General features: G+C 46.4%; 4 protein-coding genes across 12 annotated transcripts; 1 reads left to right on the forward strand and 3 right to left on the reverse strand.

Annotated features, from left to right (window-relative positions):
• Nucleotides 1-9,809: 9,809 nt before the first annotated feature.
• On the reverse strand, nt 9,810-29,162 carry LOC116879548 (tyrosine-protein kinase ZAP-70). 4 transcript variants are annotated; one of them, XM_032877893.1, is made up of 14 exons: nt 29,011-29,161; nt 28,717-28,790; nt 19,193-19,628; nt 18,357-18,517; nt 16,136-16,274; nt 15,966-16,047; nt 15,841-15,887; nt 15,587-15,635; nt 14,343-14,535; nt 13,596-13,802; nt 11,996-12,188; nt 11,765-11,905; nt 11,556-11,668; nt 9,810-10,297 (listed from the first exon to the last, which is right to left on the reverse strand). In XM_032877893.1, exons 3-14 carry the CDS (start codon nt 19,592-19,594, stop codon nt 10,174-10,176), a joined length of 1,851 nt encoding a protein of 616 aa, XP_032733784.1. In that variant the 5' UTR covers nt 19,595-19,628; nt 28,717-28,790; nt 29,011-29,161; the 3' UTR covers nt 9,810-10,173. The 4 variants fall into 4 exon arrangements, with proteins under 4 accessions (XP_032733784.1, XP_032733785.1, XP_032733786.1 ...); XM_032877894.1 differs by having other exon boundaries at nt 28,914-29,161; XM_032877895.1 differs by lacking the exon at nt 11,556-11,668 and having other exon boundaries at nt 11,745-11,905; nt 29,011-29,162.
• A 6,317-nt stretch (nt 29,163-35,479) lies between these two features.
• Nucleotides 35,480-66,190, reverse strand: CUNH2orf92 (chromosome unknown C2orf92 homolog). Of its 5 annotated transcripts, none has more exons than XM_032877897.1 (11): nt 66,098-66,190; nt 63,197-63,344; nt 63,020-63,082; nt 57,363-57,452; nt 55,313-55,432; nt 55,116-55,199; nt 45,580-45,684; nt 44,583-44,666; nt 38,772-38,879; nt 37,308-37,458; nt 35,480-35,901 (listed from the first exon to the last, which is right to left on the reverse strand). In XM_032877897.1, the coding sequence occupies exons 1-11, from the start codon at nt 66,188-66,190 to the stop codon at nt 35,766-35,768; spliced, it is 1,182 nt and encodes a 393-aa protein (XP_032733788.1). In that variant the 3' UTR covers nt 35,480-35,765. The 5 variants fall into 5 exon arrangements, with proteins under 5 accessions (XP_032733788.1, XP_032733789.1, XP_032733792.1 ...); XM_032877898.1 differs by having other exon boundaries at nt 63,197-63,331; nt 66,098-66,159; XM_032877901.1 differs by having other exon boundaries at nt 63,197-63,331; nt 65,905-66,156.
• Nucleotides 66,191-77,384: 11,194 nt separating this feature from the next.
• ACTR1B (actin related protein 1B) lies at nt 77,385-85,332 on the forward strand. Of its 2 annotated transcripts, XM_032877903.1 has the most exons (11): nt 77,477-77,524; nt 79,562-79,626; nt 80,878-80,953; nt 82,002-82,127; nt 82,470-82,594; nt 82,827-83,043; nt 83,184-83,276; nt 83,368-83,542; nt 84,541-84,602; nt 84,845-84,885; nt 85,053-85,332. In XM_032877903.1, exons 1-11 carry the CDS (start codon nt 77,477-77,479, stop codon nt 85,153-85,155), a joined length of 1,131 nt encoding a protein of 376 aa, XP_032733794.1. In that variant the 3' UTR covers nt 85,156-85,332. The 2 variants fall into 2 exon arrangements, with proteins under 2 accessions (XP_032733795.1, XP_032733794.1); XM_032877904.1 differs by lacking the exon at nt 80,878-80,953 and having other exon boundaries at nt 77,385-77,524.
• A 7,119-nt stretch (nt 85,333-92,451) lies between these two features.
• LOC116879552 (cytochrome c oxidase subunit 5B, mitochondrial) lies at nt 92,452-94,275 on the reverse strand. Its single transcript, XM_032877905.1, has 4 exons — nt 94,104-94,275; nt 93,504-93,577; nt 93,237-93,336; nt 92,452-92,650 (listed from the first exon to the last, which is right to left on the reverse strand). The coding sequence occupies exons 1-4, from the start codon at nt 94,204-94,206 to the stop codon at nt 92,538-92,540; spliced, it is 390 nt and encodes a 129-aa protein (XP_032733796.1). The 5' UTR covers nt 94,207-94,275; the 3' UTR covers nt 92,452-92,537.
• Between the last annotated feature and the right edge of the window lie 20,267 nt (nt 94,276-114,542).

Below are 114,542 nucleotides of genomic sequence, written 5' to 3' on the forward strand. Positions count from 1 at the left end.
TGACAGACAGAGATCACAAGTAGGCAGAGAGGCAGGCAGAGAGAGAGGGGGAAACAGGCTCCCTGCTGAGCAAAGAGCCTGATGTGGGGCTCAATCCCAGGATCCTGAGATCATGACCCGAGCTGAAGGCAGAGGCTTAACCCACTGAGCCACCCAGGTGCCCCTTAAACAGAATCTCGATGTCCGAAGAGGATTTGGTTAAGTGAAGACTAGAAGAGCAGCCAATGGAATTGCTTCTTACATATTTGTTATTAGATGCTGGGTTTGTATCTTAACATCTTTAAGCCTCAGTTTCTTCATCTGTGAAATGGATTTAAGGGTCCCCACCATAGGCAGATGTTTTAAAAATTAAATGGGATTTTTTTTAAAAGATTGTATTTATTTTAGAGAAAGCAAGCAAGCACATGCATGAGTGGGGGGAGGGGCAGGAGGAGAGGGAAAGAGAATCTCAAGCAGACTCAATGCTAAGCATAGAGCTCAACACAGGGCTCAATCCCACGACCCTAAGATCATGAACTGAAATTGAGTCAGCTGCTTAACTGACTGAGCCACTCAAGCACCCCAAGAATTAAACGGGAATTTTATGTAGCATCAGAGTTTTCTCACATAGAACACCTTCCTGGGGCTTCACAACCCTGTCCTTTGAGCTCAAAGACACCCCCAGATAAGGACAAAGCAATAAGCACATGGGACCCCAGGCAACAGAGAAGAAAGAAATTTAAAACTGTGAAGATACTTAGAAGGAGAGGAAAAAAGATAAATAAAGGGAAAATAGGAATATTCCCACATTACTTCCCCACCCACACAGCCAGAAGGCAGAGCTTTTCTTTTGTTCCTAAGATAATGCTCATTCTCTGGTGGGTGAGAGGCCTCATAACACTCACAGGCATATTTGAAAACATTGTTCAAACATTCCACTTACAAGAGAAATGCTAATTTATCCATTTGCACAATAAAATAGTATTTTTCCCACCTGAAATTTGAAAAGATGGGTATTAAGGAGGGCACAGATTGCATGGAGCACTGGGTGTTACATGCAAGCAATGAATCATGGAACACTACATCAAAAACTAATGATATACTGTAGGGCAACTAATGTAACAAAATAAAAAATAATAATAAATGATAAAACCCAATGCTAGGGATTTCTGGTCCAAGATGGCCATATAGGAAGACGCTGAACTCACCCCCTCCATGGGACACACTACATTACACCTATTTATAAAACATTCCTCCTGAAGAACTAGGGGTTCACTGAACATCTTCTGCACAACAAAAGGCCACATAGAGAACATAGAGATGAAGACATGGTAATGAAGGGAACCTCACCCCCAACACTTCAAACTACAGTGGGGTGGGGGGGTTAGTACTGAGGGCTCAGGAACAGATACCTCAGTCCTTGAGCACAGAAAAAAAGCTGTGGTTTACAAAAGCAACTAGCATATAAAAAAGCCAGCTTGAACTCCACCAAATGGTGGGGATTGGGGGGGAGGGGGGAAGATGCTGCAATGTTCTCTAGGTGGGAGGGGCTAACAGATATGATCTACACTACCCCCCCTTTTTTTGTGGCCAAGTACCAAACAACTTTATTTTTTTTATTAACATATAATGTATTATTTTTTCAGGGGTACAGGTCTCTCCCCCTTACCTTGAAAGCAGACTAGTGCACAGCCTGGCCAGTCTACCCATCTTGCTGCCTCAGTGAACACCGGGCTTATAGCTCACACCAGTCCCAGCTGCCCCATCAAGGTGGGCACAGGGCAATACACACCAGAATACCCCTGGTTAGCATTCATTGCAACCCCAGCCTTTGTGCCAAGGTGACACAAGTGCTAAGCACCCTAGAACATTCCAAGCTTACACAATTTTGCCTTTAGATTGCTTGCGAGGACCCCTCCAGTGCAGAGTGCTCTGGAACCTCTCTTTTGACATAAGCTTCATATTCAGCTACTCTGTCAGGTGCCCGTGATGCTAATCACTCAGGAACACCCCACCCTTGCCAGCCTCAGCTCCAGTCACCACACCAAAACACCCACTGTGCTAAACACCTTGGTGCACCATGGTTTATACCCAATTCAGTTTCAGCTGTCCTTCTAGGGCACGTTGTGTACAGAGAGCCCAGGGATCAAACCAGCCCACGCCTATTTTAGCTTTAGCTGTCCTACCAGTGTAACCCCTGTGCAGAGAGTACCAAGACCTCCCAACTTGTACCTTGCCTCCTCTCCAGCCACCTCTCCAAAGAACCCTTTGGGCCAAGACCCTGGAACATCTCAATTTACATCCCCTTTAGCCTCAGCTATCTTGCCAAGGTGTCATCTGTGTATAGAGCCCCAGATCCCCCCAGCATGCACCCACTTTAGTTTTAGCTATCCTGCCAGAATACCCTCTTCACAGAGAGCTCAGAGATCTCCTGGTCCACATACCACCTCAGCTCCAACCACCTCACCAGGGCATCCTGAGATATACCAAGTTGCACCCATTTCAGCTTCAGCTGCCTACCAGGGTGCCCTCCACACATAGAAACCTGGAACATTCTGGCCTGCATCCACTTCACCTTTAGCTGTCTTGACAGGGCATCCACTTCATGGAAAACCCCAGGATCCCCATCCCACAGTAGTCACAGCTCCAGTCAACCAGCAAAGTCACCAACCACACACAGTATACATAGGGGACAACCATACATAAGACCACCTCTTCAAGTTTAAAATAACTAACTAACTGTTCCACCTAATCCCTACAAACAAACACAGAATGTCAAGCAAAATAGGAAGACAAAGGAATAGTCTTTAAAAGAAATAACAAGAGAAAATCTCAGAAAAACTAATTGAAACAGAGATAAGCAATATGCCTGATAAAGAATTTAAAGTAATGATAATAAAGATACTCACTGGGCTGGAGGAAGAACTCAGTGAGACTTTCAATAAAGAGAAATAAAATATAAAAAAAAGAAGAACCAATCAGACTTGAATACAAAACTGAAAGAAAAAACACATTAGAGGGGGACAGCTGGGTGGCTCAGTTGGTTAAGTGTCTGCCTTTGACTCAGGTCATGATCCCAGGGTCCTGGGACCAAGCCCCACATTGGGCTCCCTGCTCTGTGGGAAGTCTGTTTCTCCTTCTCCCTCTTAAATAATTTTTTTTTAAATCTTTAATTAAAAAACACACTAGAGGGAATTAACAGTCCACTAGTGGATGCAGAAGAATGAATGAATTAGCAATCTGGAAGACAGGGTAATGGAAAGCACCCATGCTGAAAAGAAAGAAGGAAAGAAAAAAAGAAAGGGAGAGAGAGAAAGAAAGGGAGAGAGGGAAAAAAAGGAGGGAAAGGAATGAAGAAAGGAGGAGGGAGAGAGGAAGGAAGGGAGAGGAAGGGGGAAGGGGAAGGAAGGAAAAAGAGAAAGTGAGGGAAGAAAGAAAGGAAGAAAAGAAAGGAAGGAAGGGAAGAGAAGGAAGGAAGGAAAAAAGAGAGAAAGAAATAAAAAAGAAAAAAGAAGGGGGTAGAAGGAAAGGGAAGGGAAGATTTTTTTTAATGAGGATAGGTTAAGGGATCTCTTGGACAACATCAAGTGAATAATTATTCACATTATAGGGGTCCCAGAAGAAGAGAGAAAGGGGACAGAAAACTTATTTGTAGAAAAAAATAGCTGAAAACTTCCCTAAATAGAGAAGGAGATAGACATCTAGGTCCAAGAAGCACAGAGAGTTCCAAACAAGATGAACCCAAGGAGGTTCACGCAGGACATATAATAATTAAAACATCAAAGTTTAAAGGTAGATATTATTTTAAAAGCAGCAACAGAGAAGCATAGAGACAAGGAAAGAAAAACATAATGACCCAAATTCTTTAGGACTCAGCAAAAGTAGTTTTAAAGGAAATATATGATGATATAGACCTACCTCAAGAAACAAGAAAAATCTCAAACAACCTAAAGTTACACCTAAACAAAGTAGAAAAATAAGAACAAATTCCAAGGTGATTAGAAGAAGAAAATATCAAGGATCAGAGCAGAAATAAATAACATAGAGACTAAAAAACAATTTCAAAAAATCAACAAAACCAAGAGCTGGTTCTTTGAAAAGTTAAACAAAATTGATAAACCCTTAATCAGAATCATCAAGAAAAAAAGAGAAACCCCCCCCAAAAAAAATGAAATCAGAAATTAGAAGGGAGAAGTAACAACTAACATCACAGAAACAGAAAGGATTATAAAAGAATATTACCCAAAAAATTATATGCCAATTAATTGGACATCCTAGAAGAAACAGATAAATTCCTAGAAGCATACAATCTTCCAAAACTGAGTTAAGAAGAAATAGAAAATTTGAACAGATTGATTACTAGCAATAAAAATTGAGTCAGTAATCAAAAAATAAATAAATAAATAAAACTCCAGGATGAGATGTCTTCATAGGTAAATTCTACCAAACTATTTCAAAAAATAGAAGAGGAAGTAAAGCTTCAAAATACATTCTATGAGTCTAGCATCTGATATCAAAACCAGACAGACACTACAAACAAGAAAACTTCAGGCCAATAGCCCTGGTAAACATAGATGCAAAAATCCTTAATAAAATATTAGCAAATCACATTCAACAATAATTTAAAAGGATCATTTACCACAATCAAGTGGGGCTTATTCTGAAGGTGCAAGAATGACCAAATGTTCACAAATCAATCCATGTGATACACCACATTAACAAAGTGAAGGATAAAAATCATATGGTCATCTTAATAAATGCAGAAAAAGAATTTGACAAAATTCAACATTTGTTCATAATGAAATTCAACTAAATGGGTTTAGAAGAAACATATCTCAACAAAATGAAGGCCATATTTGGAAAACCCACAACAAACATCTTACTCGATGGTGAAAATGAGAGATTTTCCTCTTAGATCAGAAAGACAAGGATGTCTACACTTGCCACTTGTATTCAACTTAGTACTGGAAGTCCTTGCCACAGCAATCAGATAAGAAAAAGAAGTTAGAGGCATCCATATTGGTAAAGAAGAAGTTAATTTGTACTATTTCTATTCGTAGATGATGGGATACTGTATATAGAAAACGCTAAAGACACAGAATACATGAATATACATTTTTCCAAAGACATACAGATGGCTAACACACACATGAAAAGATGCTCAACATCGGTCAGCATCAGGGAAATACAAATCAAAACCACAATGAGGTATCACCTCACACCAGTCAGAATGGATAAAATTAACAACACAGGAAACAACAGGTTGTTAAGGATATGGAGAAAGGGGAACACAATACACAATGGAATAATACTCAGCCACCAAAAGGAATGAAATCTTGGGACGTCTGGGTGGCTGAGCCCGTTAAGTGTCTGCCTTCAGCTCAGGTCATGATCCCAGGGTCCCAGGATTGAGTCCCGCATCAGGCTCCCTGTCAAGCAGAGAGCCTGGGTCTCCCTCTCCCCTGTTTCTGTTCTCTCTCTTGCTCTCTTAAATAAATAAATAAAATCTTCAAAAAAAAAAAAAAGAACAGATGCATAGATAAATGGAAGAGAACAGATATCCCAAAATAAGCCCATGCTTATATGGTCAATTAATCCATGACAAAGGAAGCAAGAATATACAATGGGGAAAAGACAGTCTCTTCAATAAATGGTGCAGGGAAACTGGACAGCTATGTGTAAAAGAATGAAACTGTAGCACTTTCTAACACCATACACAAAAATAAACTCAATATGGATTAAAGACCTACTACATGTGCGATCTGAGACCATAAAATTCCTAGAAGAGATTTCAGTGATTTCTGACATTGGCCACAGCAGCATTTTTCTAGATAGGTCTCCTCTGGTGAGAAAAATAAAAGCAAAATTAAACTATTGAGACTACACCAAAATGAAAACTTTTGCACAGTGAAGGAAACCATGAACAAAACAAAAAGGCAACCTTGTAAACAGGAGAAGATATTTGCAAATGGCATATGCCGTAACAGAATAATATCCAAAATATATAAAGGCCTTATCATTCTCAACACCAAAAAAAAAAAAAAAAACCCACACAAATAATCTGATTTTAAGATGGGCAGAGGACTAAAACTGACAGTTTTCCAAAGAAGACATACAGATGACCAACAGACACATGAAAAGATGCTCAACATCACTCAGCATCAGGGAAATACAAATCAAAACCACAAAGAGATATCTCACCTTACACCTGTCAGGATGGCTAAAATAGCTAAAATCAAAATGACAAGAAATAACGAGTGTTGTTGAGGATGTGGTGAAAAGGGAACCCTCATACACTGTTCGTGGGAATGTAAATTGGTACTGTTACTGTGGAAAACAGTATGGAGGGGTTTTTTGTTGTTTTTTTTGTTTTGTTTTGTTTTTTAAATATTTTATTTATTTATTTGACAGAGAGATCACAAATAGGCAGAGAGGCAGGCAGAGAGAGAGAGATGGGGAACCAGGCTCCCCCACTGAGCAGAGAACCCGACTCGGGGCTCGATCCCAGAACCCTGGGATCCTGACCCGAGCCGAAGGCAGAGGCTTACCCCACTGAGCCACCCAGACGCCCCAGTATGGAGGGTTTTTCTCAAAAACAGAAATGCCACATGATCCAATAAATCTACTACCGGGTATTTACCTGAAGAAAACAAAAACCCTAATTCAAAAAGATAGATCCACTCCTATGTTTATTGCAGCATTATTTATAATCGCCATGATATGGAAGGAGCCAAAGTGTCCATCAATAGAAAAATGGATAAGGAAGATGTCACACACACACACACCCCAGAATATTACACAGTCATAAAAAAGGATGAGATCACGCCTTTCCTGACAACATGGATGGACCTAGAGGGTATAATGTTAAGTGAAATAAGTCAGACTGAGAAAGACAAGCACCATATGATCTCACTTATACATGGAATCTTTAAAACAAAAACAAATAAAGAACAACAAAAGCAAAATCAGACCTGTAAACACAGAGAACAAAGTAATGGTTGCCCGAGGAGGGGGAAATGGGAAAAATGGGTGAGGAGGAGTAGGAGATACAGGCTTCCAGTTATGGAATGAATAAGTCACAGAAATAAAAGTCGCAGCATAAGGAATATAGGCAGTGATACTGTAATAGTGTTGTATGGTGACAGGCTGTACCTGCACTCATGCAGAACAGAGCTTTGAAATGTATAAATTTGTCTGATCACCTGAAACTAATGTAACATGTGTGTCAACTATACTCAAATTTTAAAAACTTAAAAAACAAAACAAAACACTAAAACCCTATGCTAGGAAGGAGGGGCTGGGGATGGGGGTGGAGGAAATAGTATGAATTACTTCTCAGCAAGCCACTAGAAAAAAACAAAAAAAAAGGCACCACTTGTCTCCCACAGGGTTATCCCTTTACTGGCCTCAGCAGCCCCATTCAAACACAAGGTTCTAGTCACTCAAAACCTCTTGGAATGAAGGGGGAGAAATCAAAGTGGGAGATGAACCATGAGAGACTATGGACTCCAGGGAAACAAATGGAGGGTTTGGGAAGGGAGGGGGATGAGGGGATGGGTGAGCCTGGTGGTGGGTATTAAAGAGGGCACGGATTGCATGGAGCATGGGGGTGTTACACACAAACAATGAATCATGGAACACTACATCGAAAACTAATGATGGACTGTACGGTGATTAACATAACAAAATGAAAAAAAAAATAATAATAACCAAAAAAACCTCTTTTCTTCCAAAAAGCATGTTCTCTCACTTCAACATGCTGTTCCTTATGCCTGGAACATTTTCTTCACTTTTTCCCCAGCAAATCTCACTCTCCCTACTGCAGACTCAGCTCACACATTACCTCCTACAGGAAGCCCAGCAGACTGACCCCTTCTCAACTAACTCAAGAGTCCCCTCTGCCCCCAGAACCCTGTGGGCTTCCACCATCACAGCTGCAGTTACCCTGGGTCTGTGCTCCCCATGACACACATTTCCAGAATAGGCAGATTGCGGCATTACATCGGAGGAGTGAAATCTCTTTTTGGAGAAAGAGGTGAGTTCTATGTAGTTTTGGGACCTTGAGGAGTGAGGTAGAGATCCAGTTCGGGTCAGCATTCGAAAGAACGTTCTAAGAATTCTACCTCACTAACCCACCTAAGCTAGGACCAGATTTGAGGAACTGAGCGACCTTGTCTTGGAGAACGGCGGCACCTTGTGGTAACTATGTGGAATAGCACCATCCCTCATTGGTTCGCTCAACATTTATTGCCAGCACATGTAGAGTTCTCTGTGCAAGCGACACTCGGGGGGATGACTTTTAATACCACCTTCCTATAAAATAAAGTTATTTTCAGCAACAATAAAAGAAACGCAGACAGTGAAAATGTACTTCCATTCTTAGAGAAAATTCTATGAAATAATGTAAATGTCCAGTCATTAACAAGCGAATTGTAATAAAACAGAAATATCAACAAACGCTACAATTCAGGAAGCCACAAAATCTCGCCATTTGTGTGATATTTTTTTCTTGATTTGTTCGTTAGTTTTCAAACAATTTAAAAACAATGCTTGCATCTTTTTTGTTTTACCTTTACAATCAGTGTTTGTCTATTTTGAATCTAAATGCAAGAAGATATCATCTCCCAGGACTTGGAGACGCTCAGACAATTCCAAACCATTACAAATTCACTCTCCAAACAAATGCACATAGCCGAGAGTCTTGGTGTATCTGGAGTTGAGGGTACAACTGGGGGTTCTCTGGATTAATTTTCATATAGAGTACAAAGCGCATTCAAGAGTATGCTAATATGAGGCTTACATATAAATTATTAAAACTCAACAGTAAATGGTGAAATCAGAGTAAGCTGAGTCTGTACCTAATAATCCCAATGTCAAATTCCCAGCTCTGGAGTCTTTTCACTGGCTTCACCCACTTGGGCCTCACGCTCCCACTCCCCGCAACAGATAAAGCCCCCGTCCTTCCACCATAGTTCCACAAAACAGCCAGGGGATTTCTAAACCTCCACCAACAAAAAGAAAAAAAACTTGCCCTCCCAGAAGCTGCAGGAAATCTCTTTGCCTTTCCCTGGCTTGGAGCGGGCTTCACAGCTGCCCTTGGACCAACGGCTCTCGGGAGCCACGCCAGGAGAGTAAGACCAGATGGGTCTTATCGCAGGTGGGGCCAATCACAGCTAAGGAAAGGGGAGCAAGGTCAGAAAAGAAACGCAGGAGCCTGGCTCCATTTTACTCGCCTTTGAGTTCTGCGCTCCAACATCCAATTTTCCATGTTGGGGGGTGCTTGGTTTGGCAGCACATATACCAATTTTGCACATGGGGAAACTGAGGCAGCAAGAGCCTGGGGACAGGACATCTCTGTGGGACTGAACCAGTACTTAGGACACCAGGTAAGGAAGATCCCAGCCATGACTGCCTGTGTCCAGGGAAGAAGGTGGGGCAGCTGAATAGGGTGCTGGGTGATAGAATCACCTGAAGACACTTTAAAATGCACCGATGCTGGGGCGTGGGGTGGGAGGAGGCATTGACGATGGTTAAAACTGCTTCAGGTGATAAGACGCAACCAGCGTGGAAAGCACCCACTTCATTCAATCTGCAAAGACAGGGAAGCGGAGGCCCAGCGCTGCACCTGCCCCAGTTCCCCACTCTGCCATAGCTCCTCAGTCCTACAAAGATGTCCTGGGGCAGAGAAGTGGGAAGACCAGACCCTGGGGACCACATCCGGGCCCATCCAAGAAAAGCCATTTTCAGGCACTTCTCACTGACCCCATTCCAATGACCCAGACCCTTTCCTGGTCCCCTCTCCCTCACCCCAGAAAAGATGAGGGACTCCAACAAGAGAGAAGCTGAGTTTATTACAATGATTGAGGGCTTGTCACCTGAGTTTCCAGAGTCTTCCCCTTCAGGGCCCAGATGAAGGAGGGCCCTTATGGTAAGCAGTGCACCCTCAGCTCGGGGCTGCCCAGTAGACAGCTGCCCAGGCGTAAGTTACACAATCCCACCCTGCCAGGGCCTTCCCTCCTCCCTCCAGCCAGAGAGAACAGGCGACCAGGTGGGGACCACTGGATCCGTATGAACCTGAGGCCTCCGCTGCCTGCCTTACCACAGCCCAGCTGGTTTGAGGAAACGAGCTGAGCTGACCTCGGATGGAGCTGAAGCTGGGGCATCGCATCTTGCAGGCCCCGGGCAGGCTGCAGCTCAAACAGAAGCAGCCTCCGGCCCCTTTCCACACCCTGGGGGGCCTTCAGCCTTGCTTGCCAAGCTGTAATAGTAGGTGCGCATGCGCTGCTCCACGGCCTGGAAGTCCGGGCGGTCCTCCCACCTGTGGGGGGTTGGGTAGACCCAGGCCACTGACCACATCCCCACAACCCAACTTCAGCTGGAGGGGAGACACACAGGGGGCTCAGAAAATCAGTGGGGTTGTCAGGGTGGTGGAGTTTGGGGTAATGGAGAGGTGTCTTGAGTACGAGAGGACTAGAATTCGGGTGTTGCCCTCCCACGTAATGAAAAGCTGCCGACATACAGGATGTTGGGGGAACCATCTGTTGAGTGTTAACTGGTGAAGACTTGCATTCGTTGAGTGTTGGGGTAACAACCGTCAACCAAGGGGTGCTGGGATATTGAATGCTGAAGTACTGCTCATGTGCCAAGGGCCAGTGTAATTGGTGCAAGGTGTGGGCTTATACGGGTGCAAGGACGCTGCCCCTAATCTAGCAGAACACTGGAGCACTGACAGTGGGTTCAGCTAGTGGGGAGTCAGGCTACTAAAGATGCTAGCCTTAAACAGTATTGGGGTGCTGGTGTACTGAGTACTTCCCAATGGGGGCCAGGTTAACACATGTTGGATGGACTGATCATTTATTATTTACCATAAAAAGGGTGTCTATTTAATTGGGTGACTTTGGTTGTCAATGTCATAGGTGTTGGCCAGTGGAATAATGGATTTTGGGGTAGGAAAGGTATCAAATGTTAGAATATCCATGCATTGCATGGCTCAATGTAGGACAATAGGTTTTTTGGGTGCATGTTGCCTATTTTCTGATGGGAAGTTGAAATGCTGATGATTTTACAAGTTAGGGTGCTCAAGTGTTGAGTTTGAACACCAGGCAGGGGTGGAGGTTTTGAATGTATTGAGTGTTTGGGTGCTGTAGTGTTGGCCTGCAAGGGTAAAGAGGTGTTGAATGTTGGATGGTGGGGGGCTGAGGAATTAGACTGGAGTATTATTATCCCATGCCCTGACCACCAGTACCATATTTGGGGTAACAGAGTACTAACTTTTTTGAGTATTGTAGGATCAATGTGTTGAGTGTTGGCTGGTGGGGGACTGAGGTTTTAGATGCTGGAGCACTAGGTGTCTACAGGAGGCAGGGTGTTGTGGTGTCGGTCCATCCCAGCATTCTAGAATTAGTGTGTTGAGGCACTGAGTATAGATGCAGAAAATAAAGGTAGCAAGTGTTGGAAAGGCTGTGAACTGGGTGAGTCTTGGTGGGATGAGTTTGGGATTATTGGGCATCACGACCTCCGACTCCAGGCCCAGGTGTCAGTCCAGCCAGGTACCCTTCCCTCACACTGGCACTCACTTGTAGATCCAGCAGTCACTCATGAGCGTGTACATTTCAGGCGGACATTCTGCCGGGCACTCCATCCGCTTGCCCTGCTCGATGAAGTTTATGACCTCGGGGCCTTTCATCTTCTGCTTGAGCCAGAGTCAAGTGTAATGTAAGTAATGAGGGCCACCTCGCCCTCACCCCCCCTTCCTACCCACCCACCTGCCTCTGCCCACGCCTGCCTTGTAGGGCTTCTGGCCATAGGAGAAGGCTTCCCACATAGTGACCCCATAGCTCCAGACGTCACTTCGGCTGGAGAACTTGCGGAAGTTGAAGCACTCGGGTGCATACCACTTGAGCGGCCACTTCCCTGCTGAGCGGGCCTGAGAACAGGGAGATGCTGCCAGGGCAGGGCTTGGGGACCCTCCACCCACCAACCTCATCCACTGGGCGCCAAAGGGCTGGGAGCTCACAGTGTAGTAGCTGTCGTCAGCACCCAGCGCCTTGGAGAGACCGAAGTCGCTGATCTTGGCGTAGTGCCGGTTAACCAGCAGGACATTGCGGGCCGCCAGGTCACGGTGCACGAAGTTTTTCTCCTCCAGGTATTTCATCCCCATAGACACCTGGTGCAGCAGCTCGGCCACATTGCTGATGGGGATGTCCTCCCTGAGGTACAGGGGAGTCAGGGTCAGCTGGAGGGGACAACCCAGGTTCCCAAGGTGGTAAAGCCCACTTCTCTGCTGAGCATGTGTTCAGTAGGTGCTTGGTGGACATCTGCTGTGTGCCAGGCACAGGGCTGGGGGTACCATGGGGAGGTGAACAAAAAAGGCAAAACCCTCTGTCCTCCTCTAGTCTCAAGGCTTTACATTTCTCCCACATACTATGATCCCCAAATTTACACATTGACCTGCATCCTCTACATGCCCTCAGGGGTCTTGTGGGCATCTCAGAAATCATACAAAGCTAAGCTCCTGACTTACACACAAAGCCAGCTGTCCCCACTGCCCCCTTCTTCTCCAGCAGCTACATCCTTTCATTTACTTGGGCCAGAAGCACTAGCCTTGCCATCAGCTCCTCTGTCTCACACCCAGCTTCCAACCTGTCAGCACTCCCTGGCAGCTCTGCCTTCAGAATCCCTCCAGAATCCTACTTCTTTCCACCTCTGCTTCTGCCACCATGGCCCAGCCATCATCGTCATTAGCCTGGACCAGAAGTTAGCCTGGACCAGAACAGTCACCTCTGCCTTCACCCCCCATGGTTTGTCCCCCCATGGAAGTCAGGTCCGGCCACTCCTCCGCTCAGATCCTCCCAGGGCTCCCACCTCACCTCAAGTAAAAAGTCCAGGTCTTCCCGTGGCCCACAAGGCCCTGCAAGGCCCCCATCACCTCCCTACCCACATCAGCTCCTCCTCTCCTCTTCATGCACTCTGCTGCAGGCACAGAGCCTTCCTCGCTGTTCCTCCATGACCCCTGGCCCAAGCATACCTCAGGGCCTTTGCACTGGCTGTGCCCTCTACTGGAACCACTCTTCCCCACAGCTCCCTTGGCTGCCTCCTTCAGTTTACACAAACCTCACCTTCTCACCTTTCATCTCCCACCCTGACACTCCCAATCGTCTTTTTCATAGTACTTATTTTCCAACGTACTCCCCTGTGGTATTATAATTCTTTTTGAAAACCTCTCTTCCCCAACCGGAACACAGGACAGAGATCTTTGTCTCTTCTGTTTACCAGTAAATCCCAAGGGCTGGGGACAGTCCCGATTACAGAGGAGTTGCCCAGTAGACACCTGTGGAATAACTGAGCATGTGAGAGAGGTCACACCACAAATACATATGCACCAGCAGGAACAGGAGGTGATGGGCCCATGCCGCAGTGAGTGTAAAAGATCGTGTCTATGTGGGTGAGAGCTGGAGGCATGAGAACACATTGGTGTTAACAGCTCTGCCTTGTGGGTATGAGTTGGGGGGGGGGGGCAGGGGGCAGGAGTCACGTGAGACAAGTGTGTGCTCATGGCTGGATGAGCCTGCGAGAGTCCCACCAGCTCCAGAGGCCCAGCCCACCCCAGGGCTCACTTCTTCCCAAGCAGGAACTTGTGCAGGGGCCCGCCACCCGCCATCTCCATGACCAGCATGAGGGCCTCGGCCTGGCAGACGCCGATGAGCCGCACGATGTAGGGGTTGTCCAGCTGGTGCATGATCTGTGCCTCGCGCATCATCTCATCCTTGTCTGTCTTCTCCGTGCTGTGCTTCAGCACCTTGATGGCCACGTCAATCTGCTTCCTGCCGTGACGGGCACTGGAGTCAGCCCGGGCCCTGCTCAGCCCCTTCTGCCCACCCGACCGGCCTCTCTCTTCTCCAGACACATGTGGTGGGTACTATGGTTTGCCACCTGGCTCTCACTTCAGGGCCCAGGCACGCACTTCCTCAGCTGCCAGGACGTCGGCTAGTGATGGCTCACTGCCAAGTTCCTCATGGAGAACGACCCCTCACTGAACAAAACACCTCAACATTATACCCTCCCCAGGGGCTGCCCGTATCCGGGGGGCAGTCGATGGAAGGCATGGGCAGGCGTCTGTTGCAACTGCAGCTTGGAGCCCCACACTCCGCCCCATCCCCAGCCTGTGTCTCCCGCACTCTCAGGTGCTGTCCCCGAGCCCTCCCAGGTACTCCCCTAGCGGTCTCCTGGCCCAGGGCCCAATTCCCAGGCAAACCGATGTTGCCTCCTGGCTCTATCCCCTAAGTTGGGGGGGCCCCACTCCCATCGTCTGCCCTACCCGCCCCCTGACAGTGCTTCCCCAAACCACAGCAGGGTGGCCATACTTGCGCATGCGGTAGACACCCTGGCGTACTGAGCCAAAGTTGCCACAGCCAAGTTCTATGTCAGCCATGAGGAGGTTGTCCCGCTTCAGGAAGAGCTTCTTGTCCTTGAGCTCCTCAGGGTCACTGTATGGGCTCTCATACACACTCGTGTCCATGGGCATTGACTGTGCTTTCTCTGAGGACACTAGGCGTGCTGGGCACACACACACACACACACACACACACACACACAAGCATGCACTCCCAAGTCAGGATGAGGGCGTGGGAATGGGGGGGGTGGGGCACGGCAGTCTTGGCACCCACAAGGCACAGTCCCCATCCAGAACACGCCCAGGTACACAGGTACATGCGTGTGTTCATATGTACATGTGCACTCGCGTGTGCTCCTGGTCCCGTCTATGGGTGAGCTGGGAAGCCACGTCCAAGTGGACTCTAAAGGCAGAGTCTATGCGTCTATGTCCACGTGTAACCACATGTGCCCCTGTGTGCTCACACAGACGCTCCCACGGGTACTTTCACCCATGTGTCTGTGTATGATGGGGCCCAAGGACCTGTTTGCACGAGTGACTGTTAGCAAGCCAGCTAGAGTACACACATCTGTGTGTGTGTGTTCCCCGGCATGTCCCTGCCAGCCCAGGTCTGGGGATGCACCAACAGCCACGTTTACCAGGGCTCCAGGATGAGCCTCTGCGTGCACAGGTAACCAGGTATATTCCCTGCACACACACAGGGACAGGTTTACTTCTACACGTCAAATGAGCATCTGCAGCAAGGCATTTCAGGAACACAGGCTCGAAAGCCCGCCTGCCCAGGCTCAGTCCTGGCTCCACTACTTCCTAGCTGCAAGACCTCCTTCAGTTCCCTGCCCTCCTTTCTCATATGTAAAATGAGAATAATTGCCATGACTACATCATCTGGCCCGTCAGAGACATTCCAGAAGAACAGACACACATGAGTGTGAAGCGTGACTGGCACATAGTAGGTGCTGGACAAATGTGTATCTGTGACCCAGATGTCCTCCCCTACATGTCCATGTGCACCCCACACACACTCATGCAGGCAGGCATGATGGACGCGCGGCCATGTGGACGTCTACATGCACAATATATGCATGGGGCAAACCAAGGCCAGCTGCTACAAGTCAGGCCTGGCCCATATCCCTCCCCTGCCACAGCCCAGAGCCCAGATCTTGACCATGGCCTGGCATGAACCCCACACGCACCCCTCCACCTCCGTCAGCTCACCTGGTTCCGGGGTGTACCCATCTGAGCTGGTGTCAATCCGTCTGTGAGCCTAAAGGTCATGAGGTCAGCAAGGGTCCACATGACCCTGAGCTGGGGGCACCTAGCCCCTGAGACCCATATGCTCTGCAGACTCCCAGGAGCAGTGCTGGGGGTATCCCACACTCCATCCCAGTCTTACCTTGGAAACAGGACCCATCGCCCACCCACCCAGCTCCAACCCTCAGGACCCAACCCTGAGATGCCAGCCAACTCACGTGAGTGAACGTGGATGGGTGGGCTGGGAGTGTGGGAGCAGCAGCCTCTGGGGGAGCAGAAGGGACAGTGAGGGGTGGGGCACAGGGTCTCCCACTCACCCCCTGCCCCCCACCACCCCCCTCACCTGCGCTGGCACTGGTGTTGGGGCAGGCGTCCTTCAGACAGTAGATGAGCCCATCTGCCTTCAGCTTCAGGTACTCCACCAGCTGTGGGGGGTGGGGTCAGGGCCAGGGCTCCTCTCTTCACCAGCACCCTACGCAACCCCCACAAACACAAGGCAGATGGGCAGCTTACCTGCCAGAGTGTGTCAAACTTGGTCCCCTCAGGAATACAGTATTTGCCCGCCTTGTCCTGGCTGATGAGGTAGTGGTACACAGTTTTCCCATAGATCAGGGACAGTGCATAAGTGCCCTGCTCCTTCCGGGGCCTCAACCTGGCAGGGGGAAGGAGGAGATATCACCCCTATAATCACCTGGGCCTCTCCTGTGGTGACCCCCTGCTGGGTCCCAGTTTACACACACACACACACATGCCCACAGGTTCTACTCCTGATAGTCTCATGGGGAAGTGGCAGGGACTAGGGCCTCTGAGGTCAGGCTGGTGGAGTGGGGTGGGAGAGGGGAATGAGAGGAGATGGCAGTGTCTACAGGGAGACACAGTTGTCCGAGAGCCAACATGTGACCATCCACAGGGGAATATTGGCCCTCTCACAGTGGACACTCAGCCCCAAATAGCCTGATACTCAGCCACCCACAGCTGAACCCTTGGCCGTCTAGGGGAGAACACTGAGCCACCCTCAAGCAGACACCTGGTCCTCCATGGCTGAATATGTGGCCTTCCACAGGGGACACTCAGCCACCCACAGGGGCTACTTGGTCATCCACGAAGGGATATTTGGCCATCTATGGTGGACACACAGCCACTTAAAATATTCTCTTGGGAAGGGCGCCTGGGTGCCTCAGTGGGTTAAGCCTCTGCCTTCAGCTCAAGTCATGATCCCAGGGTCCTGGAATGAAGTCCCACATCCTTGCTCCTTGCTCAGTGGGGAACCGGCTTCTCCCTCTGCCTGCTGCTCCCCCTGCTTGTGCTCTCTCACTCACACACAAATAAATAAATAAAATCTTTAAAAAGAGAGAAAGAGGTTCAGCTTCCATAAAATTCCCACAGGGGTCTGTGATCCAGAAGAGGTTAGGAAATACTTAAAAATATCATAGACCCTTTGCAGGGGTCCGGTTTCTTTTCAAATTCAACCAGTACCACAAATTCTGAGATAATTCAGAAAGCTTTGGTAGCAAAAAGCATGAGGTACAATTCCAACCACTCTTCAGCAGCTCTAAACTGTGGTCAAGATTGGTCTTAATTCTTAATTAATTGGTCTTAATTCCAGGCCTGGGTGGCATGCGTCTTTCTATCACCCCCTACACCCTCATCTCAGAACTGGACCTGTTCTGGCTTGTGACAAGCATCAGGATCCCACAGGGGTATTTCCCCACTGTCCCAATGCAAGTTTCTATGCCTATAGCTTTGACCTTTAGACCCCTATCTCCATACTGAGAAAGCAGTTCTTGACTACAGGAACCAAAAGAAGATTCTACAACAGCCTCTGTCTAAAGCATGCCTTGCCTAGTTTTCCAGTGGTCTGGCTCAAAGTAGCGGTTTATGGCCTCTTGACATTGCTCAGTGTGAGTCACTGTCCCTGATAATATTAGTGCTCCAACTGCTTTGGAACCTCAGTGTCAGCTGAGGTTGGAAGGTTCTTTCATCTTCTGGACCTGCCATGCTGTACCCAATCCTAGCTCCCTCAGCCTCAGTCTCAGCCTCCTGTGGCTCATGCTGGCCCTCCCTTCCTCTGTGACTTCAAGCTTGACATCCAAGGCACCCACAGCTGGTCAAAGCGATTGGCCCTGGCTCTCCTGACATTCCTCTTACCTCAGTCGCCCAGTTAACTGTCATACACTCTACAGAAAGTTTGCAAAATTTTCCTTGGGGCATGGAATCTTCCATGGAAGCTTAAGACATGAAAGAGCTCAACGTTGAGGTAGGAAGAGGACAGCAACTGGTAAGTAGCAGAGTCTGGATTCCCACCCATGCTCTATTTTCATTGATTTATCATTTTTGTCTTCCCACTCCACAAGGACAGGGATTTGTGTCTGTTTCATTCTCTGCCATGGCCTCAGTGCCTGAAATAGTACGTGGCACATAGTAGATGTTGAGTAAATATTGTTTGAATGGAGGAGAGGAAATTGAAGCAGGCAGAAGTTCAGCTTCTCGCCCAGTATCCCCAGCTGGGAAGTAGCAGAGCCTGAATTTCCACCCAGGCAGCCCAGCTCTGGAGTCCCAGATCTGCAGATCCCTTCCCATATAATGTCCATGTGCACACTCAGAAACACACTACCGCCTTGCTCATGTTAGCACAGGCCCATCTGCACGCTGAGGTCTGCCCCAGCCTCCAGGATTTCCGCCAACAAGCCCCAGCTTCACCACCCCAAACCCCCAAGCCTCAAGCCCCACATACAGAAACTTGCCGTCCGTCTGCGAGCCGGAATAGAGTTTGCGCTCTGCCTCCTCGCGGGTCAGGCTGCTGTGGTACCAGGGCATCCGCTCGTGAGCTGTTGTGGCAATGAGCTTCTCCACCTGGGGAGCCTGGCTGATGATGGCCTGTTCCAGGGCCTCGCCCTAAGGAAGGGAGGATGGAGGAGACTTGTAACTGTCACCATGTGTCACCAAGGGGCCAAGTGCACAGCCACAGGAAGGTTCTTTCATCTTCTGGACCTTCCTAATTGCCTCCGTTCCCATGAGACCCTTCACCCTAGGAGGACCTAAGGTGAGTCCTTCGAGCTGTTGAGGACAGCTTCCCCCCTCCAATCCCCAACTCCAGGGTACCTCTCCAATCCCCCACCCATCCAGGACACGTCCCAGGCCCCTCCTTACAGGCAGCCCCAAGCTCATCTCCAGCTTGACGATCTGACACTGGTTGTCGTGTATTGCAGGCTGTCAAAGACCACCACCCACCACCCCCGCTGGCAGCGCCCCCAGGATCCTCTCGGGCCCGGCACCCAGGCCCGGCCCAGCGCCACCTCCACAAGCTGGTCTGGCAAGGACGTGCACCAAGGCACCGCTCAAGCCCCTCCCTCTGAAGCCTCCTCCGGGGTCCCGTCCCCACCCACCCCTCCAGCTTCCAAATCTGGCGTGGCAAAGCAAAGCACAGGCGAAGACGACAGCTCTCCACAGTACCCGCCCCCCGCCCCCGCCCGCCAACAAGGCTGGGCAGGCTCTTGAGACCAGCTCTACCCCGGCCAGCTCTCCCCAGGCCCACCTCCTGGCCCCGCCCCCGAGGGCCCGCGCTCCCACCTCCAGCTTCCACGTCTGGCGCACATAGTCGCGCACCATGGCGTCGCGCAGGCAGTCGAAGACGCCGGGCTGCGGCTCGAGGCCCGACGGCCGGTTGCACGGCTTGCGCAGGTTGCAGGGCAGCCCGTCGGGGTCGCGCGAGTAGAACTCGCACAGCTCCGCGGGGCCACAGTGCGCCTTACCGCCGGCGATGGCGTAAGTGCCGTTGAGCTGGCGCTCAATGGGGAAGTGGTGGAAGCGCACGTCGTGCACGAGCGACAACACATAGCCTCCCAGCGAGCGCAGGCACTGGCGCAGCAGGAAGAGCCCGTCGGCCATGCCCGCCAGCTTCAGGTGCTCCTCGGCCTCGGCGCGCGAGATGCTGCCGTAGAAGAAGGGCAGGTGCGCCGCGGGGTCCGGCATCGCCGCGGCCGCTGTGCCTCGCCAGGCCCTGCGCGTACAGAGGGAGATAGAGGGCACGTCAGGGTCTGGGCTTGCCTTCTTCAACAGCGCGCGTTGGGCCCAGAGATAGTGGGAGAGAGGCCGCTTGGAGGGGCGTCCGCGCCAGTCGTGCAGACTCTGCTTTATGCCAGAATCAACTTGGAGAGGAGTCCCAGCCTGCTGAGCTCAGCCCGGAGAGTCCCCAACCCTCCCCTGACTTTTCAGACTTTGTGCGGAGCGCCCAGACAGCCCCACCGGCCCCCCACACCAGCACCTGGAACCATTCATTCATTTCCCAAACACATGTTGAATTACTGTGTTTCAGGTGGGTGTTGGAGATAAGAGTGAATAAGATAGGATCCTGCCCTCCTGAAGACAACAGTCTGAGGGACGTGGGGGATACAGTAAACAAGAGGCAGAAATAATTACAGACTGAGGTCCGTGTTGTAAAGGAAATAAATGAGTGATACTACGAGAAAAGGCCACCGTCGCTGGGATGGTCACCTTCTCTGAGAAGGTAGCATCGGAACTGAGATCTGAAGGATGAGGAGGGGCTAGCTTTTCAAAAGTCATGGAAGAGAGCACATCACGCAGAGGGACAGCAAGTACAAAGGTTCTGAAGCTAGAATCAGCTTTGTTCTTCAAAAGAACCTTACTCTATTGACCTTCCCAAGAAGTCCCCTGGCCTTAGAAATTCCCCTTTGCCCTGCCCCCTTCTGCCTTCATGGACAGATTTCTAGAAAGCATAAACTAATCTGAATATCCATCAATAAGAGATTGGTTAAATACATTAGGGTTTAATTCCAGTGTGAACTTTGATACAATCACTAAATAAAATGAAATTCATGACTGAAAAGTATGATCCAATGTGGGGAGAAGGAATTAAAGATATTTAGATAAATATCTAGCAAGGCAGATAACCTAAAATTATCTGTTTTTAGCTTTCTGGGGTTATATATAATGACTGATATCTTGATAAGCACTAGGTTATACAGGTGTCTGAATTTCTCAGAATGTACTAAAATTTGTTCATTGCAGTGTATTTGGACCCTTAAGGTAAAAAAAAAGAAGAAGAACCATAAAAATTGAATGCTGTTAACAATCTGTATGCAGAAATATTTAGTCTGGTGGATACTGATGATTGTAATTTACTTCAAAAAGCACCCAAAAAATAACATTAACTGATGGATGGACAGATAGGTAGACAGAAACAGTCAAGTCTTATAATTCAGGGTAATTCTATAAAGTTATTGCAAACACAAAATTAGCAAAACTAAATGATTGCTGCTAGAGGAAATCCAACATTAGGTGTCTAAAGTCCCTGCTCACAACATTTTCATCAACTGATCAGTACATAGCCCTGTTTCTGCTTAAAGACACTTTTTGATATGTATTGTTGATTCATTAACATTGAACGCTCAGCCAACAGCAGTACAACTATAAGATTATCTAACACATACTTTTCCTGGAAGGCACATCACAGCCTTCTTGCACTTAGGAACACAAGACTGCACATCAGCACTAGACTGCCATTTAAACAGTGAAATCGCCAACAAAACGCACAATAATGTGGCACCAAATAGAGGACACTTGTTTCCAGCACGGGAATTAAAACAAAAAGCAGAGGAGTATCCCGTTGTTTGACCTCAATGGGAATGTGCACATCAGTTAACTCAAATTTCTTGCTTCTCTGTGTGTGTTCATGGATGACTATGAAATGCCTCAAGTGTCTGGGGGTTACAAGTAAATATTTGTGTGTAGGCTAAATAAAGAATCTGCTAATAATATAATCAACTGTATGTGATAAAGTAAATATAACAATATTAATTGTTGACTCTATGGGGTGGCTAATGGGTATACAACTACTTCTACCCATTTTGCTGTATATTTGTCAGTTTTTATGTAATACTGAAAAAACTTATCTCCCCATACAACTTCTAGACATTTCTCTAAGGTGGGCCCAGCAAGACCACCCAGGCACAGGTTGTGTTGAGGGGAGGACCCTTGAGTGCCTTTCTTAATTAAGCAAATATAAGCAGGGGGTGCAAAGAAGGGTTTTGTGGCTTGAAAAAGGCTGCCTTTCCTTCCGGGTGTCCAGGGACAGGCAATAACAAGCACAGGGACTGAGAGAAAGATACTGGAATGGGAATCAGGTGATGTCTGGGTTGGGGTAGCCAGAGGAGGAGCAAGAATCTGTATTCTAACCTGATGGCTCCTGACACTGGGATTGGGAAGGCCAGGCTGAAGGGAGTTCCTGGATGTCCCAACAGTTACAGGCAAGTGGTTAATCAGGGACCACATTTGTGTCCCCACCTGGAGATTCAGATCGCCAATTCCATCAGAGCACTGAAGAGTCAAAAAGTTTCCTAGGTAGTTACCCTAGAGAAATGGAAACTTGCATTCACAGAAAAACCTACACAGGAAATGTTTATAGCCACTCTGTTCACAACGGTCAGATTTTGGAAACAAATGTTATCTCCACAGATGAATAGATAAACTGTGGTACATCCCAACCATGACCATGGGATACCACTCAGCATTAAAATGGGAGGAAATGCTAAGACCCACAACACATGGATGAATCTTAAAGGCATCATGCTGAGTGAAAGACGCCAAACTCAAAAGGACACAAACTGTATAATTCCACTGAAAATTGTATCAGTGGAGAACAATGCATCAGTGGTTGCCAAAGGCTGGGGGCCAGGGGAAAGGATTGACTAGAAGGGGCATGAAGGGATTTGGGAGAATAAGCAATATTTTGATGGAGATGGTAGTTGCTCAGCTATAGGCATGTGTCAAAGCTCGCAGTTTTCACTAAAATGGGTGAATTTTACTGTATGTAAATTATACCATAATTTTTTTTAACTAAAGAAACTGGATCGGGGTCCCTGGGTGGCTCAGTGCGTTGGGGCCTCTGCCTTTGGCTCGGGTCATGATCCCAGGGTCCTGGGATCAAGCCCCGAATCGGGCTCCCTGCTCAGCAGGGAGCCTGCTTCCTCCTCTCTCTCTCTCTCTGCCTGCCTCTCTGCCTACTTGTGATCTCTGTCAAGTGAATAAATAAAATATTTTTTTAAAAAAAAAGAAAGAAACTGGAAAGTATAGACAAACCAGACACTAAAAATAATTTATATAGGAAAGAAAGTGCTGTTTATGCTCCTGCTCTACTTTCTTGACTTCCACCCCCTCACCAGCCTCACAGTCTGCTCTCCACCCCCACCAGGATGCTTTCCAGGCTAGAGAGGAAGCACTGGTATCTCCACCTGGTGGGCACAAAGCAAGAACCTAATGCCCTTCTCAATGCTGGGTTCCTTGAGTGATGGACATTGGGGACCCCTCCCTCCTGCTTGAGTCTCTTGGCTCTTCCCAGTCCTTCACAGGCTGGGAAGAGCCTCCTCCCTCTCTGACAGTTCCTGGTCTGTCTCTTTCCCCAGCCCTGGTCCCCTTACTTGGGACATTCTGTCTGTGGCTATAAACATGCCACCATGCCAACCTGCCTGGTCCAGATCTCTCTCCTGATGTCTGATTGTACTGGCATCACCTCCTTTGATCTCCACCTGCTATGTCTATTAATAAAACCTGAGATCCAGATCTAACTCACATGGTGTTTGTGGTTGGCTAAACCCCACAGTTTGTTTCCCATGAGCTGAGACCCAGGGTCTGCAAGTTGCTTCTCGGCAATTTATCTCTGAGGCCTCCCTTGCTCAAGAACTTACTGTGGCTCCCTCCTGCCCACTTCATTGAATCTAACTAAACTCTTCAACCTTCCCTTTGTTCCAGCTGGGCTGTGCTATTCCCCTTCTTTCAAATGCACTTCCATACTTTTATCCATGCAGTGGCCTCTACTGAGTACACCTTCCCTACTCCTCTCCATCCTCCCACATCCAGCCATCCCTGCCTCACAGACTCGTATCACTGCTCCCTATACACACGACAGAGGACCAGGCAGCAAGATGGGGGCTTGTCCAGGGGCTGTGGGTAGGGGTGGGGGTAGTGAAGCTGGTCTCTGGGGCAGGAAGCTGTGGCAGGAAATTGTCGGCAACACAGTTTGAGAAGCTCCGCCCCACAGTGGCCACAGGTGCAACCTGGGTAGCCAGAGACGGGTTAGTGCAGAAGGGGGGGTGGAGAGAGACTGGCCCTTGGGGCCCGATTCAGGGCCATAAGCCATGACTGACCATCTCAGACCAAAGGCCAAAGCATCCTAGAGGCAGGAGCCTTCCCTGTACATTCTGAGCTTTATCACAGCCTCCCTGTCTCACTGCCAATAGCAACAATGGTAATAACAACACGACACCGCACGGCCCGTGGGTCCGGGGGTTAGCCAGCCCTGTGTATGCTTTTGCCTTCCTGTGCCTTTCTGGGCCGTCCTCACTAGTAAGCCAGGGGCATAAAACCCAGAGTGACTAACTTTCCAGTTCCCAGAGATGCTGGGGAGGCCAGAGGAAGTAAACAGGAGGAAGTAGAAGATAAATTGCCAGGGAGACAAGAGGCTGGACCAGGCATGGACCCTTTACTTTCACAGGAGCTGGGCCTGTGTGCAGCCTCCTGATGGGGCCCTAGATGTGGTTGGGAAGATCACATGTTTCTATCCTGAATCATGACTCCACGGCTTTCCAAGGAGACAGGCCCACAATGACACTTCCCTACCCTATTCCTGCCTGGACTGACCCCATCCAGCCTCCCCATGAACTGTGAGTTCAGAGATCCTAATTTGGCCTTGCCAGAGTTTGTAGCTCCACTGAGAGATAATGGGACAGCAGCCTTGTTTTCACAGCCCAGGCCATGGGAGGAAAAAGAAGAAACCTGTGGTCCTCTGCCAGAAGGATCTCCCTGAAATTCCACCATTCAAGCATCCTCCTTAGGTAAAGGTAGGGTTCAGAGAGACCTGATAGCCCAAACATACTTCAAAGGAAAAAAGGCTCAGGTGGTCAAACACATTTTCAAAAGCTGTGGAAAGCATATTAGCATACTAAAGGCTCTGAGAAGCGCCTGGGTGGCTCAGTCAGTTAAGTGTCCAACTCTTGGTTCCAGCTCAGGTCCTGATCTCAGGGTGATGAGATGGAGCCCTGAGTGGGGGCTCTGTGCACAGCAGGGAGTCTGCTTGAGAGTCTTTCTCTCCCATTCCCTCTGACCCTCACCCCCCACTCCCCTAAAATAAATAAATAAACCTTAAAAAAAAAAAATGCTCAGGGTGCCTGAGTGGCTCAGTCACTTAAGCGTCTGCCTTCAGCTCAGGTCGTGATCTCAAGGCCCTAAGATTAGCCCATGTCAGGCTCCCCGCTCAGTGGGGAGTCTGCTTCTCCCTCTCCCTCCACCCCTTCTGCCCCTGCTCATGCTCTCTCAAATAAATAAATAAAAATCTTACCAAAAAAATTGAATTAAAAGCTCTGAGAAGACCTGCATGGAAGGACCATTTTAACTTTGTCTTATCCCCACTTCTATGTAGCAGAGCCTCAAGGATCTACTATTCCACAAAACATACTCTGAGCATCAAAAGCCCCCATTAGATGTCCACTGTCAGAGCCCAGAGGCTAGACTGAGGCAGTCAGGCTGCAGAGGGGAATGAGCCTATCCAACTGGACTTGGTGGGAGGGGGAGGGAGTTGCACCAGCCAGGCCTAGAGGCTTAGTCCTCAGCCACTGACCCTACCAAAGGCTATGTTGGAATGGGGGCCCAGCCCCTCTCTGCCCATCCCTCCTCTCACTGACCCCCAGACTTCTGCCTGAGACCTGAAATCCCCCCTAAAGCCACACTTCCTGCTCTCTAGTCCAGAATCATCGTGGAGACCCCCTCTGCCCACCAGGAGAGGCAGCACAGGCAATATCAGCCAATAAAATGCCACCTTGCTTATGTTCTAAGTCACAATGACAGCAGCTGGCATTGGGCCAGGGGTGGCGATCGGCTCTTTCATGTCTTCTTCCTGACACCAAGGGATCAGATTTCAACCATAGAGTCAGGAATCCACTGTGCAATAGTGCTGTGGTCCTGGCCAGTGAGTTAAGCTCACCAGACCCCACCTAGAAAACAGTGCAAGCAAAGGTGCCTGGCATAGGGAGATGATGAGGATCCCATGAGCTAAGACTCACCAAGCACCAAACACAGCACCTAGCCTTCCATTGTGTTATCCTTTCCTTCGCTGCTCTCAGCCCTCTAGGAGACTTCCACCTCACTCAGGGGTAAAGCCCAAGTCTTCACAGCAGTCCCCACGTCCTTATGCAAGCTGCCGAATCCCTTCTTTGTCCTCATTCACTCCCTACCAGCCACATGGGCCTCCTTATGTCACTTGTTCAGGTCACTTGATCAAATCAGGCATGGTCCAACCGCAGGGCATTTGCACAGTCTGTTCCCTCTGCCTGGACGCTCTTCCCTCAAAATCCCTCACTTCATTCAAGTCTCTGCTTAACTATCACCACCTCCTCCAAGAGTTCTTTTCTGACCTCCCTCTCTAAAATCACCTCTCCTTCTTCAGTATAGAGATGTTCCTGTCCCAGCTTTATGATTCTTCATCACCAAAAATATGATTTATCCGCCAACTTTTTGACATAAGACCTTTGCTCCCTGCATGAGAGTGGAGATTCTGTCTTGTTCCCTAACCCAGACCACAAGGCACATAGTAGGTGCCCACACCCTTCTCCTGGCTATATGCTTCAGTCCCCTCTGTTATTCCCTCCTCCTGAAAGTATGCCATGATTTCTACCTCTCATGGCTGAGTCGGGCACCTCCTCTCTCAGGGCCTGTCCTCCCCCATCACAGCCCTGATGGCCATGTATGACCCCTGTCTGTTGGCTCCTCTGTCCGTGACCAGGCTGAGCTCCCCCCCCCCCCAGGTAGAGCCTATGGCTGTCTTATTTTCTATGGGAGCCCCTGTTTCCTCCCAATAAGTATGTGTTGAACAAGTAACAACAACAGCAGCCTCTGTGCCAGGGATTTTACCAGGAGCATGGCTCACTTAATCTAAACCTCACCTCAGCTCCCATTAAATGGGAACAGTTAGCCCCATTCCTCAGCTAAAGCGGCTGAAGCTCAGAGAGGTTAATGTCAAGTTCAAAATCCTGCGACCTGCGAGTGGCAGTCCCAGTTTGAACGTAGGTCTCTGACCCAGCAGCCTGCACTCACCACTCTGAAGAATGTCCTTTAGGAGTCGGAATCCCTTGTTCTGAGCTGGATCCCTTGGAGCTCTCACCCCAAGCTGGCAGGTGTCCCTGCACTTCAAGCTTCCTTCAACTGTCAGGGCCCAGAGTACTGTGCCCTTGTGGGGTTGGGGACAGGTCCTTGCATCCAGCAGACTTGCTAAGTGTTCACTCATCCACTGGACAATTCTGTGACAGCAATCCGCCCACCCCAATCTCTGCCGCCTTGGTTTTAAGGGCTGTGTGACCTCAACAGGAGCGTTCCCTTTCTGGGTGTCAGGCTCTGTGACTGTAACATGGAGATGAGGAGAGTTTTAGGGGGTGGGAAAGGTGGGAAAGGTGGGAGGATGAGTTGGGAGGACAGAAGGGCGCTCTCCTGTGTATTGTGCATTGTGTTTCACGTCCTTCCTGGCCTGTATCTACTAGATGACAAGACCCCCTGAGTCCTGATCAAAATGGTCCAGACATTATCAAATGTCCCTGGGGGCAGGGAGGGTAGTGGAGGTGCCAAAATTGGCTACAGTTGAGAACCACAGCCTTAGGGTGCTGTAGATCTACAGGTGACCCCAGAACAACACGGGTTCGAATGGCTCAGGTCCACTACGGTGAATGTCTTTTCTCTTAGAATTTTATGCTATTTTGTGTTGTCTGGATTCCTTTATTGTAAGAATACAGGATATAACACATATAACATACAAAATATGTACTAGACTCTGTTTTCAGAAGGCTTCCGGTCAACAGGAGGCTCTTGGCAGTTACGTATTTGGGGCAAGTCAAAAGTTATATGCAGGTTTTCAACTGCGTGGGGTTTCGGCACCCCCTAAGCCCCCTGTAGCTCAGGGGTCAACTCTGTCCATTCACCTAATCCTCACAAGAGCCCCAGGAGTGAAGGATTTATGGACCCAGGACCTGACATACACAGAGGTGCGGGGACCTGCCTAGGGAACCTGCCTAGGGGCCACACGGCACACATAGTAAGTAGATGGCAGAGCCAAGACTTGAATCAAGGCTGCCTGGCTCCACAGTACACACTGACCATCATCCAGACTGCCTGCCGGCTCCGCGTCCCTGCCAGGGCTGCATGCGGGAGACAGGAGGACAGGCACAAAAAGGAAAAGGAAGTACCACACTGAAGGAGAAAAGCCTTCCAAGGTGGCATCCAAAGATTTTTCATGCCAGGAGTCCCGGGTCCTAAGCTCTCACCACAACTTACTAAGCACCCACTGTGCCACACTCACCACCCTGAGTGAGGCAGGAGTCATGACGCGCGTCTTGAGTTGTTCACCACAGGAACACCTGTTCCCTCCTCCAGAGACTCTCTCCTGCCTGGGACATTTTTCCCAAACTCTTACCCAAGAGTCAAGAGTCAGGCACCAGCAAGGTGCCAGTACTTGCCTCTGCATTTAACAGACGCACAACAAACTGAGGCTCAGAGACAGAAAGCAACCTGCCAAGGACACACAGCAGTTGAGCAAGACTCAGACTGTTTTCTCTTTCACCTCTCCAGGTCCCCCTTGAACTTGACCTCCCTTACAAGTGCTCAAGCGTGTCCTGGGCCCCGTGAAAGGAATCATCTCCATTTGTTTGTTCAAGTTCACAGCCTTGTTAAGCCACCCTCCTATTCACAAAGCTGGTGAGGGTGGGGGCCCGAGCACATGTTTGCTCTCTCTTGAAGATTCTCTGTTTCCTGGAGCTAAGGGTGTCACCCTGATGGGACCCAGCAGGAAGCAGGGGACTGAGCAGGCATCGCTGTGTCCCCCAGACAGGACCACTCAGCTGACCCTCTGGCAGGGAATCTGCTTCACTCAGGGTGGCCGCAAGTGGTGTCTGTTTCCTTTTCCAGCTGGACACCACCCGTTCCAATCTTACGGCCCTTCACGGTCCTTCCCAGTGGCCTCCTACCTCTGTCCCTCACCACCAGACCCAGGCTACCCATGGAAATGGCGGCCAGGTGCTGTTCCATCCAGGATGACTTACCTGGGGTCGTGCAGAAGATAACGAGGCAAATGGGCCACAGGTCTCTGGTCCCCAACGTCAGCAAACAGCTGGTTCTAGGTGAAGAATTGAGACCCAAGAAACTAACTTTGGTATCTCTGCAGCCCAAGCCCACAGCCTGAGGCCCTACAGCTGATCACTCCCTCCCATGCCCAGGCAAAGTGTTAAGTAGGTCATACCCCACGGAGTCTTCGATCTCCGCCAGCTGTCCTGAGTCGCCCGGGGTGTGTCTGTAGTGACAGGACAGGGGCAGAAGGCCGGAGAGCGGCCACTCACCTGGGCACACCAGCTGCCACACAAAGGCCCAAGCTAAGCAGGGACCAGTGCCGGAAGGCCTGGTGTGCTCTCAGCAGCTGGTTTCTCTGAAACTCAACTTATTTCCTTGTTGTGAAGACAGGAAAGGGGGCTGCGTCTGAAGTTTACGCCAAAGTCATGAAGTGCTGCGTTCAAGGAAAATCGAAAGTCACGTGTTCCAGGGAGGGCAGAGAGCATTTCCGGGGCCAAGCAGGGCCTGCTCTGTGCTGGGGGAAACCCAGGCTAGCTGCAGGCGGGGGTGATGCAAAGTGATAATTCCAACAGCATCCCGAAAGCCAGGGAGAAGGAAAGCAGCGACGACGTGAATGGGGGGTGGGGGTGGAGCAATGGGAGGCTGATCCCCAAGGTTCATTGGAAACAGGAGTCCCCCCAGTCAGACTCCCTCCCACGGGACATGGACCCAAGGCCTGCCCAGCCCAACTAAGAGTGATTTATTTATTCCACAGGCAGGTTGAAGCTGGAGAGGGGAAATTTGCTCAGGAGGGCCATACCCCAAAGGTTCAGAGCACCTACTGTGTGCCAGGCACTGGACCAGCAATGACAACCCTGTCCCTGCGCTAACATGGGTCACAGGCTAGAGGCAGTTGAAGCTGATTCAACGGGAGATCAGGGCTGGGATGGTGGCAGCCTGGGCACTATGTGTATTCAGAGGAGCCCCAGTGCATGTGGCGTCGGGAGGACGGGGTGCCAGAGAAGGATTCTGAGATGGATCAGTCATTTCATCACAACACGGTGACAGTGTGTCCCCAGTGCCCACCTGCTCCCAGCCTGCCCCACCTCGGATCTTCCTCACAGGCTGCACCTAGCTTATCCCTACCTCCTGCTCTAGTCACAGCCTCCTCCTCATCCTCTTCTTCTCCTTTCCCTCATACTGGCCTACGCCCATGATGACCAAGGAGACACCCATCACACCCATTTCCTGATGCACAGCCACTGCCCGTGCTTGGTCTTCTCTCCTTCCAGTGCCCCAAAGCCTCAAGGGGCTCTCCCCCACCACTTCCTTGTTCTCTCAAACACATGGGGACATCTTCAGTGGCTCACCCATGCACGTGGCCTCGGGGGTGGTGTGTGGCCATCCTAGACCCACTGTTGAGACCCCAAGAACCTTTCTTCTCTGGGTCCTGTCACCCTGGGTGATGTGGGCTCATCTCCACAACCTGCCTGATGTTTCCTCCATGCTCCACCCCAGGCCTTCTTTCCTGGGGACCTCTCTCCAGTCTCTAGTGTCCCCCAGTTCCGAAAGTCCCCCTCTCTCCTCTCAAGAAATCTTTTATTCCCCCCAAGTTCCAGGCTGGGATACTTTTCCCCTACATAGGTTTCCCTCAAACTGTTTTTGTTAGAAACTTTCCCTTTCCCCACAGGCATCATGAAACTCAGGATGCAGGAAAAAAAATCTGTTTCCACACTGAATAATTCTTCTGGAAGGAGAGAAGAATGCCCCAGCAGAGTGAAAAGAGCAGGAATCATAGCACCAGAATCACATCACCTAGAGTAATCAGAGCAGCATTTACTGAGCACTTTACTGCATGCCAGACGACACTGTAAGCAGTTGACAGTTTAATCCATATAATTTGCTGAATTCATTTTCCAAATAAGGGAAGAGAATCCCAGAGAGGTTGAATAACATATACCAAATGGCCAGGGGGTACTGAAGCCCAGCCATCTGACTCCACAGCCCACCTGCTGGTGGACACAGGAGAACGGAAAGACCTGGAAGGTGAGCAGGCTGTATGTGGAGGGCCTGAGGGCCGCCTCCAATCTCTGGGGACATCAGGCCTGATAAGGGAACTCCTCATCCCCTGTGAGGCACTGGTTCAGTGGCCCCTCCAACCCCCTTGTGGTCCCAGAGGTTGCTCTCTGAATCTACAGAGGCCCGGCCAGCGCTCAGAGGCAGACAGTTTGAGATTGGCTTACAGATAAGGCTGTGTGCTTTGCCAAAGTGGAGGGAGGTCTATGGGTCTTTTGAACGTTCAGAGGAAAGAGCAACGGATGACGGACGGAAATGTGGGCTGGGAAAATCGCAGTGCATTTCTCCTGGCGGGGTCCACACATGAGAGGAGCCTCGGAAGAAATTGGTGGCTTGCTGTCCACGCCTCCAGGCCTTTGCCCACACAGTGTCCCAGCCTGAATTCACTTCCCCCACCTCCTCAACTGCCTGATTCCTCCTCCTCCTCCTCCGGGGCAATGATTAAATGCAGTTTCCTCCAGGAAGCCTTCCAGTCCTCAAACTGAGCAGCACAGGGCCCTGTATCAGTTTCACCTGACTTTCAAGCAGGTCAGACTCAGCACCACCAGATCACTACTGGGCAAACCTCAGGCATTTGGATGGGGTTGGGGGGCGGGGCAGGCTCCAGCTTGTCAGAGAGGGTTCACACCTCAGGGCAATGATCCCCAAAGGGAGGACAGTCCTCCACCCCTGACCCCCAGGTCCCTTCTGAATTTCCTCCCATCTGGGGTATCACCTGGGTGACCAGACCACAGTGACTTTAATCTTGTTCTTTCTGGGTCTGCTGCTTAAACCTCAGGGGACTTGAGCAAGCTACCTGGGCTCTCTGTGCCTTTTCCCATGTAGGAAGTGGGGATGATAACAGGACCCATCTCATAGGGCTACTATGAAAATTAAAGAGGTCTCAAAGCAAATGCACCATTATTGCCGTCCTCACCGACTACCGGTTTCCCAATTTCTAGAATGTACTAAAGTCGGCGTGCAGGCCCAAACTCAGCAATGAGGTTCCCTTGCGCCCTCCAGAGGCAGTTCTCTGGTACTACATCCTACCGAGCACCACTCAGGAGCCTAAAGGTTAAAAGTGACACCCCTTAAAAATAAGCTATCCAGCATGGTTTAAGTCAAAAGACAATTGATCTGCTACCACAGCCATATGCTGCGCCCTTCCCTGGGAGGTCATCCACTGGCTGGCTCCTTCTTAAACATTCAGACCGCAATGACAGTGTTACCTCTTCAGATAGTCCTTTGGGCTCCCTATTTATTTAACACTGAGCACCTGCTCTAGGTCACTACAGATCTGCTGTAAACACCAATGAAAATCCCTTCCCTCATGGAGGTGACATTCTACAGGGGGAAACAGAGAAGTAACAAATAAACATTCTATCGAGTATAGCAAGTGGTTTCAAGTGCTAAGGAGTAAAATAAATCAGGAGAGGGTAGTAGTAGTATGTGGGGGTGCAATTTTTGACAGGTCTGGAGAGAGGCCTCACTGAGCTGCAAGCCTGTGAATTAAGACTTGAAGGAGGTAAAGGAGGGAGCCATGGGGAGATCAGGGGGAAAGCACTCTGGGCAGAGGGAACAGCAAGTGAAAAGGCCCTGGGGCAGGACTATGACCTCTATGAGGTGGGAACTGTCTTGTTCCTGGCTGGGTCCCCAGCAATGGGAGTGACACTTAGCACATAATAGTGGTCAGAAAATATGGCATGGATGAATGAAAATCCCAGGGATAGCTTTTAGGAAAAGGTTCTCAGGGCTCAAATGATGGTGCCAGATTTTTACCTCCTCCACCTGATGACTTCATTCTCAGCCAACTTTTCTTTCTGTGTTCTGAGATAGTGACTCAGCTTCAAATCTTACCCACAAAGCTAGAATCTTGAATAAAATCTATGAGATCATTAAAACTATGAGAATGGGATATGATACACTGACATATTTTATATTTGGGAAATGTTGCAATATATATATAGAGAGAAAAAGAGCTGTGATTTATTGAAAAAAGAAGGAGAGGAAGGAAAAAAAGAACCTACCTCTCAATTTTGCCAGCAAATCTCTAACAGAGCCCATTGGTTGAGTGGATCATGTGCCCACCCCTCACCCAGCCAGGGTCAGGTCAGCTAGACCAACCACCGAGCTGAAGGTGGAAGCCTCTAGTATGAGAGCAGACTAAGAACACAGGGAAACACCTCTTGGATAGAGGAAGAGGTAAAAGCAAGGGGAAGCTCCCAGTGGGCCCATAGGCAATGGGGAGACCACTGGCAGAGGTGGCTGACCCTAACTTGTTCTTAAAATAGAAGCCTGAGGGAGGGGTGTGAGGTCAACAGGAGGGTGGGCTGCCTCTCAGTTCTAGGGTTCCAAGAGGTTGGGATGAAGATGGGTTGAGGGTGGGGCTGCAACCTACCAGTAAGCTCAAGGAAGAGTCTGGTATTTATGCTGTGCCTACTGTATACCTAAGCCCTGACAGCCACATCTCCTTCCAATTTTCCAAGTACATCCAGCAACCCACTGCTAGGAAGGCCATTCTACCTACTCTCCATGGTGTCTCTAGCATCCAGCCCAGCACAGTGCCTGGCATACAGCAGGTGCTCAATAGATGGTTCTTGCTGAATGAACCCTGTGAAGGAGGTAAATTCCTAACCCCATGACAAAAATAAGGACACTGAGCTTAAGAAGTGGTCAAGGCAGAACCTGTACTAGAGTCCAGCTGGGTCCAGCCTCCCAGTGGGCCATTCACGGGATATACCTGGAAGTGTGAAGTCCCTCCTCCTTCCCTTCCTGCTCAGTGGTGACACTGGTGAGGGCTTGGGAAGATGATGCCTAAGCCAGTGCAAGATGGTCCCAGGGCTCCCAGAGCTCCAGGACTCCTTGTCCACATGAAACTGCCAGCCACCTTTGGGCATCTGAGCTACCTCTGCCCTAAGACAGGCCCATCAGCTGCTCCCACAAAAGCCCACGAAACCTGCCATGAGCAGGTACCTCTCACAGTCTGTCTCTGGAAGGGTCCCATCTTACAACCATTGATTCAACTCCAGGTTCTCAGAGCTTTGGAAGGAATAAATTCAAAGAGAGAACACATTTTTTTGTTGGGGTGTGTTTTTTAAAAAGAGGACAGAAGATCCCACTTCTCAAGGCAAGTCCCTCGGAATTGGAGTGGGATGTATGCTAGAGGGTTCATGGAGTTTGCCCAGAGTTGAAACCAGTAGGGTTTTTCAGGGATATTAACCTGGACCTAAAGAGTCCCAGTGACTCCTGGTGCTGGTCTACCCTCCAGGCCAAGGCCTGGACCAGCCCTAGTAGGATTCAAACAAGAAGAAAGTGGGCTGATTTTTCACTGGGGAGAGAGAGATACAGAGGAATGTCCCACTCAGACCCATCCTGGCCTGGACCTGTCCTCCAGTTCCCCATGGCTTAAAGCTTTGAGGGCTTTCCCACTTTAGGAGAGCAGACAAGGAAAACCACATGGAGTGAGGGACAAGAGAGGGAGCCCTTGATATAAGCCACCCACAAGACCTGGTTTTCCAGAACCACCTCTATTCCTGAGGGAAATGTTTCACTCACTCCACCTTCCAAAAAAAGGAGACTAGAAATCCTTCCCAATCATTCCTCCTCAGCAGGTCCCAAGGGTGATAGTGGCTGGGCTACACAATGGTTACAGCACAGACCCTGGGTTTGGATTAGAATTCAGGCTGCCTCCTTAGCCTGGGGTCTCTAACAGGTGACCTTAGGGGTCTGAGCCTCCCTTTTCTTGAAATAAGATGAGGATAATCATGCCTAAAGAAATTTACACACACAATACGTTCTCAGCAAATGCAGCTTATTAAGGTAGAGGAAAGGTCCCAGGCTGAAGGTGACCCAGGAGACCTGTGAACCAGGAAAGGAATGCAGAGGCTAGCAGTGAGGAGGAGGCCAGGGGAAGACCAGCCTGGGCCTGCACATGGCGAGACTCTAAGTGTCTGAGCAAGAGCCCTGGGTGCCCAGCCACCAGCAGCCCGGGATGGGGGTGGGGGGCTACTTCCACGGGAGCTGGTGAGCACCCGATGTGTCCCTGGCTTTTAGTACATGCCCATGGTCCCGGACATGCCCCAGGTTCTTTGTCTTCCCTGGTTGCCCTCAGTCTACAGGTCCCTCTGGGTGTGATGTGTTCCCCGCCCTCCTGAGGCCACCTGCCTCCCTAGAGCCCCATTCACTCCCTGGCAAACCCACCCACCTCCAGACGCCTTCCAGCCAGGCCCCACACGTGTCCTTGCCCGCCTGGACAGGGACCCTCGGCCAAGGCCACAGCCTGACCTTGGACCTCACTCGAATCCTCGCCCTACCACCGTGGCCTCCATGGGGTCCACAGAGGGTGTGCAGCCGCTTTGTTTGGGAGCTGGGGTGTGGACCCTAGGGCGGCTGCAGCCTCCTGGAGCCCCTACACCAGCCCCAGGTCCAACCTCTGCGTCACCATCGCAGGAGAGAGTGTGTCCCCAGACCCCACCTTCCAGCTCAGGGAGGAAGGCTTCCAGGTGTCCCCACCCCATCCCCTCTGGACCCCTTCAGATCGTAACTCAGAGGCCTAAGTCCACCACCAAAGAGCTTCAGCTAGCTGTCTGCCCTCTCCTCAGAAACCCACGAGGACCAGGCCTGCTTCCAAAACCTCTGGTTGCCTCATGCTTGAGATTGTCTATATTAGGCATTCAATTAATATCTGCTCCCTGAATAGCTGAATCAGAGAATCGATGCTTTAATAAATAAAGAACTTGGTAGTTGGTCAGGTTTGTGTTTGGACAAATGTGCTGCGTCTCCTGCCCTAGCTATCAGTGCTGTACCAAACTCTAAGCACCCTGTAGTACAACATCCGTGTCTTGGTCCATTCGAGACTGACAGGAGAAGGTAAACATTTTGTGGAGCACACCTCACAGCCAGAAATCAAATGCCTCTCCGTGGTGTCTGGGTGGACAACTGCCTGGCATCACAGCTTCCGGTCCTGGTTTGGCAGGCCCCACCAGCTGGCTTAGACAGAGGACTTGCCCTTCAACAACTGTTTCTGTTTCTCACTCTGCTTTTTGGGGTTCTTTTCTTGAAACTTCTGCCACCAAGTCTTCCCACGCAGAATAAAAATATTATATGTCATGTTCGCTGGAGGATGTCTGAAATAAAACACACAAAACCACATTGTGCAACAAAGTGTATAGGAATTCCTACTGTCTACGCTTTGGGTGGTGACAGAGGCTTAAGTTTCTGAAGGGTGAGCATTCGAGGGCCCCTCAGGAAGGTCTGTCATGTGTGAAATTCATTTTGCCTCTGGGCACCAGAGAGCTTCCAAGAAACTCCTTCCCCTGCCCCCAACTTTGTGGTAACACAGGCTCTCCACAGCTTCAATTCGCCTCTGTGGGATGGAGCCACGGTCTTGGCCACTTCTTGTGATATCTTCTAAAGGCACAGAAGGGAAATGTCAAAGCTGATGTATAAGCTCCAGTCAGAATTGTGAAGTGCATCAAGCTTCCAGAAGCTCTTGAAATCTTCCATCTCTAACTTCTGCCACATTCTGGGCTCCTCTTTGACTTTCAGTCCTGTGTCAGAGGAGGAAGCTGGATGTGAGGCAGTAGTGGCTGGCCTGAATGGGTTACCAGTCTCAGGAATCATAGTGTTTTAAAGAACACCTTTAGGGAAAGCAATACCACTCTTGTGGGCAATTTTAAGTACTGCAGCTTCCGAATTGTGGGGGAGGGACACTTCACCCCCATGGAACACCACAGCTTCCTTTCTCTGTGGACAAGCTGAGCACATAACACAGTGCTGGGCAAGACCCGAGGGGCTTTGGGAAGCTGCTTTTCCCTGTGATAAAGAAGTGTGTCTCAAGGGATGCAGATAGAGGCACATAATTTCAAGATGCAATTACTGCAAATGCATAATCTTGTAAGCCATTTACTTTCTAGTGCCTACTCAAGGTTATAGCCACTGTGTCAGAGCCCTCTCGTCAGGGGGATAACAGACACATTCAGCAAGTTGTACAGACAGACCCTGACTGGTCAACATGGCCTCTATCAGAGCAGAGCCCTGGAGGGCCACTGCTGGGCCAGGCCCTTCATTTGCAGGACCCCAGGGGAAGACTGAAAAGTCTGTTGGAGGTCCTGGGAGGGATCGTTCAATATTCTAACCACCAGGGCTCCTGACCCCGGGTGAACAAGCCAAATGTCAGCCCTGTGGTCATCTCCTCCACAGCCTCAGCCCTCCCTGCCCTCGTATTCCTCTTTTCCAATCTTTCAGGCAGAAGCTGTACCATCTCCTCTTTTTTAAGTGACCATCAGTGCGAAAATCGGTGTGACCTAACCTAAGGGATTCTTTATGGAGGCCAGCATGGAACCAGCCAGGAAATCCATACCCGACTGTGCGTCAACACCAAGCACTGCCTTGCTTTAAAGCTCCTAGCCCGGGCCATCTGTACCCTATGAATACACAACGTAACTCCAGGATCACCAGGAAGCTCGGGGGTAACATTGGCACAGATACCCATGAGTTCTTCGGAGGAAGGCAGGAGCTAAGAGCCACTCACGATTGCTGTTTCCTCCTGCAGCACATGGTCAAGGCCAGCAGCAACAATGCTGTGACCACAAGGACTCCCGCCACCGAGCCAGCACCAATGATGATGTTCCTCTGGAGGAACTGCAGAAGCTGCTCACATGGTACGGTCTTATCTGGAATCTCTAAATGAAAAGACACATGGCAAAGTAAACAGAAAGAAAGTCCCCATACAGATCTGCAGGGACAAACCTGTTAGCTCTGCTTACAGCAGAACTGAAAACCTTAGAAACTTGGCCTCTGGCTCCAGAAGTCCTCTGGGGGAAGAAACTGGCTTTGTTTAAGAAAATACACTCCTAAGCTGTTTGGCAGTGACATGAGATGCTGTGTGGTGCTGGAGATGAGACGCTGAGGGTATGAGCCCAGCAAGCAGCGAAGCAACCAAAAAGAAGGGACAACAAGGCACAGTTTGCAGGAGAAGAAGAATAGAGGAAGGTCAGATGGAAGGGGGAGGCAGAGGCCCCCAAGGGGGTAGAAAGTTCTGCAATGACTACTAAAAACAATGGAATCAAATACTCAGTTTCGAGCTATCCCCCATCACCCTGCCCTCCCAGCTTCAAGAAGTTCCGCCATATATAGCGTCTGCCTCAAGTGCATAGGTTTGGCGGAATCTCGTTCACAAGGATAAACATGCTGCCCGATGAACTTCAGCTCTTACAGCCTGTAGGGACTTGCCAAAATCTTGAGGGTAGATTTTGAATGCCACCGTGTGTGGGCTTGGGAGCACAAGACAATCTTAGCTGGAGACCTCAGCCAACATCAGGGACTCCTAGAGCTTCTGTCACTCCACTTGTAATGTGACAAAAGCAGGAAGCAGGGAAACGGGGCACAGACGTTCCATGATAGGAACTGGATGGTTTGGTGTGGAGAAGCGCTGAGGGGGGGCTAGCAATGCAGGCCGGGGGATACTGGCCAAGGGCCATCTTGGGTTGTGGGAAGAAAATTGGAAACGTCCAACTTGCCACAGTGAGAGGCAGCAGCACCAAGCCACTCCAAGGGCTCTGTTGGGAAAAGTCAGTACATAGCTGGTAGTGATGGGCAAGTTGCTACCTGTTCTGAATGGGCCCAGACTCAGGTCATCCGAGGCTGAAGACCAGGGACTAGTCAATATTTGGATTTAATCCCTCCTACTTGTAAGAAAGTTCAGTGTGCAGTAATGGCAGAGGCTCAGATGATGATGCCCGTGTTAGGAAGGACCCTGGCTGTGTAGAAATGACTGAAAGTAGCATTTTTTCAAAAGGGTGGTCAAATCCCCAGAGTTAGTTTCATTCATCATTTTACTGGCAGATTGTATGCATTGTGGGTAAATAAAAGGCGTGCTGACATCTCCTCTGTTAAAATACCATGAAAGGCACAGATGCATTCTGAAGTTACTTGTTCATGTCTTGTTTAGCTTATAAGCTTATTAGTTCGTAAATGTCTTGTTATAACTTATTACCTGTCTTAGCTGCTTCTTCAAGTGTTTCTTTATTTATAGCAGTAAATGGCTCGTTCATATTCCTGTTGGAGAGAGAGGATTCTTTATCCCTCTTCTCTGAATTGTGATCTACGGAAGACAAAAGACAAAATGTGTTCATCTAAAAACAACCATTGGCCTGCGATTAGTTCTAGTTTTTGTTAAGATTTTATTTTTAAGTAATCTCTATACCTAACACGGGGCTCAAACTTATAACCCTAAAATCCAGAGTCACATGCTCTAATGACAGAGCCAGCAAGGCCCTCCTATGTAGTTCTATTTTTTTTAAGATTTTATTTGTTTATTTATTTGACAGACAGAGATCACAAGTAGGCAGAGAGGCAGGTAGAGAGAGAGTTGGAGGGGGGAAGCAGGCTCCCCGCTAAGCAGAGAGCCCGATGTGGGACTTGATCCCAGGACCCTGAGAACATGACCTGAGCCAAAGGCAGAGGTTTAACCCACTGAGCCACCCAGGCGCCCAGTAGTTCTATTTTTATGATAAAAATAACTTCCTCTCGGGGCACCTGAGTGGCTCAGTCAGTTAAAGGTCCGACTCTCCCTTTCCTCTCAGGTCATGATCTCAGGGCCATGGGATCGAGTCCTGCAGTAGGCTCCACACTCAGCACAAAGTCTGCTTGTCCCTCTCCCTCTGCTCCTCCCCCACTCACACTCTTCTCTCTCTCTCAAAGAAATAAATAAAATCTTAAAAAAAAAAAAAAAGACTTGGGGTGCCTCGGTGGCTCAGTGGGTTAAAGCCTCTGCCTTTGGCTCAGGTCATGATCCCAGGGTCCTGGGATAGAGCCCTGTGTCTGGGGCTCTATGCTCAGCAGGGAGCCTGCTTACCTTCTTCTCTCTCTGCCCGCCTCTCTGCCTACTTGTGATCTCTGTCTGTCAAATAAATAAATAAAATCTTTTTAAAAAGAAGAAGAAGAAGAGGAGAAGTAATGAACCATGTACCCCCAGAACACTTCAAGGCTGGAGTCCCCAAGCCCAGATGCCTTTGAGCTGAGTGGCAGCTTTGGAGTGAGTTTGGTGAATCTGCCTTGGCCGAGTTCTCAAAGAGGTGGGGATCAGACAATGTGGTTGACACCGCTGTGGTATGAGACAACAGCCTCTCGAGGTCTTAATTATTTCTGGGGAAGGAGAGAAATGTGATCCTTCTTTAGCCTGGCTTAGAAAAGAGAGAAAACTTCCAACTTAAAGTGAGTCATAATTACTTGACTACGGAAATGCCAGCTTGTCAAATCAGTCAAGAGATTAATAACCACAGAGACACAGAAAACTCTGGACAGTGTAGAGTTAATCTGCTAAGGGGTTACACTGGCCTTGCTCTTTCACAGAGGTGTGGAAAAGATTGACTCATCATTTGAACACAAATTTTCACCCTCTGTGTCTCTGTACCACAAAAACAAAACCAGAATTAGAAGCCACTGTCTATGCTTACCATCAATGTGGCTTGTGATTTTGATCATTTGTTGCATTTTTTTTGGTAAGACAACATAAGCACAGTTACCAAGTTTTGCCAAATGAGGCCGTTTCCAGACCTCGTTTCAGTGGTAGAAAACCATTTACTATGAGAGAAACAGTAGCCCATTATAAGGACAACAAGCTAAGCCCCATATCCATGAGGTAGACTCAATTCAAGTGCCAGTCACATCCTGGGCCTGGTCAAACTGTGCTAAATGAGTCCAGAACCAAGAAATCTGGGTTTTGTTTTCAGGGAAAAGTTGAAGTCTTACATCATAATTTCTCTGTTTTTCCTCTTAGGAGACTAGCACTGAAATAAGACTCTGATTGCTTCTCTTAAGAGCACCTTACTTGGGGTACCTGGGTGGCTCAGTAGGTTAAGCCTCTGCCTTCGGCTCAGGTCATGATCCCAGGGTCCTAGGATTGAGCCCCACATGGCGCTCTCTGCTCAGCGAGGAGACTGTTTCCTCCTCTCTCTGTCTGCCTGCCTCTCTGCCTACTTGTGATCTCTGTCTCTCAAACAAATAAATAAATAATCTTTAAAAGAAAAAAAAAAAGAGCACCTTACTGCTGCACCATTAACTGAGAACTAGGTTCCCTTCAGCAGAGCTCAATCAGTAATAGCTGGAACTCGCGCACACTTATGCACACTTTAACACGACACTTCACTTCTCAAAAAAAAAAAAATCATTTCCTCAACCCTCTTCCTACTCAGCTCTTTTCACCATTAATTTTGGCGCGGGGCGGGGGGCAGGTATGGTTACGGCCGCTAAGGAAGATTTGTGTGGTCTGGATTTCCTACTCCAACAGAACAGCTTCAGAGCAGCTGGACTTTGACAAGAGGCCTGGTCAGCCTCTTTTTCTTATGTGGTGTGACCTCTACTACTGTCTGCAGGGGGTCTCATCTTAATTCACTCTCTCTACTCAAAAAACCTTGGCAAGCAGTCCCTCATCTCTTGTGCTCTCAAAGCTCCATTCAAAGAACCTGAAGCACTTTTTACATCCCTTCCATTTTAGCATAGTTATAACTAATAATTATGGATGACGCTGACTTTCCTATTGGCAGTGAAATCTTGGAGGACACAAGTGTCTTCCTTGTTTAGTTCTCAACTCCTGGCACAGCGCCTCTCACCAAGTAGGAGATCAATAGCTAGGTCTTGAGTGAGAGAAGGAATCCTGAAGACTCTTGACTGAAACCTCATGAGAGACTCTGAGCCAGAACCACCCAGCTAAGCCTGATTTGTTGGCCAAGATTATAGTCCTTTGAAGGCTTACTGGTACCAGAGGGTCTGTTTCCAAGACAGCTCACTCACACAGACGTTGGCAGAAGGTCTCATCTCTCCACTAGCTGGAAGCATCACAAGGGCCTCTCCTTAAGTCAGTGGACACTACTGAAATGTCCTTACAACATGGCAACTGACTTTCCCCAGAGTGAGCAATTCAAGAGATAGCTGGGCAGGAAACAAAATGTCTTTGATGACCTGATCTATGAAGCAGAACACCATCACTTCTGCCATGTTCTATTCATTTGAAGCAAGTCACTAAGTCCATCCCACACTCAAGAGGAGGGGGACCAAAGAATTTCTGGACCTATTTTAAAGCCACAGTAGAAATGAAATTCCAAGGAAGATAGCTGAACAAAGGAAATATTTGCTTATGTCCATATAAACATAAGGATTTTTTTTAAGATTTTATTTATTTATTTGACAGAGAAAGATCACAAGTAGACGGAGAGGCAGGCAGAGAGAGAGAGAGGGAAGCAGGCTCCCTGCTGAGCAGAGAGCCCGATGCGGGACTCGATCCCAGGACCCTGAGATCATGACCTGAGCTGAAGGCAGCGGCTTAACCCACTGAGCCACCCAGGCGCCCCATAAACATAAGGATTTTAATCAGCTCCCTCCTGTTTTGTGGATGGAGAGAAGTGACACTATTACAAAGGGATCTACACTCTACAGGAAGCCTGGACTTTGGTATATGACCCATCCCATTAAGCAGAGACCCCTGAATGATTGAACCACATGCTGAGATCAAACCATATGAAATATGACAGATTTTTTTAAAAGATTAATTTATTTATTTTAGAGAGAAAGCAGGGAGGAAGAGCAGAGGGAGAGGGAGAAAGAATCTCAAGCAGACTCCCTGCTGAGCGTAGAGCCAGACACAGGGCTTGATCTCATGACCCTGAGGTCATGACCTGAGCTGAAATCAAGGGTTGGATGCTTAACTGACTGAGCCACCCAGGAGGCCCTTAACCATTTTCGACCTATAAAAAACAGTAAGTTCAGATGATTCAACCTGACATTATACTCCCAAGGTAAGTTTTCTAATCTATGTATTTCTTTTCATTGTGAGACTCCTAGAAACTCAACACCATGGATTATCAAGATGAGTGTAATGATCGATTTTTAATATGATCCTTTGTGTATTGAAGAAAAAGAGAAAAAAAAGAATGGCCTCCAAACCTAGTTTAGATTGGCAACTGTACACCTTGGGGGTCTGGGAAGATAGAGGAAAATAAATCCATTTTATACTCCAGGCACTGAGTCAAGCTCCTATAAGAAAGAAAAATCGCACACTGAAGGAGCCAAAAGTAAACTTGAAGAAATAGAAAGACATCCCCATTCCAGCACAGAATGACTTACCATCAGTTTTCCCAAAATGAGTAGTCATGTCTGTCTTATAAATTTAATGCATGACTGTTTTATAAATTTAATGCAATGCTAATAAAAATATCGACAGGCTTCTAATGAAGTTACACAAGTTGATACTAAAATTTATGTGCAAAAACAAACATTCAAAAATTGCGAGGAAAATACAGAACGAACAAAAACTGCAAAGAAGGGGCTAGTCGCATAAGGCACTAACACAAAGTAGTTCAGCCTCTGTAATTAAAATAGGGTGGATGGATGCCTGGGTGGCTCAGCCTGTTAAATGACTGCCTTCATCTCAGGTCATGAACCCAGGGTCCTAGGATCGAGTCCCGAATCTGGCTCCTTGCTCAGCAGGAGCCTGCTTCTCCCTCTGCCTCTGCTGCTCCCCCTGCTGTTTATGCTCTCTCTCACTCTGACAAATGAATAAATAAAACTAAAAAAAAAAAAAAAAACAGTGTGGTACCGTTGTATACAGCAACCAGTAGGCCAGTGGTTAGGATAGAAAGCCCAGGAAGAGACCTAGGACATATGGAAATTTAGTATAAGATAAAGGAGGTATCTCAGATCATCGGAACACATGGACTTTTTAATAAATGGTGTAGCCATATCAGAGAAAAATGGCATGACTTGGACTGTGTTGATTAAATCATTCGAACCCGTGTATGGTTCTCAGTATAAAATCATTCTCTCACAGCTGCTGGTATAGACCTAGGTGCCAAAGAGATGCTCAACTACACTGAATTTATGATTATCATGAAATTCACAGAAGGAAATCTATAGGACAAATTCAGGAATGTTAGAGGTATTCATTTTAAAGAGAATTTGGGAGTAAATTAATCTCCAAAAACCATCTAGGTCAATGATTCCAAATGTTACCTGTAGGTAAGTCACTTGGAAAATAGGCATAATTGTGTGGAACCCCGGACTCCACTTTTAGAAACTCTCGTGGGTTCCAGAAATAAGGGTTGATAATCTCTTCCCATTTCTCATCCTCTACCCCATGGTTGATGCTTGGTCAGGGTTGAGAACCACTGACGTAGTTCATATTCTTATTCCCAGGAAAGACCACATATTTGCCAGCTTGGACAGTGACATAATTAGCCTATTTTTCCTTTTTAATCTTTCTAGCTGCTTCGGGAAGAAACGTTTCATGGGATGCTAGTTTCTTATCCTGTCTTCAGAGCCAATGTGCTCCCCCCACAATTGGGTCTGTATGGTGAGCCTTTGCTCATCAGCTAAAGGAGAACACTTTCCCACAGTCTTCATCGTGGGGCGGGAGAGAACCCCTCTGGGCTATCACTTCAAGAATGTGTTCTGTACCTCACCAGTCCCTGCCCGCAGGGGGAGAAAGGGACTTCACGAGTAAGTTTGGGAAGAGGATTCAGGTACCTCTGGCCATCCGCTTCCAGAGAGCAAATATTTTGACCTGCTCTTCAATGCTGTGAATTTTACAGAATCAAACTCTCTTGTGGTGGGGTTTTGGGGAAACCATAGGTACTCTTCCTAATTCAAAAAGAAGTCCCCACATTATCCAACCAAGTTTTCTAGAGAAGATAGTCTGAGCTTCATCTATAGGATGCTTAGCTCAGTGTCACATTTGCTTCCAAACTCAGGTACAAGAAGATGAGGTATGACTTATTGGCCCCCAATTCCGAGTACGTCCATTTGCATTTACCATTAGTAGAGATTCTGTCCACGCTGCCAAAGAGAAACCTTGGTGCAGTAGAATACCCAGCAACATTGGGTCCTTTGATGAAAACTATGGTGGGGGTTGGGGGGGATGAAAGAGAAAAATTTGTATCAGTACACACTTTTGAGTGAGCACTTTGGGTCCATATTTTGTTTTAAGTGTTGAAATGCTGACATAGAATTCCACTTGTATTTGGAATGTACATTTGAAAGTTTACATGTCAATGTAGAGCAAGGCATCCGCTAGCTGCTGCCTGGAGAGGCTGGTGCCCATGCAGAGTCTGTGGGAAACAAACCTCGGGAATTGAAATTCACATCTGTATGCAAAATTCCAACACAGTGCCCATTTCTCGGCTGCCCAGGGCACTTCCCTGTACTGCTGGGAGTTTCTGATACATAATTCTATCCTTACAACCTATGATCAAACAACTGTCTTAATTCTCAAACTGCTACTTAAAAAAAAGTAATAATCTGAAGCTGCTTTTGGGAAGAGTGTACTTTTCTTTTTTGTTATTTCTCCTGGTGTGCCCTAGGCCAAGTGATTTTTTCGCCTAGGTCTTATCCATTAAATGCGGGGACTAATGACTGCACCAGCTCTCCCCAGGGGCTAAGCAAAGTATCAAAGTATGCGGGGGGGAGAGAGGGTGTATATAAAGTGTGTGCAGGACAAAGTTATGATGTTACTCAGGGCTCCTGTTGTAATTCCAGTTCCTATCTTCTGAACAGCCTCCAGAAAGTGAGAACCTGCTTGACACATGAACTCCAAGGATCCCCCCCCAAAACAGAAGGATAGGCACATCTGAGACCATAGATTTGAAGGTTATAGAGAGGTTTGCAGACAATTCTTTCCTTCCTTTCTTGATTTGTCTTTGCCACACATGGAGCTGTTTTAACAAATGCTAAAATGATAGCACTGTATATATCACATAATACAGAGACCTATAGGAATATATGCACCGATAGTTTAAAAGACATATACTTGCTTTCTGAATTCATGTCTCTCTTTGTAATTGATTTGCCTGCTGTTCTGGCTTCATCAAATGGTGTCCCATACGGAGCCTTGTAAAACACTTGCTGTAGAATTTCATCTCAAGTGAAGTAAAAAAGACGTGTTAATACCAGCCTTGGGGGATTGACATTTTTCTCTGTAAGTACCTAAAGCAGTCTACAAATACAATAAATAGATGATATTAAGCTCAGGGGACATATGAAATTATACTCTGAAATACCTTGTCTTGGGAAGGGAAATCCTAACTCCTACAATCATTTCTGAAAAAGTGTGATTGAGCTAGATGTCTTGAGAAGTAAATACTTCCCATGAAAAGATATGCAGCTAGAAACTTTGCCCCAAACCTCATGACATTTAGTGTCATTATCTTCCTTCTTGCTCCTGTTATCATTCTAACCCACCTCTGAGACTTCCCCAAGATAGCCCATGTATATTTTTTTATTTTTATTTATTTGACAGAGAGCGAGATCACAAGTAGACAGAGAGGCAGACAGAGAGAAGGGAGAAGCAGGCCCCCTGCCGATCAGAGAGCCCGATGTGGGGCTGGATCCCAGGACCCTGAGATCATGACCTGAGCTGAAGGCAGAGGCTTAACCCACTGAGCCACCCAGGCGCCCCTGGCCCATGTATTTTTATAGGATAAAGTCCCCCAGGGCAAACATAAAGCAGAACAGATTTTTAAAAGTCAGAAAGCTCTTTATAAACTGTTCCTAATTTCTCATGGTTATACATTTTTAAATGTACTCATCTTTCTTTCCTTTTTAAAGTTTTCAGCCTTCTGCTTTTCCCTGGGGACAGCAGTTGCTTGTTCTTTCTAGTTCTACTTTGCACAGCCAAGGAAAATAACCCTCACAAATTCCATCCATTCTGTATATATTTTGAGCCTCCTTTTTCAAGGCTGTTGGTACATGGGTAGGTGTTCCACTCACCTGACAGAATATGCTTAAGGACCCAAAAAATTAACTTTCAAATTTGCTTATTCAAAATAATGAGTTTTTGTCATCAGCCCCACTTTTTTTTCACACTATGATCCCATTTTATTTAAAAAAAATTTTTTTTAAACACAATGCAACCTAATTTTACAGGTACATACACAGGTCTGTAAATGTAGGATAAAACTACTGAAATGGGGCACCTGAATGGCTCAATTGGTTTAAGTGTCTGCCTTTGGCTCAGGTCACGATCTCAGGGTCCTGGAACTGAGCCCGCCTTGCATCCAGCTCCCTGCTCAGCAGGGAGTCTGCTTCTCCCTCCCCAGCACCCCCTTGTGCACTCTCTCTCTCCCTCAAATAAACAAACAAAATCTTAAATGGAAAAAAAAAAAACTATAACAGTCATCTTTATGGAGGTAGGGAACAAAGATCAAATAGAACTTCAGCATTAAATAAATGTAAGGTTTTAGTTTCATGTATAAGGAGACTATCACTTGTGTAAATACCAAACTTTTTAATTCACCAGAACTGACACTTTCCAACCAAGGTGAGAAAAGGGCACTATTGAGAATGATCCCAATTTTGTAAAAGCAGTAGAACCAACAAAAAAATCTCTGCACAAGCACTTATGTTTTTACTGGCACAGAGACAGATGGAGAGAGAGGAAGAATACACACCTGGCCGCTGGAAAGGGTGTAGGGAGGAGACTATTAACTTTTTCTTTACCCACTTCATACTGATACCTTTGTACCTTTTTAAAAAGGAAGTTAATTTTTTAAATGAGATATTATTAACCTCAAATAGCGCCCATTTTTGATAGTATAGAGAGGGCGACCATCTCTACTCACCTTGTCACCTATCCGGCAGAGGTACTCAGCCTTTGCCATCCTGTCACCAGCCCCTTCCTTGATAGATGTGTTGACCTGTAAATTCCTCAACTGTTGCTCAGAGAGAACCTGGAAAGTTTATTGGTGGGCCCCAACGCCAAGGCCAACACTAACGTGGTGCTGGGCAGGTCAATAGGCCTTTAGGGGATGATGGGATCCTCCCAAACCCCAAACCAGACACCCACCTTCACACTCACTCAATCTCCTTCCACACATGTGGGGTGGGATTCAGAGACATGGGGCTTCTGCAAGAAGGACAAAAGTCTCTGATTCCCGGGTGAGAATTCCCAGCACAGTAAGGTGGCTGCAAGAGCTATCGGCATCCCTTCACTCATTCAGTCATGGTAACTACCCACCATGCAACCAGCCAGACACTCAGTGCAGGTCCCCTGGAGCCTCTTTAATAGCACACGTGGAGGAGGGACAAACCCAGAATTCCCAACATTGGGCATGTAGAGATGTCCCATATAGAGAGACGGCCCTTCCAAGCAAGACTGGCGGGCATAGTTCTGCAATCAGAACATCCAACAGGTCCTAACCCAGAGGGAAGCATCAGTGCTCACACTCCTGAGAGCTCTTTCTCAGACCAGATGTAACTCTCAGTGTCTACCCCTGACCCACATACACCACCAGGGAGGAGAGATTTCTCTGGATTCTGGATGGCTTCCATACTGCATCTGTGGTTTCAAACATTTTCCCTCATCTCAGCTCTCTGAAAAGACCTCCCTAGACCTTATTTTGTGGTTGCTGTTTTTAAAACTTTTTAAAAATTTATATATATAATTTATGGTGTTTATATATATGTGTGTGTGTGTGTATATATATATACATATATATATTTATATAATCTATGTTGATTATATATAATTTCCATTTTAAGCATTTTTAAGTGTACAATTCAGGAGCATTAAGGATATTCACACTGTTGTGCAAACCTCACCACTATTTATTTCCAGAAATCTTCCATCTTCTCAAACAGAGACTCTGTACCATTAAGCAGTAATTCTCCATTCCTCCCACCCCCTAGCCCCTGGGAACCTCTATTCTACTTTCTATCTCCATTAATTTGCCTATTTTAGATACCTCACATAGGTGGAATCATACAATATTTGTGCTTTTGTGTCTCCTTATTTCATTTGGTATAATGTCTTCAAGGTTCACCCATGAATTAGCATGTAACAGAATTTCATTCATTTTTATAATCAAATAATATTCCATTGTATGTCTATACCACATATTGCATATTCATTCATCTGTGATGGACACCTGAATTATCTCCACACTCTTGTCTATTGTGAATAATCCTGCTATGAACGTTGGTATACAATTATCCGTCTGAGCTTGTTTTCAATTCTAGTAGGTATATACCTAGAATATATTCTAGATCATATGGTATATTCTGGATCATATGGTAATTCTATGTTAAACATTTGGAAGAACCACCAAACTGCTTTCCACACACTCCATTCTCACCACCAATGCACCAACTTACATTCTCACTTATTTCCTACATTCTCACCAACACTGATTTCCCTAAAAAAAAAAAAAAAAAAAAAAACCACACACTCTAATATGTGCAAAGTTTTATCTTATTGTGGTTTTGATTTGCGGTTCTCTAATGACTAGTAATATTGAGTAACTTTTCATGTTCTTATTGTCCATTTGTGTATCTTCCTTGGAAAATATCTATTCAAGTCCTTCATTGATTTTTAAATTGGGTCATTTGGTTGGTTGGTTTTTTTTGTTGTTTTTGAGTTGTAGCAGTTCTCTATATATTCTAGATCTTAATCCCTTATCATATATATGATTTGCAGAGATCTACTTCCATTCTGTGGGTTGTCTTTTCACTATCTTGATAGTATTTCTTGATGCACAGTTTTTAATTTTGGTGAAGTCCAATTTATCTATTTTTCCTTTTGTTGCCTATGCTTTTGGTGCCAAAATTAATGCACCTTTGCCTAATCCAAGCTCATGAAGATTTTCTCCTATGTTTTCTTCTAGAATTTAAAGCTTAGCTCAAAAATGTAGGTCTTTCAACAAGTTGTTTTAATTTTTGTGTATTACTATTTACTATTAAGTAAAGATTCAACTTCATTTTTTTGCATGTGAATACTCAGTTTTCCCAGGACAGTTTGTTGAAGAGACTGTTCTTTCCCCTTGAGTGGTGTTGACACCCTTGTTTAAAATCAAATGACCATGGATGTATGCATTTATTTCTGGACTCTCTGTTCCATTCCATTCATCTATAAATCCAGATATCCTTATGCCAGTGCCATACTCTTTTAATCACTGTAGTTTTGTAGTAAGTTTTGAAATAGGGATACTTCCAAATTTTTTATTCTTTTATTTTTTAAGATATATTCATTTATTTGTCTTAGAGAGAGAGAAAGAGAGAGAATATCCAGCAGACTCCCCACTGAGCACAGAACCTGATGCGGGGCTCAATCCCACAACCCATGAAATCATGACCTGAGCCGAAACCAAGAGTGGGAGGCTTAATCAACTGAGTCCCCCAGGAACACTCCAAATTTATTCTTCTGTTTCAAGATTATTTTGACTACTTTGGGTCTAGTGAGATTCTATAGGAATTTCAGAATGAGTTCTTCTATTTTTGCAAAAAATGCAATTAGAATTTTGATAGGGTTTGCACTGAATCTGTAGATCACTCTGGGGACTATTGTCATCTTTACAACAGTAAGTCTTTGAATCCGTGAACATAGGATATCATTCCATTTATTTAGGTCTTCTTTCATTTCTTTCAGCAATGTGTTGTCCTTTCCTGCGTACAGGATGTTTGCCTCCTTTGTTAAATGTATTCCTAGGTATTTTAATCTTTTTGATGCCACTGTAAACAGAATTGTTTTCTCCATCTCTTTTCCTTTTTTTTTTTTTGGACTATTCATATCAGAATATAGAAATACAAATGATTTTTCTGTGTTGTTTTTATATCCTGCAAACTTTCAGATGGAGCTAGAGTATTATACCAAGCAAAATAAGCCATTCAGAGAAAGACAAATATCATATGATTTCACACATATGTGGAATTTAAGAAACTAAAACAAAGGAGAGAAGGGAAAAGAGAGAGAGAATCAAACCAAGGAAGAGATATTGGTGCCTGGGTGGCTCAGTCAGTTAAGCGTCTGTCTTTGGCTCAGGTCATGATCTAGGATCCTGGGACTGAGTCCCACATTGGGCTCCCTGCTCGGTGGAGAGTCTACTTCTCCCTCTGCCCTCCCCCTTGCTTGTGCTCATGCTCTTTCTCTTTCTCAAAAATAAATAAATAAAATCTTTTTTTTTTTAAAGAAAAATTTTTTAAAGACACAGACTTAACTATAGAGAACAAACTAATGGTTATCTGAATTAATTTTTTAGCTCTAACAATTTTTGTGAACTTTTTATGGATCTATTTTAGATCCTTTTATTTCTTTTTTCTTTTTTTTTTTTTTTCCTAATTTCTCTGCTAGGACTTACAGTCTATGTTGAAAGAATTGGCAATGGGTGGCTCAGTGGGTTAAGCCGCTGCCTTCGGCTCAGGTCATGATCTCAGGGTCCTGGGATCGAGTCCCGCATCGGGCTCTCTTCTCAGCAGGGAGCCTGCTTCCCCCTCTCTCTTTGCCTACCTCTCTGCCTACTTGTGATCTGTCTCTGTCAAATAAATAAATAAAATCTTTAAAAAAAAAAAAAAAGAAAGAATTGGCAAGAATGTCTCATGCCTGATATTAGGAGAAAAATTTCCATTCTTTCATCACAGAGTATGATGCCAGCTATATATTTTTCATATATGGCAATTATCACATTGAGGAAGTGCCCTTATATTCCTAGTTTATTGAGTGTTTTTATCACAAAAGGATGTTAAATTTTTAAATAAGTTTTATTTTTAATTATATTAAAAAACACATAACACAAAATTACCATCCTAATCATTTTTTTAGAGATTTTATTATTTTTATGTAACCTCTACACCCAATGTGGGGTTTGAACCCACAATCCTGAGATCAACAGTTGCATGCTCCACTGATTGAGCCAGCCAGGAGCTCCTACCATCCTGATCATTTTTAAGTATACAGTTCAGTAGTAGTATTTATTCTCCTTGTTGTATAGCAGACATCCAGAACTTTTTCATCATGCAAAACTGAAACTCCATGCTCATTAAACAACTCCCTGTTTCTACCTCTCCTACCCCAGCCCCTGGCAACTACCATTCTACTTTCTTTCTATGAACTTGACTTAAGATAGCTCTTATTAGGGGCGCCTGGGTGGCTCAGTGGGTTAAAGCCTCTGCCTTCAGCTCAGGTCATGATCTCAGTGTCCTGGGATTGAGCCCCACCTCGGGCTCTCTGCTTGGCGGGGAGCCTGCTTCCCCTCTCTGTCTCAGCCTGCCTCTCTGACTACTTGTGATCTCTGTCTGTCAAATAAATAAATAAATAAAATTTTTAAAAAGGTATCTCTTATTTATAGAACCATACAGTATTTGTTTTCCTGTGACTGGCTTATTTCAATTTGGCATAATGTCCTCAAGGTGCATTCATGTTGTAGCATGTGACAGAATTCCCTTTCTTTTTGAAGCTGAATAATATTCCACTGTGTGTATATATGCGTGTATGTATATATGTTAAAGGGGTTCACTGTCACCTGTGGGATTTATGTTAGTCTATTCATCCATGGACACCTTTTGGCTATCGTGAAGAATGCTGCTATAAGTATGGCAAATATCTCTTTGAGACTTCCAATTCATTTGGATATATAACCAAATATGGGATTACTGGGTCATATAGTAATTCTATTTTTTTAATTTAATTTTTTAAAGATCTTATTTATTTATTTGTTTGTCAGATAGAGAGAGACAACAAGAAAGTGAGTACAAGCAGGGAGAACAGCAGGCAGAGACAGAAGCAGGCACCCTGCTGAGCAAGGAGCCCAATGTGGGACTCAATCCCCGGACCCTGGGACCATGACCTTAGGCAAAGGCAGACGCTTCCCCAACCGAGCCACCCAGGCCTCCCAGTAATCCTATTTTTAATTTTTTGAAGAACAGCCATACTGTTCTCCATAGCAGATATACCATTTTACATTCCCAACAAGAAAATTGGATTTTCTAGCCAATATGCTAATCTCTGCCCTTTAATAAGAGTTTAATCCATTTACACATAATGTGATTACTGATTAAAAAAGAATTTATGTCTGCTATTTATTTGTTTCCCGTGTCCTATAAATTCTTTGTTCCTCGGTTCCGTTATTACTGCTTTCCTTTGGGAGTTTGTTGATTTTTTTTAAGATTTTAATTATTTATTTATTTATTTATTTGACACAGAGAGAGAGAGAGAGAGCACAAGCAGGAGAGAGAGAGAACAAGCAGGGGGAGCTGCAGAGGGGAAGGGAGAGGCCAAATCCCTGCTGAGCAGGGAGCTGGATATAGGACTTGATCCTAAGACCCTGGGATCATGTACTGAGCTGAAGGCAGATGCTTAATAGACTGAGCCAGCCAGGCACCCCAATTTTTTGTAATGTTATATTTCAATTGCCTTCTTTGTTCCTCTTCTGCATATGTTTTAGTTCTTTTCTTCATGGTTACTTTGGGAATTACCACTAACATTTTAAACTTATAACAACCTAGTCTGAATAGTACCAATGTAGTATATGAACACTCTGCTCATATATATCTCTACCTTCCCCTATATTGTCACAAATTACATCTTTACACATTGTATGTCCATGAACATAAATTTACAATCATTGTTTTATTCGTTGCCTTTGAAATCACATTGTAAAAAGGAATGAGGTAACAATCCAAAATTACAATAATATTGATTTTTACATATACCTATATAGTCACCTTTACCAGTGTTCATTTTATTCTCAAACTTTTGACTGTCTAGTGTCCTTTATTCAGCCTGAAGTACTCTCTAGCATTTCTCAGGGGGCAGATCTCTAAGCTTTTGTTTATCTGGAAATGTCTTAATTTATCTTTTATGCTCAAAGAATAGTTCTGTCAAATATAAAACTATGGGTTGACTGCACTTTTTTTTCGGGACTTCGAATGTGTCATATCATTACTTCTGGCCTCCATGATTTTTGAGGAGGAATCAGCCATTAATCTAATTGAGCATCCCTTGTAAACACTGAGTAGTTTTTCCTTTGCTGCTTTCAAGACTCTGTCTTTGTCTTTGGGTTTCAGCAATTTGACTATAATGTGTTTCAGTGTGAATCTCTCGCATTTATGCCTGGAGTTTCTAGAACTGCTTGGATATGTAAAATAATCTAATTTGAGAAGGTTTTGGCTATTATTTCCTCATGTATCTTCTCTGCCTCTTTCTCTCTTCTCCCACTGGGATTTCTGTAATGTATATGTTGGTACACATGATGCTATCTCACAGGTCCCTCATCCTCTGACCTTTTTTTTTTTTCTATTTTTCTTCTTTCTGCTCCTCAGACTGGACAATTTCAATTGTCCAATTTCAAAATGATTCCTACTTCTACCTGCTGAAATGTGCTGTCAAATCCTGCCAGTGAGTTTTTCATTTTAGCCACTGTACTTTCCAACTCTAGAATCTCTCTTTGGTTCCTTTTTATAATTTGTTTCTTTATTGATATTCTCATTTTGTTCATTGTTTTCCTGATTTCCTTAATTCATCAAAGACAGTAAACACACTGAAGATGGGTTCCTATTGCCCATTCTGGCACCAGCAAACTGCACTGAGAATGCAGGCTGTTGACTACTTGGCCACCTGTTATGGGCCTGGGGGAAGGAGAATGGTAGGATATATATGAATCACTAAAATTCACTAACATTTACCAGTCTCTTCATTAAGCATTCCTCTGGACAATGCAAGTGCTCCACTAGAATCCAATCGTCCAAAATAGTTTCTTAAGATACTTTTTGGCAGTTCAATTGTAACATATTCTTAGAGCTTCCTACCATCTTCTTTCCAGGCCTTGGTTTTCTCAAATGTTACATGTGAGACTTGGAACATATCAATGAGTCCCAGCCTGGAACCACCTAGAGAGCTTTAAAAACTACTGGTGCAAATATCTCATCCAATGCCACGGAATCTGATCAGCTGTCTTTTTTTTTTTTAAGATTTTATTTATTTATTTTACAGAGATCACAAGTAGTCAGAGAAGCAGGCAGAGAGAGAGAGAGAAGGGCAAGCAGGCCCCCTGCTGAGCAGAGAGCCTAATGTGGGAGTCGATCCCAGGACCCTGAGATCACGACCCGAGCCGAAGGCAGAGGCCTAACCACTGAGCCACCCAGGTGCCCCTGATCAGCTGTCTTTTTAACAATCTCTCCAGGGGATCCTCGTGGCTCAGCTAGGGCTGATGACCTGGGGAGAAGGTTTATCTCAGCCTCAGGCCTCACCATCCATTGCTATAGGAATCTCCCGGGCCCTTCATCAGGTAGATGTGGTGCTGCTGGTCTAGGGTGGGGTCCGGCTCAGCACCTGAAATAATTCCCATGTGGTAGCCCTGCTCTGCTGCACGGAGCCCTCTCTGAGGACCAGAATCCTTGCCAAGTGTTTACCTTCCATACTTTCCTAATTTCCTGGGACTCTGACACTTGAAAGAACTTGCTGCAGCCTCAACGCCAGCACTTTCCCTCCCATCAAAACATCGGGTTAGCTGAGAGATGACCCTGGAGAGGGGTGAGACTCTTCAAATATAGCCTGATGGCTTCACATGAGGAGATCACTTACCAAATAGTTTAGAAAAATGTTCTTCTCGTTTATTTGAACTTGATACAAATTCACTATTTTTCAAGCTCTTTTTTTGAGGATAACCTATGGGGAAACAAACCTTAGCTGTGATTAAATCATTCATTGGACTGACATGAAATCTTTTTAAATCTCTACTTTTTTACATGGTGTTTCCAGAGAAGCATCACACACTTTACCTGCTCTAGGAGGAAGAGCACCGAACTTGGGTTCTAGTCCACCCTCTGAGTGCCTTATGATCTCGGGCAGTGAAGTTCTGAGGGACTTGGTTCTCCCATCTGAGACTGGTGGGAAGAGGCCTGTGGGGAGGGGCTGAGATGAAATTTGCTGATGTCATCTGTGGATGGAAACGTGCTCTCCCCTTATCACACACCAGTGTTAGGAACTACGATGACCAGCAAGAAGGGACACTGGATCCAAGCATGGTTGTGCTCGGTGCTCAGTTTTGGAGGGGAGCAAACACAGATAGACACACTCAACAAGCACTTTCCCCTCCATAGGAAACGATGCCAACAAGCCATGACTTTGACCATCTTGGAAATGGGATGCCTTCTTATTTGGGAGGACAGGGAACAACCCTGCTGCTTACGCTGCACTAATCCACACAAGGGTCTATGTTTGGAGGGGATTCAGAGGGCCTCAGGCCACGCCTACCTGACCTGTTTGATAAGCACAAGGAATTCCCCATGTTGTCACTGAGGAATAAACAAAGGAAGGACTGGGTCAACAGTCTCCCCTAGGATGCCATAGACTGATTTCAAGACTCTGCTGACACTCAGGTGGCCGCATCAAGGATATGGATTAACTGTGCTAAAAAACTGTAGTAACTCATATTTTGAACTATATTTTCAGGATATTCTTTATGGACATTGTGATACCTATGTGTCCGAACACATTTTCTTGATTCTAGGTCAAGGCCAGGCCTTTTCTCTGGCCCTAGGTGAGTAGGCACAACCAGCAGGGAGGAGAAACTTATGCCCTAATGAAGAAGTTTCAGGGTCACAGCAGCAGTCACCTGTCATAAGTGACAGAGCATTCATGAAGTGTCTACAGAACCTCAACTTTTAACACAAAACCAGGAACACCAGTTTTCACATGGTTTCAATATGGTAGATCACAGATCACAAATCAATATGGTAGATCACAGATGATCTACACAGCCACTGAGTAATCTGTGCACATTAACTTGTACACATTACAGCTTTCAACTCTACAAAAAAAAAAAAAAAAATTGGTAGGGAAGCCTGCATGGTGGATGCCAAAGATTTAAAGTATGACGCCTTTGATCCAACTAGTGACAAATACAGTTTTCTAGAGATGAAACATTGGTGAATCATGAGGAATAGATATACTCAGTCATTCAAGCACTTTGTCAAAAATGTGTTCTTCCTATTGTGTCAGCCAAGGGAACATAAAAACATCGTGCAGGGTACACCATCATTATTACACAGTAAAATATTCACTTTAATCTATAGTTTATAAAATGCAATGGGAGGACCATTGGCTATAAAAATGGTTTACTAATAGGTTTATAATTTTACCACAGCATACATGCCTAGATTATCCTGATAAACAATTCCTCGATCTAAACATTTTCCTAATGCACACAGTGTCCACCTTAAAGGGGTTCACTGTCACTTGTGGGATTTATGCTAATGTACATGTTTTCTGCATATGAGACCAGCTTCTTCCCCTCAGCTTTGGCATTTGAGCATCAGTCCAAAGACAGAGATAGGCTCTGTCTCTCAGTGCAAATATTTTCCAGAGGCTAGAGTGTAGGGTGGGGAGATCAAGGGGAAGAATGTGGGAAGGCTTTACTATCCCAAGCTAGTGACCAGGGCGCTCATGCACATTGAACTATAAAGTACTGGTGACTAGAAAGTCCTTACACTACTCACAGCAAGTGTTACCAAGGACAGTGAGCACCACTTGCAAATCCAGTTTGCATCCTCTGAACAGCCTCCAGAGTGAAAGAACCTGCCTGACACGTGAACTCTGACCTTCAGAGATCACCCTGCAATACCGTGCTATTTATACTTTAGGCCACAGACCTCCATAGTCGGTAGAAGGTTATAAAGAGTATATCAGATAATTTTTTCTTCCACATCTCAGTTTGGTTTTGCCCCTACATACCTGGGTTAAGAATGCTAAAATGATAGGGTAGTACAAACGATACAATACATAGACCTTTATAAACGTGCACTTATAATTTTGAAGACATATACTTGCTTTCTTTCACTTCTCTCTTTGTAATTGACTTTCCTGCTGTTCTTGTTTCATCAAATGGAACTTTGGAAAACACTTGTTGTAGAATTTCATCTCAAGTGAAGCGAGAAAGGCATGTTAATATCAGCAGTCCATGGTTGATATATCTACTCTATAAGCACCAGAACTAGTCTATGAATTCAGTGAATAAATGATACAAATGCAATGGATATATAACGTTATGCTCTAAAATGCCTTGTCTGGGGAAGGAGATTTTGGCCTATCTAAATCATTTCTGAAAAATTGAGATTGGGGGCACCTGGGTGGTTCAGTCAGTTAGGCATCCAAATCTTAATTCTGGCTCAGGTCATGATCTCAACGTTGTGACATCTGCCTGCCATCAGGCTCTGAGCTGGGTGGAGCCTGCTTAAGATTCTCTCTCTCCCTCTCCCTCTGCCCCTACACCCTGCGCTCATGTTCTTGCTATAAATAAATAAAATCCCAATGGCATTTTCCACAGAAATTTAACAAAAAACCCTAAAACTCATTTGGAACCACAGAAGATCCGGAATAGCTAAAGGAATCCTGAGAAAGTAACAAAGCTGGAGGCACCACACTTCCTGATTTCAAACAATACTACAAAGCAATAGCAATCACAGCGTAAAAACCGTATGGCACAAAAACAGACACGTAGACTAATGGAACAAAACCGAGAGCCCAAGAATAAACCTTGCATATAAAGTCAGCTCATATTTGACACGGGAGCCAAGAATACTCAACGGGGAAAAGAGAGTCTCTTTGATAAATGGTGTTGAGAAATCTGAATAACCACAGGCAGAAGAGTGAAAGTGGACCACTGTAGTACACCACTCGCAAAAAATGACTCAGAATGGATTAATGACTTAATAACAGAAGCCACAAAACTCCTAGAAGAAATTGTAAGAGAAAAGTTCCCTGACATTTGTCTTTTTTTTTAATTTTGTTATTCAAATTCAATTAAGGGAAGCCTGGGTGGCTCAGCTGCTGATTATCTGACTCTTGATTCCAACCGAGGTCATGATCTCCGAGTCGTGAGATCAAGCCCCATATCTGGCTCTGCACTCCGTTGGGGAGAATCTCTGCTTGAAATTCTCTCTCTTCTCCTTCCGCCCCTCCCCCACTCATGTACCCACTCTCTCTCTCAAATAAGTAAATAAATAAAATCTTTAAAAATAAATAAATGCATAAATTCAATTTAATTAACATACACTGTATCATTAGTTTCAGAGGTGGGATTTAATGATTCATCAGTTGCATACAACACCTAGTGCTTGTTACTTCAAATGCCCTCTTTAATGCCCAACACCCAATTACCCCATCCCCCTCCACACCTCCCCTCCAGCAACATTCAGTTTGTTTCCTATAGTTCTTGGCAACAATTTTTTGGATATGATATCAAAAGCACAGGAAACAAAAGCAAGAATAAACAAGTGGGACTACATTAGACTACAAAGCTTTTTTTTTGTACAGTGAAAGAAACAATCAACAAAATGAAAAGCAACCTACAGAACGGAAGAAAATATTTCCAAATCATATTATCTGATAAGGGGTTAATATCCAAAATACATAAAGAATTCATACAACTCAATAGCACAAAACCAAACAATCTGACTTTTAAATGGGCAGAGGAATTAGATATTATTCTAGAGAAGACACAAAAATGGCCAGGTGCCTGGGTGGTTCAGTGGGTTAACCCTCTGCCTTTGGCTCAGGTCATGATCTCAGGTTCCTGGGATCGAGCCCTGCATCAGGCTCTTTGCTCAGCAGGGAGCCTGCTTCCCCCTCTTTCTCTGCCTGCCTCTCTGCCTACTTGTGACCTCTCTGTCATATAAATAAATAAAACGCTTTTTTAAATGGCCAACAGATACTTGAAATGGTGTCAACATCACTTATCATCAGGGAAATACAAATCAAAACCACATTCTTATACCTGTGAGAATGGCTGTCATCAAAATGACAAGAAATTTAAAAAAAAAAAGGACAAGAAATAAGTGTTCATGAGGATGTGAAGGAAAGGGGACCCTTGTGCACTGTTGGTAGAAATGTAAATTTTATGGGCTCCAAGGGAACAATTAAAATTAAAAATAAATTATATATATATAATTATTTATTATATATAAATTACATACATAACAAATTAATTAAAATTAAAAAAATAAAAATTAAAAATAGAACTACCATATGACCCAGCAGTCCCACCTGTGGGTATACATCCAAAGGAACTGCACACAGGATCTTGAGGAAATTATCTCCATTCCTATGTTCACTTCAGCATTATTCACAATAACCAAGATGTAAAAGCAATCTAAGTGTCCATCAATGAATGAATGGAAAGAAAAGGTGATGATATATATTACATAATTTTATATAATACATTACATAATACTATTCAGCCATGAGAAAGAAGGAAACCCTGTCTTTTGCAACAACATAAACAGACCTTGAGGGCATTATGCTGAATGAAATAAGTCAGACAGAGAAACACAAATACTGTATGATCTCACTTCTATATAAAATCTAAAAAAACTAAACTCATAGAAACAGAAAATACAATAGTGATTGCCAGGGATCAGGGCTGGGGGAAATGGGGAGATATTGATCACGTTACAAAGTCCCAGTTACAAGATGAGTAAGTTCTGGGTATACAATGTACAACACTGTGATTATAGTTCATGATACTGTATTACATACTTGGAAGGTGCTAAGATAGTAGATCTTAAATGTTCTCAGCATAAAGAAGAAATAATCACAGGGCATGATGGAGGTAATTAGGTTAACACTGTGATGTTCTTCATTTTGCATTATATAATGTGTATCAAATCACCATGTTTACACCTTAAACTTACACAGTGTTATATGTCAATTATGGCTCAATAAATGTGGGGAGGAGTACATAAGGTGGTATCACTGTGAATCATATCGTACTGTCAACTTCAAATAACAGGACCAAAATAAACATTTGGAACCCAAATTGTACAAAGAAACTCTGTATAACAGTTGACATACATTGTCAGTACTGAATGGTTAAATATTTTAAAGAAGACAAAAACAAAGCAGATGGAAACACACTGCCTGGTCTGCAACCCTGAGCCATCGAGACATGTGGGAGAGGCAGAAGTACACACAGACACAAGCAAACACAGTAACACAGTTGCACAGAGCACTTAGACAAGGGACAGAGCAGACAGGAGAGGAAAACCAACTCAGCCCAAGAAAGTCAGAAGGCAGGCACTAAGCTAAGCAGACTGAGAAGAGGGAGTGTGTCCTGCCAGGTAAGGCTGAATTCTGAATCCAGTTGACCATGATGTTTACACCTCAAAAATCACTCCTGTGTGTAGATGTCAGGTGTCAGTCGACTCCTTTCACCTACACACTGGTGCTCACCGTGATCTCGGCAGCCCTGATGGGTCAGTACGTGACATGCAGGAAACTTGGGACTAGGTACACTGATTCAATGAGCTGCAAGCATCATGAAAAGTCTTTGAGGTATTCTTGGGAGGACTGCTGCAGACTGGTGACAGTCCCCACCAAGATCCCAGGAGTGAGGGAGGGGCTGACCCAGAGAATTCCACGTCACATCAGGACTGCCACGACATGACAAAGCCAAAGGGCAAGGCTCTCCTCAGAGGGTTTCAAAATTCACTTACAAATGCTGTATGCAGGGGCACCTGGGTGGCTCAGTGGGTTAAGCCTCTGCCTTCAGCTCAGGTCATCATCTCAAGATCCTGGGATCGAGCCCCACATCGTGTTCTCTGCTCAGCAGGGAGCCTGCTTCCCCTTTCTACCTACTTGTGATCTCTCTCTGTCAAATACATAAATAAAATCTTTGGGGAAAAAAATGTTGTATATGAAAACTGAACCTACAAAAATTGAGTGGAGGCTAGTGGCAGGGGAAGAAAGGACTCAGCACTTATAGATAACAGATTCTGTAAGTTCAGAAAACTCTTCCTTTATAAAACTGTTAGTACTTTTTCATAGTTCTATTTTTTGAAATATATTAATTTCTCCTTTTATTTGTATTTTATTTTTTAAAAGATTTTATCTGTTTATTTAGAGAGAGAGAGCATGAGTGGAGGGGGGGAAAGGGAGAAAGAGAATCTCAAGCAGACTCCCCACTGAACATGAAGCCTGAGGTGGGGCTTGATCTCACAACCTTGAGATCATGACCTGAGCCAAAACCAAGAATTGGACACTTAACTGATTGAGCCACCTAGGCACCCCTCCTTCTTTTTTAAAGGCCGTGTCTATTTCTCCCTGGGGGACAACGGTTTCATTTTTCCCCTTCTAGGTTTACTTTGCTAAGCCACAGAATATAATCAAAATTCCATTGATATCATATTTATACTGAGTCCTTTTTTAAGGGTTGTTGTTACATTGGTGGGTAGTCTACTCACTTGATAAAATAGGTGCTTACAATAGCAACACCCAAAAATCAGCTAAAAGAATTACTAGTAAAATGATGAGTTCTCATTACCAGCCCTTTCCATGACAGATGTGCTGACCTATAAGATCCTGAATTGTTGCTCAGAGAAAACCTGGAAAGTTTATTGATGGCCCCCCAATGCCAAGGCCAACACTGACACGGTGCTGGGCAGGTCAATAGGCCTTTGGGGTATAATGGAATCCTCACAAACCCCAAACCAGACACCCACCTTCACACTCACTCACTCCCCTTCCACACATGTGGGGTGGGATTCAGAGACATGGGGCTTCTGCAAGAAGGACAAAAGTCTGATTCCTGGGTGAGAATTCCCAGCACAGTAAGGTGGCTGCAAGAGCTATCGGCATCCCTTCACTCATTCAGTCATGGTAACTACCCACCATGCAACCAGCCAGACACTCAGTGCAGGTCCCCTGGAGCCTCTTTAATAGCACACGTGGAGGAGGGACAAACCCAGAATTCCCAACATTGGGCATGTAGAGATGTCCCATATAGAGAGATGGCCCTTCCAAGCAAGACTGGCGGGCATAGTTCTGCAATCAGAACATCCAACAGGTCCTAACGCAGAGGGAAGCATCAGTGCTCACACTCCTGAGAGCTCTTTCTCAGACCAGATGTAACTCTCAGTGTCTACCCCTGACCCACACACACCACCAGAGACGAGAGCTTTCTCTGGGCAAAAAGTCCCAGGGCAGGATCATCCCACACCAAGGAATTTGATCACTGAGATGGGAAAGAAGGGAGGAGGGGCTGTCTGTCTCTTTTTAACAATCTCTTGTCTCTTTTTAACAATCTCTCCAGGGGATCCTCGTGGCTCAGCTAGGGCTGACAACCTGGGGAGAAGGTTTATCTCAGCCTCAGGCCTCACCATCCACTGCTACAGGAATCTCCCGGGTCCCTCATCAGGCAGATGTGATGCTGCTGGTCTAGGGTGGGGTCCATCTCAGCACCTGAAATAATTCCCATGTGGTAGCCCTGCTCTGCTGCACGGAGCCCTCTCTGAGGACCGGAATCCTTGCCAAGTGTTTATCTTCCATACTTTGCTGGTTTCCTGGGACTCTGACACTTGAAAGAACATGCTGCAGCCTCAACGCCAGCACTTTCCCTCCCATCAAAACATCGGGTTAGCTGAGAGATGACCCTGGAGAAGGGTGAGACTCTTTCAACCAGTATGGTAGCTTCACACTAGGGAGGTACTTACCAAATATTTTAGCCAAACCTTCATCCATATTTTTTGAACTTGATGAAAATTCAGTGTTTGAACCTGTGGAGAAAATAAACCTTAGCTGTGATTAAATCATTCATTGGACTGACATGAAATCTTTTTAAATCTCTACTTTTTTACATGGTGTTTCCAGAGAAGCAACATACACTTTACCTGCTCTAGGAGGAAGAGCACCGAACTTGGGTTCTAGTCCACCCTCTGAGTGCCTTGTGATCTCGGGCAGTGAAGTTCTGAGGGACTTGGTTCTCCCATCTGAGACTGGTAGGAAAGGCGCCAACCACAAGAGGCCTGTGAGGAGGGGCTGAGATGAAATTTGCTGATGTCATCTGTGGACGGAAATGTGCTCTCCCCTTATCACACACCGGTGTTAGGAACTACGATGACCAGCAAGAAGGGACACTGGATCCAAGTGTGGTTGTGCTCGGTGCTCAGTTTTGGAGGGGAGCAAACACAGATAGACACACTCAACAAGCACTTTCCCCTCCATAGGAAACGATGCCAACAAGCCATGACTTTGACCATCTTGGAAATGGGATGCCTTCTTATTTGGGAGGACAGGGAAAAACCCTGCTGCATACGCTGCACTAATCCACACAAGGGTCTATGTTTGGAGGGGATTCAGAGGGCCTCAGGCCATGCCTACCTGACCTGTTTGATAAGCACAAGAAATTCCCGATGTTGTCACTGAGGAATAAACAAAGGAAGGTATAAACGGAAGAGGACTGGGTCAACAGTCTCCCCTAGGATGCCATGGACTGATTTCAAAACTGCCGACACTCACGTGGCCACGTCAAGGATATGGATTAACTGTGCTAAAAAAAAACTACAGCAACTCATATTTTTAACTATATTTTCAGGCTTTCTCTTTATGGATGTTGTGACAGGTCAAGGCCAGTCCTTTCTGCAGCCCCAGGGGATTAAGAAAACCACCAAGGAAGAGACACCTATCCCCTAATGAAGTGTTGTTAGGGCCATAGCACCCACCCACTGAGTGCCCCAGCATTCATAAAGTATCTGGAAGAATCTGAACTTCTTACAACCAGTGGCAATGCAGATTCTCACCTGGTTTCCTGGCAGAAAATCTGCATAACCATTGGTAATGTGTGCTCATGGAGGCTTTCAGCTCTACACAAAAATTGGCAATGAGGTAGTTAATAGTACATAGACATCGCTTCCAGGTCTGATGGCTCTTTCGTAAACGAAAGAAATAAAAACTTCTCTTTTGCTGAGACATTAGTGAATCATTAAGAATCAATACGGACGGGGGGGCACCTGCCTGGGTGGCTCGTGGGTTAAAGCCTCTGCCTTCAGCTCAGGTCATCATCTCAAGGTCCTGGGATCGAGCTCTGCATTGGGCTCTCTGCTCAGCGGGGAGCCTGCTTCCCCCCCCCTCTCTCTCTGCCTGCCTCTCGGCCTACTTGTGATCTCTGTCTGTCAAATAAATGAAATCTTTAAAAAAAAAAAAAAATCAATACAGTGGCAGTGGAAGTAAGCCCAAGCAATAAAACGTTTGTTCCCAAAAACACTTTGGTTTTTAAAGTGCCCTGATAAAGAGTAGTCACATTCCCCCCTTTTCCTGATGTCACCCCTGATGGACAATTTGTATGATGTACCTCTTGTCCTTTTTGCTTTGCTCCACAGGCCCAGTATCTTTATAAGAATTTGCCAGAATGCTATCAGCCAATTAGTTTAGTAAATATCAAAAGTAGTTCCAAACGCAGTAAAACCCTAAAATAGAGGATGTAAATCTAGTGTTCACTTCGAAAAATCTATGTTCCTAAAATATTCACAACAGCATTATTCAGATAGCTAAAAGGTGGAAATGACCCAACTGCGGCATAGGCATGCAAGGGAATATTGTTGGGCCACAGAAAGAATTGAAATACTAACACAGATTACAGTGTGACTGAACCATTAAACCTATTAGACAAAAGAAGCCAGTCACAGAAGATCACATGCTGTGTGAGTCCATATACGAAATATCCAGAGGAGACAAGTCTATAGAGCAGTCAGCACGTGAGTGGTTGCTAGGGCCTTGGGAAAGAAGGAATGGGGCATGGAAGCTGGTGAGTGTGACTACTTCTGGAGTGATGAAAATGTTCTAAAATTAAGCAGTGTTGGGATGTCCAGGTGGCTCAGTCAGCTGCATCTGCCTTCGGCTCAGGTCATGATCCCAGGGTCCTGGGGTCAAGCCCCACGTTGGGCTCTTTGCTCAGCGTAGTGTCTGCTTCTCCCTCTGCCTGCTGCTCTCCCTGCTTGTGCTCACTCTTTCTCTCTCTCTCTCTTTCTGGCAAATAAATAAAAAATTCTCTTTTTTTTAAGATTTTATTTATTTATTTGACAGAGATCACAAGTAGATAGAGGGGCAGGCAGAGAGAGAGGAAGGGAAGCAGGCTCCCCACCAAGCAGAGAGCCCAATGCGGGGCTCGATTTCAGGGCCCTGGGATCATGACCTGAGCCGAAGGCAGAGGCTTTAACCCACTGAGCCACCCAGGCGCCCCTAAATAAAATCTTTTAAAAAATAAATTAAATTAAATTAAGCAATGGTGATTCACAACTCTGTGAATATACTAAAAAGCACTGAATTATTTATTTAAAAGGGTGAATTTTATGTTATGTGAATTATATCTCAATAAAGCTATTTTTAAAAATGTGTGTGTGCATTTGTGTGTGTATGTGTGTGTGTGTGTTTATATGAGGGGATAGATGAAACAAGATTGGCCTAATTAGTGCATAGAGGTTCATACTAATCTTTCTACTTTTGTATATGTTTGAAAATTTTTATAAGCTTGGTGCCTACGGGCTACCCTCCCACAGAGGTCTTTTGAGAAAGCTTCAGACAGGAAAAATGTTAAAGTTACCTGCTTCTGAGCAAGAAGTCCTGTGGTAAATTCAGGAGGTAAGGAAGGTAGAGGTGGAGAGAAATCCTGTGTTCACCATTCCACCTGCAGGAGGACACTATCCCTGCCTAATTAGGTTCACAGTGAGTCTCTTACTTGGGTATCTGCCATACTACACTTGTGACAGGACCTTTGAGAGGGCAGAGCTCTGTACCTTGCCAATAGTCCAGGAAGAGAACAAAGAAGAGTGTCTCAGCTCCTCTCTTCTTTGCCATTGTCTGTATATCTCCTGAAATCCTGCAGCCATAATGGCCTCGAGCTCCAGGATACTGCGGAACCCAGAGGTCTGTGAAGTCACACCAAGAAGCAAGGTGGGGGGCGGTTCTACAGGAGATTGGGGGAGGGCCTGGTGTCTGAGGACAGGGGCCACTGGCCACCCTAAGGAAATAGGCTTTCCACCCACTCCCTTTGGCTCTGAAGTGCCTTCCTCCATTCTGTGTGCACTGTACCCTAAAGATGGTAGGATATTAACCAGGACTCTTAAGTTGTACATGACAGAAAAATCAACTTTATCAGCTTAAGTGAGGGCCACCTGGCTGGCTCAGTCAGTGGAGCATGTGACTCTTGATCTTGGGGTTGTGAGTTTGAGCCCCATGTCGGATATGGAGATTACTTTAAAAGCACACACACGGGGGCGCCTGGGTGGCTCAGTGGGTTAAAGCCTCTGCCTTCGGCTCAGGTCATGATCTCAGGGTCCTGGGATCGAGCCCCACATCAGGCTCTCTGCTCAGTGGGGAGCCTGCTTCTCCCTCTCTCCCTGCCTGCCTCTCTGACTACTTGTGATCTCTGTCTGTCAAATAAATAAATAAAATCTTTAAAAAATAAATAAATAAATAAATAAATAAATAAAAGCACACACATGCATACACACACAAAAATGTAAATAAATCAGCTAGGGTAGCCAAAAAAATCTTATGCTAAATCAAGATATCACATTAGGAAAGTATTGTTATTTATTGTATTACATATGTATTATGTATGATTCTAACTCTAGGGCACCTGGGTGGCTCAGTCGATTAACTGTCTGTGGCTCAGGTCATGATCCCAGGGTCCTGAGATGGAGTCCCGCATCAGGCTCCCTGTTCAGCAGGGAGTCTGCTTTCCCTTCTCCCCATCCCCCACTCATGCACACGCTCGCTCTCTCCCTCACTCCTTCTCTCAAATAAATAAATAAAATCTAAAATATATATATATGATTATAACTCTGAAAATACAAACAGAAGTATAAGTTGATGTTGTCACATGTGTATTACTGCTTCCCCTATTATGTTTTATAAATATTGAACTTTTTTTTAAGACTTTGTTTATTCATTTGTCAGAGAGAGAGAGAGAGAGCACAAGCAGGGGAAACAGTGGGCAGAAAGAGAAGTAGGCTCCCTGATGAGCAGGGAGCCCAAAGCAAGACTTGATCCAAGACTCGATCCCTGGACCTTGGGATCATAACCTGAGCTGAAGGCAGACACTTAACTGACTGAGCCACCCAGGTGTCCCAATATTAAACTATTTTTAAAGGAAAAGTCTTTATATTTCAGCACCTTTAACTGCACATTTTTTCTTGCATTTTTATTTTGCACTGGATCCCACAAATTATGTAGCCAGCCCTGCCCTTTAGGCTTTAAGCTCATGCACTACATGCAGTCTGGGACTAAAGAGGTCTTTAGGGGACAAAAAGTTACACAAAAAGTTATACAGCAGAATTCTGAGTGACTCAGGCATTAGTTTGTGGGGACTGCCATAAAAAAAGCACAACAAAATGAGGGAAGGAGCACTTAAATAATAGACATCTATTGTTTCGTACTTCTGGAGGCTAGAAGTTCAAGATCAAGGTGTCAGCAGGATTGGTTCTTACTGAGGCCTCTCCTCTTGGCTTGTAAATAGTTGTCTTCACACTCCATCCTCACATTCTCTTTCCTCCACATGTATATGTGTCCAAATTTCCTCTTCTTATAATGATACAAGTCATACGGGCTTAGGACCCACCCTGATAACTTCATTCTAACTTGACTGCCTCTGTAAAGATAGCCCAAATAAAGCCACATTCCTAGGTACCATGGGCGAGGATATCAACATAAATTTAGGAAAGGGGATACAATTCAATCCATAACATTAGGTAATGGCAGCCCCATAAAAATTACTTCTCTAAAATATCTTCACAAGGGGCACCTGGGTGGCTCAGTGGGTTAAAGCCTCTGCCTTCAGCTCGGGTAGTGATCCTGGGGTCCTGGGATCAAGCCCCGCATTGGGCTCTCTGCTCAGCAGGGAGCCTGCTTCCTCCTCTCTCTCTCTCTCTCTGCCTGCCTCTCTGCCTTCTTGTGATCTCTGTCTGTCAAATAAATAAATAAAATCTTAAAAAAAAATCTTCACAAAAACAAAACACAGAACAACAAAACCAACATATAAAACAACACAAGACTCACACCCTCAGCATAACCAAAAGAGAAAATGTCCAACTTCAAATTATCAGTAAATAGAAAAATAAATACTAACTCCAGGTACTGACTCCCTCACTTCTGCCACTTGCCTTTGTAGTGAAAAAACACAGCAGTCCAAAACGGTCTAAAATCTCCAGAAAGAATAAACCTACCCTATGTGTGGACATGAAAATGTGTCTTGATAGATGGGGAAAAAAATCCCCAGAGGTAGAAAAGACATGAGAAAAGAGATGGGTGAAGCTTCAGTGGAGCAAAACCTTGGAAAGGGCTGAGTGTGGGCTAGGTGTGAGGTGGAAATGGAGTCTTCTAGGGGCCTTTTACCAGGGAGTCTCCATACAATGCTGAAGGTTAGTAGAAACCAAGGCAATGGGAAATAGGCTAACTTCAAACTCAAGGTGCATAACCACCTAAATCTTGATTTCCACTGCCCACTCCTATTACTCTCCCCATCTCAGCAACAAATCCGTCCTACATGCACTCAGGCCAAAATCCAGGATTCATCCTAGACTCCTCCTTTTCTCTCTCACCACACACCCAGTCCATGCACAAATCCTCTCTGTTCAGTTTTCCCCCACATCCCCAAGTCTGGGCACCTTGCCCACCTCCATTGTTCCTGTGGGGACTATACCAGCATCACATTCATTTTACTGCTGATGAAAAAAGAGGCCAGATAAGTCCCCTTAACATTCTTCAGGCCACTGCTGAATCCCAGTGAGTCCTATTCCCGGAATCTTCACCACCTCCTTTCCCATTTACCCCTTCCCTTCCCTTGCATCGGTTCACATCACCAGAGGAAGAGAATTCAGGCTGTTTTGCAACCTAAGTGCACACTATAGCACTCACCTTTAAGTGATCATTAGACTTTTTCCTGCCTCATTTCTCTTATTTCCAGGTGGATTTGTTAAGAATCTAGGCATGAAGGGAAAACATCTATAATTATGCAGTCATCCAGGTCTAGAGGAGGAGTCAATAAACTTTTTCTATAAAAAGCCAAATACAGGGCACCTGGGTGGCTCAGTGGGTTGGGCCGCTGCCTTCGGCTCAGGTCGTGATCCCGGTGTCCTGGGATCAAGTCCCACATTGGGCTCCTTGCTCGGCCGGGAGCCTGCTTCTCTCTCTGCCTCTCCCGGCCACTTCGCCTACTTGTGCGCTCTCTCTCTCTCTGACAAATAAATAAATAAAATCTTAAAAAAAAAAAAGCCAAATACAAAATATTTTGGGCTCCACAGGCCACATATGTCTCTGTCACACATTCTTCTTTGTTTATTGTTATTATTGTTACCTTTTTTAAAGATTTTTTTATTCATTTATTTAGGAGAGAAAGAGAGCATGAACAGGGTGGAGGAGCAGAGGGAGAGGGAAACGATAACCGACTCCTTGCTGAGCAGGGAACCCAATATGGGGCTCAATCCCAGGACTCTTGAGATCATGACCTGAGCTGAAGGCAGGAACTTAACTGATTGAGCCACCCAGGTGCCCCTATTGTTCTTTTAATAATGCAAAAAAAAAAAAAAAAAAAAAAAAAAAAAACACTGGAAAAAAAATGAAACCAAAAGCTCGTTCTTTGAGAAAATCAATAAAATAGATAAACCTCTTGCCAGACAGATGAGGGGGAAAAGACAGAAGACAACAATTACCAATATCAGGAACGAGAAAGTAGACATCACTACAGATACTACAGATGATAAAGGAAAATGACACTATATTATGAACAACATTTTGCCAATAGATTCTACAAGTTAGATAAAACGCACAGAGTCCTTGAAAGATACAAACAGAACTTGCTCAAGAAAAATAAATAGGGGCACCTGGGTGGGTCAGTCATTAAGCATCTGCCTTTGGCTCAGGTCATGATCCCAGGGTCCTGGGATCAAGCCCCTTATAGGGCTGCCTGCTTCTCCCTCTCCCACTCCCTCTCCTTGTGTTCACTCTTTTACTGTGTCTCTCTTTGTCAGATAAATAAATAAAGTCTTTTTTAAAAAAGAGAAAAAATAAATAACCTAAATAGTTCTACAAAAAAGAAATTGCTTTTCTTTCTAAAAAAGAAAAAGCTCTATATTAAAGAAACTGAATTTGTGGGTAGAAACTTTCCCACAAAGAAAACTCAAAGTCCAGATGGCTTCACTGGTTAACTCTACCAATATTTAAGGCATAAATACCATCAACTCTATACAAACTTCTGAAAAGTTGAAACTGAGGAAATACTTCTTAATTCATTCTGTGAGACCAGCATTATCCTGATACCAAACCAGACAAAGATATTATAATAAAAGAAAACTACAGGCCCATATCTTTCACAAAAGATGCAAGAAGCTTTTTTCTAAAGATTTATTTACTTATTTGAGAGAAATCCCCACTGAGCAGGGAGCCCAACGTGGGGCTCGATCCCAGGACCCTAGGATCATGGCCTAAGCCAAAAGAAGACACTTAACTGACTGAGTCACCCAGTCACCCAAAAGATGTAAGAATTCTTTTTTTTTTTTAAGATTTTATTTATTTATTTATTTGACAGAGATCGCAAGTAGGCAGAGAGGCAGGCAGAGAGAGAGAGAGAGGAGGAAGCAGGCTCCCTGCCAAGCAGAGAGTCCAAGGTGGGGCTCCATCCCAGGACCCTGGGATCATGACCCGAGCTGAAGGCAGAGGCTTTAACCCACTGAGCCACCCAGGCGCCCGACGTAAGAATTCTTAACAAAATTTTAGCAAATTGAATCCAACAGTGTATTTCAAAGGGTAACATACCACAACTAAGTGTGTTTTATCCCAGGAATGCAAGTTTGCTTGAACATTCAAAAATAGATAACTGTAATTCATCACATTAATAGAAAAATCATATGATCATCACATTAGATGCAGAAAAATCACTTGACAAAATCTAACATCCATTTAAGATAAAACTCTCATTGATGTAAAATAAAGGGAACTTTCTCTGGGGCGCCTGGGTGGCTCAGTGGGTTGGGCCTTTGCCTCCGGCAGAGGTCATAATCTCAGGGTCCTGGGATTGAGCCCCGCTTCCTGCTCTCTGCTCAGCAGGGGGCCTGCTTCCCCCTCTCTCTCTGCCTGCCTCTCTGCCTACTTATGATCAATCTCTCTGTCAAATAAATAAATAAAATCTTTTAAAAAAATAATAAAGGGTACTTTTCTCAGTTTGATAAAAGACATCTATAAAAAATCTAAAGTAACATATATCATAGCAAAATGCTGTCTCCCTAATCTCAGGATCAGTGCAAAAATGTCATTCTCACCACTTTCATTCAACAGTGTTCTAAAGGTCCACTCATGCCAATAAAAAGAAATGTAAGGCATATGAATTAGAGAAGAAAAAGGAGGGGCACCTGGGTGGCTCAGTCGGTTAAGCCTCAGACTCTTCATTGCAGCTCAGGTCATGATCTCAGGGTGGTGACATAGAGCCCCACCCGGGGCTCCAGGCTGGGTGTGGAGCCTGCTTAATCTCTCTCTCCCTCTGCCCCTCCCCGCCTTCAGCTCAGGTCATTACCCTGGGATCCTGGGATGGAGTCCCACATTGGGCTCCCTGCTCCAAGGGAGCCTGCCTCTGCCTCTCCCCTCCACTTGAGCTCTCTGGTGCTCTCTCAAATAAATAAACTCTTTTTAAAAATAATAATAATAAATAGACAACCAATTTAAAAACGGGATTGAGAGTTGAAGACACTTTACTGAAGAAGACATATGGATGATAAGTGAGTACATGAATAAATGCTCAGGGGACACCTGGGTGGCTCAGTCAGTTAAGCATCTGCTTTCAGCTCAATTCATGATTCCAGAGTCCTGGGATCAAGCCCCTAATCAGACTCCCTGCTCTAGGAAGCCTGCTTCTCACTTCTCCCTCTCCCTCTGCCTGCCGCTCCCCCTCCTTTTGCTCTCTCACTCTCTCTCCCTCTGTGTCAAATAAAATAAAATAAAATAAAATCTTAAAAAAATACAATAAAATAGGGGCACTTGGGTGGCTCAGTCAGTTAAGTGTCTGCCTTTGACTCAGGTCATGATCCCAGGGGATCCAGACCCACATCAGTCTCCTTGCTCAGCAGGAAGCCTGCTTCTCTCTCTCCCTCTGCCTATAGCTCCCCCTGCTTCTGCTCTCTGGCTCTCTGTCAAATAAATAAATTAAAATTAAAATTAAGTTAAATAATAATTAAAATTACTAGACACTTAAAAGTAATAAACATGTTGCATGCAGTAATATGAAACAATCTCAAAATACATATGCTGAGTGAAAGAAGTTAGACAACAAAAGAAATACATACAGATGAGTCCACTTATGTAGTCCATTTCCATACAATTTAAAAGGTCACTATATCACAATTCATTGTACATATTTAAATATATAAATACTGTATTATGCCTGTGTAATCGTATACAATAGAAAATTCCAGAAAATGACAATAAATCTATAGTACAGGAAGTTCTGGCTAGTGCTTGTCCAAGGATAAAGGGGTGGAAATGGGAGGAAAGGAAGGGATTACCAAGGTGCATGATGAACTGCAGGGCAATGGATATCTTCATTATCCTGATTGGGAAAACGGTTTCATGGTGTGTTCACATGTGTCAAAACTCACAAAACTGCCTTCTTTATATACATGCAGTTTGCAGTTTACTATATGTCATTTGTATTTTCATAGAGCATAAGAAAATACAATGTATAACAAGGTGACCCTATGCTTTCACCTGTGAGATATACAAAATGAAACAGAATGATAAGGTTCTGATTTGAAGATGGCAAATTACACCCAGGCATCTGACTCTTCAGTTCACCCCAATCTTCCACTCTAGGTTCCCAAGGTAATAATAAGATAAGATCTTAAAAGGAAATCCAACACTCAAGGGAAGTACTCAGGCTACAGCAAAAACTCATCCAATTTTCAGAGTAATTTAGTTGACAGTGTTTCCTTAATAGTTTTGTTTGATCACTAATTTTTCTCTAATCATTGGTGGCCTCAGATGGGTGCCTGTAGTAGAAAGGATGAGGAAGTGATATGAGGCATAGAACATTCCATTCTCTCTGTCTGTCTCTCAGGAAGTCCCCAAAGACCTATCTGATGGTTCTTCCATGTGTGCTGAGAACTGACCTGCATTGGCTACTTTATTAGTAAAGTGGGTATAAGGAAAATACTGACATTGAGAAGTTCAAAGGACTCTAAGAGCTAGAGAAACATTCGGGTAAGAAATGGGGGAGATGCTGAGAGGAGCTAGAAGGAGCAAGGAGGGAGTGGCTGGCCTTGCAGGTTTGGGGGATTCTCTCACCTTATGATTCTCTCCTGCCCCTCCCTGTGTTTCTTTCTTTTTGTTCCTTTCCTTGTCCAAAGTAAGGTTTCTGAGCTTTTCCTCTTCGTGGTTATCTCAGGGAATAATTGATAATCCTGCCCCTGTAGTTGGGTTCGCTGTATAGCTAACATGTATTTTGGGGGCCCCTTTCAGGCACTCCTCCCTCAGCACTGTTGCCCCAGCTGCCCAGGTTCATGGAGTTTCTTTGCAAGCAGAACCCAAGCACTTCTTTCATAAATGCTTGGCTGTTTGTCATGCAGATACTTTTTCACTTCAGTTTTTTTACTTCATTTAAAAAGCAATATATCTTAAAGGCAGACATACAGACCAGCAGACTAGAATAGAGAGCCCAGAAATAAGCCCTCACATATATGGTCAAATGATTTTTGACCAGAGTGCCAAAACCATTCAATGCGGAAAGGACAGTCTTTTCAACAAGTGGTGCTGGGGAAACTGAATATCCACATGCAAAAGAATGAAGCTGGACTCTTACCCAACACAACATACAAAAAACTCAAAATGGGTAAAAAGACCTAAATATAAGAACTTAAACCTGGGGTGCCTGGGTGGCTCAAGTGGGTTAAAGCCTCTGCCTTCAGCTCAGGTCATGATCCCAGGGTCCTGGGATCCAGCCGTTGGTGGGCTCTCCTCAACAGGGAGTCTGCCTTTCCCTCTGACCCTCCCCCGGCTCATGTGCAAATGAGCGCTCACACTCATTCTCTCTCTCTCCCTCTCTAATAAATAAATTAATACTCTTTTTAAAAATTTTTTAAAAATAAAACAGGACAAAAGCTTCAGGACATTGGATTTGGTGATGATTTCTCAGATATGAAACCAAAGACACAGGCAACAACAACAAAGATAGACAAATTAGGCTTCCTGAAAATGCAAAAAAAATTGTGCATCAGACGACACTATTAACAGAGTAAAAAGGCAATCCACAGAATGGGGGGAAATATTTGCAAATATCTGATAAAGGATTAATATCCAGAATGTTTAGAGAGCTCTTAAAACTCAACAACAAATAATTGATTCAGAAGTTGACAAAAGATTTGAATTGACATTGCTCCAAAGAAGATATATAAATGGCCAATAAGCACATGAAAAAATGCTCAACATCACAAATCATTACAGCAATGCTAATCATGATGATGAGATACCATCTTAAACCCATCATGTTGGCTGCTAAAAACAAAAACAAAAACAAAACCAGAAAATAACAAGTGCTGATGAGACTGTGGAGAAACTAGAACCCTCTTGGGCTGTTGTCAGGAATATAAAATGGTGCAGCTGCTATGGAAAACAGCATGGTTGTTCCTCAAAAAAGTAAAAATAGAATTACCATTTGATCTAGCAAGCCCACATGTGGCTATATGTGCCAAAGAACTGAAAGAAGAGTTTTAAAGAGGCATTTACATACCCGTGTTCATAGCAGTGTTATTCCCAATAGCTAAGATGTGGAAGCAACCCAAGGTCCATCAAAAGATGAATGAATAAGCAAAATGTGGTATATTCATACAATAGAATGTTACCCGGCCTTAAAAAGAAAGGAAATCCTGTCACATGCTACAACATGGATGAATATTGAGGACATGTCCAATAGAATAAGCTAGTCACAAAAGGGTAACTATTATATGATTCCACTTCCATTAGGTATCCAAATGCATAGAAACAAAGTAGAACAATGGTTGCCCTGGCCTGAGGGGAGAGGAAATGGGAGTTACTGTTTAATAAGTACAAAGTTGCAGTTTTACAAGATAAAAAGAGTTCTGGAGATGGGTGATGGTAGTGGTTGCACAACATCATGAGTGTATTTAGTACCACTCAACTTAAAGATGGTTAAGACTGAAAATTTTACATTGTGTGTATTCTCCCACAATAAAAAAAAAAAAAGAGGGGAAAATATTATATACCTGAACAAGTTAAAAACAATTTAATACCGCTTTTCCACAAGGCCACCAAAGGATGAGGGTGCATGGGGCACTGTCCGCCAAGTGGGCTGGGCAGCAGCATCTGCTGGCCTGTCGCTGGGCTCCTCGAGGTGCAACAGAGCCTATGAGGTGAAGATGAATGAAGGTCATCCTGATGTTTTCCAGAAACTGCTCACAGGACGACTGTGATAAAACCACGGGGAGCACAACTGCACGTAAGGAGCATATAGGTAGCTGCTGATGAATATTCAAGTCCCAAACTATCCTGGTCAAAATTCATTCCCTAGAGGCATGCAGTTGGAAGGAAAAATGAAGAATTGGCCAAAACGCCATGAATTGAAACACATGATGAAAATTAGTTTTTTATTTAACATTGATCACCTCACAATAAATTATGTAGAAAAAATACATGTTTGAGTACTTGTAATTGCTGGGCAATAAAGTCTATTATCTTTAAAATATTTTTTTAAAAACCACAATTCGATACCAAAAAATATATATATTGTAAAAAAAAGAATTCTCCCTTCATTCACTCACATTTACCAGTGGTCCCTTTCCCATAGGAGCCCTGAACTTGCCTCATATACTCTTTAGAGACTCTCACACATGTAACATTCTGGACACTGTGTCTGGCTTTCTTTGCTTTGACTTAGCCCTGTGTCCTGATGTGTTTCATATGAAATTACATAAAACTTCATTATTTTTAATGTTTGCACACTGGCCCATTTTATGAGTGCATACTTATTATGCCATTTGCATAAAGTTCCTAAATAGGCAAAACTAACCTTTGGTGGTACAATTCAGGAAAGGAGTCACCTCGGAAGATGAGCCGGGCAGCGACTGAGGGAAGCGGATAGATTCTGGGGTACTGGTCATGCTCTGTTCTTAAACTCAGTAACGGTTATACAAGAGTGCCCACATTGTAATAATTCACTGAAATGTGATTTCTGCACTTTTCTGTACAATGTGCTTCACTTTCACCCAATTTAATTTCACAGTTTAGTGGGAAAGTTCTAAAGAGAAGCAAATAACTATGGCTCAGTTTGGCAAATGAATTTGGGACCCGATCCCTTGCACCGCTGAGGCAGCAGACCCCGGGGGGGCGGGAGGCTGCCAGCAAGCTGACCCCAGCTGTTGCGGGCTGGAGACCCCCCGGGCTAGTTCCAGAGTTGTGAGGCCCCTCGGTCCCCACATCTGCAAAATGGGAATAAGAATACAGCTACCTGACGGTTAGTGCAAGGATTTCATATAATCTATGTAAAACGGGTAGAAGGGCTCCGCGAACACATAGCAGGTGTTCGACTAACGCCAGCTACCAAGTTAGCACAGAACTGAAATTTTTCCACGGAAAAGGATTCTCCCCCGTGCTCAGTAAAGAAACGCTCTGGGTAAAATATCCAGACCCGGCCTCCTCGGGGATCCGGCCTCACGAAGTAGCGTGGTCACAGGTGCTGCCACTCGGGAACGAAGTTTTCCTGGACAAGTGACTCTCAGACACCCCCTTGATTCTGCCCAGGTCCCCTTTAAGGGCTGAGCCATGACGTCATCCCCCCGCCCCCCCCCCCCCAAAAAAACCCTCAACACCGCGCAGCCTATCTTGAAAGCGCCCCGGCAGTACTTCCGGGAGGCCGCAATTGGCTGGTCAGCAGCCGGAGGCTCCGCCCCTTGGCCCGCAGCGGACCCCGGGCGCCTGCCGTCAATCCGCGCAAGTGGGAACGGTGATTGGCCGGGATGGGGGGAGCGCCCTCCAGCAAGCCCCGCGGGGCTGGTGTAGGCTGCGCTCGCGGGATGGGCGGGGCGCGCCGCGGTGTATAGAGCGGCGGCGGTCCAGGTCCGCACGCCCGCGGGTTCTTCCTGCAGCCCCCCGCTGGGCAGGGCCGGCCGGGCCCGGCCATGGAGTCCTACGACATTATCGCCAACCAGCCCGTGGTCATCGACAACGTGAGGCCCGGCAGTCGGGGGGAGGACGGGCGCCCTGCCCCCGGGGGCGCACGCGGTGGCGCCGGGAGGGGACCCTCGCCGGTCTCGACTAGTCCTCAATGCACTGCCCGCCCTCCACGTCCGCCAGGGGCTCTCCTGCTCAGTTGGCTCTGTAGCCCGGGTCCTGGAACCAGCCCCTCCACTGCAGCGGAGCTCCACGAGCCCGGCGGGGAGGGGCTGGAGACGCAGGGGACCCATCAGTCTGGCGGCACTTGATCAGCATCGGGAGTGCTCGAGTGACAGCCCAGCGGCCCAGCAATGCACCCGTGTGTCAGGCCTGAGGACCCACTCTGGACCCTTCTTGGTTGGGGGGTGGGGGCGGTCACTGGTTAGGTTTCAGCGCCAGACCCTTTAGCCCCTATTTGGGTTCTGGCTGCCCTTCCTCGTAGAAGAGGAGAGACAGCATTTGCCCTTTTGCACGGTGCTGGCCTGATCTTTCAGAGGGAGTTCGCTTGGTGACCTCTACAAGAGCACTTACCAAGAGGCTGCAACTCTTAGGACCTCCAGAGTGGACAGTCCCTACTGTGCTCTTTGACTGGAAAATATGTATATTGTATATATAGGTTAAGTTCTGCCAACCACATATCCATCATCACCTGGTTGGCCCCTTGGCTACTTTGACCCTCTCTTTAATTACTCCTTGCCCATGCCGAGCAGAAATTCCACAGCTAGCAGGACAGTGGGGAGAGTTCAGGACTACTCTTCCCAGGACCCAAAACAGTTTGGGATAATGGTTTGGAAGCTTCAGAGAAAAGTTGCCAGTGTTCCTTGTGGTGGTGTCCTTCAGCACTGGCGCAGCATGTTTTCAGCTGCCCTCTGAGGATTTCTGGCTTCAGAACTTTCCTGTCCATGAGTGGAAAATGAAGCAGGAGATCTATAGATCTGCCCCTCGCCGGGTGTCTGCCTGAGCTGTGTGTGCCTTGGAGTTTTTGATTATGACTTACTCCTCTTTCTGGGATGTGTCTCCTCCCACATGACCCCCATGTAATCCTGAATAAGGTTTTTTTTGTTAGTTTTTGTTTGTGTGTTTTGGAGTATGCATGTGGGCTCCTTGAATCACAGCAGGGGATGTTTAATAAGAAGGCTAGAACTGGGCTCAGGGGTCCTCCAACAGGCTGTAACCTGGAAGGACTATGACACTTCCTTGGTCAGCAGATAATTCATTTAAGCTAACCAACAACTTTAGGAGTTCGGAGGACAAACTGCCTGGTCCCTGTGGGCTTCTAGCCCCTCCTCTCTAACGTGAGGATATTTCTCTCTGCTCTGCAGACCCAAAAGGTTTGATGGTGATCTGTGGGAAGTGAGGTTGGAAGGCTGATTCCTTCATTAGTGAGAGGTTTCTAGATGCCAGGTTCCCTTTAAGATCCCAAGTCCAGTTTCCATGCTGGAGCAGTGGCAGGACCAAGTTCTTTACCGGTAGTCTTTGGAGAAGCCACTAGAAGAGAGGTGCCAGCTGGTGCTGTGTACACAGTGATCTTCCTGGGTGGGTCCTGTATGTGGTCCATGTCTGCTGGGGTGGGAGGTGGGGGTGGCCAGGGGATATTGGGAAAAAACCATGCCTGGAGTTGCCTCTAGCTGACTTTTGGGAGCAGCTTGTGCTGCTATGGGTTCCTCCTGCCTGGAGCTGACCCTGGAGTGTGCAGAGAAGGATGTACGTCATGGTTTTTCAGTCTGCACCATATTGACGTTTTGAGCTAGGTAATTCCTGGTATGAGGGGCTGGCCTGTGTATTGTAGGATATTTGGTAGCATCCCTGGCATCTACCCTCTCAATGCCACCAGCCCTCTCCCTCTGCTGTCCCCTCCACAGTCTCCAGACATTGTCCCATTTGGGAGGAGGGGTACAAAATCACCCCCTGGTTGTGAATTACTGGTGTACTTATAAGTGATCTTACCCTCTTGGCAGGATCTCAGCCTTCCTCCCTGGGCTGCCTCTACTGCTGGGGACTGCCTTATCTGGAGGTGTATGTCAGGAGCTAAACATTGTTTTTCCTTGCAGGGTTCGGGGGTGATCAAGGCTGGCTTTGCAGGAGACCAGATTCCCAAATACTGTTTCCCAAACTAGTAAGTGTTGCTCAGACAGCAGCCCTAATCTTTTTGTTGGATTCCTGGAAGAACATTGGCTCTGTTTCACAGCTCTGTTGGAGGCCAACTCTTGCCCCCGACTTATAAGGGGAAACACCAGATTTGTGAGGCCAATGCTGTTACTGGCTCTGGAAGGACAAGACAAGTGCTCTGGGCTTCTTCCTCCTTGAAATCTGATTCTGGTCCCTCCTTGAGCCAGGCAGGAAGGAGAAGCCACCAGCATTCTCTTGGGAACAGGTATAGCAGCAGCAAGAATGGAAGGGAGATATCTCTGAGAGAAAAACTTAAACTCAGAGGAGAAAGAGTGGGGCATTAATGCACAGCCATCCCTTCCTCCCAGGAAATGTTTCTTTCAGGGCTTGTATTTTCCAACTCTAGAAAATAATGGGTTTTGGTCAAGGGGAGTGTTCCCTGAATGGAGCCATTGACAGCAGGGCTAAGGTGGGGTCGGAAGCACAGAGTGCTCCTTCGGCTACTGTAGCCCATCAGGAAGTTTTCCCTAGGTGGTGCCTCTTCTCAAATCCTGGAGGCTTTAGAGGGATTGGCCTAAGCAGGGGAATTGGGAGGGCCCCAAAGTGGCTGGCTATACCAAGAACCCCATGCCTGATCTGGGGACAGGGCCAGCTTGGAGCACCAGGCGCGCAATAGGGCTTCAGCTTTCTTTTCTGAACTCCACTTAGGTACAATTAAAAGTTCCTACTGATGTGCAGGGAACTCAGGTCAGATTTTAGAATGGTAGCTTGTCCAGTCTTCCAAGAACTGAATCTGTATCCTGAAAGCCCTGGGAGTGGGAAGGGGCAGGATCAAGTGAATGAGAGAAGGGTGCACAAGGGAGCCATGACCTGACTTCCTGGGACCTTGGTCTGCAGACAGTGCCAGCAGCCCTGCCCTCCTGAAATCTCGAGTGTGGGCTGAGTCATTGTGGCTGCAGAAGCTGACCCTCTGCCAGGGCTGGACCATGGAGCGCCAAGATTCCAGAGCTCTCAGCCCTCTCTGGGATGGAGGGTGGGGAACAGAAGGGATACCTTTTCTTCTGACCCTGAGCTTGCCATCCTGCCAAGGCCTGCTCTGTGGGCCCATATCCCCTAGGCCTGGGTTCTGGCCTTTGCTGCATGGCCAGATGCTTTGGAGTAGATACCATTTTGACCATAGGAGTTAGACTTTGGTTTTCCTGGACATGGGCTCACCCACGCCCCCTACCCACCTTGCTGACTTGACCGGTCCTTGCAGTGTCGGGCGTCCTAAGCACATGCGAGTGATGGCTGGAGCCCTGGAGGGGGACCTCTTCATTGGACCAAAAGCAGAGGTAACACCTGTGGAGCCTGCTTTGCCTGGGCTTGGGGCTTCATAGTCCCGGGAACATGGGCTCGTGGTCAGAGCTGTACCTCCCAAGAGGGAATCTCTGTTTTCTGGGGCCATCTGTCAGGTGTCTTCCTGGACTCCCAAGGCTCCGGCTCAGAAGTACTCTGAGATGGCACGATGGTTCCTGTTAGAGGAACACACTACTTCCATGCCCTGTCTTGTAGAGTGAGGCAGCTACAGAGGAAAGAGTTGATTAAAAAGGGACTTAAGAGTCTGGCTCCCTCAGCCCTGATGACTGATAGAAATGAGTGTTGTGGGGCCACCTCTTACACTCCAGGTGGGGTGACTTGTCTGTGCTGCAGGGCCAGAGGGGGCCCCCAAAAGAGGAGTGAAGGTATAGGGGGCAGCAGCAAGCAGCACCTGGGGGACACAGTTCAGGGAGAGGGGGTGAGCCAGGGGTACAGAGATGCAGGCCTCTCCAGAGATGGAGTCAGCAGGAGCCATGGCTGTGGGTGAGAGAGGTCAGGTGGTGTTTGGTGAAAGGGGGCATGCTCTGGGAGGACACAGAGGGGCAGGTCCGTGCAGGACACGTGAGCAGTGGTTGAAGAGCTGGAAGGAGCAGTGAGTGACAGGTGACCACAGGAGAGGACAGCATGGAATAGGCCACAAGGCAGCTCCTGGTGCCGTAGCAGTCATCATAGAATGGTGGGGAAGGAAACTGGGCAGCATGAGGAGAGAAGAGGGGAGAACGTGTTGGTAGCGAGTAGAGAAGCCCCGGGAGCACAGCCAGGGAGGACTATGATAGGAGGGAGCATGTCGCCACCCTCTCTGTCTCCTTCCAGTTGAAGCTGACTGGGCTCTGAGGCCTGAGAAGCTGCTGCTGGACAAAAGAGGCCTGTGCTGAGTTCAGAACCTGCCACCAGCCATGGGGACACCAAGGAAGCAGTGGTGGTTCTGTTCAGGGCAGATGAAGGGCGGCTTCCAGGACGGCAGAAAGCAATTGGAGGAGAGGGGCCGAGCTCTCCTGCTGACCTTACCCCCTTCCCCTGCAGGAGCACCGAGGGCTGCTGGCCATCCGCTACCCCATGGAGCACGGCGTGGTGCGGGACTGGAATGACATGGAGCGCATCTGGCAGTACGTCTACTCCAAAGATCAGCTGCAGACTTTCTCCGAGGAGGTGTGCCAGCCAGCCCCATCTGCCGGCCTCCCAGTTCCCTGTTCTGCCCTCTCCCTGCTCAGGTCTTCCTGCTTATGCTGTCACGCTTCCTCTGCATTTTATTAGGGCCTGCTGCCTCTTCATGGTGTGTGGGGGGGTCCACACAGTCGGTGGCTGCCAAGTAGAGTTTTCCAGAGAAAGCTGGGTCTTGGGAGGAGGAACTGCTGGCAGACAGTGGGATGCTACCCTTGGGAATGAGAGCAGGCCGCAGCTGCCTGTGCTTGCAGCAGGCATTTTGGCCAGTGAGGATTCCTTTAGGGCCTAGGATGTGGTCATGTGCCTAAACCTTGCCATCTCTTGTAGCATCCTGTGCTCCTAACGGAGGCTCCACTCAACCCAAGTAAGAACCGGGAGAAGGCAGCAGAGGTGTTCTTCGAAACCTTCAACGTGCCAGCCCTGTTTATCTCCATGCAGGCCGTGCTTAGCCTGTGAGTGCTCCCTAAGCCCTAAAGTCCCCTGAGTCCCCGTCCTCCTTCTGGCCATTCTCCTGCTTTTGTCAGACTAGCCCATAGAAACAGCCCCCTGGTAACTCTTCCTTTCAGGAATTCCTCAGGTTCCTTTTTGAGACCTGATAAAGCAAATGTCCCAGGGTCCCTTCCAGGGGTGAGGAGGTCCCCATGCCTCATTGGTTGAGGTGAAGGGATGCTGACTTGGTGACAGGTATGCAACAGGACGCACGACGGGAGTGGTTTTAGACTCAGGAGATGGGGTCACTCATGCTGTCCCCATCTACGAGGGCTTTGCCATGCCTCATTCCATCATGCGGGTAGACATTGCCGGCCGTGACGTCTCCCGCTATCTCCGGCTCCTGCTGCGCAAGGAAGGAGTTGACTTTCACACCTCAGCCGAGTTCGAGGTTGTCCGGACCATCAAAGAGGTGACAGAGGGCAGGAGGGTATAGAGGCAGGCTGGGTGGGGCGATGGGCAGTGGCGGCCTCAAGGCGCAAGGTTGAGCCCCGGGCAGGCATAGGTTTCCCAGTTGCAGCCTTCTGAGTGTTGTGTCCCTGCCCTCCGCAGCGAGCCTGCTACCTATCCATCAACCCGCAGAAGGACGAGGCTCTAGAGACAGAGAAGGTGCAGTACACCTTGCCAGACGGCAGCATGCTCGACGTAAGTTGCCAGGTCTGGCGCTGGGTGGCGGAGGTGATGCTGGCATCTAGAGAAAGAAGAGGTCCGTCCCCCTCAATCTTGTGTTCCAAAGGTGGGGCCAGCGCGCTTCCGGGCCCCCGAGCTGCTGTTCCAGCCAGACCTGGTAGGTGATGAGAGTGAGGGGCTCCACGAGGTGCTGGCCTTCGCCATCCACAAGTCCGACATGGACCTTCGCCGGACGCTGTTCGCCAACATCGTGCTGTCAGGTGGCTCCACACTTTTCAAAGGTACCACCATTTGGGAGGTGGTGCTCAAGATAGCACTTAGATGGCACCCAACTCCCTGGAGCTTGGCACGTGGCCCATTTTCTCTTGGCTTTTTTAGTACTCAGCATTTGGTGTTTTTTAAGAGAAAGATTTAAAGTTAAGTTTTACTTTTCAAGTAGATGCTGCATTCACATAAGATCTAAAATGTGTGAGACGACATCTCCCTTTTCCCACTGTCTTGGTCGCCCCGCACCTGCTCCCTCTCCGGCAGTTACACAGCCCTCAGCTGTGTGGGTATAAACAAATGTGCATTGCCCCTTGATCCCGCTTTTATGCCCATCATAACATGCTCCCCAAGCAGCAAACCATGTATGTTTCTTGGAGCCCCATGTATGGAAGATCTTTCCCCATTCATGTAAGCTCCTTCAGACAGCCATGTGGCATTTCTGAATGGATATGCCATTTCCCCCGTTGACGGCCGATGGCCTGTGAGGTCGCTGCAGCCATCTCTCTAATCCCAGAGGTGCTGCGTCCAATAACCTCACATAATGGGAATATCCCTAAAGGGGAAATCCCAGGAGACTTGCTGAGTCAGAGGGTGGACACAGGTTCTTGTTAGCTGGTAGGTCAGTGGGAGTCCCATCAGCGCCCTCCCAACACTGCATGTGATCTTAGCCTCTGCGGTGGGCAGAAATGGTAGATGTTTTCCCCTGATTTGTCATTTACCTTTGACTTTGCTTTGGATGGAAGAGTGCAGAGGCCAGACCAAGCTGTGTGACTAGGGGTTCCCTCTCCTGCTGCCTCTCTGAGGAAGCTGGGCCCATCTCAGGCATCGTGCTGGCTCTTTCCTGCCCTTGGGATGACTTGCCCCCATCCTTGATCCTGGAAAGAATTACTAAAAGAAGCAGCACCACTACTAAAAGTGGCAGCAGCTAGGGGCACCAGAGGGTGGAGATGGGGGTGCTAGTATAAGGGGGTTCAGATGTGGGCCCTGGGCTCAGCGAGCCTTGTGTTCACAGGCTTTGGTGACCGATTGCTAAGTGAAGTGAAGAAGCTTGCCCCAAAGGATGTCAAAATCAAGGTGAGTTTACAGGGAGCCCCATAGGCCATGCAGGTGCTAGGTAACCTTGACTGGGGGAGGAAAGGGCACATGCCACCTCCAGACAGCTCAGCTCGGCTGCCTCCTCCGTGTTCGGCTGCTCCCACTGCTCCCCACTGATGCACTTGCTACCTGGCCTTGGGCCCTGAGGGGAAGTCTCTAAAGGCTGGGGTAGGGGCTGCTGTGTGAGGATGGGCAGTTATACTGCTGCTTTTTCCCTCTAGATCTCGGCCCCACAGGAACGGCTGTACTCCACGTGGATAGGGTGAGGCGGGGCTCAAGGGGAGGGCTCTGGGAGGAGACCATTGGCGCAGGCCAGGTGGCAGTGGGTGGGTTTCCCTCCCAGTTAAAGGAGATGGAGCTCTGAGTGCCCAGAAAGGGTCGATGGCCCAGCCCTTGGGTCCACAAGAGTCTATCCCTCCCTTCTCACAGTGGCTCCATCTTGGCCTCACTTGATACTTTTAAGAAGATGTGGGTATCCAAAAAGGAGTATGAAGAGGATGGCTCCCGTGCTATTCATCGTAAAACCTTCTAGTGCCCAAAGAGGTGTAGCGTGTTAGGAGAGTGGGAGGAAAAAGGAGTCAGAGCCCTTAACCCTTGCTGGTCTGGGCTCATATCTCAGGCCTAGGGTCCCCTGCATGCCCTGAACCCTGGGCAGGTGGGGTAGCCATGCTTCCCTGCGGCCCTCCCCTGCAGACGCGCATGCGTGTGCACGCGCATGCGCGAGCTCACACACACACAGACACAGTAACATTTAGCTGCATGGATGGAGTCATGAGCTGGAATTTAAGAATTGAGGAGCCTAGCTTTGGATTGTTCCAGGGATCTCCCATGGAAAGGTCTTGTTCTGACCCTTGGGGCCGCTTCCCCAGACTCCAAGGCCAGATACCCAACATCCCCGTTTCCTTTGACAGGATCCCTCCCAGAGCCAGAGTGCCTGGATGCCTGCGTCACTAGGCTTGAGGCAGGGGGTGGAGGGGTAGGCAGTGGCTCTCCACTGGTGTGTCACTGCTTCCTGTGCCACACCTAGGCATTCCTTAGCTATCACATTCAGCCCTCCTGTCTTCCCCGGGGGGATGCCTTGGTGTGGACTGAGGACTGGGCAGTCTTCCATCCCCAGCCAAGGGTCTGGCCTAGGATGACCCTTTGGAGCCAGGGCAGAGGATCACGGGGTCCAGGCGGCTGCAGTTCATTGTGGTCTCCCTTTAAAGCACTTCATTGACACTGTTCCCTCTCCTTTACCTTAGTGCCCTGGATGGGAAGGGTTAACAGTCTTCATTTGTTGAGAGGAGGCCACTTAATCTGGAGTCAGACCTAGAGGGCGTAAGGGGCCACATTTCCTTTTCCCACCTCTCCCATGGTTTTCACTGACCTTGTGGCCAGGACCCCCACTTCCCTCTCCCAGATATGTACAATAATTTAACAGTTGCCTGAAAACTTTTATAAATCATTATAGTAATGATTATGGACAAGCCATAGTGCGTGGCTCTGTTTTCTTGTGGTTCTTTGTGTTGTTTTTCACTCATCTGTCCCTGGGGACTTGGAGAGAAAAGGACCGGCCAGAAGGCAGCATGGCACTGGCTCTGGATCAGAAGCCTGAGGGTTTGAGGGGTTGGCGGGGCAACGGGGCACAGGAGGCCCCAGGAGGTTGGGCTCTCGACATGGTGGTAGAATTCCCAGCCTCATTATGCACTTGCTGTAATCCACCAGGAGGAGCAGAGAAGAAGGCTGCCTTAACTCGGCCTTACTCCTGGATAGGACCTCATGGCAGGCAGGGCTGGGGCTTGGGGCATCTGCACCCACACATTCTGTTTGGGCAGCTCTGCTGGCCTGCTCAGACATGGCCGAGGCTGACAGACCCAACAGTGACACGGGCTCAGGGCTGAGCCAGCTGGAAGGGGACTGCTGGGGGAGGTGAGAAAGCTGTTGATGAGCTAAGCTCAGAAGGAAGAAGCTGAGTGGCAAGGGATGGGAGGGTACAGAGAAGCATGAGTTTGGTGACTGCCTGCCCTTTCCTTCCTTCATCAGGAATTTGGACACCTGGAGTATGTCCAGGAAGGTATCACAAGTTTGGGGCCAGTGGTAAATAAGTCTTTGCCCCCAAAAACATATGGGTCAGAGGAAAATGATGAACTGGCCATTTTGGTAGCACTATGGGGCTGGGAAGAGGGGCATCTAACCCAGCAGGTGGCGGACTGACTTGCATGGGTTCACATGGGGTCAGTGTTCCAGGTTGAGGTGAGAGCTCAAGGGACCAGTGGGGCTTGAGAGAAGGGCATGGACTCAAGTGATGCGAAGTCAGCAGGGAAGGGTAAGTGGCCGTCTCTGTTTATAATGCAAGATAAACCTGAAAGGGAGGTTGGGGCCAGCACATGGAAGGCCTTGAGAGGGTTTTTAGCTGTGTCCTCGGTGACAGGTAGCCAGCCATGGGAGGATGGTTGTCATAGCTCTGTGTTGAAGGCATCCGGAGTTGGGGCTGAAGGAGGGCCAAGAGCTGAGATCAGGTCATAGGTAAGAGCTGACTGAGGTTTATTGTCACAGGGCATTTTATGAGGCTTTGTGGTCAGAGGAGTTAAGCCTGTACATGCCCTCAAGGGGAAAACAATTTACAGAGAACCTTTTTGGGTTGGGTTCATGGTACCACCTTCTCCAAATTTATACAGGTTTGGAGCATTATTACTTTGACTCCTCCCTTTTTGTTACCTTCTCTACTTTATGCCATTTACCAAGTTCTTTTGGTTCTTCTATAATGCCTTTCCTACCTGCCACTCCTTTACTGTGACGGCCTCTACCATCCAGTCTTAGAACGCAAGCTTCATTCACCCCCCTACCCAGTCCATTTGCTCTTGGATCTCAAGCCCACATAGCCTTGGTTCCACCACTTCCTAATCCAAAATGTCAGGCAGTTCTCCACTGCCTGGCAGAATAAAACCAAACTGACATGACGCAGGTGAAACCCCCTTCATGAACTACATGCTGCATTAAGTTTAGGCCCACTGGGATCTGTTCCTTTCCTGTTTTGGGTTCACATATCATCATGCTTCACCCACCAGCTTCTACTCTCTGCCGGGAATGACTTTCCTTCATGTCTGTCAAAATCCCATCATCTAAGGCCAAGCCAAGCACAATGCAGCATCCCCCCCAGTTCCCTCTTCCAGTAGGGACAATACGTTACAGACCTCTGGTCATGCCAGGTTTCCCACTGTTGGAGAGAAACAAAACAAAAAGGTGGTAAGGCTAGAACTAACTTGGTGGTGGTGCTGGATTGGGACTGGATGTATGGACTCGTGATTTTTAATACACATACAGATAGATCTGAAATAAATAGGCCTCAGTGTGTGAATGCTAGAATGTATGTGTGGATTTCCCAGCCCTGTCTGCTCAGCGGGCCTAGGCACAGTGGCACCCCAGGAGCAAAGGCACAAAAGTGTCCAGATCAGGCTTCTAAACACCACCATTCAATAAAAGGAATCAGAGCTCCGTGGAGGAATTCCAGATCTAGAGCAGAGAAAGTAGTGTGGTACCACAGAGTAAGGAAGTGCCCCAGAAAGGAGTGGGCTTGTCTTAAACACAGAGAAACCAACTTGAAGGAGTACCGAGTGATCAAATCTGTGGTGGATTATAAGCCATAGAATAAAACATTTATGAGCCCACTCTGATATAAATTGAATAGATGTATACACAGAGGCCCAGAAACAGTTCTTCCTTACATTAGTTCAGTTCCTGCAGAAGGAATAATAATGGAAATCACCAGAGGCAGGGAAACACTACAGTATTAACTGATATAGACAAAAATGGAAGCAAACATTAGTAAGCAAAAGCAAGGACATTTGCATTGTTTCAGAGTACCTCCCCACAAGGTAACTAGTAACTGCAAAAAGGAAAAATAGTAACTTTATGGCCAAGAAACCTAGTGGACAGCACCTTAAACCAATGACCAAAGTGTGCATCCCCAGTCATTAGTCACTGTCTCTTGGGGTGACACACTAAGGGTGCTGTGTCACCTGTGCTACACCCATCACTTCAGTCTGGCCAGGAACAAACCGGCAAACCCAAACTCAGAGCATCCTACAAATTAATGGACCAGTTCTTTTATTCAAAAGTGACAGGTTATGAAGGTAAAGATAGCAACTGTCACAGACTGGAGAAGACTGAGGCATGACAGTGAAATGCAATGTGAGGTCTGGGACTGGACAGAGACCTTACTGGGAAAGCTGGCAAAATTAGTGAACAGCACGGTGTCAGTATGAATTTCCTGGTTTCAGTCATTGTGCTGTTAACATTAGGGGAGACTGGGTGAAGGGTAAATAGAACTCTGTGCAGTCTCCGCAAATCTAAAACCACCTCAAAGGGGGGGTGTGCAGGGGTGGGAAGAGCTCAGGCCCAAGCTAAGTGTTCTGCATTCACTGTCCTGTCACCACAACTAGCTAGCTGCATAATCCTGAGCTTTCCTAGGATTCCCCATCTCTACTATGGGGGTGACAATAATAGTACCTACCTCATGGGTTTATAAACAGCCTGGAAAGTTGAGCCTGGAGCATTTTATGCGGTAAATAAAAAAAGTGCTCAAACTGGGGCGCCTGGGTGGCTCAGTGGGTTAAAGCCTCTGCCTTCAGCTCTGGTCATGATCCCGGGGTCCTGGGATCGAGCCCCACATCGGGCTCTCTGCTCAGCAGGGAGCCTGCTTCCTCCTCTCTCTCTCTCTCTGCCTGCCTCTCTGCCTACTTGTGATCTCTGTCAAATAAATAAAATCTTTTAAAAAAAAAAAAAGTGCTCAAAGAATGATAGGGACATGCCAAAAGGCCGTAGGCACCAACTTGAAGAAGCTCCTACCAGCCAAATTTGGAACAAACTAATCATCAGAAGCTAAATACCTGTTATGAATTATAATCCACTGACTATAATAAAGCATTTGAGTCCATACGGACATAAATTCATCAAAGTTCTGGTGAGCGAGTTACATCTCAGTGCTGCCCCCATAAGATACTTACTAAGGAACAACTGCACAGTGAGGAAGTCTGGGAGACATTAGTTTAATCAGGCGACCAAAGTGAACCCTATCAGCAGTGGGACAAAGCGACATCAGATGCCTAGCAAGAAGAGTGTGGAATCACCTCTGCAGTGCTCGTGCCCAGGACACATAATCCTGAACCCAGTCCTCAGGGAACATCAGACCAAACCGAGTTGTTGGTGTAATTTTCAGAAGTGTCAAGGTCACAGGAGTCAGGGAAAGACAGGAACTGTTCCGGAGTGGAGACAACTAAACGGACAGGACAACTAAAGGCAACATACGATTCTGAACTGGCTCTATAAAGGGCATAACAGGCACAGTTAGCAACCTTGAATAGGGTCTGAGCATTAAATGGCAGAAATGTATAAACTATAACTTCCTGATTTTGATGGTCATATTGTAGGTATATAAAAGAATGTCTTTGTAAAACACATACACTGAAGTGTGATGGGGCATCGGATCAGCAGCTCACACTCAAACTGTTCCAGCAAACAAGTTCTTTATTCTGTACTTGCAGACTGTTTCATACCATCAGAGTGAAGCTCATCTTCTTCCCTCGCTTCTATAGGCTGCATTCCTTGCCCAGCATTCCTTCGCTTATAACCCCTTCTTCCACCTTCAGAACAACAGCACTGCATTTCTCTGACCATTCTCCCATAGTCACATCTCCCTCAGACTCTCCTGCTGCTGCCCTTCATTATTGAGCCCACCTGGATAATCCAGGATAATCACCCTATCTTAAGGTCAGTTGATTTGCAACCTTAGTAACTTTTTACTACATGACCTAACATATTCATCGGTCTGGAACTAGGATATGGACATCTTTGGGAGGCTGTTATTCTGCCTACCACAGTCTGGACATGTACTGAGGACTTTTCTTTCTTTAAAGGAGAACTGGTTATGATTTTTTCTTAAGATTTTGTTTTTTAAGCAATCTCAACATCCAATGTGGGGCTTGAACTTACAACCCTGAGATCAAATCACATGTTCCACCAACTGAGCAGCCAGGTGCCCTGAGTGCTATTTTAAAAAGCGGAGAAGAGGGTCTTGACATTGAGGGAGGGAGAAGACAAATCCAATTAATGACATGGAGAGTCAAAAGTTAAGATGGGTGTAAAGGAAGACAGTGGGAAAGGAAGGGGGAATGCAAGAGACAGGCCAGACAGAAGAGCTTAGTGGCAGTACCAGAGCAATCTTCATGATAAAGTTACTGGTAAACTCTTGTTAAGAACAGCATTTGAGGCAGGAGTGTTAAGGGAAGGTTTAAGAGATGACTAAGTATTCCCATTCTGGAAGAGAAGGAGGACCCTGAATGGCAGACAAATGCTCCAGCATTTCCTGGCAACAAAAGACAATGACAGCAAAGAATGGAAGGAGCAGCTCTGACTATACCTTTAAGAGGAAGTAGCAAGCCTGGGGGAAAGGACTTTTCTCCCTAAAGCTCCCCACCGTCATCAGCTCAGCTCAGAGACCTAGTATGAACCAATTTTGTGGAGAAAGTAACTAAAGCCACCTCTGTGGCTAATCCCAACAATAAGGCAAAGGCCCCAGTTCCATTTTACAAACAGCATTTGAGAACTTCATTGTGCAGCATATCACAAATATAAAGTAGCTGAAATGGACTTTTTAAAATTTCTTTCAGCTCTTATTTTTTCATTATTATGATAAAGTTCAAACATACACAAGAGTAGAACAATGACTCTTCTTGTACCAGGCTATAATAGATCAGTCCTACCCCAAACTCCTCTTCCTTTTCTTCCTCCTGCTTTAAAGCTAATCCCCGACAGATTTCACCCCAAGTGCCTCACCAAGAATCTCTAATGCATAAAGTTAATTCCATTAACACATCTAAAAGTTAATCCATACATGTCAAATAACTAGAGCTCAAATTGTTTTTACAGTTGCATTTCCTTAAAGAAAACAAGCTCCATGCTTTGCCCTTTGTTGTTCTCTCCCTCATAACGATTTCACGTGATAGGTTCTCCCTACTTGTTTCCTCATTGCAATTTTTAAACTTTTAACTATTTTTATTTTTTTTTAAATCGGCCCCATGCCCACTGTGCAGCTTTAACTCATGACCCTGAGCTCAAGAGTAGCATAATCCACCGACTGAGCCAGCCAGGCGCCCCTCCTCATTGCAATTTATTTGAAGAAACTAGTCATCGGTTTCTGGAATTGTCTCATATTCTGGATTTTGCTGACGGTATCCCCATGAACTATGCTTCAAACCCCAAGACTTCAAAGCCCCCAAAACTCTGGTCACAAGGTCACTCTATAACAATACTGCGAGCTATCTGCTGGGCTCTTTATATATGTTATTATTACTTCTAACATCTCACAAGGTTTTTCTTTTTAAGATGTAACCTACTCTCAGAGGGTATGCTCCCAGTGACAAAGCTAAATGATGGAGCCAATATTACAAGTCAAGTCAGCCTGATGCCATAGCCCATGCTTTCCCCATAGGATGGTCCCAATCATTGTATTATGGGATTGTCAAACTCGGCATACACAAGCACATGGATGGCAAAATAATATTAATAGATAGCTATTCCCAATGTAAGAATCCATGCCTCCCAAAAAATAAAGGATAGAGGGGCGCCTGGGTGGCTCAGTGGGTTAAAGCCTCTGCCTTCAGCTCAGGTCATGATCCCAGAGTCCTGGGATAGAGCCCCACATCGGGCTCTCTGCTCAGTAGGGAGCTGGCTTCCCTTCCTCTCTCTCTCTGCCTGCCTTTCTGCCTGCTTGTGATCCCTGTCTGTCAAATAAATAAATAAAATCTTTAAAAAAAAAAAAAAAAGGATAGAAATAAGACCAGCCAACTATGGGAGAAGGAGCCAATGCAATGGCTTGTCTTTATTGAAAAGAGGAAACTTCACAGCACATTCTGAGTAAGTTAGCGCAAAGGCTCAGTGGGCCAGCTGGTGGGGCACCAGCTTGTAATGGGTTCCACAGCTAGGGCATCGCTGGGCCTCGCCTTTGTGGAGCCAGAACCAGATGACGGTACTATTGTCCTCTTCACCTGAAAGGGAAAAGGAGTTGAAGGCCAGCCAATCTAGAAGTGGAGACTTTCAATATTAACCTCATCCTCAGACACCTCTAAGACCCAAAGTTATGACTTAACTCTTAAGAGACCAATTCAAGCTCTCTCCTTCCCACTCTTCAGATGAAGAAATGAGGCCCCAAGTTTACTTACAAGTAAACTGAGCTCACATCACAGTCACTATTAGGTTCTAACAGTTCCTCTGCCTACACAGAATCCCAAAGCATAGTCCATTCTGATACCTATTTCTAGTGCCTAAAATAGTATGTGGCAAAGAGGAAGTAAAATAAATATTCTCTGGATGAACACTCCTTCATCCTGCATCTCCAACGAGCTGGTATTACTGATGTTCTATGCTCCTAAGGACAACCTTCTTAATGAAGGTTAATGAAGCCTGAAAGGGCCAGGGGACCCTTAAGATAACTCATTTATAGACAAATCCCTTTTACACACACACACACACACACACACACACATCATACACACTAAAGATCTGGATATCTTACTAAAATCCTGCATAGAACATATTAAACAATGGACAAAAAGATAGTGGTGAGGTACTTACAGATGCAGCCCACTATTCGCTTGTTGGTGATAGACGGGACTAAATTAGGGTCTTCCTTGGTGCCTGCAGCTGCCTTTGGGGCTAGAATATTGTATGGGTCCTGAAAAAGAATTAAGCCATTATGCCAAATGATCCCTACCTTCCAAAGACTAGTGACACTGTTCCCGCAAGTCAGCTTCCCTATCTCAAATGCTCCCAGAGAGGAGACGGCTCTGATCCCGTCCAAGACCATGAACTCCAGAGAAGACACAAAAAGAAGTTTCTCACCAGTCCTTTCCGTGCAGCCATCATGACCTCCCTCTCCAGCCCAGTCGCCTGGTCATCATCAGTAGGAACACCACCTAAAGAAAAAAACGTGAATTATAATGTTGTCTTAATTATCAAGATGAAAAACGCATACACATGAACGTTTACATACAGTTTACATGCTCCTAAAGGCTACTCATACACAGTCTCCTAAAGACCACTGTCATAATCCCCAAAAGTGGCAACACAGGGTAATCTTTTCTTCCTTCAACCACGGAGGCCAACATTTTACACGTTTTTTCTAAACGCAAGTCAGAGTCCTATGAGGTGAGCGCGCGTCTGAAGGGCGGCTTAGCCTCTCCGCATCCCAGCTGCAACCCGTTCCCCAAGGTCACCCGGAACCTCAGTTTAGGATTCTTCCGCAGCCGGGGTCAGTTAGGGGGCCGGCAGCACAAGCGGCCAGGAATGACAGGAAGACGCCCGCGGAGCCTGAGGCACTCAGGGCACCGGAGCGGTCACTGGGGCCGGGAAGAGCTGAACGGACCGCCCTGCTTCGCTGCCTTGGCACCACCCCGGTAGGGCAATGGCGCCGGTCCCTGACGCGCCGGGCGGGCCCAGTACCTCCAGATGCCATGGTGCGCACCGCGGCGACTCCATTGGGACCGCGGGCCCTGAAGGCCTGCGCGGCCAACGCTCCAACTCCGCGAAGTAACCTTGAAGCCATCACGCCCGCTACAAACAGCAGCACTTCCGGGAGCAGGCTCCGGAAAGAGACGTGACTTCCGGGGGAGGGCTTTCCACCACCACCCGCCCCCTCAACCGGGTGTCCGACTTCCGCTTCCTTTAGGCGGCGAGCCCGCACCACTCACGTGACTCCGGCTGGAAGTCTGGAGAGTCAGCGCATGCCGTGTTCTCCCTTCCAGCCCGCGCTGCTCAGTCTGGGTGGTTCGGGGCTGCGCTCGTTATGAAACGTAGGCTCCTGGGGCTTTGCCCTTTACTAACGCAGGGCCAGCTCGCTTTGCGCCCTTGGGACTCTGTGGCGTCGTCCATAGAATGAGGCGAGCACCGTGGAGTTCCTGTGCGTCTTTCCTGCTAGTTGTGCCCAGTGAACGAGGAAGCTTCTTGCTGGAACTCGTTAAGCCCAAGTCTGTCAAGAGACTTACTGGACGCCCAAATGATTTAAATTTATTTTAGGGTTTTCCCCCCCAAAATGACCTAAATTTAGGAGCCGGCTCCTGAAGACCACGGTGCTATTAGGCCTGTTCGCTGGGCAGTGTGAGGCATCACGAACTTGTTGCATTGGCCCAGTCTGTAGGAACTTGGGCAGGACCCACCCGCAGTCAATTTCCTGTTCCAGGGGTGCTGAGATGACGGAGTCGTTATGGGTGATGAAGTCCAGGCCTGAGGTGGGACCAGGGAGGATTGAGCCAGATTTAGGGCCCCTCCCAGGACCAAGACTTTTGGTGATGTGGAGTAAGGGGGTAGGCTACTCCCAGAGGTTATTAACCAAGGAACAGGTTAAGGGAGGCTGTTGCTTTATGATTATGTTGATTTTTTCTGATTTCAGATCCTTGTTTTGGACAGAGTTTTTTGTGGTTTGAACTTGTTTTGAAGTTGGGTATTAACACTTAATGAACTCTCGTCCCTGCCCCTGCCGTGGAAAGGACTTTTATGTCGTTGACACCATAGTAATAGCCGTGGGTCCATCATGTAACAAAGACTTTTAAACTTTAAAAACCAAGAGGTTTGGGACGCCTGGGTGGCTCAGTTGGTTAAGCAGCTGCCTTCGGCTCAGGTCATGATCCCAGCGTCCTGGGATCGAGTCCCACATCAGGCTCCTTGCTCATCAGCGAGCCTGCTTCTCCCTCTGCCTCTGCCTGCCATTCTGTCTGCCTGTGCTCGCTCTCTCTCCCTCTCTCTCTCTGGCAAATAAATAAAAATAAAATCTTTAAAAAAAAAAAAAAAAAAAAAAACAAGAGGTTTGACCAACAACTCCAGAGTGCTCAGACTAGGCATGGCTACTCTTTCTTGATCTAAATAGTTCTCTGAAGATCTTGAGGCACTTTCTCCTGCCCTAGTGAGGCTGCTTTTGGTCGGAAGAGGTGTTAAACCCTGCAGCAGTCTTAGAGAAGGGGCATCTGGTCCAGCCTTGAGACTCCTAGGCAGTGGCACAGTCCGTTTGGTGATCCCCCAGAAGCAGCACACCTTCCTGCCAACACTGGTGCCCCGGCAGTGAGAAACCTAAGCTAGAAGCTGATATTCAGCTTTTAGTTGGAAGGACTGACTACCCAATCTAGAAAGGTACACCTCAATTAAATTTGGACTCTATTTCATCTCCCCTTTGCCTGGAACAAAAGCGTAATTAACCTATCACTGGTTTAAAGTATGTTATTTCTTTATTGGCTTATAAAAAGATGTCCGGTGTGCTTGTGAAGTATTACAAATTTTAATTCCCTCAATGAACCTCTGTTAAATAGATTATTGGTAAAGACGGGTCTTGGTATCTGAGCATAATTTGCCCCGAAAAAAATAGGGCAAAGTTGATAATGGGAAATGGAGTCACCGAAGGTATCTGGGCCAGAGTTCTCTGGTTAAAACTGGAAACATCTCCGTAGTTACCGTTGCCCACAAGCTGAGTGTGCAAGCTTCTTAGAAGGGTGGGCATTCAAAAGTGTAAACACTGCCCCTCATTGGCTGCTAGGACTTTGTTCACATTGTCAGTATAGCCCTTTCTCAGTCTGACTCCATGGAATATGTTTCCCTATCAGATGAAGATTCCCTTCATAGCAAGAATTGTGCACTATTCACCTTTGAATCCTCTAAAACTTTAGTCAACTTACTTCTTAGAGAATATACAGAATCAGTTTTCTAGGGCTTCTCCTGGCCCAGTGAGGTCAGTTTGAGGTACACTGGGGAGGGTTCAAGTCCCAGGTACTTCCATCTGTCCCATGCCGGTTATATTTTCAAAAGGACCTAGTGGAGCATTCCTTCACAGGAGCGCATTTGGTCTTCATGGGTGCTCCCTCCACCAAGCAAAGAATGTCTTGATCCTCTTTAAAGGTGGATGGTTTGCTTTGAATGGTTTCCAGTGGGGGCACCTGGGTGGCTCAGTGGGTTAAAGCCTCTGCCTTCGGCTCCAGTTATGATCCCAGGGTCCTGGGATCGATCCCCACATAGGGCTTTCTGCTCAGCGGGGAGCCTGCTTCTCCCTCTTTCTCTGCCTGCCTCTCTGCTAACATGTGATCTCTGTCTGTCAAATAAATAAAATCTTAGAAAAAAAAAAAAAAAGAATGGTTTCCAGTGTTACTCCCTTCTCTCTTACCGCCAGTGCAACCACTCCAAATTAAATTGGAAAAAAAAGGGCGCCTGGGTGGCTCAGTGGGTTAAGCCGCTGCCTTCGGCTCAGGTCATGATCTCAGGGTCCTGGGATCAAGTCCCACATCGGGCTCTCTGCTCAGCAGAGAACCTGCTTCCCTTCCTCTCTCTCTGCCTGCCTCTCTGCCTACTTGTGATCTCTCTCTGTCAAATAAATAAATAAAATCTTTAAAAAAATAAATAAATAAATAAATTGGAAAAAAAAATTTTCCATAAATCTTAGGAATGTTCCCCAAGAACCCAGAGTTGATGTGTACCTATGGTCAGATGTTTAATGCTAGGGAAAAAGCATTGGTCTGAAATACAGCTGTTCTGGGATGGAACCCCACCAGTTAGCCAAGCCAGTCACTTTTCTTTTGGCCAACCATTTCCACATGAGTAAAACTGATTAGACTAGATTAGTATTTCCCAGAGAGAACTGCACAGAATCCTAGTCTCAGGAGATGCTTTCAGTAAAAAGGACTTGGGAAGTTCTGCATTTACTGAATTCCCTCTTGGAGATGCACATTCTCGCATATTAAAGGCTCTGACTAGACCTGCAGCAAAGAATTCTGTTTAATTCACCTGCAGTTTAAGCCAGAGTTTTTCTGTCTTCATTGACCACTCTTTGCCAAGAAGCACCTAACCCAACTCTCAGCAGACCAGTGAGAAATGCAGTTGGGAGGTGTTATGATTCCCCGCTGCCTGACCATAAGATGGTTCACTCCAGTCTATGAAATGGAAATAAGGTTTATGCCTAATCATAGGACATTTTTGCAGGTCCTTATTCAGCTCACAAAAGACCTGGGATTCTTCAGACTTTGCAGGTGAGCTCCTATGTCAAGACCAGTATCTAAGCATCCTGACCCAGGCCCTGCTGCCTCCAGCTCCCACCACCCTCTGCTCACACCCCTGCTCCCAGTATCTCCTTGGGACAGTCTCCCCCACTTCTGCTCCATCCTTGTCTTTGCCAAAATAAGAAACTTTCACTGAGTATTATATTTTACTTTTATAGGATAATTCTTAGTGGTCTAAATAACTACATATTTTTTTAAAGATTTTATTTATTTATTTGACAGAGAGAGATCACAAGTAGGCAGAGAGGCAGGCATAGGGAGAGGGGAAGCAGGCTCCCTGCTGAGCAGAAAGCCCAATCCGGAGCTTAATCCCAGGACCCTGAGATCATGACCTGAGCTGAAGGCAGAGGCTTTAACCCACTGAGCTACCCAGGTGCCCCAATAACTACATATTTTAATAAGTCAAACATATATGATGAGTAAGGAAAAGGTTCAATGTTAACAGTTTTGTGTTTTTCCATTTTTTTCCTTTCTCTGTGCCAGGGTTTCTCAACTTCAACACCATTGATATTTTGGAATGGATAATTCTTTGCAGGGTAGAGTGCAGTCTTGCGTGCATTGTAGGATTTTTAGCATTTCTGCCATTAGCATTCCCCAGTGGTGACAACCAAAAATGTCTTCAGCCATCGCCATGTGTGCCCTGGAGGGCAAAATCACCCTGATTGAGAATCACTGCTCCATGCTCACATAGACATATTCAAACAAATGCACATATAAGGGAAGTTTCTTAAAATATACAGATCTATAAGTGAATATCAATCATAAAAATATATATTACCATAAAACTTATTAGCAAGTTGTTTTTTAAAAAAATATTTTGTAGACATCAGAGATCAATACTTGCAGATCCAACTCATTTGATGTAATTGCCACATAGTGTTTCCTACTATAAATATACTGTCATCTACCCATTTTCCCCTTGATGAATATTTAGAACATTTTCCCTCTCAAACAATGCTGCAGTGCATGTCTGTGTACACCTGGCCTTCTATTTTGGAGGGTGTGTAAATCAAACACCAATAAATTCTGCCAAATTGTGTTTCCCAAAAGTTTGCAACAGTTCCTGTTCCCACCAGCAGAGCATGTGAGTGCCAGAACCCGCCCTCAGCATGCTGAGAGTTCCCCACCTTTTGCAAAGTTTACCCTGGGGGTGGGTAAAAAACGAGATGCTGTTGGTATTTGCATTTTCGGTTCCCTGACCTTCAAGGCAGCTGAGCACGTCTTCACAAGGCCATTTGCATTTCCTCCGCTGTGAGCTGCCAGGCTCAGCCACTCAGACAAGCTCCCTAATCTCCTTTTGCCTGTTTTATTTTCTTTCTTTTGGGCGTAAGACCTACCTCTGGAGCTGTTGTGAGGACCAAATGAGTTAACACTTGTAAAGCGTTCAGAACTGTGCCTAACACTCTTGTCAGTGCTGAATTAATGCTGGCTTTAAATGGGCCATTCCTGGAATGCCTGGGGGACTCCTCGGTTAAGTGTCTATCTTGGGCTCAGGCCATGATCTCAGGGTCCTGGGATCAAGCTCCACCTCGGGCTCCCTTCTCAGCAGGGAGTCTGCTTCTCCCTGTCCCTCTACGTTCTCTCTCTCACTCTTTCTCTCTCTAATACTTAAGTAAAATCTTTAAAAGTAAAATAAATGGTCTATTCACTATATTCATAGTTGCTTGGATTTACCCAGATCTCCGGAAGGATACAAAGGAAGCTAATACAAGTAGCTACCTCTGTGTATTTGTATCGGCGAGAGAGTGGTGGTGGTTGGTGGGGAACAGGGCCACGGAGGCAGGGTGGGACTGAGACCCCCTGCAGACCTCTTACACTATTTTGGGTTTTGTTTTAACTATGTGAATATATTACCTATCCAGAAATGAAGAAAACATTTTTTTAATTGATTATATTCATATTCTTATTAGGGGGTTCTTTATCTTATTGACTTGCAGAGACTCTTGAATGTTAAGGAGGTTTCTTGAGTCCTTTCCATGGGTCAAGGCTGGTGCCTATTCAAAGGGAGTTAAGCGAGGCTTCTTCCTTGAACTGATCACAAGAAATTGGTAGGGGTGAGTTGTTGTTCTTGGTTTGGGCAGAGTGCTCACAAGCTTCAAAGAATGAGGTCATAAAAGAGATCTAGTGTGCACTTCTGTTGCTCTGGCTGGGCCACAGAGGCCCTGACCACTTACAGAGGTGTGTGTGTGGCTGATTTTTTATTATAACGAGTTAGGTGGGGGGCAAGGGGTGGGTGGTAAAGATAGTTGCTGTGTGCAGGCCTGCTGGGATCCTGCTTCAGCCAGGGTCAACCCAGACCTCAAGGGCCACTTGGGGGGGCCTAAGGAAGGTATGATAAAGTGGCTGAACCTCCCGCAGCCTGCTGGGAGCTAGGACCCTTTGGGTAGCAAAGCCAGGTCAGAACAAATCAGACATTTTTTGCAGATGCCACAAATCCAAAATGGGTCACCTGGACCTACTGTTAGAATGGGGTCTGGCGGTGGCTGGGGCTCACAGAGATCAGAGGAGGATTCTACGTGTGTGTGTGTGTGTGTGTGTGTGTGTGTGTGTGTAAGAAACAAAAGCAATGGTTGTAGTCAAACAGTAGAGCAGCACAGGACCAATGTGAATTGTCACCCTTCCCCTCCCAGAACTATTTCCTCACCCAGTGACCCTCTTCCCCATCCCACGGAGCCCCCTTTATTCTTCCAGAGAGGAAAGTATGCTCCACCTGGGAAATCCGAATTCTCCTTTCTTTCCCCATGCCACTTCTTCCTTTCCCCTCTTCCCTCCATCTCCCTCCCTCCCCATCCTGCTGGGCGGGCCCCTGGAACCTGTTCTTCCTGAGTCAATCAGGACCCACTGACTCCCACAGCAGAGGTGAGTAAAGGACTGTTTGCAAAAGGGTAGCGGGGTTGAGGCAGCCCCAGGGGTCTTGAGGACCAGGGACGGCCACCCTGGGCCTGATGGTCTTCGCACCTGGGGAGTGCTGAGCAGCAGGAGGAATTGTGCCACTGCCAGAGCCTTGGCAGAGAGGGCAGGGTGGGGGTGAGGAGCAAAGTGACCCTAACCAGCAACCAGAGGGCAAGGAGTCCCTTGGTGCAGCCCAGGGAGGACAGCCCCCCAGGCAAAGTGCAGGGGTGGAGAGGGGTCCAGAGGGGCAGACAGAGAGTGATCAGCACGGTTCTCTACCTAGGATGATGTCTGCTTAGTGGTTCAGCTGTACTGTCATTCTCGGGTCCTTGCTCCATGGTCCATGGTACCCAATGTTAAATATGCCTGACCATCTGTTTTCTGGGTTCCTTCTCCCACGTTGGCAAGCACTGCCAGAGAAAGTCATGTCCCACGAGAAGTTTGTGACTGTCACTCTTGGCTGAGCCCTCATGTTGGGAGTTTGGCAGTTTTTTCCTTCACGGTCCTGAAGCCCCAGCTCTGCCCATCTTGTATTTCACTGAGAAGCAGACCAGGACTCACTCAGCCTCCTTTCCCTCTGCTTCCTATTTCACCCTCCTCTTCCCTTTCCTTCATCCCCTCCTGCTGGTCTTGGAGGAACTGCGTCTCTCCTCCCCAAGGTTGCTCCTTCACCTGATAGGCTCTTCCCCCTCTCCCTGCATCAGGTACCTTCCCTTGACCTTCAAGGGTGCTGAGACCCAAGTCTTTCCTCAGGTCAGTGCCTCTTCCATCCACTTCTAGACTTCTGGAAGAATGGCTCCCTCCCTGTGCCTGCCTCTTCAGTGGCCACTTACAGTGCCACCTAACCTACAGTTTGACCCCATGGTGCCCTGAAATTCTGTTGCTAAGTTCACCCTTGGCCCCCTATTTGCCAGACTCTGTTTATAACCTCATTCTCTCAGATATCTTCCGGTTGTAAGCTGCCTCCTCCTTGCCTTCACTCAAACTAAGCTTTCTTCATCTTTCCTTTTGGCCTCTTGGCTCTTCTTCCTCCACTGGAGGTTGATCTCCGCAGGGGCGATTTCTGTCATTCAGGCCTTACTGGAGCCCGCACTCCACTTCCAGCCCGCCCTCCCCAGCTAAGCTGCCTACCCTCTTCCCAACTCTCTCTGCTCCTTTAGTACTCGATCAGATATCCTGCCAAGGAAACCCTTTGCATGGCCCTCAAAGTTCTCCTTAGGCGGGCTATCCTCTATGAGTTCTGTCCTTCCCCACCTGGCATTCCAGGCCTCACACTATTTACATCCATGCCTTGGCACATTCTAGTCTCTTTTCCTTGAAAACTTTTCCTTCTTCTGGAAATAAGTTGCAATTCCAACTCCAACTCCAAGACAGTGGGCAAACATATCTCACCTGTGAGGTCATCAGACTTCAACCTGCAGGGTTGTTATCCCACTCATGTGGGCTCCTAGAGTACCGGGCTTGTTTCCATTAGGGGATTGATTACACCACAGGGTGATTATCTTTTTTGCTTGGTTTTGGATCTAGGCGGCCAATGCATGATAGCTGCTCCGTGTTGAATGACTACTGAAAGGATGAATGTATTACACAGGACAATTGTTTATGTTTTTTGCTGTATATGGACTGGTTATTAAAAATTTTCTTAATTTTGTTAATAATGTCCTTGTATAAGATCCTATATGAGAAGTTACTTTTGTAATTGAAAATAGGAAAAAATGTATTTCCTTCTACCATAGAGATTCTGTATTATAAAGAGAAGCATGTAGCCCCTTGTGTGTATCCCCCCACACACATTTTTATCTCTTGTCTCCAAGAAGCTCAGAGACAGGCTTAATATTCATTCACATAATCACATTAGCCCCCGGCCAAAATGTGGCTCTTTCTCCTCTTTGTGGTTTTGATTTTTTTTTTAATTATATTTTCTCCAGTAACTCTTTTGAAATCAGACAGTGGAGGATAGAGGAAAAGGGATACACTGTAGAGTCAGAAACATGGGTTCAGATGGTCTTGCACCTAGCAGCTCTATAATTTGGGGAACTTATCTGACCCTCCAATTTCCCTTTTGCAGGGTCATTTAAAAGGATTGAATTACAATGTAGATAGTGTATGTAGCACCTGCTAGATGATCAATAAAAGACAATTACATGAAGGAGAAGCTATAAAATAATTGAAAGTGCCACTCCAGGCTGGCCAATAGAAGAATAAACAACTACTCACATGGGGACCTGGGAAAGAGCAAGGCCAACTGACTTAAAACCCCTCTCCCCTGAGTCAATCCCAGCTCTAGGATCACTATTCAAAAGACTCTTGGGAACACAGATTTTTTTTTTAAGATTTTATTTATTTATTTGATAGACAGAGATCACAAGTAGGCAGAAAGGCAGGCAGAGAGAGGGGGGGAAGCAGGCTCTCTGCTGAGCAGAGAACCCTATGCGGGGCTCGATCCCAGGACTCTGGGATCATGACCCGAGCTGAAGGCAGAGGCTTTAACCCACTGAGCCACCCAGGCACCCCGGGAACACAGACTTTTAATCAGACCAAGAGATCAAGTCACCATATAGCACGTGGTCCCTGGAGAGCAGGAGTTGAAGAACAGAGACCCTAGGAGGAAGAGGAAGAGGAGACTGGGCAGCTCCTCAACTGGCATGACCAGGTCCAGAGGAGGGCCTCTACTGGAGTCCCTGAGCCACCTGAGGCAGCGTGTTGGCCAAACCTCCTTTTCTCTCCTTCCAAGGTCCTCTGGGAGGAATGTGGAGGGCCTCAAGGACACAGGGCCTCAACACAAATTGAGAATAGCAGTTACTAAAAAAGAGAGCAAAACCCTGGGAGATGTGGGGAAAGACAGGCCAGTAGCAATGAGAGCCCTGGGCTTAAATGTGGGTTCTCATACCCCAGTGTATGGCCCAGGGCCAGACAGGTGGCCTCCAAGCCTCAATTTCTTCCCCTGGAAAATGAGAGTAGTCAAAGTGCCCTCCAGCCCATGGTGAAGATGAAATGAGCTAATGTTGGTGGAAGCATTTGTATCCTGAAAAAGGATTATTCTTCTGTGGGTACCTGGCTGGCTCACTCAGTTAAGCATCTGCCTTCAGCTCAAAGTCGTGATCTCAGGGTCCTGGGATCTCAGAGTCTTGGGAACGAGGCCCACGTTGGGCTCTCTGCTCACTGGGGAGTCTGTTCTCCCTCTCATTCTCCCTCTATGCTCTCCCCTCTCCCCCCATCCCCCTTTCTCTCTCTCAAATAAATAAATAAAATATTTTTTTAAAAAGAGAGAGAGAAAAGACAAAAAGGATTATTCTCTTTTCTTTAAGATTATTTATTTATTTATTTATTTGACAGAGATCACAAGTAGGTAGAAGTAGGCAGAGAGTCAGACAAAGAGAGAGGAGGAAGCAGGCTTCCCACTGAGCAGAGAACCCGATGCAGGACTTGATCCCAGGACCCTGGGATCATGACCAGGGCCAAAGGCAGAGGCTTAACCCACTGAGCCACCCAGGCGCCCCAAAAAAGGATTATTCTTGTATAGGTTAGTATTTTCAACTTTGCCTGGGGCTGACTCACTCGTTCTTTCATATTAAACTTTCAAATGATGCTCATTCAAATGAATCTACCTATGTATGTTTAAAACATTTAAAATAGCAGGAGTAAAAAAAAAATTTAAAAAATAAAATATTAATGCTAAGCATTCTCCAAAGAACAGGAAGGAGTTCAGACGGGGATCATTTTAACCTCTTCAATATCCCTTTTAACAAATGGAAATCAGAATAAATGGGCCCAAACTCCCAGAGGAGATGATCCAAGGAAGTAAGGGTCAAGTAGCAGTGTTGCTAGGAAGGTCTTCCAACATACCAAGAGCTCTGCCTTCTCTCGCTCACGTCCTGGCCCCAGCAGAGGGGCTCCCTCTGGGTATGGGTTGAGCCAAAGTGCCCTGGGTAGCACCAGCCAGCTCAGCTCAGCTCTGCCCACCTCCTGCCTGGAAAACCACACAGGAGGACGATTAATTAGCTATTCATGATGCCTAATTATAAATCAGTGCCCCAGAAGAATAGGATATGGGTCTTAACTGATGACAGGACGGGCCGAGAATGACGAGAAAGAATGTGTGTAAATGGCCTAGCTCGGGGGCCAGGCCCGGCGTCGGGGCTCAACCAGGGATCCCCGAGTGTGATTCTGCCGCGGCCGACATCCTCCAAAGCGCGTGCACGCTCACACACACTCAGATACACGTGCCCAGGACACACATATCTGTTCTCAAAGCAAAACGTGGTGAGTTATAATCACGGATGGAGGCTATGAGGCGAGCGCTCTCAACACACAACACGGTGGGTGTCTTTACTTGGGAAAGATCCCAAGTGGTCTGATGATGGAGAGGCCGCAGTGGGCCGGGGTTCAAATGTTGGCGTAGCCCCTTCTGTCGGTGTCCTTGCCAAGTGGCCCTTTCCCTCTGGGCTCCACTGTCCTCTTCTGCCCGGAAGCCCCAGATCAAAAGCTCAGAGAGGCGCGCCGATGCCCGCGCCGCCAGGAGGCCTCTGCGCAGGGAGGGCCGCCCACCGGGAGGCTTCCGGCGCGTCGCATGGCGCACACGTGGGAGCGCACGTGGCGGGGACTGGGGGCTGGGCCCGCTGGGGGCGCTGTCGGCGCGTGCTTCCGGATGCTGGACGGCTGTTGCCTGCCCAGGTGCAACCCGCGGGTGCAACGTTGCGGGCGCGGGGAGGCCCGGGCGGTCCTGGAGGTAGGAACCCGCTCCTCTCCCCCAGCGCGGTCCTCTGTCCTTCCAGCCCCACCGTCCGGGAAGCCTACCCCGGCTTCCTTTCCCCGCCGAGCCGGCCCCCTCCTCCAGGCCTGGGCCCGGGCTTCCACACCCTTCCGGGCCCCCCCTTCCCCAGCCCTGCCCGCCCAGCCCAGCTCGGACTGCCGGCTGTCCCAAGCCCGCCGTGGTCAGAACCCGCCCAGCCGCCCGCCTGCTTGTTTGAGCTCTCACGGGTTTCTGGGTTCAACACGTGTTCTTGTGTGTTACTCTGACCTGGGCGCCTTGCTGGACCCAGGGCTGGCCCTCCTCTCTGGGGTGGCACAGTCTCCAAAGCATCATTTGCTTTGTTGGGACGGAACTTCCTTCAGGCTAACTTGAGAATTGGTTTATATTTTGGTTGATTTGGTGGTTTTCTCTGTGTGTGTGTGTGTGTGTGTGTGTGTGCTTCCAGTGTTTCCCTAGGGCACAAAGGGTAGCTGCTATTTTCTTTCCAGAAAGGCTCTCTGTTCCCAGCCCATGCCCAGTTTGATGGATGTGCAGTTTATAATACTGGAGACTGTTTGACTTTATTTGTGGATAAAACTTACCTCATTTCATCTTTCAGATTGCAAGCTGAGGCCTTGCTAACCAGAGCTGCTGCTCTCCCTAACATTCCTAAGCTATTAAATATTTGTTTAAAAGGACAGACATAAAGCAATGTCTTAGGAGTCAGGCATCTTGAAAAAGGCAATACTCATAAAAACAGGACTGTTGTCATAGTCTCAGTGAATCTTGGATCCTTTTTTTACATCAAGACTCAAAACATTTTGGATTCCATAATTATCTGACCTCATGGCTACAGTTTAAGACAAATTATTTTATTTTTCTTGTAGGGAGGAAAGCAAAAGAACAAAAAGTGGGGCAACATGTTGAAATCACACTGTGGGCCAGTGATGGAGAGTGGGAGGGTTGTGGAGGGAGGCTGAATGGTCCAGGCTTTGGGCCTGGGTTTGCAGGATTTCAGGAGGTACTCACCCTGCAGTGAGATGAGGTGGGCAGATGGACCTACAGTCCCTGGCTGGATGGGAGAGGAGAGAGCATGGTGCAACCAGATGGCTTCACTCCTTAGCCTGGAAAGAATATGGGAGTGATGGAGGAGGAATAGGCCCTGGCTGGTTGGTCTTGGGGGCTTGGGAGGGAAAGGACAGAAGGAGAAGTCAAGTTCAGATATTGAGTGTGTTTCCCCATTTGAACGGGATGTCTTTTTATCTCCTCCTGTGTTCCTGTCTTGACACCTCGTACACAGCACTTGGAGCATGTCAGATTATCCAGAATGATCATCTCTAACTGATTCCTGCGTGCATCTTTGTTCAGAAGTCAATAGTTCTGACGTTGGGCTGTGTCGTCCTTTGCGTCGTTGTTCACTTGACAGCTTTTTGTCTTTCTTGGTGGCATAGAAAGTCATGGTGCTTGGGGCTCCTGGCTGGCTCAGTCGTTAAAGGATGCAACTCTTGATCTCAGGGTTGTAAGTTCAAGCCCCACGTTGGGTATAGAGATGGCTTAAAAATAAAATCTTTGTGAAAAAAAAAAAAAGAAGAAGAAGAAGAAGAAAGACATGATGCTCTTAAAATTGTGGCATCCCAGCTCTGGTGAAGTATTATAGCCTGCTGTGGCCTTGGTCCAGCAATTGCAGGATTCAGAGTTGGAGACTCAGGCAGAAAAGATGACCTTTTTTATGCTAATGTGTTCAAGTGACACAAAGGAGGGGGTTGATAAAAGCAGGAACAACAGGAACAGGTCTGAAAGCTGTATTACTCTATGGGTCGGAGAGAAAAGAAACAGCTGGTGGATGTATCTCCTTTCCTGGTAATATCGGACCACCATATAACCACTGGTAGATGGATACCTTTGAGAGAAATGTGCTTTGTAGCAGTCAAACTTAGCTGCCCACTGGGCAGGCGGCCCTCACCCTTCAGACTGCTCATGACCAACCAGTCTGAATACACCTCTTGAGACTGTGGGGTCCATGCTCCACCATCCATTGGAGTCTTGGTGACCTTGGGTCTACCGCTGGCAGAAACCTCCCATTGCTGTAAGCCCCTCAAGGACAGAGGCCATATCTTGCCCATCCTTGGTTTCCTGGGCTCAGCACAATGCCTGATGCATCAGACATACTGAGTTGCATCTTACTGAGTAAAACTGCACTGGACAGGTTGAAGCAGGTTGTCTTCCTGGTGCTTGAGTCAAAGTCTTCATCTTGCAGGGATCTTGTTCTAAGTGAAGGTTCTCTTCTCAGCCCTCAGTCCTCTGTGCAACTGTTCTCTGAGTTTTTGGTTTGGGGAGCTAACCTACTGAGACCATATTTCTCACCCTTGGCTCACAGAATGAGCTTTTGGGGCTTCGTCCATTTATAAATCGGAATCTGCTTATATGTCAACACACTTGGTGACTTGGCTCCCAGAGAGCCTCACTAGTTAACCCACAGGATATTAGGATCTCTATGGATTGATTGTGCTGGGTCTGCTGCTTAAGCAGGTGAGCAGGTCCGAGCCTCAGGAAAGTTAGAAAGGTGAATGAGACTCTCCTGGAAACAAAAGGGCAAAGTTCACCTTTTGCTTCATCTCCAGGGAATGAACACAGGCTGAACTCCAGGGGCCCTCAGGATCTGCAGGACTTGACCTTGGTTCCCCATTCCCACCCTGGCAGACCTAAGTGCTCCTTCTAGAATGAGATGCTTTGAGCATGCAAAACATCTTTTCTCAGCCTGCACCAAGATGGTCCCGGGGTGGTTTGTACAGAAGTGAGGACTTTGGGGAGAGTTCCTTTTCTGTCTTCTTTGGCTGACTCTTAGGCTCCCAGGGGATGGCTGCACTTTGCTAGAAAATGCTGCCACCGCCATCACCAGTTTGCTGTTTTGTTTTTTTTTTTTAAATCTCTTAAGATGACTTTGGGGGTATTTTTATGGATAAATGTCCAGTGAGCTTCTGGATTTCAGTTGGATTTGTGAGAAACCCTGATTATCGCTGTAAGATTTTTTGAAAAATTTGAAGGTATTAAAAGCCAAAACTAGTTTTTACCTACTTCCATAAAAATTATTTCAGGCCAGAATCATGACTGGAATAACACCATATGTTAACTATCCTGGAATTAAAATTTTTAAAAAGAATCATCAATGGATGGTAAAACTAGGAAATGAAAGTAGGACGAGAAACAGGATATTTACATAATCTCAAAGCATCTTCCCTTAAGACACTGATTAATAACAAAGGGAAAAATAGTGGTATTACAGTGCAGAAACCTGGCAGAGCCTGCCTTAACCAAGTGATTAAAATTAACCGCAGCAGTAATGGGACAAATCACTGCCGTGTGTCTTCTGATATGATATACTGAGAAAAACACATCTCACATCTGTGTATTCCTGCTCCAAACATATAACCTGAACCTAATCATGAGGAAATGTCACGCAAACCCAAATTTATAGAGTCTACAAAGTAACTGGCCACTGCTCTTCAAAAATGTCAAGACCAGGGGCCCCTGGGTGGCTCAGTGAGTTAAGCCTCTGCCTTCTACCCAGGTTATGATCTCAGGGGCCTGGGATCAAGCCCCGCATTGGGCTCTCTGCTCAGCAGGGAGCCTGCTTCCCCCTCTCTCTCTGCTTGCCTCTCTGCCTACTTGTGATCTCTGTCTGTCAAATAAATAAAATCTTTTAAAAAATTTTTCAAGACCATACACACACACACACACACACGTGCGATAATTAATGATAAACCAAATATAGTGAAATGTTGACATAGGGGAATTTTGATGCAGAGTATATGGACATTTTTTGTGTGGGTTTTTGCAATTTGCAGTATGACTGAAATTATTTCAAAGAAGTAGAAAAGGTCTTCACTTTTTTCTTATAAGAATTATGGATGGGGAGCAATTAAAATATGCTATACATACTTGGCAGGGAGAACTTGACAGATCTAAATGGCTTTTGTAGTATGGTAACATCAAAATTTTGTGTATCCTGGTAGACAGTCAACAGAAATGAGTATTTATATCCTTCAAAAGACATGCACAAGAATATTCATAGCAACTTTATTCATAATAGCCTGAAATAAGAAACAATCCACATGTCCATCAGGAGAGTGGATAAGTAAGTTGTGAGACATTCATATGATGGGATTCTCTACAGTAATGGAAATGAACAAAGAGTTACAACATGCAACAATGTGGATGAATCTCACTTGTGTGATGTTGAGCAAATTATAATCAGATACAAAAGAGCACCAGATATATGCTTTCATGCATATAAGTTTCAAAAACAGGCAAAACAGTTGATGGTGTTACAGGCAAAGTCTTGTTACTTTTGGGGGTTATTGACTGAAAAAGGTAAGAGAGATCCCTCCAGGGTGTGAGCGATGTTCAGTATCTGCGTAGTTACACACATACACATAGACACACACAGACACATAGACACACATACAAGTTGACCCTTAAGCAACATGAGGGTTCAGTCATCAACTCCTTGCACAGTTGAAAATCTGCATATATAACTTTTGACTCCCTAAAAATTTAACTACTCACAGCCTTTTGTTTACTGGAAGCCTTACCATGAACGTAGACCATTGATTAATATATATTTTGTATGTTATGTGTATCATCTACTGTTTTCTTACAATGAAGTAAGTTGGAAAAAAGAAAAGAAAATCACAAGAGAAAATCTATAGTGCTATACTGTATTTGTGGAAAAAATTCACGTCTAAGTGGACCCATGTAGTTCAAGCCCATGTTGTTTAAAAGTCAACTATTTATACATTTGTATATATGTGTATAAATTCATCAAGCTAAATAGTTAAGATTTGTGCACCTTCTGAAAGTTACACATCAATAAAAATTAAAATGTGTCTTGTGAGGATTATAGATCCAAATGTGAATTATAAAATAATAAAAATTCAAAAACTTGACATGAGAATATGTCATAACTTTGGGATGGAGATGATTTCTTAAGCAGGACACAGAACACATTAATCATAGAAGAAAATGTTGATAAATTAGATTACATTGAACTTAAGATTTTTTCTTTAAAGACCTACTATTAAGAGAGTAAAAAGATAAGCCATACAGTAGGAGAAAATATTTATAACACATAAAACTGACAGGGTTCACCCTGAGAATATACAAGAATGCCCACAGGCCAAGAAATATTAAGGACCACTCAGTAGAAATTAGGCACAGATACTTTATAAAATAAGATATCCAGGTGGACAACACAATATGAAAAAAAATGTCCAATCCTATTAGAATCAGGAAAATGAAAATTTATAATAAAAAATGCAATGAGAAACCAGTACATACCTACTAGAATGGTAAACATTTGAAAGACTGGCAGTCTCACGTGTTGGCAAGGGTAGGATGAGGAGAACTGGCAAATGGCATACAGAGGGTAAATTCATGCTCCCACCTTGAAACTCTTTGAACTTATCTACCATAAATGAGCAAAACTATTCCATCAGGTTGACACCTCAGTGCACTCCCATTAGAAATGTGTGTGATTGGGTGTGTGGGTGTGTGTACAAAAGGCAAATATAACAACGTTTATAGTGCATTATTCATAATTGTGAAAAACTGGAAACAATGAAGATGTCTTCCAACAAATGAGTTAAGCCTATATTCATGGAACAGAATACCACACAGCAATGAAGATGAACACACACAAACATAACAGTGGACAAAAGAAGCCAGACCAAAAAAAAAAGAGTCCATAGTGTGTGATTCCACTTATGCATTATTCAAAAACCAGACAAAACAAATCTGTGGTGTTTAGTCTTGTGTAGGGGCAGAGGGTGGGCATGCTGACTGGAAGGGAGCATGGAGAGGACTGTGGGGTGCTAGTATATGCCATCTTTTTTTTTGGTCATGGTTACCTGGGGTGTTCACTTGGTGAAAATTCATCTAGCCATATTCTTACCCTGGTATACTTTTCTGTACGCAAGTTTTCTTTAAAGTGATTAATTTGATTTACATGCAGTGCAGTGATGCGTGGTATATTGCATGTCAGTATGGATTGAATTGTGTCTTTCCCCAAATTCATGCACTGAAGCCGTAACCCACAATATGATTGTATTTAGAGATGGTGCCTATGGGAGGTAATTAAGGTTAGAGGACGTCTTGACAGTGGGACCTCATGATAGGATTATTATCCTTATAAGAGGAAGAAGCCAGCATACACAATCTGTCTCTCTCTCCCACAAGCACACCAAAGAGAGGTCATGTGAACACAGCAGGTGAGTAGTCTCCCACAAACCATGAGAAATGGCTCAGAAAGAGGCCTATCTTGCCAGCACCTCCATTTTGGACTTTCAGCCTCCAGAACTATGAGAAATAAATGTGTTGTTTAAGCCACCGAGCCCATGGTATGGGCATACTTTATTTTATTGCACATTATTGTGCTTCACAGATAATGCATTTTTTTTTTTTACAAATTAAAGGTTTGTGGCAACCCTGCATTTAATAATTCTACTGGGGCCATTTTCCCAAGAGCATTTGCTCATTTGGTGCCTCTGTGTCATAGTCTGATAATTTTCATAATATTTCATACTTTTTCATTATTATTACTATATTTGTTATGGTGATCAGTGATCTTCAGTGTAACTCTTGTAATTGTTTTGGGCTCTTTGAACCTCACCCACATAAGATAGCAAACAAACAACAAATGGTACGTGTGCTCTAACTGTTCCATGAACCAGTCATTCCCCATCTCTCTCCCTCTCTCCCCTTAAGGCTCCCTCTTCCCTGAGACACAGAAATATTTTTTTAAGATTTTATTTATTTATTTGACAGAGATCACAAGCAGGCAGAGAGGAAGGCAGAGAGAGAGGGAGAAGCAGGGCCCCCGCTGAGCAGAGAGCCCGATGCAGGGCTCTATCCCAGGACCCTGGGATCATGACCTGAACTGAAGGCAGAGGCTTTAACCCAATGAGCCACCCACGCACCCCAAGACACAGAAATATTGAAATTAGGCCAATTAATAACCTTTTAATGGCCTCTGAGTGTTCAAGTAAAAATAATAGTTGCACGTCCCTCACTTTAAATCAAAGCTAGGAATGTTTAAGTCTAGTGAGGAAGGCATGTCCAAAGCCAAGACAGGCCAAAAGCTCCAAACAGCCAAGTGGTGAATGTGAAGGAAGGGTTCTGGAAGGAAATTTAAATTGCTGCTCCAGGAAGAAAGTGAAAGAGCCTATCAGTGATCTGGAGAAAATCTGAGTGGTCTGGATACAAGATCAAACCATCCACAACATTCCCTTAAACGAAAGCCTAATCCAGAGTGAGGCCCTAACTCTCTTCCATTCTGTGAAGGCTGAGAGAGGTGAGGAAGCTGCAGAAGAAAAGTCTGAAGCTGGCAGAGACTGGTTCATGAGGTCTAAGGAAAGAAGCCATCACCATGACATCCAAGTACAAGGTGAAGCAGCACATACTGATGGAGAAGCCGCAGGAAGTCATCCAGAAGATGGAGGATCGAGAAGGGATTTTCAGTGTAGACAAACAGCCTTCTATTGGAAGAAGATTCTATCCAGGACTTTCATAGTTAGAGAGGAGAAGTCAATCCCTGGCTTCAAAGCTCCAAAGGACAGGCTGGCACTCTTGTAAAAGGCTAATGCAGCTGGTGGTTTTTAAGTTGCAGCCAGTGCTCATTTACCATCCCCCAAAATCCTAGGACCCTTAAGAATTTTGCCAAATTGGGGCACCTGGGTGGCTCAGTGGGTTAAGCCTCTGCCTTCGGCTCAGGTGGTGATCTCAGGGTCCTGGGATCGAGCCCCCCTGTCGTGCTCTCTGCTCGGTGGGGGAGACTGCTTTCCCCCCATTCTTTGCCTGCCTCTCTGCCTGCTTGTGATCTCTCTCTCTGTCAAATAAATGAATAAAATCTTTAAAAAAAAAAAAAGAATTTTGCCAAATCTACTCCGCCTGTGCTCTAGAAATGGGACAACAAAGCCTGAGTGACAGCACATTTGTTTACAACAAGGTGTACTAAACGCTTTAAACCCAGTGTGTCAACACTTTCTGCTACTCAGAAACAAAGATTTCTTTTTTTTTTTTAATTTTTATTTATTTGACAGACAGAGATCACAAGTAGGCAGAGAGGCAGGCAGAGAGAGAGGGGGAAGCAGGCTCCCTGCTGAGCAGAGAGCCCGATGTGGGGCTCGATCTCAGGACCCTGAGATCATGACCTGGGCCGAAGGCAGAGGCTTAATCCACTGAGCCACCCGGGCACTCCAGAAACAAAGATTTCTTTAAAAATATTACTGCTAAGGGGACGCCTGGGTGGCTCAGTGAGTTAATCCTCTGCTTTCGGCTCAGGTTGTGGCCTCAGGGTCTTGGAATCGAGCCCCACGTCAGGCTCTCTGCTCAGCGGGGAACCTGCTTCCCCCTCTCTCTCTCTGCCTGCCTCTCTGCCTACTTGTGATCTCTCTCTGTCAAATAAATAAATAAAATCTTTTTTAAAAAATCTTAAAAAAAAAAAAAACTGCTCATTGACAATGCACCTGGTCACCCAAGAGTTCCGATGGAGATGTTCAGTGAGATTAATGTTTTCATACTTAACATCCATTTGGCAGCCCATGGATCAAGGAATAATTTTGACTTTTAAGTCCTATTACATAAGAAATACATTTTTTAAGGTTATCATTGACATTATAGACAATGATTCCTCTGATGGATCTGGGCAAAGTAAATTACAGACCTTCTGGAAAGGATTCATCATTCTATAATCCATAGAACATTCATGGTGCATGGGAAGAGGTTAAAATATCAACTCTACCAAGGGTTTGGAAGAAGTCGATTCCAACCCCCACAGATGACTTTGAGGGGTTCAGGACTTCCGTGGAGGAAGTAACTGCAGATGAGGCAGAAATGGCAAGAAAACCAGAATTAGAAGATGGGATAGATTGCATCGCATCTTAAAAACTTGAAAGGATGAGAAGTTCCTTCTTAAAGATGAGCAAAGGAAGTAGTTTCTTTTTATTTATTTATTTATTTATTTATTTATTTATTTGACAGACAGAGATCACAGGTAGGCAGAGAGGCAGGTGGGGGAGGGGGGGAAGCTGAGCAGAGAGCCCAATTCGGGGCTCAATCCCAGGACCCTGAGATCATGACCTGAGCCAAAGGCAGAGGCTTTAACCCACTGAAGCACCCAGGTGTCCCAGAAGTAGTTTCTTGAGGTGGAATCTAGTCTTGGCCATAGCG

Source organism: Lontra canadensis, unplaced genomic scaffold (genome assembly GCF_010015895.1).
Source record: "Lontra canadensis isolate GAN:19392208 unplaced genomic scaffold, GSC_riverotter_1.0 scaffold61, whole genome shotgun sequence".
Lineage (NCBI taxonomy): Eukaryota > Metazoa > Chordata > Mammalia > Carnivora > Mustelidae > Lontra > Lontra canadensis.

Excerpts from the sequence above, each read along its gene's own strand:
- CUNH2orf92 (XM_032877897.1), bottom strand. The coding sequence starts at position 66,190 with ATGGCTGCAGGATTTCAGGAGATATACAGACAATGGCAAAGAAGAGAG. Across the intron at positions 55,433-57,362 it reads AAAGAGAGAAGTGAAAGAAA|GCCTCTTCCCACCAGTCTCA; the intron begins GCAAGTATATGT and ends CCCTCCCCACAG. Across the intron at positions 45,685-55,115 it reads ACATTTTTCTAAACTATTTG|ATGAAATTCTACAGCAAGTG; the intron begins GTAAGTGATCTC and ends ACTTCACTTGAG.
- ACTR1B (XM_032877903.1), top strand. The coding sequence starts at position 77,477 with ATGGAGTCCTACGACATTATCGCCAACCAGCCCGTGGTCATCGACAAC. Across the intron at positions 79,627-80,877 it reads AAATACTGTTTCCCAAACTA|TGTCGGGCGTCCTAAGCACA; the intron begins GTAAGTGTTGCT and ends CGGTCCTTGCAG. Across the intron at positions 83,543-84,540 it reads TGGCTCCACACTTTTCAAAG|GCTTTGGTGACCGATTGCTA; the intron begins GTACCACCATTT and ends TTGTGTTCACAG.
- LOC116879552 (XM_032877905.1), bottom strand. The coding sequence starts at position 94,206 with ATGGCTTCAAGGTTACTTCGCGGAGTTGGAGCGTTGGCCGCGCAGGCC. Across the intron at positions 93,578-94,103 it reads GCGCACCATGGCATCTGGAG|GTGGTGTTCCTACTGATGAT; the intron begins GTACTGGGCCCG and ends TTTTTTCTTTAG. Across the intron at positions 93,337-93,503 it reads TGGCTGCACGGAAAGGACTG|GACCCATACAATATTCTAGC; the intron begins GTGAGAAACTTC and ends ATTCTTTTTCAG.
- LOC116879548 (XM_032877893.1), bottom strand. The coding sequence starts at position 19,594 with ATGCCGGACCCCGCGGCGCACCTGCCCTTCTTCTACGGCAGCATCTCG. Across the intron at positions 12,189-13,595 it reads AAGTTCCTGCTTGGGAAGAA|GGAGGACATCCCCATCAGCA; the intron begins GTGAGCCCTGGG and ends CCTGTACCTCAG. Across the intron at positions 10,298-11,555 it reads AGTGACTGCTGGATCTACAA|GTGGGAGGACCGCCCGGACT; the intron begins GTGAGTGCCAGT and ends AACCCCCCACAG.